This window comes from Erythrolamprus reginae, chromosome Z (assembly GCF_031021105.1).
Source record: "Erythrolamprus reginae isolate rEryReg1 chromosome Z, rEryReg1.hap1, whole genome shotgun sequence".
Classification (NCBI taxonomy): domain Eukaryota; kingdom Metazoa; phylum Chordata; class Lepidosauria; order Squamata; family Dipsadidae; genus Erythrolamprus; species Erythrolamprus reginae.
In genome coordinates, this window is record NC_091963.1 from 140,156,633 (window position 1) to 140,280,835 (window position 124,203).

Sequence of the window (124,203 nt, forward strand, 5' to 3'; positions counted from 1 at the left end):
AACATGCTAACAAATTATCCACATTACTAACGTGGGCAACCAACTGCCCATACCCCATTATCTTCCTCGGAGACCTCAACCTACCACACATTAACTGGTCCTTAAATGAATGCAGCATGGAACCCATCCATTCTACTATATATAATACCGTCATCTATCTGGGACTCAAACAACTAGTAACTAACAATACCAGACTTGATAACTGTCTGGATCTCATCTTCTGCAACAGCAAAAGTGCAATATATGGCTTACAAATAACAGAACCATTTTCCAACAGTGACCACAGTATGATAAACTTCAGTCTCAACCTAAGCCACACTATGATCCACCAAAATAATACAACACCAAAATTCAATTTCAAAAAAGCGAACTATGAACTCATTGAAGCCCACCTCAACATTAAACTGGAAAACTCTATTCTCTGAATGCTACACTACTGATGACCTCTACAACACATTCCTACTTGAAATGAAAATTATCATCAGACTTCATTACCTCTAACATGTACCATAAACAAAAAAAATAACCTCCCCATCTCAATAAGAAAATTACAAACAAGAAAAAAATATCTCTGGAGGAAAAACAAAAAAGGAGAAAGATTTTTGTTGGAGCAACTAAAAGATTATGCTGTACACTGTGTCAACCTGGAGCATAGATGTTTCTATGTCCCAAATCACGTCAAAAATAATGCTTTACTGTATTTCTACTGTCCCATATACACAAGAAGCAACAATATTTTATGAAACCTCCTTGAATTCCCATTAGCAGACCAATCACTTTCAAATCTCCACTGATATTCCATTGATGATGCTTCAGTTCTTCAAAGAAGCCATTCACATTGTTACAGTACACTATTGATCCATCAACTGTGAAAAAATGTGTTATTTCTGTTTCGGTAATAACATCCTTTGACATCAACAGAAGAAGATTCTTCTGTTTCAACCTAGATGCAAGAAGTTCGGCTTTATCATTTGACAATGACAGGTCTCTGATGAGATTATTTCATTCATGTTGAGTAAAGAGTTCTGGTTGCTCGGCGGCTCCATCAGGTATTCATCTTGACTTCAGGTCTCCATGCCTTCACTAGTAGCTTCAGCTCCATATTCTACTTCAATTTCACCCAATCCAGACAACGGTGGTACAGGAACTAGCAAAGCATTATCAAGTGGAACTGGCCTAATCACAGATTCAGGTTCAGGTTCAGGGTAATTAATCTTATGTTTGTTCTTTGAAAAAAAGCCCTTCAGTTTGACAAAACAAAAGGAGCAGTTATCATTATGATTTTTAGGTTCTTTCCAAATCATGGGAACAGCAAATGGCATAGCCAATGTCCTCATATTCAACTAGTCTTGAAGACCATTTGAACAACTTGAACATATCACATGAGGGACCCAGCTTTTGTCCTGATCACCAAGTGGAGTGTTAAAGTACATCTGGTATATCATTTTAATATCATGAGTGATTGAACGTACTTGGCCTTTTGGTGTAAAAGAACCACACACATGGCAGAATCTGTCCAAATCATTGATACACTGTCGGGGCATTTATCTCCTTTAATTAAATCAGATCAAACAGTAGAATAAGTTCAGTTCAAAGTTGGTGACAAACTTAAAAAAAAATGCGCTGAGCTGGTATGTAGATATTTCCCCAGAAATGACAGGGGCAGCTTGCATTTAGAAGTGATTTTACTGAGGTAATCTGGTAGATAACTTCATACATATGTGAGGTAAACGGATCAGCCTATTCCTTATAGAGGAACACTTGCAGACAGGCAGTTTCTCAGTGTGATATTGGCTGCTTTCAGGTTCTCTCTCTGTGGTGACTCTCACTCAATTACACCTCAGTGTAAGAGGCCTTTAGAGGCCTGTCTCCTGTCACAGTCTCACATACCGCTCCTTGCTGCCATCACCATCCTTTTCTGACTGACTCAAATCTTACCACATCATTTCACTTAGCTCCTCCCCATAACATGTGGCTTTCCAAGAAGCAGTCATTGGCTGACTGCACTGTCAATATTCTTTCCCATAAAAGTCACTAAAAACTTTACTGATGTTGGCCCTGTAAGAAAATTTATAATTAAGTATGACAAGCAAAGAAATAGGAATATCATAGAAAAACCACATATATTGAAAATATAGAAATAGCATAATAACAAAAATGCTATTTCAAAAACTATGCGATAGAGCAAAACTAAGCATGTTTTTGGAATCAGTACATTAAACTCCATGAAACAGACATATTGCCTTTCCTGCTGATTTTTTTATGTTGATCAGTGTTAAGTTGAGGACTACCTTTAATTGAAACCACTATGGAAAATCAGAAGTGAGTGGAAGATAATGGATAGGAAGATAAAAGTGAAGTAGGAGTGACCAGTGTGTAGCCTTCAAAAAGATGCAGATCTTCAAAATACATTTTAGGTCCCCCAAAATCATGATACTGGAATATTCAACGTCACTGAATTTGGGTGGATTTTGAGATCAAATTGGTACATGAAGCTCCTTGGTTAGGCTTCACGTGTATATTTCCAATTAAATGTGAATACTTGTAGCATATTTGTGGCCAATAAACGTGATGCATGCTTGTTGTCTGAATGTGAATGAATGATTTTTAATGTTCTTGGGTTTTTAGAGTAGTTATTTAGGCATAAAAGTCCAATTATTAAATAAAATTAATAAAATTAATTGGATTTTGGGTTTTTGATATTGTATACTGTTTTTTTTAAATTATATTGTGAGCCGCCCTGAGTCTTCGGAGAGGGGCAGCATACAAATCAAATCAAATCAAATAAAATAAAATCAATCAATAAAAAGGTTTGAAAGGAGGGTCGTTGGTTCTCTCTGAGCTTGGGTGTTTTCTTGCAGACATTTGATTACCCAACTAAGGTACATTATCAGTGCACTAACAGCACTGATGATGTTCCCTAGTTTGGATAATTAAACATCTGTAAGAAAACAACCACGCTCAGAGTACATATTTCTGAGATGAAATACTACCAGTTTGGGCCAGTTCATTCAAACCAGTAGAAAAAATGCTTTTAATTTTTTAAAAAATATATATTTCATCAATCAGCTGTGCTGTATAATCATCAGAATCCTTTTTTAAAGCATTTTACTACCAATTCCAGTGAATAGGTAGAAAAAATGCTTTAAAAAGTTTTTTAAAAAACAGGTTCCAATAATCAGCTGTGCCAATCATCAGAACCTTTAAAAAAAAAAACTTTTAAAAGAATTTTTACTATCAGTTTCAGTGAATAGGTAGTAAAAATGCTTTTAAAAGTACAAAAGGGTTCCAATGTGATTTTTAAACTACCTATTCACTGGTAGTTAAAAAATGCTTTACATTTTTTTAAAAAAGTTGGCCACACCCATCCAGTCACATGACACCCCCACCAAGCCATGTCCATCAAATCACAACCATAGAACCTGTAGGGAATATTTTTTAATTTCCCCATTGTACATTTCCCTTTAAAATAACCCCTCCTCTGCCCAAACAACCCTGAATATTTCAGCTTCTTCCTTTCTGATGTCCTCAGAAGGCCATTTTTTCCATCCACTTTAGCCCTCTTAAAGTCATCAAACAAGTGATTTGTGTGCATTGAAGGAACCCTTCTGAAGTGTGGTTAAGTCAAGACTCATATAGAAAAGCAAAATGAATTGGTTAAAGGGAAGATCACAACTATATCACCATTTGGAATGGCATCGCTCAAGAGATGGATAGTTTTTTGCAATAAAACACAGACTCTTGTTGCCCAGGTAGCAAAAACAATTTGGTTAAGCAACAGAGCTGATTTGCTGATGTGGATCCAATGGCCTGTTCTAAGGGTATCAAACTCAAGGCCTGCAGGCTGGATCTGGCCTGCAAGGTAGTTAGATCTGGCCTGCGGGGCCACCCGAGAACCAGCAAAGGACCAGCCCGCAGTGCATCAGCCAGCAAAAACAGAACCTGGGAAGGCTGCACATGGACCTTCCGAGCTCCATTTTCCCTGGCAGAAGTTTGGAGGAGGATTTCCCACAGCCCTGCCTGTGCCACCACAGGTGATTCTGACATGAGTGATGTCTAGTTGCCCATGCCCCGTGGCCATCCCCTTCCCCGAGGTCAAACACAACCTGGACATGGCCCTCAATGAAAGTTTGATACCCCAGGTCTATTCCTTTCCACCCTTTTAATCTTCTGCCTCTTACCTGTCAACTATTCTTGGAGGAAGGAAAGAATAGTTGCCCATGGTCATCATGATCAATGTCTTCATCATCAGGATCCACCCATCAACAAATTACAATTTAACCCTGTGTATCATGCTAAACCCCCATTTTACAAGATTACTGTGAGATCTCCAAGGAAACTCTCTTCAACTCTGGCTGAACCCCTAAACATAATTTTCAAAATATCTTCTACAACTAGCTCCCTACCTAAACTATGGTCTCTAGCCACGGTCATCCCTATTTTCAAAAAGGATGATCCTAGCAATGTTGAAAATTATAGACCAATCTCCTTGACCTGCGTCACTTGCAAAGTCATTGAAGCCATCATTGACCAATCCATTACACTCCACTTTGAAACAAATAACCTACTTTCCAACAAACAATTTGGTTTCAGAAAAAAATTATCCTACAACCTGCAACTTTTACACTGCAAAATCATATGGACTACCCAAATTGACCAGGGTAAATCAATTGATGCAATCTACATAGACTTTTGCAAAGCCTTTGATTCAGTAGTTGACAACAAACTTCTTATGAAACTAAAATCCTATGGCATCTCAGGACCACTGCACAATTGGATACCAGCGTTCCTGTCAAACAGACAACAGATGATCAAAATAGGTAATGCCATATCTAATCCTGCTCCAGTTAACAGTGGTGTTCCCCAAGGCAGTGTCCTAGGACCTACTCTCTTTATACTCTACATAAACGATCTCTGTGACAACATTACAAGCAACTGTGTTCTCTTTGCTGATGATGTTAAGCTATTTAATACCTTTGATAATACTTCTACCCTTCAAAAGGACCTTGACCATGTAGCTGAATGGTCTAACAACTGGCAACTGCAAATCTCATCCAACAAATGTTCTGTCCTACACATTGGTAAAAAGAATCCGAATACTAAATACACACTTGGACAAACTGAACTTGCAGAAGACCCTCACTCAGTCAAAGATCTTGGAGTACTCATTTCCAATGACCTAAGTGCCAGAGCCCACTGCAACAGCATTGCCAAAAAAGCACTAACAGTCACAAACTTAATTCTATGCAGCTTCTTCTCTAGAAGCACCGATCTACTACCCAGAGCATACAAAACATTTGTCAGACCAATTCTTAAATACAGCTCACCTGTATGGAATCCACACTGCATAACAGACATTAATACAATTGAAGGAGTCCAGAAATACTTCACAAGAAGATTCCTCCACTCCTCCTCACACAACAAATTACTTTACTCCTCCAGACTTCAATTACTATGTTTAGAAAATTTACGGCTACACCACCTCTGAACTGATTTAACTGTTCATAAAATCATACATCACAATGTACCCCGTGTTAGCGACTACTTCACCTTTGACAACAACAACAAAAGAGCATGCAATAGATACAAACTAAATGTAAATCACTCCAAACTAGACTGCAGAAAATACGATTTCAGCAATAGAGTGGTCAACGCCTGGAATTCACTACCGGACTCTGTTGTTTCTTCCCCCAATCCCAAAATCTTCAACCTTACATTATCTACAATAGACTCTCCCCTTTTCTAAGAGGTCTGTTAAGGGGCGTGCATAAGTACACCTTTGTGCCTATAGTTCCTGTCCTAATGTCTTTTTTTATCTTTTCTATCTCTACTTTATACTTATATTATGTTAAAAATACAATATATTTGTATGACAAAATAAATAAATTAAATAAATAAATAAATAAATAAATAAGAGAAGCAGCAAAACTATGCAGAATAATGTACTACAGAAGAACAAATTTCCCGTGCCATTGGACGTTCTCTGTTACCTTACAAACAAATTCTTCATCATCACATAACTGATCAATGTACTGAAGCAGGCCAGGGTCAGGGAACACCCCTTCCTCCTGGTCCTGGGTGTCTCGGCACATCCCTTGTTCTTTCTTCTCAACTTCTTCTTCCTCCCAGCTGGGGTTCAGGCCTTCCATGATCTCTGCATACTGGTGCACGGCCTCAGCAGGGATCTCCCTGGGTGCTCCTGGGTTGGAAGTGCTGGGTGGGCGCCTCTGGCGTCGTCGAGGTTGCCGGCTCTTGGAAGCTGACTTCTTTGGTATGTACACTTTTTGGGAACAGAGAGATTGGGGAGTCAATGCCGAAGAAATTCCCAGCAACCCCCCCAGCCCGGCTGTGACCTTTTAAAACAGCCGCGCGGCTTCCCAGCCGTCTCCCGAAGCTGAACACCAAACCCAAACTTCCGTGTTTGGCGTTTGGAGGCTGCTGGGAAGCCCCGCCGCCCGGCTGTCACCTTTTAAAACAGCCGCGCGGCTTCCCAGCAGCCTCCGAACGGTTCAGAAAAAATTTGCCTCTTCTTACGAACTTTTTTCGTGTTATGAACGCCAAACCCGAACTTCCGGGTTTGGCGTTCGGAGGCTGCTGGGAAGCCGCACGGCTGTTTTAAAAGGTGACAGCCGGGCTGGGGGGCTTCCCAGCAGCCTCCCGAAGCTGAACGCCAAACCCGAACTTCCGCGTTCGGCGTTTGGAGGCTGCTGGGAAGCCCCCCAGCCCTGCTGTCACCTTTTAAAACAGTTGCGCGGCTTCCCAGCACCCTACGAACGCCAAACCCGGAAGTTCGGGTTTGGCGTTCGTAACACGAAAAAAGTTCGTAAGAAGAGGCAATTTTTTTCTGAACCCGGGTTCGTATCTTGAGTTGTTCGTAAGACGAGGGGTTCATATCTTGAGGTACCACTGTATATCCAGAGAGCAAATGGGTTGGAGAAAGCTAGGCAAAGAGAGATCTGGGTTTGTATTAATGACTGTAGATAAAGAAGTTTAAACTGAACATTCATAAGTGGGTTTGGGAAGCTGAGACACACAGTAGCAAGGGTTCTAACAACTCGAGTCCTTATCTATGTTTTGCCAAAACTCAGGTCAATAGAAACAACTATACAAAATTCCCACATGCACACACAATGTGTTCATGTCACATAATAACTTTTGGTGTAATATCAAATGTCTGCTCCTGTACTTCAGCAACAACATTATTTAAATCTCTGGAATTCTTATGGTTTGTTCAGTGCTGTAGCTCAGCATTATTTCACATGCCTTGTATGGTATTAAAAGAGAAGTGAGTTGGAAAGGAGGCTATTGAGCACACTTAATATCTCAAACAGTCACCACCACCACCACCCCGGATTGCACAGTAGAGCAGTATAAACACATATCCAAGAAAATATGGAGACTAAGGCCTGATTCACATTTAATAAGACCACACCTAAAATACTGCATCCAGATTAGGTCACCATACTATGAAAAAGCTATTGAGATTCTAGAAAAAGTGCAGAGAAGAGCAATCAAGATAATTAGGTATCTGGAGGCTAAAACCCATGAAGAACGGTGTTTTAGCCATGGTTGTTGTGAAGAGAAGAGTCGGGGAGACATGACAGCACTCTTTCAATATTTGAGGGACAGCCACAGAGAGGAGGAGGTTCAAGCTATTCTCCAAGGCACTTGAAGGCCAGACAAGGAATAACGGATGGCAATTGATCAAAGAGAAATTCAACCTGGAAATAAGAAATTTTCTGTGGGTGAGAACAATGAACCAATGGAACAGATTGTCTTCAGCAGTTGTGTGAGCTTCATCACTGAAAGGTTTTAGGAAGAGATTGGGCTGCCATTTTTTGGAAATTGTGTAGGGCCGTGATGGTAAACCGTGGCACATGGAGCCATGTTGGCGAGCACACGAGCTCAGGTCTGGTGCACACATGCTGATTTTTGGGCCTTCAGGGCCTACTAGGAGTCAGTAAACAGCCTGTTTTCAGTCTCCAAAGGGGACTGCCGATTTTTTGCTCACCCCAAGCTCCACAGGCTTTCTAAGAGCCTGGGGAGGGTGAAAATAGCTCCTCCCCCTGTGGCCCTCCAGAGGCCAGAAATGGGCCATTTCCCAACTTGAAGAAGCTGGCAAATGGACATTTCTAGCCTCCGGGTGAGGGAGCCCTTTTTGCCTTCCCCAGGCTCCCAGGAAGGTTCTGAAGCCTGGAAACAGCAAAAAATGGGCACCATGTACTGGGACATGTGTGTGTGTCATGCAAGCATGTAAGGGGTGGCATGGAATTCTGGGTATGGGCACACACACAACCCCACTTTTTGGTACGCAAACCAACAAAGGTTCGCCATCACTGGCGTAGGGTCTCCTGCTTAGCCAGGGGGTTGGACTAGATGACCAACTTCAGATCCCTGCCAACTCTGTTAATTAATATAATAATAATAATAATAATAATAATAATAATAATAATAATAATAATAATAAGTAGTAGTAATAATAATAATAATAATAATAATAATAATAATAATAACATAATTTATTAGATTTGTATGCCGCCCCGCTCTGAGGACTCTAGTCTGATTTAATTTAACCTAATCTAATTTAAACTATAATGATGGTTTTGTCCATATAGACCAGTGGTTCCCAACCTTTTTTTGGCCATGCCCTACCCAAGCATCTCTAAAATCCTGATGCCCTCCCCCATGACATATAATTCTTACTATTCAAAAAGTGAACTCTACACATGCAGAGGAAGCCTAAAAGGCCATTAACTTGGTTTAAACAAGGCTCCAATTGCCTCCATTAAAAACCAAATTGCCCCCCCTGTGGGATATGGGCCCCATGTTGGGAACCAGGAATGTAGAAATAATTTATGTGGCTTCTGTATACACCCTGGAGTCCTACCCTGCTTTTCAACTCAGATACAACCTTTTTTTAATATTCCCTGCCAGAAAAATAATTGATTGGTGGGTCTAATAAACCTACCATTTCTCAGCTGCAAAATCTGGGCAATTACCAGACATCAGGAATACAATAGGGAAAATGCTACCACCTAGTGGCTATTTGGAGACCTGTTGCTTGCATATGATCCTAAGCCAATGATGGCAAATATTTTTTTGCTCAGGTGCCAAAGGGGCATGTGCGTAGACGATATAACGCACATGTATGCTCTCACTCATAATGCAAGGCCCTCCCCCATGCATGCCTACACAATTCCCCAGCACTACCCTCCCACGCAAGCACGCAGGTCTCACTGAAGCCTCTGGACACGTGGATGGGCAAAAATGGGCACAATGTGCCTACCAGAAGTTCAAAAATAAACTTTTTCACCCTCTCGAGGCTTCAGGAAATCCTCCTAAAGCCTGGGGAGGATGAAAACAGCCTCCCCCACAAACCAAAAGGCTGAAAATCTGCTGACTAGAGTGCACATGTATTATGGAGCTGACATAGGGTAATGCTTCGCATGGCCTGATATGGCTCCATGTGCCATCTGTGACATGCATGCCATAGATTCACATCACAGTCCTAAGCCATGGTTTATATTAGCTTTTATTAATAATATTATTTTATCATTATATGCTTTTGTTATAACTGGCAGGTTTATAATCCATCGGTATTCCTCAATTTACGCCCACAATTAAACCAAAATTTCCGTTGCTAAGCAAGATACTTGTTAAGTGAATTTTGCTTCTATTTACAACATTTAGGCTTCTTCTGCCGACTGACAGTTGCCTGAGATTTGCCAGTTTGAATATCACCAGTTTCAAGGTTGACTCAACCTTCCATCCTTCTGAGGTGGGTAAAATGAGGACTCAAATCATTGGGGACAATAGGCTGACTCTGAAAACTGCTTAGAGAGGGCTGTAGAAGGACTTGGAAGCAGTATATAAGTCTTAGTGCTATTGCTTTTGGTTGTTAAGTGAATCCGGTTTCCCCATTGACTCTGCTTGTCAGAAGGTTGCAAAAGGTGATCACATGATGTTAGGAGATTGCAACCATCATAAACACATGCCAGTTGTCAATCATTTGAATTTTGATCACGTGATCATGAAAATGATGCAACTTCAGCAGTCTATGCAACTGCAAAATATACGTCGGCTTTTTTCAGTGCTTTTTGTAACTTTGAATTATCCCTAAACAAATAGTTGTAAGTCAAGGACTATCATGTTTTATCAATGACATTGCTTGGATTCACATATACAACAGATAGTCCTCAATTTACAACCGTTATGGAGCCTGCCTATTAATAAAGAAGGTCACTATATAATAACTGGATCTGATTTTCCTACCTTTTTTTGGTGTGGCAGTTGTTAAGAAAGTAGGATGGTTGTAAAGAGACCCCATTGTTTGTTATGGGATGTTTTTGCCAAAAACTGGAGGTCAACACAGGTTTTCTGATATAAAATGTTGCAAATTTTTCACATGACCACAGGATGTGACAAATGGCCATAAATATGATCAGGCTGCCAAGGGCCCAAAATCAGGGGTGAAATGCTACCAGTTCGGCCTGGCTCAGGTGTACCAGTAGCAGCGGCCTCCAGTAGCGGCAGCAGCCTGAGGCTCCGCCCACCCATCTGGATGTCGCCATTTTCTTTTTTTTAACCTTCTATGCATGCGCAAAGCCTTCTGTGCACGCACAGATGGTATAAAAGCTTGCATGATGGCGACATGCGCCTGAGCGTAAAGCATGCACTTCCAAACTGGTAAAGAACTTAAGTAAATTTCACCGCTGGCCGAAATGCAGTCACAGGACCATAGGCGATGGGGACTCAGCCATTGCAATTTTGGAACTGGGTCATGAATACCTTTGGGGATGGGAGGATCTGTTATAACTTAGAATGGCCACTTTGTGACCAGTCATAAGTCAAAGACTATTCATAATCCCAAATCAATCAAACTATAAACACGGACCCACCTCACAGGGCAATACAGGAATCTAACTACAAATTGGGCCCTAGTTTTCTCATCATGCCTTTTGTTGACTTACTTTGGATAATTCTCCGAGTGGCTTCCCTGGGGTGAACAAACAATTTGTTCGAACATCAGGTGATGGGTAGAGAGCAGTGACGGACTCCTACGGGTACAGTCAGGTACACAGAACTGATAGAAAAATTTTGAGTTTTTTTTCTTTTTCCCCCTTCTGGGCTCTGGGTATATATTTCCAATCACAGTAAATGAGGTTGAATGTGTATAATTTTAGAAGAGCTATATGTGTGTGTGTGTGTGTGTGTGTGTGTGTCACATACACATACAGTTTATATAAAAAATATGGCATATATACATAGAATTAAATGGTATATTTTGGATGTTCAGTAACAGTAAACAGATAGGGAAATTGTATCTCTTTGTGTCGAGGAGAGGCCAGGCACCCTAACCCTAATCAAAACCCCTGACATGAGTGACATCCCTTGACATGAGTGACGTCAAGTTGGCCACCTTTAAGCCAGTCACATGACCTTTAAACCACCCGTCATATGATTGTCAAGCCACTCTCACCTGGTCACATGGCCAGCAAGCCACACCCACGAAATAAGCCACGCCCATAGTGTGGTAGTATAATTTTTTTGCAGCCCTTCACTGGTAGAGGGGGTTGTACATAGACAGTACCTTGCTGTTGTCCAGACTCGGGGACGGGGGACATTGGTGGTTTGGTGGGTTTGGGGACGGGATTTTGGAACTGGGAACAGGTGGCCAAGAGTTTCATCTTTTGGATTTGCTGTTCTTCTTCGGCTTCAAATTCCATGAACCTAGGGAAGGATGGAGATGAAAAAAGATTGAGATTAAGATTGGGCCAACCATTTTAAACCCACACTAGATACACATAACATAAATTGAGGGTCCCCAGGGGATACTAAAAGGGAGACTTGGAACCAATTCTCACTTTTCTGCCATTTCATAGAAGATCATGCGTTCAAAATTGCTGCTGTGCTCCCATTCTTGCACAGCGCGAGGGACCCCATCCTCTAAGGTCATGTTGGGACGAAGGCGGGCCAATGAACGGAGGACGGGGCTGTAGGGCAGGATGGCAATATTGTGTATCAACAAGGCTTCCCAGTTCTGAACAGTCCTCTTCACTGTAATGAGGTACCATCGCCCATTGTAGCATCTCCCACTTAGACAACCATTGTAGCATCTCCCATGACTTTCTGTCCCATCCATCCCTCCTTCCCCAAGCCCTCATTTTCAAGACCCTTTCAAAGTACCTTCTCAGCTTCTTGGCCTCTCCAACAGTGTGTCTCAGTGGTTACAGCGCTGTGATAGAAGTGTAATTAACATAAGTGTACAAAACAAGAAGAGAGTAGCAAGGGGTGAAGGAACCAAAATTTCCAGATGCACTTAAAAAAAACGATAAAACAAAGACAAGTTGGAAGTTAGCAATAGATTGTATGAAGACTGCCCTATGAGGAAAAGCAGAATAAAACATTGCAGCTCATAAGAGCGGGTTTAGAATATTGGTGAGACTAGAAATTCGGGTTTAAATATCCACTCTGCCACAAAACTTATTGATTCTGGCTTAGACAACCACGTATTTGCTTCTCCAGGTTATAGGATTGGTTTATGGTGCAAATATTGGATGAATCCTGAAATTTGTATTCATGGAAAGATCAGCCATGATTATCCAGTTAACTATAAGCAAATATGTCCTGTGATGAACAAAGCAACATCTGAGACCAAGATACCTTACAGAACTGTTGGGGAAATAAATCTGAAGGGAAAATTACTATTGATACCACTTGAATGATGAAGAAAGGGGGAATATAAATTAATCAAAGAAACAAACAGCTTCTGGTTAGCTATCCTTAGATGCATAGATCTGAAATTTTAGATGGATCTCTTGGTTTGGAAGTAAAGATGAAATCTCTCAGTTTACATCCTGGAATGAAGGTTTCACAAAGAAAATTTGAGATGTGGAGCAAACCAGTTTTTAGTTTGCTACCAAAGCCATATTGCTTTGGGCCAAGTCATTGCCCTCCCTCAAAAGTCTATTATTCTAGTGATTCTCACTGGCGGTTTGTCCCAGTGAAGGAAAACTTAATTTTAAATGTCTTAATCCAAACTCATAGTCTAGGTTCATATTTTGCTCGATACTGTGGTTTATCAGAAATCACTAAACCATGAAGTCTAATATGTATCTGGGCTCACCCAACAAGCTAAACCAAAATCTAATATATTCCCTTAGGGTTTTGTTTGTTTATTCATTTATTCATTCATTCATTCATTCATTCATTCATTCATTCATTGGATTTGTATAACACCCCCCCCCTCCTCTCCGAGGACTCAGGGCAGCTCACAACATAATAAAAACAGTATACAATATCAAGTCTAAAATCCAATTAATATAATTAACTGCTCTAAAAACAATGGAGCATTAAAATCATTCATTCACTTTCAACAACAAACATACTTCATAACAAACATACTTCACACTCCTCGGCCAGAAGCTAGGGTTTAATGACCGATGTTCCCTCTAATTTTTTTTTTGGTGTGGGTGGAAAAGTATAATATCTGAGTGGCACATTTTCATGCCTGAGCACCTGATTTTTTTTCCCACAGATGTCACCACTCTTACGCCCTCTACAGCCTTCCCTGATTGGATAATTTTAATTACAAAGATTTTTTCTTATTGTTTTTCTCCCCGCTAAAAAAGAACCTACATAATATAGGTCAACTTAGTAAACATATATTATCTACTAAATATCATTAATACTACTCTCTCTATATGTCACCAATTCAATATTCCCTCAAATTTTTTTTCAGTGTGTGTGGAAAAGTATAATGTCTGAGCGGCACATTTTCATGCCTGAGCATGAACCCTATTGGCTGAACCCTGTCTGTATCTCCTTATCTTCCCAAATCAAGATCAGATTTCCAACCTATGGATCTTGCCCACCAGGATCCTCACATGAAAAAACAAGCAAGAGCTTCTGCATCAGGTGTAGCTGGGAAATGGCGTCTTGCCAAAGCCTTGTAGCGTTGCCAACGCCGGTAATTCTCATAAACTCCCTTGGAGGTACAAGCGAAAGAGGTGTCACTGGAAGGGGACCCTTGAGCAGATGGGATAGCCTCAGGTGCTCTGGTTTTCCGACCACCTGGCTCCTCACCAGCTTTCGTCAACAACACAGTGCGGATGCCGGGACCACCAGGTCCATCCCGGCGCTGGGTAGCCCAACCCAATGGCATCCCTGTCAGGAAGAAAGTCTGAGTTCGGGGAAGTTCCTCACTACCTCCCATAAGAGGTCCTTCACGTTTCAGTTTGATAATCAGCTTGCTTCCTGGGGTCTCAGCTGAGGTCACCAATAAAGCAGCCCCAGGAAAAGCTGGCAGGAGCAGTGAAGGAACATTTGGAGGGCAGGACGAGAGGCCAGGGCCCTGGGTATGATTCTGGGAAGTCATGATCCTACTGGAGAAAGAAATCTGAAGCAAATTGAGCTGGCCAAGAAAACTGGCAGCTCTTTGCTCTTGGTGAGGTTCTGCTGTAACGACATTAGTGGAAGGGGATTGAATGCTGGGTCTTCTGGGAAATTCATGAGGCCAGCATCTGGTTTCCAAGAAGATCGTTCATTGTTGACATGACTCTAAGTGCAAAGGTTGAATAACGGTTCCAGAACTTGGATGTCTTGGTGGTTCTAATAAGGGGGAGGAAGTTTAAAGTTCTATCTGCAGATCTGACCTGAATTTTCATATGGTGCGTCTTTATTTATAATTCTCATTATGTGATCATAATGGAAAATACTTTGAGATGCCATGGTTCCTTCAGCCAGAAGGATCATTCTACTCCATCTCAACAGTACTTCCTGAGGGCCTTCTTCTCTTGGATCTTTTATCTCTTCATCTGTAAACAGGAATAGGTTACAATGGAGTATTGAGTTCCATGATTAAGATACATGACTCTAGAGAACACCGCTCTTATCAAGGTAAAGAAGCAAGTTTTAGAAATTACTTTTGGTTCAGTTGATAATCCTTTCTCTAGCTGAGACCTTAAAAAAATAATAATACAGAAGCCCTATAAAGTTACATACCTTTCCCCAAATGTGACCCAAGTACAGTTTACCAAAATTGAATCAGGAAAAAGAGGTGAGCATAGTTTCTGTTTGTGAGGCGCAGTTTAATATATGATGTCTCTTCTGACATCGGGCAGTGAATTGTAGCCACCTTTAGCCCCTTGAGGGCAGCCTAGACTGACACTTGCATTGTAAACCAGTTTGAAACTGTTTAACTGTCATATGGCTTCTAGTAACAGAATTTTGAAAAATGTAGTTTGGAGAAAGTACCAATAAACCTTCTGAGAGGGTTTGCTCCCAGGTCACATAGTGGAACTGGGGTGCTGGTTTTGGGTGATACCTAAGAGAAAATTGACTTTATATTTTATAGATGTCTTCCGGCTTTATTCTACAACTAGGATGTACTCAAAGCAGAGATTTGAACTGGAGAATGATCTACATTTATTTCATCTGACTGGAAATTTGATACTCTTCTCCTCTATTTGTTCAAATAGCGAACTGTCACCAATTAGATGATGTCATCCAAATTTTATTTTCCAAAACAGTGAAAGGTTTGGACAAAGTTATCTTCTGTAAAAAGTGGTCAATGTTAAAATACAGCTGTTGTTTTTTCTTCTCTCCTTTTTGTCTATTAAATTCATCATTTATGTTTGTCAAATGTGGCAATTTTAAGATGTGTGGACTTCAATTGCTGGCTGGGCAATTCTGGGAGTTAAAGCCACACACAAGTGTTGGAGTGGTGGGTTCACACAACCCTTTAAGTTAGGGTGGTTTTGTCAACAAATCTAATTTTCTGGTTTCCATAATCTGGTGAACCATAAAAGAATATCCATAGGTTGAGCTTACACAAAACGCAGAAAAAACAGTTTAGCTAGCTTATAAGTTACTGCGATAATTTGGTGTGGACTTAGTATGCGTGTGAACTCAAGCCATTAGTTTATTTAATAAGTAATGATACATTAATCTATGTGTTAGCACAGTTGCAAATCAGGACATCACACGGCCCCATTTTTGGTTGTTTTGTGTTGAGATCGTTATCGTTCCTCTGACCTTGTTTATCTATTGCCCTAGGGAACATCCGTGATCTGCAGATCTGAGGAAAATTATCCCCTTCGAGAGTTTTCTATTGCCAAGTGCTGCTTGTTACGTAACTACTCTGCATTTCTTTTAATGCACCAACTGTATTTTCTTCGCAAGACATCCAGTCAAGCGAAAACCTCCGAAAAACACATCCTCAGCGAAGACGATTTCCACAGCTCCTGATGCAGAATAATGAGGCTTGACGCGGGGAGAACGACTACCGTTCCCAGAATCCATTGAAGGAAGAAAGTACAACTTCCAGGAGAGCATTGCGAGCCAAGATACAGTAGTACTGTAACGTGAATCGTGGAGCTTGAAGCTTAATAAAACGACAACTCCCAGAATGCTTCGTTTCTTGGGCGGTCTTTTGGCGGGTTAAAGTGTACGGGTATCCCGGAAGCGGTGGTAGCCACGTGTGCGTGCGTGTGCGGAGTAGAAGTGCGTTTTTTGTTTCATAACAAACTGTGAAGTCAGCGGCGTTGCGGTTTGCAGCTTGGCCACAATGTTTCTGCAGTACTACATCAATGAACAAGGGGAGAGAGTCTACACTATGAAGGTAAGGCTTGTTTACAACAGAAAAGAACAGAATAGGAGAGTTGGAAGGGACCTTGGGGGTCCTCTAGTCTCACCCTCTGCTCAAGCAGGAGGCTTATACCATTCCCGACAAATGGTTGTCCAATCTCTTCTTAAAAGCCTCTAATGATGGAGCACCCACAACGACTGAAGGCAATTCGTTCCACGGATTGCTTTTTTTTAACTCTCCCCTTGGCTCTAGGTTTGCTTCTCTCCCTGATTTGTTTCCATCCATCGTTTCTTGTCCTGCCTTCTGATGTTTTGGGAATTGGTTGTCATCCACCCCACTTGTTTGTGGCAGACCCTCCATTATTGGAACAATGTTATCATGTCATCTCTAGTCCTTATCATTAAACCAGATGAATCAGTTCTTGCAATGGTTCTTATGTTTAATAGATTAATAAAGGAAAGGACCTTGTAGGTCATCTAGCCCAACTCTCCCCACCCCACCCCACCAAGCAAGAGACGACTACACCATTTGTTTTGGATAGGGTTCTAGTGAAATTTCAATAAGTTATGCTCATACAACTATTTCATCTGAGAAGTAGGGGGCTGCATGGCTTTGAGATATGTTGATTTAAAGATAACACAGGATGTTCTCGAAATTGACACACGCTTCTATCCTTATTCTCCAACTTTGTAGAAAATAGATCCATCCGGTCAGCCAACATGTTCAGCCCACCCTGCCCGCTTCTCTCCTGATGACAAATATTCTCGACACAGAATCACCATCAAGAAACGCTTTGGTGTCCTGATGACCCAGCAGCCTCGGCCTGTGGTTTAAATGTACTTTCATCCTGCTTCCAAGATGTAAAGGCAGCGAGATAAGCTTTGAAGAAGCAGATGAAGAATACCTGGCGATCTGTGTTCTGCCGTCCACATGGTTGTCTCATTTTGTTGATGTTTTCAAACTTGACTTAATTCTCTGTTTTCACTGGACGAGGAATGAATGACATCTTGCAAACAAGACCAAATTATTTTATTCACTGTTTTTTTCTGCCTATGTAATTCTGGAAATAAAATGAGATTTTTTCCCCCATTGTTCTGTTTCGTTAGCATGATGGGTCCATATAGTATTTTCCAGAGAAGGATAGCTCCCCACCCTCACCCCCCAGCGTGGTAGAGTTGTATATCAGTAGCGCTGGGAATAGCGGCTTGTATTTTGAGTGGATTATTTTTTTTAAGTTTTTTTTAAAGTTCTTAAGTTTATTTTTAGTTCTTATGTGGCAGAACAAGTAGATTAATGTTGAAAATCATCCTCATTGATACTTTTCTCATCAAATTGTAGGGAAATATTGCATCGGGTACCATAATTCTGTCCTTACTTAGCTCAATTTTTTTCAACATATTTTGTAAATAACTTGGGTGTGAAAAAAGCTTATTGAATATACTGATATTAAAAAATTGAATGGGATAACTAATGCTCTGAAACAAAATCCAAAATGTTCTTGTAAATTTTTTTAAGAATGTGTTGAAAATAAGAGTGAAATTGAACAGAAAAATACAAAGTCATCCCACTGAGAAACAGGCAACAAATGCACGGGTCAGCAGGGTTATTATGCAAAGGAGGCAAATATTTTAAGCTCTTTCAAGGGAAGTATAATTTCCAAATCATAAGTAATTTCTAGTCATTCTGCATTAATTGGATCCCCACCAGATTCAGTACTGGGTACTACTTTTTAAGATTCAAAAGAATTGGAAACAATTTTCACAAAAGCTACAAAGATGATCAGGGGGATAATAAATTAAATTTGATAAACATATTGAGAAAACTAAAGGGTAATAATGCTTTTCAAAGTTGCCAACAAAGATGGCTAAAAACCTGCCCTTAGTCATGCTCAAATATCAAAGTATAAAATCAAAGAGGAAGGCAGATTCCAACTGAATCCAAATAGAATATATTTGGATGAGCAGATGGCTTCCCGGGAATTGGGAAGGCTTGAAGATATTCTTGTAAGCAAGCAGAAAAGTGCTAGTAAAGGTAAAGGTTCTCGCACATTTGTGCTAGTCATTCCTGATTTTAGGGTGGTGCTCATCTTTGTTTCATAGCCAAATAGGCAGTGTTGTCTGAATTCATCTCCATGGTCGTGGCTGGCATGACTAAATGCCAAAGGCGCCTGGAACGCTATTATCTTCCCACCAAAGGTGGTCCCCATTTTTCCACTTGCTTTTTATGCATACTTTCGAACTGCTAAATTGGCAGATGCTGGGACAAGTAATGGGAGCTCACCCCATTACCAGGCACTAGGAATTTGAACTGCTGATCTTTTGATTGACAACATCAGCGTCTTAGCCATTGTGCAAAAGTGCCTAATTTTCTCAATTCTCAATCAGGCCTACCTATGCCAATAGCAACTATATTAACATAGGAGGGTTTTTTTTAAGCAGTTTGAATTTTGCTGGTTCATATTAATTTCAATTACTCTTTATTATGACCCTGCCCGCAGTTAGGAGCGGCTTTTCAATCTCAACATCCTCCGCTTTAGCTAATTACCACCATAAAGGATACCCAAAGCTGTCTCAACAGATTGGAGCATTTCATTTCGGTAGATTACGGATGAGACTTGTCGGATGAAACGCTACTGGTTTGGCCCAGTACGGGTGTACAAGTAGAGGCAGCTGCTGGTGGTTTGTCGAACCGGGAGTGATGGCAATGCGAGGCTCCACCCACCTGCCCAGATGTTGTCATTGTTTTTAAAGGCTCTGTGTATGCACAAAGCATTCTGTGAGGGTGAAAAACATGTGCATGAGCAGGCTGCAGACAAAAAAGCACACTCGCAATGCAGGCACTTCCGACCCTGTAGGGAAGTAGATTTCACCGCTGCTTCTTGGGCCATAGCTGAATGAGAACCTAACAAAGAATCTTTGCCTCACTTAATTCTTATCAAGAAATTGCTACTCTCCTCACCTTTCATTTTTTGTGTGTCTTGGATATATTATCTACCCTTTGCAGCAATCATTTAATGCTCCTGCAGAAAGGGTGATCAACCATAAAAAAACACTCCAGCAGATGGTCGTTTCCTACTGCGGGTTGTCTGGTATCACATGGATGCAGAATACTGAAGGGGGTTGTTTGTTATGAATTCTGTCTTATTCTTGTGTTGCTTGGGTTTTCACTTCCTGCCTCAAACTGGGGATGGGAAGGGCTGATCTGAACCAACGAACCGCTATTTAAAATGTCTCAGGGTGTTCCCATCTTGCTGCTGAAACTGTACAAGGAGTGGGGGGCGGGGAAGCCAGACAATAAACAGAAGGGCTGTTGCCACTAGATTTTGAGCAGAGAAGCTGGCGTGTGAGTTAAGCAAGGCTGAATCAGCGCCCAGCTGACTTTCTTCTATGCTACTCAGTCTGATGCAGCTTTTTTTCCTGACCAGATGTGTATAAAAAATGGGAAACTATTTATAACTCCCAAGCAGGGAGAATCCATGCAAGTATATTCAAGAATTGGATGTTATGTAGAACCAAAGTGTGGTTGGATAACTTTGGAGTGTGAAACCTCAAACAGTAAGTTTTCTTCAGATATGGAAAAAAAAGACACGTCACTTTATCTTTCCCCCAATACCCTTTGATTGCTTAGCACTGCAGGGGGAACAATGTGATGCAACTGGTTAGAATGCAGAACTAATTTTAAGTAGACTGTTTCAAGTTCTGGGCTCAAACTAATATCTCAGTATAATATAGGGGAAAGCCAGAAACTCCCTCAATCTTCGTGGAGAAAACCATTTATTAAACTTGACCTGCCCATTGATCATATAAACTGGACTATGACTCAGGCTGGTCTATGCTGAGATGATTCAGAATCCTTTTCAAATGTATGCATTGCTTTCCTTTTTTTTTGTCTCTCTAGTAGTTTAACCACCAAGAGGATCCAATAGTTTAGTCAAAGAACTAACTAGATAGAAAAAGCTGAGGGGGGATAGACTGGTCATTTTCTCTCCTACAGTGCTGGGAAGTAAATTCAACTCTTGATTTATTCATTTAATTTAATTTAATGAAGTTAAGTAAGGTTTTCCTCCCAGGTTTCTAGGAGAAGAGGAAAGAAGGCAAAATAGAAGTTAATGGTGGGGTTATTTGGGATGGGGGAAAAGGGCTTCCTCGCATAGACTGAAAAATGACACGACATAGGCTTCCACTGTGTTGCCAATGATTCTGATGGCTTTAGAAAGGAATTAAATTAACATTAGTCCCTCCATGGTCACAAATTTTAGGAGGTATATATTTGGGATATCTCATGTGCTCTGAATAGTCACCAATGACTCAGTAGCAAGCATGGAAAAGGGCTGTTGTTCTCCTAGTATTATTTGCAGACTTCTCAGATTCATTGGCTCCTATGGGATACATGCCCTAAGTCACCTTGGGGCCAAATCCAGCAAAACTCTTCAAGAGGCCTATGGACTGTGATATTACAACATACAGTATCTGCTTCAAGGGCACCACTGCCCTGGAGTTTAAATGCATCTTAATATTGCCTTGTTCCAATGGCTGCATTGCATGTGATGAATTGCTTTTTTGCATGTTGTTATAATTCTTTAACCTTTGAAATTTAAAGGGGGAGGTGGGACTTCAACTACCAGAATTTCCTAGGGAGTTGCAGCCTTCCCCCCATCTTAAAATTGCAAGGGTTGAGAAACACTGCCATAGACTAATCTCGAGTTGAGCTGTTTTTAGTGACCTATAGATAATAATACAGCCATTTGCAATGCTGCATTCTGGGGATGCCTCCCCAAATCCATTTCCAATTGAAGTCTCCAGCCTAGATTTTGCAATATACTCTCCCCCCCAGCAGGAATTAGATATGACCAAATTTAGAATCATATAAAGCCAAGATTGGCCAAGACTTTTCTTAGGCTGCATTAAAAGTCACACAGTGAGTTGTGAATCTTGTGTGTAGCTATTTGGGGGAGGGGGCACTAACCTCCCCTCCCCCAAAGAGGTTGCTCTCAGGTTAATTTGCAGTCTCACTCATGAGTTCTTCCAATTTTCCCAAAGTCTCCCTTAGTCCCTACTCTCCCCCTCATTCTAATGAAACTACATCCCCCAGCAATCCTCGAGCGTTTGTAGTCTCCCCATTTACCCCTTCCCTCGCTCTCCAAACTAGGGTCCCCAACCTTCCGATCTCCCTCGTCTTCGCGCGCTTCTCTGAAGATTGGGGGGGGAGCCAGCAACGAAAACCACTGTTTGTTTCTGCGCTTGCGCGGCCAAGGAAAAAAAACAACACCCGGCAAGCGAGGAGGTGTGTGTGGGGGGTTATAGCGATGGAAACAGGAGAGGATGAGGACACTTAAAGAGAGCCCGCTCCTCCTCCCCCTCCTTTTTCAGCATCTGAGATAGCGGCAGTATCAGCGTGCGGGCGGGAGCTGCTCTGCGTGCTGCGCGCGCCGGCCGGCCGGTCGGTCAAGCCAAGCCGGCCAAAACAAGCCAGCGAAGGTCTTAGGACGCGTGCGCGCGGGCGAGACCCTAATTTTGGAACCCCGGGGTGGGAGCTGCTCTGTCGCACGCGCCGCAGGTAAACAAGTAACGACCGCTCTCTCCCGGGGGGTGGGGGCGGCGGGGTGGAGGTGTTTCCGCATCAAAGGACGTGATGAGCTGGAGCGGGAGGAAAGAAAGGGGGTGGTGGTAAAGGAAAAGAGCGCGAGTGTGGCGCACGCGCAATGTTGCCTTCCCACCTGTATCTCCACATTCGTGTGTGTCCCCCCCGCCCACCCACCCCCAAGAGTTTCTTGAGGGCTCTTTCCCACTGTGGCTGAGGAGGACGATAGATGTCTCTGTTCGTGGATGTGACTTTGAGGTGTGAGGAAGCCAGAACTCCCCCAGCTTTGGACAGGGTCTTCAAGGCTGCAGCCTCACCCTCCTCCCTTAATATTGGTTTGTGGTATCCTCAGCCTTCAGGATCCTTTTGGGAGGGGTGTTGCTCTACTTTGCCTCATTATCTCATCTATGGGGGTCGGGGTGTGTGTGTGTGCCTTGTGAGCTTTCTTATAACCATTTGGTTTGCCTCTAAAGCTCCTTGCGTGCCCCAGCATCTCTTGCAGCAAGAATCGGTGTGCTCTTAAGAGCGTTGCCGTTATTCTGTGGGTCTGAGACCTGGAAACGTGTGTTTCCTGCTTTTTGGTGAACTCTCCTGCACTAACATGAAACAGTCCTTTCTTCCTCTTGGCATAACACAGCACTAACTACAGGTAGTCCTCGGCTTAACAACCACAACTAGACCTGAAATTTCTCTTGCGGAGTGAAATGTTTTGTTAAGTGAATGTTGTGACCTTGCTTGCTGCAGTTGTTAAGTGAATCACTGCAGTTATGAAGCAAGTTACATGATTGTTAAGTGACTGGCTTCCCCGTGGATGTTTCTCCCCAGAGGGTTACAAAAGTTGACCACATGACTGCCTGGACATGGTAACCATTGTAAATCCCAGTCAAGTTGCCAGTTCTCTGAATCTTGATCATGTGACCATGGGGATGCTGCAACAGTTATGTGAAAAATGACCATAAGTCACTTTTTTTCAGTGCCAACATAACTTTGGTCACCAAATGAACTGTTGTAAGTCGAGGACTACCTGTAGGCAAACTTTGGGTTAGTTAGATTTTATAGGGGATTCAATGTCTCCGTACAGTTTGTTTAGTGGACTTTTTGATATACTGTATACATATTTACTCTGGTTTCTTTTTTCCAGAATCCTACAGTTTGAGGAGGGTTGATAATTTCCTTGCACTAGGCCCATGTAACAGTTATCTCCTTCTACCAAGATCTTCAAAAACAACTGGAAGTTTGAAGAATTTTTGATGTTGCACCTTAAGAGATAATTTTGCCTTCTCTGCTTTAGGTTCTTGCACTAGAATCTGACATTTTCCCTCTTCGGTTTGACAGAAAAGAGAGACTCCTGTCTTACTTGCTTTCTTGGCTTTTTCTGCACCAGAATCATAAGGGACATTTACAAAGAAAAATATTTTTACCCTGGCATTCACCATGGAAAACAAGTTGATTATGATCTTACATTAATTAAAGCATTTCTAGCATTTTGGCGTACCTTGCAGATCTTTCCCTTTGGATATTTTTTTTTCCTGGTTGCATTTTGCTGAGATAAAAGGCATTTGATTAACAGCAGGTTCTCTGCTGCTTCTTTCCCAGACATGTAGTAAAGGTAGAATTTTTGTGGTGTGGCTCTTTGACAATTAAAAATTGCAAACATTTTTCTTTCCCCCCCTATTTTTCTTTACCTTTAGGCTATCCTTAAGAACAGTGACACAATTGCCTCATGCGTGGGAATCTTCAGCGTAATTATCTGTGAAACATTAACCTACGAAATCATGGAATGTTGCCTTCATTCAATCTTAGACTCTATTTCTAAAAATATACTCAATAAGCATTGATGTCCAAATATCGCACTGAGTTATTGTGAAGCAGTTTGTGAATCCATGGTAGACATGAATCTTCCTCGTGATAAAGTATTGGGTAACATTGTTGGCATCTCTACTTTTCTGAATGATCTTCCTCTTATGACTTGAGGTGACTTGAAGTTGTACTGATCAAGAAAGAGGGTTTTTTATTTTGGTTTATTTTTTCGGTTCTCTGCCATTTTTGTTGCCAATATGGCTTCTGTCCGGTTTATGGTGACACCCACTAAAATTGATGATATCCCAGGCCTGTCTGACACTAGCCCAGACCTCAGCTCCCGCTCGAGCTCCTGCGTCCGCTTCAGTTCCAGAGAAAGTGTGCCTGAAACAAGTCGCAGTGAGGGTGCCAGTGATTTTTCCCGAGCAACCACTTCCTTGGCCACTGAAGCAGCCGAGCCTACTTCTGAGAAGATAACCAACCCTCGCGCAGATGTGGTTGAAGGTAGGTCACCTTTGGTGGGAGGGAGATCTGATATTTAAAGTTTACCAGTAATTTTACTAATGGAGTAAAATTACTTGTTGAAAGTGCCTTGTTTGGTAAAAGAATCAGCTGGTGCTTGTTTTCAACTGTCTTGTTGGTAGAAGAACATTGATAGATAAACTAGTCATAGAAGCTTCTTGTTCAGAAGTTACGGGACACACAGTTAGTTCCATTCCTGGTGGTGTTGCTCATGCAAATAAGTATGTTCTGTGTTTTGGGAGGTATAAGCATTATGTTGACAAAATCAGAGGAGTGTGAATGGACCTTTATATTTTGTATTCATACGGTTTCACAGATGTCATTTCATACATGACTGGGTTTTCCAGATTTGGCACCTTAGAAATACATTTGTCATTTGTACACCAAAGTTTGACTGGCATATTTTAGGTTTACAAGAGAAGAAATAATAGTTTCCTGATCAATCTCATTGGAAGCAGCTCTGAATTTCCTTGATTGCAAAATGAAAGGAAACTAATTTTAACCTAAACAAGTGCAAAGTTATGCATATTGAGACAAAGAACCCCAGTTATACCTACCAACTGATGGGGACCAAGCTTTCTGAGACAACCCAAGAAAGGGATCTTGGGGTCTTGGTGGACAGCTCAATGAAGTTGTCAACCCAGTGGACAGCAGCAGTAAAAAAAGCAAATTCCATGCTTGGCATGATTAGTAAGGGAATCGAAAACAAGTCAGTCAGTGTAGTATTGCCTCTACAAATCGATGGTGAGACCACACTTGGAGTTCTGTGTACAGTTCTGGTCACCGCACCTCAAGAAGGATATAACAGAACTGGAAAAGATGCAAGAAAGGGCAACAAGTGTGATCAAGGAAATGGAGCACCTCCCTTATGAAACCGGGTTGCAGCGCCTTGGTCTCTTCAGCCTTGAAAGATGGCGTTTAAGGGGTGACTTGATCGAAGTGTATAAAATCATGGATGGGATAGAAAAGGTAGATAGAGAAAAACCGTATGGAATATCACACAATACTAGGAAGAGGGGACAATCCCTAAAGCTCATAGGTAAGAAAGTGAGACATAGGGAAATATTTCTTCACCCAGATGGTCGTTGGTTTATGGAATTCACTTCCAGAAGAGGTTATGACAGCTGGCAGCCTGGATAGCTTCAAGACAGGATTAGACTGATTCATGGATGCCAAATGGTTCTTGAAATGGATGTCCAAGTGCCGCCTCTATGTTTGTGAGGCAGGCAGGATTCCCTTGGATACCATTTGTTGGGAGTCAAGTGAAAGGGAGGGTTTTGCCTTCTCTTTCTACTCAAGATCCCCATGTACAATTACTGTGTGACACAGAATGATGGACTCGATGGGCTTTGGCCTAATTCAGCATGGCTCTTCTTATGTTCTTAAGGAGAGAAACAACCTAGAACTAAGGAGACATTTCCTGATAGAACAATTAATCAGTGGAACAGCTTGCTCCAACACACGGGTTTTTTAAGAAGAGTTTTGACAACTATTTGTCTGAAATAGAATAGAGTGTGCTGTTTGAGGAGTGGGTTAGACTAAAGACCTCCCAAAACCCCTTCCAATTCTGTTATTCTGTTTAAACAAGCCAATTTTGCTGTCTTTAAATTGTGCTTTCCTTTTGGAGTACTAAGTTTGCTGATCTGCTCAGTTTTTCATATTCCTTCTCTTTATTTTTTCCCTTGTGCCAGGAAATACTGAGCAAGACTCATGGGAAATGACTTGGGAGAATTTCAGTTCCCTTAATTTTGTTGATTTGTCCTGTCTGGCTTTTGAAAAATGTTTAAGGTTAGACCAGGTTTTGCACAGTCACCACTGAGTCAAAATCACATCTTCGTTGTGGAGTTTCTGAATAGCAACAATGACCTGTCAACAGTCTTTAGATCCAGCCAGTCTGTAGTTCATTGTCTGCTTTCTGAATCTTACTTTGTTATAAAGGGCATGTGTCCTAAATTGCCCTCAAATCCCCAGTTGGAAAAAGTTGAAAATTTTGAAAAAGGGTAGTGAAACAAAAGAGAAGAACAAAGCAGTTTTTCTGAGCATCATCTATGAGAGGGAAAACCACAGGTGAAAACTTATGCAATAAAGCCCCCTTTTTTCTGCAAAGATTGTTAACAAGAATCACTTCTGGGAAATCTGGCAGTTGTGCTTTTCATAACTGAGAATTCCCCTTCACCAATCTGTTTATGTGTCTGAAGTAATTAATTAATTATAGCTACGTTTAGCCTCCTGCATTGCCATGCAGATAACACCTTTTTGAAATGCTGCTGGAAAAACGTAATTGTAGTAAGGGAATAATTCCTTTGATCTTTTTTTGTTCATTGGGTATGTGTATATGTGAACAACTTTAATCCTTAATTTATACTATATATTAACATCAAACCTAGGTGCATTTTAAGAAGGGATAAGCAGATGAAGCATTGTAAGGTACAGCTTTATTTTTTAGCAACTATTCCCATCCTACAATCTGTGGATAACTGGTGATTTATAGCAGTATTGTAGATGGCCCCTAATTAATGGATAAAATTCACTTAGGATTTCATGAGATTTAAGCACCCTGCTCAAATATTGATAATATTTCAGGTGGAATATCAAAACCTTATGACAGTACATGGTATCACAAGTTTTTAATCATGTCATATTTTAAAATTAAAATTTGAGGTCCTTCAAATGCCCTCAGTATATACATGTGATGTCTGCAGTATAATAATGTTCCTGGAAGAATTCTGAAATTGGGCAGAAATCTCAGATTGTCAATTGAGCAAGTAATCTGACTGCTTTTAATGGTGATGACCTGTTCTGTCCCAGCAAAGAGCCCCGCAGGAAATAGGCCCCCACACAATGATTTTACAAGATTTAATATATAATTCTAATATTTTAGGAGCAGGGAGGTTTGGATTTAAAAATCCAGCAACAAAGTAAGAAATATGTCTATTTGGCGCCAACTGTTAATTAGAGTCCAAAACAGAAACCAAAACTCACAGATATTTTCTTTGATCACCCAGCTCTTATTAACTGATTCACTCTGAATTGGCAGGAAGCCCGGAAATAACTCCCCAGTTCGTAATTCATCATTGAAATAATAATATCCCAAGAGAAAAATCCAAGCGGACATCTGGAACTTAATGAAAGTTGACTTCCACACGGAAGCATCACATGGCTCAACCTTACATAACCTAAGCCTATGATCTCTATTCACGCAGAGCCCTCTTGCTTAGCCACTCATGCCTTCTGGCAACTTTGCGTGCCCTAGCATGAAGAAGAGGCCCTTCCTCTTCTCCCGAGTCACTCACATGCATCTGGTGCAATGCAGAAGGCCCTGGTTGGCTTTCAGCCTCTGACACCACATCCTGTCCAACCTCCTCACTATTAGACTCGGGTGCCATGTCCATGACCACTGCGTGGGACACAGACAGGCCACAACAATGACAACCTTGAATTGCCTCTGGAAATATATTTGAAGGCATAGTCGCTTGTGCAGCAGTGATATTACACAGGGGAACTTTAGAGTATCCCAAACAGCACAACTGCATTCTGAAACATTTTAAGTTCTGAGTGTTCTTCTAGGAAAGCTCCATTGAGAGCACAATACAGTTATCCAATTAGAAGGTGACAAAGGTATGACTGACGAATATTGCATAATCCAAAAATGAGCACAACTGATACATGGGACAAATCTGTTCAAAATCTTTGGATCTGGAGCTGTATGTTCAGAATGACTTCCAGATGACATATTAACTGGTGAAATGTTACTCCAATAGCATTTGGTGCAATTGGAGACATAAAAGCAGATCTAGAAGGTTGAGAGGTCTAAAACCTTGTGGATTTGCCAGGGTTGAGATGAATCCTATTCTCCCCCATCCAAACCCCCACAGTTTCCAGTCATTGAATAAGAACCTTGAACAAATTGTACAGTTGAGTAATATTTTGGTATTGATTATGCCAGCAAATAGCTTCATTCAGTGATTTCATGTAGATGTTAAATATAAGTGGAGAGAGAGTTGAGCCTTGATCAATTGCACATAAGAGAGGTTTAGTATTACACCTCTCCCACTCCTTATCAACATCAACTGGATTGAAGGAAAGAAGAAAATTACCACAAAAGAGTGGCCTCCATTCTAACTCATGGACTTAACCCAGAAAAGTACTAAGATCAATGTTATTAAAAGTTGATGAGAGATCTTGAAATACAAAGACAGATGCACCCCCACCATTACATGACCTCTAGAGATCTTCTGCAAAAAGGCACTGTATTTTTTGGAGTATAAGATGCACTGGAATATAAGACACACCTTAAATTTGGGGGAGGAAAAGAAAGAAAAAAAGAATTCTGCCTCTGCAGCATCAGAATTAGCGGCATCCTCACTTCCACTCAGATTTTGATAATGAGCAGCACAGATCTTTTTATCTGTTCTATCAACATAAATGAATTTTGCTTTCTAAAATTACAAAAATGTGAAGAGAGTAAGAAATTACAAGTAGTCATATATGGTTGTATAATCTTCTATGTTTTCGTATTATTAATAAAACATTAGTAGCAAATATTCTTTGGGTTTTTTTCAGAATCCATTTGTGTTGCATAAGGTGAATCTCAGAGTTCTGCTGTGAAAGTGGTCAGTTTACTTGTATAAGGTGACCAACTAAATTTCCAAAAAAAGCCTCCTCCAGTAATACTCAGAAAACTTAAAAGAATAATGAGATTTCTGTAAAGCACATATTCTTCAAATCTTTAATCAGATTTTCTGTTGACATTTTTTCCGCAGAAATTGGGATGGAATTTAACAGGAGTGGGTGGGATGGGGTATGATTTTCATATTAGCAGAATACAGAATTGGCTCCATCCCCAAAATGCCCCAGTCTTCCTTCCTTAGCCATAGGCATTGAAAGCTGGACTTTTTCACAGCAAGGCCCGATAGAGAGGCAGCATATCAGTCCTCCTAGACCTGCCATTTCGCAAGCTCCTGTGCCTTTGTTGCCTTGGTCGGAACTTGTATCCCGAAGCAGCCCAGAGTTTTCAGGTGGCAGATTCCCCTCCGTTTTTGGGGAGGGGGATCTGCCACCTATAAACTGTTTCCTCCATGGTCCTTGCATTTCAGGTACCCTTTTTGCAATTGGGGAGGGGGATCTGGTCCCTGAATCACAAAGATCATGGAGGAAAGAGTTTCCAGGTGGCAGATCTTCATCCCCGATTGCAAAAAGAATGCCTGAAACATGATGATCGTGGAAGAAAGAATTTTCAGATGGCAGATTCCCCTCCGTTTTGGGGAGGAGATCTGCCACCTATAAACTATTTCCTCTATGATCCTTGCATTTCAGGCATCCTTTTTGCAATCAGGGAGGGGGGATCTAGTGCTTGAAAAGTAAGGATCATGGAGGAAAGAGTTTCCAGGTGGCAGATCCCCATCCACGATTGCAAAAAGGATGCCTGAAATGTGAGGATTGTGGAAGAAAGAGTTTTCAGGTGGCAGATTTCCCTCCGTTTTGGGGGAGGGGATCTGCCCCCTGGAAACTCTTTCCTCCATGATCCTCATGTTTCAGGATCCTTTTTGCAATCAGGGATGGGATCTGTCACCTGAAAATGCTTTTATTTAAAAGGCTTTCAACACAGTTCCCTTGGTTGCTTTGGGAATCAGGCTCCGACCGAGGCAACAAAGTCACAGGGGCTTGTTGGGAAGCCTGGCAACATGTTTATGAAATGGTGGGTCCAGGAGGAGTGATGTGCTACCTCTCTATCAGGCCTTGTTGTGAGAAAGCCCGGCTTCCAATGTACTTTCCTGGGATCCCTGCTGCCTGGAACCATTCGAAAATGCAACCCGTGGGTGGACGGGACTACATATGGAATATAAGACATACCCAGATTAAGGTGCATCTTCTACTCTGAAAAATATGGTATTTGGTACTGCTTGGACATAACTACATGTTCCTCCTTGCTGACCTTGACCAACTAGAAGTGACATGGATCTAAAATGTAGAAGAGCTTATAGCTCCAAGGACCCTATCTAGTTGTTCAGGCCTAACCAGGTTAAATTTATTTCAGTAGCAAGACTGTATCTGACTTGCATAAGACCTGCTTAGTGGTAAAAGCTGTTGGTGGTTCACTGGTTAGAGTGCAGTACTGCAGGCTACTTGTGCTGATTACCGTCTGCTGGCAGTTTGGCAGTTCAATTCTCACTAGCTCAGGGTTGACTCAACCTTCCATCCTTCCGAAGTCAGTAAAATGGTGACCCAAATTGTTGTTGGGGGCAATATGCTGACTGTAAAACTGCTTAGAGCTGCAAAACATTGTGAAGTGGTATATAAGTCTTGAGTACAGTAATACCTCATGATACGAACTTAATTGGTGCAAGGAGGAGGTTCGTAAGACGAAAGGTTCGTAAGACGAAACATTGTTTCCCATTGGAAACAATGTAAAGTCAATTAATCCGTGCAACAAAAAACCCCGGCTTTCGGCGACTGCTGGGAAGCAGCGCGGTTGTATTAAAAAGTGACAGCCGGCCTGGGGGGCTTCCCAGCACCCCCCCAAACCCAGGTTCGGGGTTCGGGGGGGTGCTGGCAAGCCCCCCAGGCCGGCTGCGACCTTTTAAAACAGCCGTGCCGCTTCCCAGCTGTCTCCTGAAGCCGAACGCGGAAGTTCGGCTTTGGCGTTCGGCTTCAGGAGACAGCTGGGAAGCGGTGCGGCTGTTTTAAAAGGTCGCAGCCGGCCTGGGGGGCTTGCCAGCACCCCTCCGAACCCAGGTTCGGGGTTCAGGGGGGTGCTGGGAAGCCCCCCAGGCCAGCTGCGACCTTTTAAAACAGCCGCGCCGCTTCCCAGCAGTCTCCGAACGCCGGTTCGTAACTCAAAAAAAGTTCGTAAGAAGAGGCAAAATTTTTCTGAACCTCGGGTTCGTATCACGAGTTGTTCGTAAGACGAGGGGTTCGTATCTTGAGGTACCACTGTATTGCTAATTCGTGTCCAACTCAAGTGGATTTCAGTGACTTTGTCTGAGATCGAGTATAAGGCTCTTGTTGCCTGCTCATTCTAGGCAGCAGCATAAGGCCTTGGTTAGAGCACGCTGCAGAGTTTCAGGAATATTTCCCTGAAATCCTACTGGGTCTATCAGTTGGCCTGGCCTGGAGCAGTCCAATAGGCCTTTCCTCCCTGCAGCAGGCAGCAGTCACAGAGAACTGCAGTCAAATTTGACATTACTGCAGTGCACCATTTTCCTCTTTTCTTTTGCAACAGTTGCACATGCATCATCACTTTGTTATGACCTATAAATAGTCTTGCCTACTTCAAGGAATCAAGGTTGTGTGTATGTGCGTCTAAAAACGATGGTGTTTTACATTGCGTTTGTCCCCTTAGATTTTTATTTGTTTTTGCAATGCCTGTAGGATATATTTTTCTCTAAATACTGTATCACATTTAGGTAAGAGGCAATTCTGAGGCACGTTTCATTGTGAAAGTTGGCAGACTGCCTTTCCCTCGTTGATTTGCTGAATTCTTGCCTAGTTTTGCTGAGCACTGATGTGTACATGATCTCCTGCAGCTAATGTCTATCCTTCAGGAAGTAGGATAATTTTTATATTTAATTATATTTTATACCTTTTTCTCCACAAAAATAATTTTCAGAGTACACAAAAACAGTAACCACAATAATGTTTTCTTTGTAGCTCCTACTCCTCAGTAACATTTTTTCTTTCATTTTTTAGTCCATAGAAATGTTACATGCAGACATTTATGTAAGCCATAGCATCTGTTTTGCTATTGGCCTTTCTTTTTTCTTGTTGCTGCTCTAATACTCTGTAAAGAGTATTTCTTTTTCCATAAATTTTATTAAAGAGATTTTTAAAAAGAGAAAAACAATACGTATTTTAGGGGAAAAAATACTGAAAAGGTAAGGAAGAAAACAGGAAAAAGAAAGAAAATAGAGCAAAAGAAAAAAAATGTAAGAAAGTGGTTTCTGATCCTCTTAATAACAGTTATAAATGCACTCATGCTTTACCTCATTAGAACTGTACTTTTCAAACTTGGCAATGATTTGAAAATTCTGGTCTTTCCTTATAGCAGTTCTACATATGGATAAACATGAGTGAAGATAAATTGTGCATCTGGCCAACTTGTTCTGAGGTCCTTACTGCTTCACTGATTTATCTTATGAGATGCTTGTTTTAAAACTGCTTGTATTTCAATACTCCTACACATATAGTTCCTATTAAACAAAAGACAAATAGGATTTTTTGTGGCTTGAGAGAAAAGAAAAAGTAACTGATTCGTGATAGCAACTTCAGTGTGATGGTACAAGGGACCAGCCTAGAAACCAAGGAACCGACTTCTAGTCTTCTTTTAGGCATGAATGCTTGCTGGATGACTGGTTCCTTCTTTTCTACTCAATCCACTTCACAGAGTTGTTGATGGGAAAATTAGGAGGTAGTAGCATTATATATTCTGGACCAGAATATCTCCGAGACCGCCTGCTGCCGCACGAATCCCAGCGACCGATTAGGTCCCACAGAGTGGGCCTTCTCCGGGTCCTGTCAACTAAACAATGTTGGTTGGCGGGCCCCAGGGGAAGAGCCTTCTCTGTGGCGGCCCCGGCCCTCTGGAACCAACTCCCCCCGGAGATTAGAACTGCCCCTACTCTCCTTGCCTTCCGTAAGCTCCTTAAGACCCACCTTTGTCGTCAGGCATGGGGGAACTGAGACATCTCCCCCGGGCATATACAATTTATGAATGGTATGTCTGGATGTATGTTTGTTTAGAAAATGGGTTTTTTAAAATATTTTTAAACAGTAATTTAGATTTGTTGTAAATTGTTTTCACTTTGTTGTGAGCCGCCCCGAGTCTGCGGAGAGGGGCGGCATACAAATCTAAATAATAAATAAATAAATAAATAAAATATATCTCAACTTGAGTTGCACTGAATAAAGGTGGGATATAAAAAGAGTTTAATCAAGGTGTCTGCAAATATCGTATGTTGCTTCTTTTGGGGCATATACATGGCAGAATGTAATATGTACCATCAATTACCTATGTGTGTATATGTCTGCTTTCAACTTGCTTCTCTGTGTTTTTCTATATGTGCGTTGGGAAATAAGGAGTGGCCAGCAACTTTGAATGGTATAACTGGGCAGAAAGAAGAAAGGGAGCATTTGCCAAGAAACTGAACTGTTGCCAAAATGCCTCTCCCATAAGCCTTTTTATTTTTTATTTGATTTCTATAGACACCCAACTCAACAAACAAATGATACATTGTTTTTGTTGTGTTTTTTAGTATGTCACCCAGCCTCTGACTCAGATTGAGAACGGTGGGCATATGTATTCATTCAATAAATAAATAAAATAAATAGAGGTACATTAGGAACATTGTTTTTTCTGGGGTGTGTTTTTCTATAGAGCGCCCTGCCCCTTCCAAGTCTAATCCAGCTGCCACCGAGAACTACAGTTAAACAACTGGCAGTTCTTTGAACGAAGGTGCCTACTACTACCACTACTAGTACTACTACTATTCCTCCAGCTCAGCTGGAGGTTCCCTTATTCCTGGAGTAGGGGAGGAGATGACTTTATACTGACGTGTTGGCGTCCTGAGGTAGCAGCACCTGGGTGAACAAGCCAGAACACAGAAGGTGGCTGCATTTGGAAGCTGTTACTAGATTAGATGCCGGAGGCGATGAGGGAAAGTGGCCAACTCACAGAGACACAGATGACAGACGATGGTTGGCTGGTGAGAGGAGGCAGTCGGCCGGGCCGTAATCAGATAGAGATGAGGGCGTTGGCTGGTGGGAACAGCCAATGACGAAGAGAATGCTGAGCAGGAGAATCATCAGAGGGACTATCGCGAGTGGTTGCCGTTGAGGGGAGATAATTGAGACATTTGGTATGAGCTGAGTGCCCTGAGTGAAGGTTTTCCTGAACGGAGCCATGGATATTGGCTGGTGAGAGGGGACGACACTAAGGACGACGTGAGACATGAGGAAGTGGCCAGAGCGTCTCAGACTGGACCCTTTGATAGAACTAAGCCGAAGGCACTGGCTGGTGTGATCAGCCAGCTCTGAGAACAACTTCTGGATACCCCTGACCCTCCCATCTTGTACGGAGAGTGCATTAACATCACTATGTTAATGATCCCACGTCTGAGGGAAAGAGTAAGGGGTCTGTATGCTGAGACTGGGAACCTGAGGCTTAAGAGCCTTAGCACCCCATACCACACCTCTTAGAGACATTGTAATGGAAGGAGTCGGGGAGAACAGTTGCAAGCCTCTGGAATTAAGAACTGCTCCCCTCCAAGAGTGCACAATATTAGTCTGGGATCAGGACTTGTAGGAAGAAGGATAATTGGACAATATATATATAATTCCTTGTATTAGAGGAACAGGAGATTATGCCTAGCTGGTTAGGAGAATTTATAACACCTTATACTCTAGTTTAAATTTATTGTGGCTAATATAGTGTTATTAACTGGGGAAGGTATTTTAATTTGGGTGGGGTATGTTTGTGGGGATGAATGGTTGAGAGGATGAATGAGATGACAACAGGCCTGCCGATGATGAGTGAGGCCTGGGAGATGGAGGGGTTATTTCTGGCATGGGAGAGGGCTGGAGCATACCGATCTTGACTGGGAGAGGCAGGTACGGCAGGAGCTGGGGGTATAGGCACTCGGGGAACTAGTACTCACTGCCTGAAAGCGATTCCTTATTCCGGCCTCTCGTAGTCATCAACCTGTGAATCTGAGCTCAGGCTGATGATGCTCAATACCAGGTCAGTTATGAATAAAGCTCCCCTTATCCGAGCTTTACTCTTGGATGAGGAGGGCGACCTGGCATGTGTGACTGAGATCTGGCTGGGCCTTGAGGGAGGTATTCCTCTCTCAAAGATGTGCCCAGGCGGGTTTCAGATGTGGTATCAGGTATGACCTCAGGGAAGTGGGCGAGGAGTGGCAGTTATAACCCGGAAGACCTTCAGTCTATGCAAGCCCCCTGCACCTGAGATAAAATGTTGGTTATTACCTATAAAGCCCTACATGGACTTAGGACCAGTTTACCTACAGGACTGTCTCCTGCCTCATATATCCCAGCGGCCAATCAGGTCCCACATGCTGCTCTATCCGCTAAACCAGATAGAGATAAACAATGAAGACGTTCTTGCATGCCTTACTAAACTAAATGTCAACAAATTGGCAGATCCAGGTGGCATCCACCTTAGAGTTCTCAAGGAACTCAAGTGTGAAATTGCTGAACTTCTAGCTAAAATATATAATCTTTCTCTAAGATCAGGCACTGTACCTGAGGATTGGAGGATGGCAAATGTAACCCCGATCTTCAAGAAAGGATCCAGAGGTGATCTAGGAAATTATAGACCAGTCAGATTAACCTCAGTTCCAGGCAAAGTGATGGAAAACATTATTAAAAATATAATTACTGGGCACATAGAAGAACAGGCATTGCTAAAAGAAAATCTACATGGTTTCTGCAATGGCAAATCATGTCTTACTAATTTGTTAGAATTCTTTGAGGTTGTAAGTAACACATAGATAAAGGGACCCAGTTGACACGGTATATCTTGATTTCAAAAGTATTTTGACAAAATACCTCACCAAAGGCTCCTAAAAAAGCTCTTCAGCCACAGAATTAGAGGACAGGTCATGTCCTGGATTGGTAACTGCTAAATTGTAGGAAGCAAAGGGTGGCAATAAATGGACAATTTTCTGAATGGAAAGAAGTTGGAAGTGTACTCCGAGGTTCAGTTTAGGGACCTTTACTTTTTAATTGATTCATTAATGATCTGGATGTAGAAGTAAATAGTAAAGTAGCAAAGTTTCTTGATGACCCTAAATTGTTCTGGATAGTGAAAAGTGAAACTGATTGTCAGGAGCTCCAGAAAGATCTTGAAATTGAATGAGTGGACAACAAAGTGGCAAATATATTTTAAGCTAAACAAGTGCAAATTTATGCATATCGGGTCAAAGAACCCCAATTATACCTACCAACTGATGGGGACCAAGCTTTCTGAGACAACCCAAGAAAGATGTCAGCCCAGTGTGCAGCAGCAGTAAAAAAAAGATTAGGAAGGGAATTGAAAATAGGTCAGCAAGTGTTATATTGCCTCTATAGAAATCGATGGTGAGACCACATTTGGAGTACTATGTACAGTTCTGGTCACCGCACCTCAAGAAGGACATAATGGAACTGGAAAAGGTGCAAAAAATGGCAACAACAATGATCAAGGAAATAGAGCACCTCCCTTATGAAACCAGGTTGCAACGCCCTGGCCTCTTCAGCTTTGAAAGACGGCGTTTAAGAGGTGACTTGATCGAAGTGTATAAAATCATGCATGGGATAGAAAAGGTGGATAGAGAAAATTTATTTTATCTATCACACAATATTAGGACGAGGGGGCACTCCCTAAAGCTCACAAGTAAGAAAGTGAGGACAAATAAATGGAAATATTCCTTCACCCAGAGGGGCCTTGGTTTATGGAATTCACTTCCAGAAGAGATTATGACAGCTGTCAGCCTGGATAGCTTCAAGACAGGATTAGACAGATTCATGGATGCCAAATGGTTCTTGAAATGGATGTCCAGGTGCCGCCTCTATGTTGGTTGAGGCAGGCAGGATTCCCTTGGGTACCATTTGTTGGGGGTTAAGGGAAAGGGATGGTTTTGCCTTCTCTTTCTGCTCAAGATCCCCATGTACAATTGGTGGGCCACTGTGTGATACAGAAGGCTGAACTCGATGGGCTTTGGCCTGATTCAGCATGGCTCTTCTTATTTCTTATGTTTACAGAGTTGGACTTCTCCAGGTCCTGACAGCCAAGCAGTGCTGGCTGGTGGGACTGAGGGGAAGGGCCTTCTCTATGGCAGCTCCAGTCCTCTGGAATCAACTCCCTTCAGAGATTCACACTGTGCCCATCCTTCTGGCCTTTCGAAAGGTTTTAAAAACACGCCTTCACCGGTAGGTCTGGGGCCATAGAGTGTTAACAATCCGCTCCAGCCGGTAGTATGCTTGTGGTATTGGATGAATCTTGAATGAATGGCTGTCTTCATGTTTCGGGTTTTAAGATTTTGTATTTGTTTTATCCTGTACGCCGTGTTGAGTCCACTTGGGAAGGGTTCTGAGGGGAATTGATTCCAGAGGATTGGAGCTGCCACAGATAAGGCCCTTCTCAGCCCCGACAGTCAGTTGATGGGATCTGGAGAAGGCCAACTTATAAATTTGAGTAAATAAATAAATAAAATAAATAATCCTGTTTATTGTCCAATTCATTTTGCTTTTACTGATTTCTCCCATCCTAGAAATTTGATCATACTCTGGTAACTGATCTTGCTGATGAAGAGTCTGGAACTATTTTACATAGTTTTCTAACATTTGGTCTGAAAAGTATAGCAAATATAAACATAAAATTACAAGGATTTTTTTTCTTCTAGAATCAGATCTTTGCTGGTGTCAGTTTATCTGTACAAAATTTGTAAGGCTAATTGCAGAACGCAATAGGAGAGAAACGTGCCTACCAAGATTCTTGCAGCATAGCCAAGTGTTTTTGTGTTACAGTGCTTTCAGTTTAAACAAATGTGGCAATCAAGAAAAATGTTTACAAATCAGAAAGAGAAATGATAAATTTAACTGTAAGACTTAAAGGTGTAAGTTAGGCCATTTTCTTGTTTTTGAAATGCACTATTATAGTTTTAGGTGGCCTTTTCTGTTATTACAATATGTGGATAAATTTATACTTACACTTCTTGGACTTCTTGGAGTTAAGAAGCATAGAATTTAGTTCTAAATTGTAAATTCTCATTTAGTATACAACATACTGATCTTGATCTCCTTTTCTTCCAGTCCAGGGCGTTAGCTTAGACCTGTACTCATGGAGCTGAGGCAGAAAATATTGGAAGAAAACCTGGAACAGCCAGGACTTAAAAAAGGCAGGTGAAGATGCAGTCAGATTACAGTGGAAGAGTGTGTGCGTGCATGCGTGTGTGCATATGTATGTATGTATGTATATTATAAATATTTCACAGAATTGAAGATTCTGGTAAACAAGAAGGTTTTAGGTTAATTAAAGGCTGTTTTTTTGCTTTTTCATGATGATTTTTCCCCGTTTCATACAGCTGAGATTTTTAATCACATTTTAGTTGTTCAAGAATGGGAGATGTACTCTCTTTCATAATAATGAAGTGTTCTGCTCTGGGCGACATGACTTGGTAGGAGGCATAATAATAAAAGCCTTTATATTTTCAGGTACCCTAAATTAGCCGCTGCTTTGCGTTTAACAGGTCCTAATCTGATGTGATACGATATAATAACAGGACTTTCAGGTTATATAATAAACTCTAGGTATTGAATAGAATTCTGAACCTCTTTGTTCACAATTCTGGACTCAGATTAAACCAGCCAAATAGTTAGATTGTCAACCAAAACAGGAAGGATTGGTTTCCTTTCATGATATATATGTCAATATTATTAATGACTCAATTTCCATTTTTCTTATGTTCTTATAAGAATATGAGAATAATCTGGTTCTATTGTCACAAAACTCATCTTAGGCTAGAATTTTGCTCTAACAGTGACCAGACAGATATCTTGGCTGTGCTCCCAAACGAGATGGACTGTATTTCTTTCCAAATGTTCTTTCTCTGTGACTGGTATTTGGAGGCATGCTTTCCCCAAGTTTTTTTTAAAAGAAACCTTATTCTTTTATTTATTTTAAAATAATGACAGAGAAACAAAAAGAAGATAAAAGTGAAAAATATAGCCAAATAAAAAGTGTGTGTGTGTGTGTGTGTGTATGTTTCGAAAACACACACACACACTCTCATTCATTCATTCATTCCCTGGTACAAGCTGAGAAGAGGAGAACCTGTGGTCTAGAAGTTAAAGCTACTGCCTAATAGGTAGACTCCCCAGGTTCAAATCCTGGTAAGGGTATGGCTAGCTGATGAGAGCAAAATAGCTTGAAATAGATTTAGATTCCCTTCCTTTTCATTATCAGCAAAAATGTGTTACACACATAACATGCACACACACACACACACACACACGTGTGTATGTATGCATGTGTAAATGTTAACTTTTGTGGCACAGTTGTTTTTTATGCCATCTAATACTTTCTCATAAAGCTTGATAATTGTAAGACAATGTAAAAACATGTGCTTTAAAGAAACATTATCTTTATTACCTGTCCAGCAAAATACAATAACAATAACAACAGAGTTGGAAGGGTCCTTGGAGGTCTTCTAGTCCAACCCCCTGGCTAGTCAGGGAACCCTACACTACTTCAGACAGATGGTTATCCAACATCTTCTTTAAAACTTCCAGTATAGGAGCATTCACAACTCCTGAAGGCAAGATGTTCCATTGATTAATTGTTCTGACTATCAGGGATTTCTTCTTAGTTCTAAGTTGCTTCTCTCCTTGTTCAGCTTCCACCCATTGCTTCTTGTTCTATCCTCAGCTGCTTTGGAGAATAGGTTGACTCCTTCTTCTTTGTGGCAACCCTGAGATATTGGAACACTGCTATCATGTCCCTGCTCTTCTCTGCACTTTTTCTAGAGTCTCAACATCCTTTTTGTATTGTGGCAACCAAAAGTGTAGCCTTAACGAGGCCTTATATAGTGGTATTAACACTTCACGTGATCTTGATTCCATCCCTCTTTTAATGCAGCCTAGAACTGTGTTGGCTTTTTTGGCAGCTGCTGCATACTGCTGGTTCGTATTTAAATGGTTGTCTACTAGGACTCCAAGATCCCTCTCACAGTTACTACTGTTCAGCAATGTACCACATGTACCTGTGCAATTTGTTTTTCTTCCCTAAATGTAGAACCTCACTTTTTTCACCATTGAATTTCATTTTGTTAGATAGTGCCCATTGTTCAAGTTTGTCAAGATCCTTCTGTATTTTGAGCCTATCTTCTGGAATGTTGGCTATTCCTGCCAGTTTGGTGTCATCTGCAAATTTGATGAGTTCCCCATCTATCCCCTCCTCCAAGTCATTGTTGAAGATGTTGAAGAGTAAATGAAGAGATATTTGATAAAGGAATTTTACCACTAGCATGTCACTTGGCTTATTTCATCAAAAGCAAATAGAGATCATACTCAGTGTGCTAATTCTGGTTCTATCTCATTGATTAATGTTGATACCATGATTTTAACAGCAGTGTTAGCAAATTGAATGTAGCAAATGATATTTTTAGTTACTAAGAATGATCAAGCAGAGTTTATAAAAACTAGGCAAGTAGCAAACAACGTTATGTTAGTCATGTACCTAATACACGAATAAAAAGACTAATTTGTAATTTGTTGATAAAAAAGCCTTTGACAAGATATATAAACAATACATGACTGCTGTCCTAAATGTATCTGGATTTCCTTTGGAATTCATAAAATGAATTAAGATATGTGTTGCTTGAATCTAAAATAATTAATGGCATATTTTCTCCTATATTTCCACTTTAAAGGAACTATATGTTCTTGCTTTTTAATATCTGCAGGGAACACTTGGCTTGTGCTTTTAGACAACATAGAGAGATTTATGGTGTGGTATATAAGTCATTTAAACACTGCCATATTTTTGGGCTGTAAGGCACACCCAAGTATAAGATGCACCAAGATTTTGAAGAGATAACTGAAAATGTTTTTGCCCTCCCCACTGACTCTAGGAACAGTCTGCAGGCCTGCCAAACCCTCTGTGCATCCTGTTTTTTCAAAAAAATGGGCCCATTTTTTTGAAAAAAGGGGGCACACAGAGGATTTGAGTGACCTGCAGCTGCTCTGGAGGGCAAAAATGTGCTGTGGGGAAGGTTTTGGAGGGCAAAAAAAGGACCAATTTTTTGCAAAAATGGGGCACGCAGAGAGGAGACGAGGCATGTGCAAAGTTGTGCAAAGGTGCATACAAAGTGTTTTCAGAAGGATCGTGGAGGAAAGAGTTTTCAGATGGCAGATTTCCCTCCCCGATTCCAAAAATGGTGCATGAAACGCGGGGATCATGGAGGAAAGAGTTTTCAGGTGACAGTGCCTGCCGTACACACGTTTTTTTGAATCGGGGAGGAAAATATGCCACCTGAAAATTCTTTCCTCAACGATACTTGCATTTCAGACATTGATTTTTGAATTAGGCAGAGGATTGTGCTGCTGCTACCTGAAAACGCTTTCATTTAAAAGGTTTTCAGTGTTCCCCGGGCTGCTTCAGGAATCAAGCTCCGACCAAGGCAGCAAAGATGCAGGGGCTTGCTGGAAAGCCCGGCAGCATGTCTACAAAATGGCAGTCTCTCTATCGAGCTTTGCTGTGATAAAACTCGGCTTTCAGCGCTTTGGGAATTAGGCTCCATGTGGAAGTGAGGAAGGACCCCACTGCTTGGAAATGCATTGTGCGGAGCATGTCGGCAGAGCTACATTCGGAGTATAAGACGCACCCAGATTTTCATCCTCTTTGGGGAGAAATAGGTGCGACTTATACTCCAAAAATATGGTAATTCTGCCAACTACCAGCAGTAGTTGGTTGACTCAGCCTTCCATCCTTCTGAGGTCGGTAAAATGAGGAATTGTTGGAGGCAATATGTTGACTCTAAACTGCTTAGAGAGAGCTGTAAAGTTCTGTGAAGCTATATATATAAATCTAAATACTATTGCTATACTATATATGAAAATTCTGGCTGTCTTTAATGTTCAGATGCAATCAAGTAATATATTAGTACAAGGTTATTGCTTTTAAACTTTTTAACTTTTAAGTGAACAAGAGCTTTTAAATTTTGATAAAGGGAAACCCATTAGTTAGTGAGCCCATTAAAGTGAGCCCATTAAAGATTTTTGATCATTTGATGCTTTGGTTCTCCACACCTAATACGTTTGAAGGACAATAGAACTAACTTGAGAGAATAGTCAGAATTAACCTAACAGTGTGGACGAGTCACCATTTTTCTCATTTCAGATTTCTTTCTCCCATCTTCTATGTACAATTTTTCTCTGTAATGTGTAATATCCGGTATGATATCTTTGGAGTTCCAACTCCTAGTTCTCTTTTCTTTCCCAGCAACTCCCAGTTAGTTTAAGCCTTCTTCTTTTCTGAACATGACAATACACACATGCACTCTCCTGTTAGCTTTCTTTTTGCAGCCCAAAATAGGGTTCAAGTTTATGCATTCAGAAAACAAGAAAAACTTTCCCGGGGAAAACTGAAAACAGGGATTCATTTCTCCAGGAATAGCTGCCACTATGCGGCCATATACACTTTGAATCATATTCTGGTTTTAGGGAAGGGCAGTTTGTCAAGATTGAATTGTCTGCTGATGAGAGTTGTTTTACTTTTGCAGAATACACTACTTGTCTTATAGGCACTGCGAGCAGGACTATATTTTGGTGACTCTCTCTTTGCATTACAATGGTTATTAGTTCTTTGTGATTTCAAGTTTATGATACTGTTTCCCTTTAAAGTGCACAAACTATACAGCTTCTCCCAAATATAACTTCCCAAATACTCTTTATATAAGGCCAAACAATTATTAACTAGTGTTACCTGTTAGCAGGGCTGCATTTAATTTTGGCAGAAAGCCATGAGACTGCATATTGCTGGGATGATGTAAAGAATGTGCAAACTAATGCAGCATAGCAGTATGCACTGAGAGTAATCTTCTTAGTAGCAAGGTTGTAAATAACTCCATGGCATGCATACACTTGAACACACACCTATCCCTGTAGAGGTGTGTCTCCCTCCCACACCCTTTCCCTCCCATTCCCTGGGGCTGCCTGTCACCTGACCCACCGATACTTTCAGTTCTTTGTGTCCTGGCCTGGAAGAAAGTTTTGCTCTGAACATGCCTCAGTTCACTGTAACAAAAGTGGAAGATGATGAAGAGGGGAAACCAGAGGGGGATGGACAGGCAGGAAGCAGACCAGGGCGGATCTGGGATCCTAGTGAAACTGCCGGGGAAGGTAAGCAAGTTAAATTGAATAGTTTCTTCCCATTTATCAAGGTTTCTCTCCTCCCCCAGCTTTTCATTTGAGGTCTGGTAATGTTTAACCCTTTTCGTTATCCTCATTTGCTAGGAAGAACCATGTGCTCATTTGCCTTCTAACAGGGAGAAAGCCACCCTGTCTCCTTTGCTTTCCCCTCACCATCGTTACTTTCCAGTTTCTGATAGGGGTGGTTTTTTTTAGTCTTCATCTCTCTTTTCTAGATTTATTTAATCCATTAATCATCTTCTCACTAACATTCCTGAAACGAGACCTTCAGCCTGGTGGAAACTAGTTGTCTAAGGCAAGTTACTGAAGTCAGAACCAAACTATAATCTGTGATTAGAGCTTAATTCGGACAGAGGCCAAATGTTCTGCTTCTTGTACTTGGGAGGAAATTATAGCCACGCGTGCATCTAGGATTCCTGTTCTGTTTCAGCCCTTAGATAGCAAGTGAGCCTACATCAATGCAAAAAATTGTGGTGTGCAATGCAGGTTCATTTGAATATATTATTTTAGGATCACAGCAATAGAGTAGCTCATTTTTTTCTGGGTATGATTTTTGTGTGTATACCCAGAAATAGAATTTAAAATAAATAACAATAAATATAATATATATTATATTTGCTTGCTGTTCAACTTCATGACTCGGGCTCAGAATCTCTTCTCTTTATGCTTCCATTCTAGCATCATGCAAATCCATTCACAAACATTATAGGCAGTTCTGCTATGACTCCATCCTAATGGTGATTAAAACAGATAATACCTATACCACATCATTTATTTCTTGGATGGATTGATAGGTATCTTATTCTCCTTATTCTCTCTTCTGAGTTGCATTGTTTACCATTATATTCTTAACTGGATTATTTTTTAATTTGCTCATCTTCAGAGCCTTCCCGGGATAATAAAGGTGAAACTCGAAAAATTAGAATATCTTGCAAATGTTCATTTATTTCAGTAATGCAGCTTAGAAGGTGAAATGTAATATATGACAGAGATTCGTTACATGCAAGGCAAGATAGTTCAAGCATGATTTGTCATAATTGTGATTATTATGGGGTGCAGTTCATGAAAACCACAAATCCACCATCTCAGAAAATTAGAATATTACATGGGATCAATAAAACAGGGATTATACATAGAATAAAAACAGACCTCTGAAAAGTATAACTATGCATATGTACTCAGTACTTGGTTTGGACCCCTTTTGCAGCAATTACTGTCTCAATGTGGTGTGGTATGGAAGCTATCAGCCTGTGGCACTTCTAAGGTGTTATGGAATGCTTCAGTAGTGGCCTTCAGCTCTTTTGCATTGTTCGGTCTCATGTCTCTCATCTTTCTCTTGGCAATTCCCCATAGATTCTCTATGGGATTCAGGTCAGGCAAGTTTGCTGGCCAATCAAGTACAGTAAGCCCACAGTTGTTGAACCAGGTTTCGTTGCTTTTTGCAGTGTGGGCAAGTGCCAAGTTCTTCTGGAAAATTAAAGTCATCATCCCCATAAAGCTCAGCTGTGGAAGGAAGCATGAAGTGCTCCAAAATCTCCTGGTAGACAGCTGTGTTTACCCTGGACTTAATGAAGCAGCACAGTGGACCAACACCAGATGACATGGCTCCCCAAATCAACACAGACTGTGGAAATGTCACACTAGGCTTGAAGCATCTTGCTATGTGTGCCTCTCCATTCTTCCTCCATACTCTGAGTCCTTGGTTTCCAAATGAGATGCAAAAGTTGCCACAGTCTTTGTTCATTTGGTGAGCCATGTCATCTGGTGGTGTTGGTACCACTGTGGCTTTTAAAGAAGGGTGGCTTATAAATCTAAGTAATTAAATTAAATTACTGATAATTTGATATTCTAATTTTTTAAGTTTCATCTATACTTCCTTTCCATACATACTCTGCTTCATTTATATTTCCCATCACATTCCAGCCATGCTAAACTAATCTAATAAATTCTTAGTGTCTTTTTTTCTTTTGGATTCCCTCAACATAAGGTTTTCTTGCTAAAATTTTCCCATTAATTCTACAAGCCCAGGACTATCTTACTCTTAATTATGGTATATTTGGATGTTTGGATGAAGATTGTTTGGTGTGTATCTTCAAGAGTCTGTTTCATATGATTTGGCCTGCATTGTTTATAGTCAAATTGCTACACTGTTACCTGGCATAACCTTGAATTTGCCAAAAAAATATATATTCCCATTTCCTGTTTTTTTTACCTGTTCATTGTTTTCAATGCCATCTTAAAACTTCTTTGGTACAGACACTAACCAAAATTATCTTACATTTGACCTGGGAGAGCAGTGTAAAGAAATTGAACATTTAAATGAAAGAAAATGGCTAAAAATGACTATTTATTACACTTGTGGCCATTAGTCCATGAAATTATTAGTATTGTTTTGAACAGTGCTTTGTTTCATTCTTCCCAATAGTCAGCAATAGATTTCATTATTATTCCCATTTTGCAGATAGGAAACAGCAGCTAGAAAATGTAGCCTTGCACAATAATGTTCAAAAAAATTTCCTCTAAGGTCCCATATAATTCTGTACTCTATTAAAAAAGGATTCCTAATTAGAGGTATGAAAGATGTAAATCTGAGAGTATAATATGATAGGGTAAAACCATTCGAGTTTGCTGAGCTTTACTCCCACTTTATTCTAATGTGCTAGAGGAAGCATATACGTATTACTTAGAGAAAGCATCTATATTCTTGGTTTTCCTTTGTATTTGGAAAGAACACAGCTAATAACCCAAAACAAATTAATTTGCAAGTTGATTTGTTTATGAAAGGGTGGCTCAGAAGAAATAACTTGGAGTACATTTTGTACCATTCATCAGAAAAATGGAAGTTGAATTTTCCTCATGGTGTTTATTTTATTTGAATAATTAATTTTATGTAGGAAATGCATGTATCAGAAAGGGAACATAAACCTTAAAACTAGACAGAAAAGTTTGTTCTGTTGCACAATATTCTAAGCTGCAGCTGTTAACCTAAGTAAAGCTTAATACATCCCATCATTTTGTCAGTCAACCCAAATAATATTTCTGTCTTTGGTTTGACTGCCTGTGTACTTCTCTCTTTCCCTCAAAAGATTCCTATATAGCCTGAAAGTTCTTGCTTAGCTATATCTGGCTATAAAAGGCTGGATGCTGACTGATAAAAAGTTGCTCTCTTTGTGTTATGTCTGTTCTTTATGCCTTTGTTCGTTCATCATCATCATCATCATCATCATCATCATCATTATTATTATTATTTATATTTGTATGCCGCCCCTCTTTCACAGGTAACAAAGAAAAAAGCTTTTTAAACAATAAATAAGTGTTATGAAAATAAGTAGTGGGTTTCTATGCCCAGAGATGCCAAAATTATGGTACTACCTTAATATCCTTCACACCACTTCCTATAAAAGACTGTGTTCAAGAGCGAAACCTGTTAAGATGAAATCTCTTAGGCTGAGTTAATCTTTTTATGCCCTAAATATAATAATCCTGAATAAAAACATTTCTATGATTTCCAGAAATGCATCCTTCTTTATAGATTTTATTTTCCTACTGATGATGAGGAAACATACATACCTACACACCATGCCCTAGAAACATATTCTAAATTAAGATTTAATGTGTAATCCAGAACCTTCATTTTTGGCAGTGCCCAGATCTGATATAATCTCCATTTATCCTCTTCAACACTTCGAATTGCTTTGCTAAAGCAACAAGCAGAAATAATTAGGTGCAGACTTAACAGTGATCTAGTGTCTTTAATGCTGAAGACCAAACTACGCTAATTGGTCAAGGAAGATTGCCAGTGCTAGAATGCTTCACAGACATGAAGGTGGCTTTGTGTATGAATATAGAACACAGAATAATAGAGTTGGAAGGAACATTGGAGGTCTTCTAATACAACCCCTGCTTTAACAGGAGACTTTAAAGCAGTCTGTTTAAGATGAATACCATAGTTGTCCAGTCTCTTTTTGAAAGCCTCCTGTGATAGAGCACTCACAATTTCTTAAGGAATTGGTTTATGGCTCTCACCATTAGGAAATTTCTCCTTAGTTCTAGGTTGCTTCTCTCCTTGGTTAGTTTACAGCCATTGTTTCTCACCTTGCCTTCTGGTGCTTTGGAAAATAGTTTGACCCACTCTTTATGGCAGCCCCTACAACTATTGGAAAACTGTTATCATGCCTCCTCTAGTCCTTCTTTTCATACCCAATTTCTGTAACCATTCTCCTGTAACCATCATCTTAATTATTCTTGTTGCTCTTTTCTGCACTCTTTCCAGAGTCTCAACATCTTTTTATACAAAACAGGATGCAGTATTCCAAGTGTGGTCTTACTCCGGCTTTGTAAAGTGGTACTAAAACTTCATGTGATCTTGATTCTATCCCTCTGTTAATGCATTGGCTTTTTTTGACTGCTGCCACACAGTTTTGCCTCATATTTAAGTGATTGCCCAAGACTCCAAGATGGAGATGGATTATTTTGGTTTGATATTTCATCAACTAGTCCCTTCTATTTCACATAATCTGTTGACAATTTCCCTACAAGATCTCTTAGGAGACTTGAGATTTTGTATGCCTTGATTGATGTTGACTTTCTGGAAGTATGGTTTTCAATCTTCACAATCTGAACATTTTTCTTATTGCTGTCTATATAAGCAATTTTTTTATCAAATTTCTTTGCTGCCCAATATAGGTAGTTACTAATGAATATGTCTTCACTTTTTAAAAAAAGCTTTAAAAGCTTCTCTTCCCCTATCATTAAAATTATACCTGGGTGCAGTAAACCTTACTTTAACCTTATTTTTACAAGATTTTGGGAAAAGTATTCATTAAATCTGTAAGTCTGATTTTATAGTTTTCATTAATTTATTGATATAATAACACTGAATTTAAGCAACAAACACTTGATTTACTACGCGTTAATCCTTAAATGATGACAAATTCGGGAATAGCATTTACTCTGTCAAAGGTCTATTAAACTAATATTTTATTGAAATTATTTTGGTTACTGTCATTTTATTTTTATTGCCTGACACCCTTTATATATGCCAGGCTCATGAGACAATTTAATATTTAAAATGAAAATGTGATAAAAAGAGTGCAAGTAGTTTTGACTCTCAAAAGAACAAAACCAGCACATGTGAACTCAAAACCACAGTAATAGTAAGGTAACATCAAAAGAAAATATTTAATTATTTAATTAATTAATTAATTAGTATGCCGCCCCTCTCCGTGGACTCGGAGCGGCTAACAACAGTGATAAAAAACAGCATGTAACAATCCAATACTAAAACAACTAAAAAACCCTTATTATAAAACCAAACATACATACAAACATACCATGCATAAATTGTAGAGGCCTAGGGGGAAAGAATATCTCAGTTCCCCCATGCCTGACGGCAGAGGTGGGTTTTAAGGAGCTTACGAAAGGCAAGGATGGTGGGGGCTATTCTAATCTCTGGGGGGAGTTGGTTCCAGAGGGCCCAGACGACATTGTTTAGTTGACAGGACCCGGAGAAGGCCAACTCTGTGGGACCTAACCGGTCGCTGGGATTTGTGCGACAGAAGGCGGTCCTGGATAATCTGGTCCAGTGCCATGAAGGGCTTTATATGTCATAACCAACACTTTGAATTATGACTGGAAACTGATCGGCAACCAATATTGAAATAGAGCTTCACCCTATTCCTATAAAGTACTGATGAATGGCTTTGGGCAGACTTCCTTTGGAGAGAGTCCAGGTTTTGCTGTTCTTAAAGCATTTCAGATTGTTTAATTAATTGTTTTGGGTTGCTGTTTACAAAACACTTTAAGCATATGAACAGTCTGTTGTATAAACAGTATCTTAAATTTACTTGCCAGTTTATCCCAACTGCCTGATCTTCATATAGTATATAATGTACAAATTTTTCATTTGATAACTATACTATACCATTCCTAATCTCCTTCCTTTTTTATTGTTTTATTGTGATTTTTTAACAGCCTTGTTAAAACATCCAGTTTTGATTTGATTTTAGAAGATTTGCACATTGGCTCTGTTTTAATGATGGACACTTATACCAGCGGTCACCAACCAGTGGTCTGTGGTCTGTAGACCACGAAAAAAATTTGGTGGTCTGCAGGAAAATGATTTTAATTTTTTATATTGCACTAAATCAGGGTTCCTCAAACTACATCCCCTGACCCAGATAGATGCAATGAATGCTGCAGAGAGTCTCCCTATTTGGGGTCTTTTTGTGCAGGTTGGAGTGGAGCAAAAATTCCTAGCTGGGGTCTGCTTCAATCTCCTAGTGCAGGGTTTGGACAAAGGTTAGAGGGAAGTGCTGTTGGTGGCAAAGAACTGGAAGGTCTTGTTCCAGTGGGACTGCATCACGGCCAGGAAGAGGCTGACCATCTCAACCCGCTGAGCCTGCAGGTGCTGGTACTTGGCCTTGCACTCCCACAGGTCTTATCTCTGCTTCGAAAGCTTATGCTCATAGTCCTCAGAGAGGTGCTTCTACTAAGCCTCCTCCTTCTCAGTTGGATACAATTTGAACTAAGTCTTTCTTTCTCTTGTTGACTGCTTAGCTCCAATAACTTCTTCTTGTTGGGGCCCTAAAGAGCCCAGGTGGGCAGGCAAAGAGTGACTGGGAATGGAGGGTTGAGGCAAGGTGCCCCTCGAGGTGAGTGACATCGAGTTGGCCATGCTTACCATCATAGGACCACCTAGCTGCACCCGCCCAGCCGGTTGTTAGGCAGATCATATTAGTCATTTGCAGGATTTAAAATTATGAATTAAAATTATTTAGTGGTTCCTGAGGTCCAAAAGGTTGGTGACCCTGATTTAAGGCATTTAATCAAAGCAAATCTTTTTTTTTTATTATTATTATTATTATATACACATATAATACATACATAAATAAGACAGACAAACATAAATGGGTACAGTTCCCCTACATCTCTCGGTTTGCATCCACCAATATACTTTCCCTATACAAATATATTTTTTATAAATTACTTGTTCGTTCTCTCTTCGTTCTTCTTCTACATTATTCTATACAATGATCCATAAAGACTTGATGTTATTCTTTCAAGAATTGACAGTTCTAGTTCACCTTTTATTCTTTCTTTCAGCTACTGATATAATTTATTCCATACCGAGTAGCATTCAGTGTCTTCTTTTTCTTTTATTTTCCTTGTTAATTGACCCATTTCAGCACAATCCAGTATTTTTCTAATTATGTCCTTGTCTTTTGGCGTATCTTTATTTTTCCAAAATTGTGCATATGTTATTCTAGCCACAGTAGTGATGCGTATAATCAAATAGTTTTTTCCTTTTATATTATTTTGTCAATTATGCCTAATATAAATTTTTTAGGCTTCCTCTTTATATCTTATTTTATTATCTCTATCAGCCAAGATCTGATCTTACTCCAACGTTTTTTAAGGCCAAGCAAATCTAGAGCCTGGCATGCCAGTGGAAAAATAAATGGGCATAGCATGCCATTCTTTCAAAGGAAAATTACAAACAAAAAACCCGGAAGTTGATCTTGAATCATGCTCATATCAGCTGCATTTTATTAACTGAGAGGGCAAGAAGAGAGGTCATCTTCAGTCTCATGAGCAACATGTTTATTAGGCAATATAATTTATACATATTGTTTATGTTTGCATAACCCTAGGTCTATTTCTATTTGAACACATACTGCTAACTAAGCCATTAGAATTTTGCATTACCAGTCACACATTCCTTTCTTATGCATTTGTTAATAGTCTTGCTCCATCAGGAAGTCACAGAGCACAAGACAGATGGCCAATCTTCACTTTTCCAGACATAACTGAAAATGTATTTTTCATTAGGCATATTCAAGATAAATTTTTGTAAAAGGATATTGAAGTTCATTAATATTTGGAAAGCCATTTTTGAAAACAGTTATATTGTTTGAGATCTTATTATTTGCATTCAAGCATTGTAATTTGGAATACGCCAGAGAGAGTTATAGAAAGAAAGGAATCATGCCTCATTCTTCCGTTAGTCCTTCCGCCCCCCCCCCCTTCACTCTGGGGTGCCCCACTGCCCTATCTATTATCACCCTGGCCTCTTGGATGACAAAATGACATCAATTGTGTGGGGGTGATAAAGGAGAACCATAATTCTTTACAGTGGCTTCTAGTATTAAACCTTTGTTCACCGATTTGCAGCTGTCAGTTTAAAATAACAGAGTCGATTCCCTGATGGGTTACTTCATGCTGTTTGTGAAGTTGATTAATGGTTGTTGAAGGAAAGTACATTTTAAAGAAATCCTGGGAAGTTTAGGAACAAAACAGTTCATTTTATTCTCCCATTCTCTTTATTTTGCTATTCATTCCCTCCCCCCTCATGTTCTGCTTCATTTTTCAGATGTGAGTCAAACTTCCATCACAGGGGAACAATGTCAGCTCTTAGGTACAGTATCAAAGAGGTGTTTTGTGTATGTTTGGATGTGTGTGTTTATATGGTAAATGTATGTTATCCTGTTATTAACCGATCAGCTGATGTGGGGTTGAGGGCACAAATCTCTGTTGGCTGCAGCCGTATGAGTGGACAGAGGGAAGTTAAGTATCTATGTGGTGTGGTGTGTGTGTATGTAGGAGTGTGTATCTTTGTATCTAAAAGAGAATGATCTAATAATGTGTAGTGCCGTCATCATCAGTAGAACTCATAAATTTTCCAGTAATAGGATGCTTGCGCTTTAATAGATGTGTTTATAAATATAGTAGCTATTTTCTTGGTTGATTATATTCTGTAAAGGAGCAGTGTAACTTTTCAGTAGCTTGGATTATATTCTCATAAAAGGATAATGGTCATGCTGACCATTATATGCCGCTTTATATGCCGCCCCGAGTTTTCGGAGAGGGGCGGCATATAAATCCAATAAATTGAATTGAATTGAATTGATAAAAGTAGTATATGGGTAGATGATAAATACCTTTTCTAGATTATGTCCTGCTTTAGCATGGGTAAAAATACAGACATACCTCTTCCTGATTTATATTTATTTTTGTAGCATTTGGATTCAGCCTGGTTTTATTTCAACACAAAATAGCTCTAATTCATTCATTTGCTTACTCAATTTATAAAGCCATAACGAACATACAGTTCATTATTAAAAACAACACAAGATCAAATACAGTGATGACAATGTCATTTCTTCTGCAAGAAAGTTAGAACTTACACCAGTGGAAAATTACAGGTAGTCCTCAACTTACAACAAGTTTGTTTGGTGACTATTCAAAGCACTGAAACAAGTGACTTATGACCATTTTTCACACTTACTATTGCAGCATCTTCATGGTCACTTGATCAAAATTCAGATGCTTAGCAGCTGCTTCATACTTAGGTCCAAGGGTCATACAATCCCCTTTGGCAACCTTCTAGCAAGCAAAATCCATGGGGAAGCCAAATTCACTTAACAACGGTGTAACTAATTAAACAACTGTAATCATTCATTTAACTGTGTCGCAAAATGGGGCAAAACTCCCTTATCAAATGTCTCACTTAGCAACATGATATTTGGGGTCAATTGTAGTTGTACATCGAGGACTACCTTGTATTCTACCATTCTATAGATTATCACTAGTAATTACTATGAACTCAGACTTTTTTTTAAAAAAATCAGGATGGGTATCAGAGATTTGGGGTTGTTGAAACAGGATCAACATGCTTTTGAAAGATCAAGGGAGTCTTGCATCTTCAGTCTGGGAAAACTGACAGGGTAAACAGTAGCAGATGCTTATCTCTGTCAAAGGGAGTGTTTGTAGGATTCCATAGAATAGATAAAAGAGTCAGCAAAAGCATATCAGCAAAATAGCCTGGAGCTGTTTGTTCCAGTGTGCTGGGAATGTTATCTTAGGACAGGGGTAGGCAAAGTTGGCTCTTCTATGACATATGGACTTCAACTCCCAGAATTCCTGAGCTAGCATGATTGGCTCAGGAATTCTGGGAGTTGAACTCCACAAGTCATAGAAGAGCCAACTTTGCCTATCCCTACCTTAGGATAACTATTCAATGAAAGCTTGTCCCTACTTCATTTAGTAGATGCTACATAATGCTGGGAAAAATTAAGGGTTAAAGAAGAATGGGACGACAGAGAATAAGATGGCTGTATGAAGTCACTGAAGCAATCAGAGTGAGCTTAAATGGACTCCAAAGGATAGTAGAGGAAAGCAAAGCCTGGAGGAATGTTTTCTATAAGGTCACGATGAGTCGGACACAACTTCACAAATAACAACAACAACATACTCTGAAAGCAGAAATCAGAACATAGAATTCTGTATTCTTCCTTCATTTCTCTAAAATGGGGTGACTCATCCACCTTTCCCTTTCCCATATAAAGCTGGCCAGCTAACAGGCTATTTATTATCCCCTTATGAGCAGAATAGAGGAATGACAGCATTTTAACTTTAATACAGATAGTCTGTGATTTACAGTTTAACAATTCACTTAATCACCATTCAAAGTTACAATGACACAATGACTGTTTTTCAAAATTATGACTGTAATTTTCTCCATGGTCATAGAGTAGAATAGAATAGAATAATAATTTTATTGTCATTTTGAATGTACACTAATTCGCATACATTAAAATGAATTTTTGTTGAATATAGCTCTCAAAGGGTCCTCCAATATCCACTACATAAACATGACAAATGAATGCAAAATTATACATATATGACACAGAAACAACACAGTCATGTGATCAAAACTCATACACTTGGCAACTGAGTCATTTATTGTGGTTGCAGTGTCCTAGAGCCATGTGAGCACTTTTTGCGTTCTTGTTGCTTGTATCCTAAGATTTTTATTAATATTAATAGTTTCTTCATTGCTTATTTGATCCCTGTGACAATCATTAAGTGTTGTACCACATGATTCTTGGCAAATGTATCTTTTTCTTTCATGTACGCTGAGAGCATATGCACCAAGACAAATTCCTTGTGTGTCCAATCACACTTGGCCAATAAAATTCTGTTCTATTCTGTTCTGTTCTATTCTATTAACAAGCAGAATCAATGGAGAAACCTAACTTGTTTATTTAACTGTCACTAACTTAACAACTACAGTGATTCACTTAACAACTTGGGAAAGCACTTACCAACAGAAACGTTGAGCTTGATTATGGTTGTAAGTTGAGGACTGCCTGTATGCCTTTTGTTCCGAAGGCTGAATAAGGTAGGGTATAAATTCAGCTCAGGCAGATGTCCTAATTCTGTATTTAAAATCAGCAATAAATTGAAAACCAGTATATTTTCTATAATTTTCAATTTGCTTCAATTTGGACACAGTCAACATGTTCTTGCTGACCTGCCTGTTCTGAGGTAGGAGATATGAATAACAGATCCAGTGTTACTGGAGCCCAGAAACTGATATATGCTAATGTTTGGGGAATAGCTGATGCAGAATGCAGCAGCTCATGTTTTAACGGGTGTACCAAGGTACGCCCATATTACTCCAAATTAACGTGCACTGCATTGGTTGCCAGTCGGTCTCTGAATGCCATTCAAGGTGTTGGTTATCACCTTTAAAACCCTAAATGGCTCAGAGCCAGACTATTTATGGGACCGCCTCCTCCCTCATACCTCTCTGCGGCCAGTAAAGGCCCACAGAGTTGGTCTTCTCCAGGTCCCGTCCACCAAACAATGTCAGTTGGCGGGACCTTGGGGAAAAGCCTTCTCTGTGGTGGCTCCGACCCTTTGAAACCAGCTGCCTCCAGAGATCCGCATTATTTCCACCCTACCAGTCTTCCAGAAAGCCGTTAAGACCTGGCTTTTTCAGTAGACCTGGAATTAGGCTGATTGCAAATATATATGTTTTTTATATTAATGTTATTATTGATTTTTATTATTAGATTTTTACTGTTTTTATTGTTGTTGTATTTATTCCAATTGTTAGCTGCTCAGAGTTCATTTGGAGTGAGTGGCATATAAAATAAATAGGTAGGTAGGTAGGTAGAAAGTTTCAAAACTTCTTCCTGTTGGATGAATGAATCAGGAGAATGAAAAACAATTATTGGCAATCTTCCTTGATCAATTAGCTTAGTTTGGTCCGCAGCATTAAAAACACTAGACAGCTATTGAGTCTGCACCTAATTATTTCTGCTCATTGCTTTGGCAAAGCAATTTGAAGAAGAGGCTAGGAGTTTTAGAATTTTATTTTGAAAAAGGTATCAATCTGATTCTTTTGAAACATATTACACCGATAAGTTATTTTTACAGTGCCTTGCTTGAAATGCTTTATTTCCAAAGATAGTTTGCTTCTCTTGCCTTCATCATGGATGAAAATCTGTAAAATTATAAAAAAGGAGATAAATAGATTTTAAAGAAACTGCATTTTTTAATGATTCAGTTTTTAAATATCTCTTCCCCTTCAAGATTGATCTTAGACTTTCACCTGAAAGAATCTTTATAGGTAAAGGTAAAGATTCCCCTCGCACATATGTGCTAGTTATTCCCGACTCTAGAAGGTGATGTTCATCTCTGTTTTAAAGCTAAAGAGCCAGCACTGTCTGAAGACATTTCCATGGTCATGTGGCCTGCATGACTAAATGCCAAAGGTGCGTGTAACAGTGTTATCTTCCCACCAAAGTGGTCCCTATTTTTCTATTTGCACTTTTTACATGCTTTTGAACTGCTATGTTGGCAGAAACTGGGACAAGTAATGGAATTCACTCCATTATGCGGCGCTAGGGATTCAAACCGCCAAACCGATGATCTTTTGGTCAACAAGCTCAGTGTCTTACCCACTGAGCCACCGTGTCCCTATAGAATGTTCATAATTAAGACTTTTTACAGTAGAATTTGGCACACTCTGTATATCCTTGAAAACTATATATGAACCCCTTTCAAGAACCTATCACCTTCATAAATGATCCCTTTGCAGATACAATTTTAGAACTTTACTGCCTGTTTTTCAGTCAATTCCTCCAGAAGCTCCAGAGAAAGAGAGCTGTTGTATGTTAGACAGTCCTCCAAGACAAAAAACAAGCACGCACTGGACAGAAAAATTGGCTAGATAGATTCCTGGCATTATATAATGGAGTGCATGTACATTCACAGTCTGAAATGTAATAGGTTAGCTCCTTTTGATATCTCAAGTGTGATCCTTACTGCAAAAATCTCCAACAATTTTGTGGGGTGAAGGGGTTTGTCATTACCACCATCCCTGTTAGCAAAAATATAAAATAAAAAAAAACCCCTCTGTCTTCCTTTATTCCAAAGAAGACAAGCATTCCTGCTCTTTTAGAGCTAATAAAATGTGCCAGAATGTGCTATAAGCTAAATTTCCTGTTAGAATGAGTTTACTGATTTCAGATAAGAATACAAATTATTTATAATGGGGATTAATATTTGAGGAACCTGTTTACCATCAAAAGAGAGTGGTGAAAGAAAGAAAAGCTTTTGCTGTTAATTCCTGTTAACAGTAAAAGCTTTTAACAGCTTACCTGAGAAATGGGGAAAACCTTACTCCTAATTGGTTGCACAGAGTTTGAATTTACAAGAGTTTGGTGGTCTCTTCTCTTTGTCTAGATCAGGGGCGTCAAACTCATGTCCTGCTGTCACATGACGTATCACAACTTTTCCCCCTTCGCTAAACCAGGGGTGGGCGTGGCCAGCATGTGACGCATCTGGCCTATGTGCTTCGAGTTTGACAATCCTGGTTTAGACTGACAAATTGAATTTATGGTTTCTCCCCCTATTTCTTTTTTCTGAATGTTCCCTTTCTGTTCTTTGAGACATATCTGTACTCTAAATATAATAGAAGTTGGTTTTTGGAAGATATTTCTTTTTATGAGCTGATTAGACAAGTGCTTAGATAAGCAAAGATTTATTCTTATTATTCCTGTATAGATAGAACTTCAATGTCCAGAGCTGAAGAAATAGATTCTTTCCCTTAAGCCATGTTTTCTCTTCCACATTTCAGATCCTGGACACAAGAAGGATTCCCATACATTTCTTAACAACATCAACTATGAAGAAGGCGATGAATTCTTTGACAAGAATTTGGCACTCTTTGAGGTGAGATCACTGTTCCTTATTCTTGTTTCACTGTGTTTTCCCACTTCCACCCTGTATAGGTAGTTCTTGACTTATGACCACAATGAAGCCCCAGATTTCTCTGGCTACCAGGTATTTGTTAAGTGAATTTTCCCCATTTTATAACCTTTTTTTGCCATAGCTGTTAAGTGAATCACTGCAGTTGTTGAGTTAATAACAAATTTCTTAAGTAAATTTGGCTTTTCCATTGAGTTTACTTCATCAGAAGATTACAAAAAGCTATCACATGACCATGGGACATTGCAACCATCATAAATATGAACCAGTTTCCAAGTATCCAAATTTTGATCAAGTGACCACGGGGATGCTACAACGGTCATACATGTGAAAACTGATAACCAGTCACTGTTTTCAGTGCCATTGTAACTTTGAATGGTCACTGACTGTTATGAGGAATATCTGTACTTTCAATATCAATCTGTGTCTGTATTCTTTCTCCTTGTTCCCTGTAATATAATTTATGAATAAAACCTTTCATCTTAATTCAAGTTTCTGGGCTGTTATAAGTCTGTAGAAAAAGTGCAGTTACTCTGAATTCTGCATGTTAAAAAAATTTAATCTGTATTTTTTTAAAAGCTACTCATAGTAATTGTAAAAAAAGGGAGGCTAGTCTTGTGTGAGTTTTCTAAAAGTCTGGGAAGATTTAATGAAGATTTAATGAATACGTAAGTGTGTGGAATAACTAGCTTGTTGATAGTCCACACTTATTTCTCTTAGCTTCCATCTTTGATCACTACGTTCACCCCTTCATTGTCCCTCCCGCCATCATCCATCCTAAAGGGACTTTACATTGAAATTTGTTCTCATGTCTACTGTCTTCCATCCCACTTGGTAGGAGGAGATGGATACCCGACCCAAAGTGTCTTCCCTGCTCAATCGAATGGCCAATTATACCAACTTGATGCAGGGAGCCCGGGAACACGAGGAGGCAGAGAATGTCCCTCCAGGCAAGAAAAAAATCACCAAGGTAAGGAATGGCACCAAGAAGGCATCTTGATAGGAGCCCCCCACCCCACCCCCACCCCAAAAATAAAATAAAATAAATTGTGTTTTAAGGTCAGGATTGATAGAATAGATATTTCCTCCACAATTATAGTAGAACTAGAGAAACCAGCTATCCTGAACATTTGATTTCCTCAAAATATGTTCTGGGCTTCATACATAAGCCTTAATTTTTGTGTGCCCTGGAAGAAATATTTTTAAATATTTGATTTCTTCATGTAATTCTTGAGACTTAAATACTGTATTTTTCAGAGTATAAGACACACCTCCTCCTCCGCTTCTATGAGGCTGGACATTTGAGTGCATCTTATACTCAAAATGTAGTTTTTACTAAGCTATTTTTTCAGCCCCAATGATCTTGGTGCTTTGCTAGTGAAGCAATCTTCCTTTTCCCTGCTTTTCTCTTTGTTTCTCTTTCTGAAGAGAGAGAAAAGTGAAGTGTTTTAGAAACTGTTTTTTATCCCCAACTGGGGGATAAAAAGCAAGCACCCTTCTCAAAAGCAGCGAACTAATGTGCTGAAGTTGACCAGACTAAGGACTAGCCAGATGAATGCATGGGAGGCAGATTATTCCCCTCCTCCCCTATTGCCTTCCCCCAAAACTTAGGTGTGCCATATACTTCGAAAAATACAGTAAGTAGGATTAGATTAGTACATTGCAGAGGTACCGGTACATATTTTTCTCATTTTATATATGCCTGACACATATGAGCATTATTGACCTTTTCAGACTTTCTGAGAACTTCAGATTCCAGTGGACTTACTGATATCCACCTTCATTCCTTCTGACCACCACTGACTGAGTCAGCATCTAAGAAAACATTGTCACCTATTCTGAGCTCAGAAAACAGATTAACCTGGATATTAAAGTTAATGAATCTTGAGAAATGAATAGGATTAAAGAAACAAAACTGAGGATTAGAGAAATTTCAAGTTTTCATTGTATAGGTAGTCCTCCACTTAACTATCACAATTGAGCCCAACATATTTTTTTTGCTAAGCAAGACATTTCTTAAGTGAAGTTTGCTTTATTTTATTATCTTTCCTGCCACAGTTTTTAATTGAATTACAGTGAACCCTCGATCATCGCGAGGGTTCCGTTCCAGGACCCCACGCGATGATCGATTTTTAGCGAAGTAGCGGTGCGGAAGTAAAAACACCATCTGCGCGTGCGCAGATGGTGTTTTTGCTTCCACTGCCGCCCGCCCTTTGCCCGCCCACCCCGTTGCTCGCGCCTGGGGTGCGCGCGCGCGTTTGGGGACTCCCTAGATCCGCTCCCCAGCTGGGGAGCGGATCTAGGGAGTCCCCAAACGCGCGCGCTTTCCCCAGCAACGCGCGCGCGGTGGGGACTCCCTAGATCCGCTCCCCAGCTGGGGAGCGGATCTAGGGAGTCCCCACCGTGCGCGCGTTGCTGGGGTGCGCGCGCGCGTTTGGGGACTCCCTAGATCCGCTCCCCAGCTGGGGAGCGGATCTAGGGAGTCCCCACCGCGCGCGCGTTGCTGGGGAAAGCGCGCGCGTTGCTGGGGAAAGCGCGCGCGTTTGGGGACTCCCTAGATCCGCTCCCCAGCTGGGGAGCGGATCTAGGGAGTCCCCACCGCGCGCGCGTTGCTGGGGAAAGCGCGCGCGTTTGGGGACTCCCTAGATCCGCTCCCCAGCTGGGGAGCGGATCTAGGGAGTCCCCAAACGCGCGCGCGTTGCTGGGGAAAGCGCGCGCGTTTGGGGACTCCCTATATCCGCTCCCCAGCTGGGGAGCGGATCTAGGGAGTCCCCAAACGCGCGCGCTTTCCCCAGCTGGGGAGCGGAGCTGGGATGTCCCCAAGCGCGTGCCGCCCGCCCGCCCACGCCGTTGCTCGCGCCGCCGCTGGGGTCTTACGGGGGCAAGAGGGGGAAGACCCAGGGAAGCCTCTGCCCGGCGGGGAAACTCCACCATCTATGCATGCGTGGAAGGGCACGCATGCGCAGATGGTGGAGTTTACTTCCTGGTTGAAAACTCGCGAAATAGCCCTTTCGCGATACTTGAACACGCGAAACTCGAGGGTTCACTGTACTGCAGTTATTAATTTGTAACACTGTTGTTAATTGAATCAGGCTTCCCCATTGATTTTGTTTGTCAGAAGGTGGCGAAAGGTGATCATGCATGACCCCAGGACATTTTGACAGTGTCATAAATATGAGTCACTTTCCAAGCATTCTGAATTTTGATCATGTGACCATAGGAATGCTGTAATGGTTGTGTGAAAAATGATCATAAGTCACTTTTTGTCAGTGCTTGTTGTAACTTTGAATGAACGCTAAATAAACTGTTGTAAGTTGAGTACTTCCTGTATAGAGATGTTGGGAAGCTTTGTCTTAACACTCTGCCTATCCTTCTCTTTTTCTTCTACTAGATTCCACAGATGGGCACGTTCATGGGAGTCTACCTACCTTGCCTGCAGAACATCTTTGGAGTGATTCTTTTCTTGCGTCTTACTTGGGTTGTGGGTGCAGCTGGTGTGCTGCAAGCCTTTACCATTGTCCTTATTTGCTGTTGCTGTGTAAGTTACCTCTCTTGTCAAGTTTGCATCACACTATGTTGCAACAGTCTTTGATATACAGGAAAGCTGGGACAATGGGGAGAAGGAGACTTCTGATCTTGAGGAAGGAGAAATTACACTCACTGATGTTAGCATCCCATAGCTGAGATGGCAGTGCAAAAATAATCCTTTTTGTAGATATAATCGGTTTTTGTGTTTAGATCACTGATGGTTTTTATTTCCATATCTGTTATTCCCTGTCTTTGGTTAACCTATTTCTGGGTTTTTGGAAATGTCCACCTAACTATATTTACTGACCCCTCGCATTCTGGACATAAACTGTTTCAACTCCTACCCTCAAAACGTCGCTACAGAGCACTGCACACCAAGACAACTAGACACAAGAACAGTTTTTTCCCGAACGCCATCACTCTACTAAACAAATAATTCCCTCAACACTGTCAGACTTTTTACTAAATCTGCACTTCTATTCTACTAGTTTTTCTCATCATTCCTATCATCCTTTTCCTCCCACTTAGGACTGTATGACTGTAACTTGTTGCTTGTATCCTAAGATTTTTAATAAATTCATTGCTTATTTGACCCCAATGACAATCATTAAGTTTTGTACCACATGATTCTTGACAAATGTATCTTTTTCTTTTATGTACGCTGAGAGCATATGCACCAAGACAAATTCCTTGTGTGTCCAATCACACTTGGACAATAAAATTCTATTCTATTCCATTCTATTCTATTCTAACAAAAACCATTTTGCTCACTTTCACCTTGGCATTTTACCTACATTACCCATAATAACAAGAACAACTAAAAGGAGAAGGGGCACGATTTGATTTTTATCAAAATGTAAAACTGAGAAAGCTAATTTAAGTTTGTCAAAATAATAACCAAAAGTTATAAGTTCTATGAGTAATTCTTAACACATTACAAATTTAAGAATTTGCTACTACCTATATTTGTCTCCTAAACACTTCTGCTGTCTATTTCTCATCTCCTCTTTAGACATTGCTGACAGCCATCTCCATGAGCGCCATTGCTACTAATGGAGTAGTGCCTGGTAAGTACTAACATTTTTTAAAAACATCTTCTCTCATGTGTGCAGTACCAGCCTATCAATATCAATATCAATTGATATTCAGAAGTTCTCCTGGATAGCTCTCGGAAATCTGGTTAGTTGATATGGAGACTGTTCCCCCCACCCCTTTCATTGGTGGTCCACAAAGCATGGAATTCTTTCTCATAACCATAGTTATAGCAATAGTATTTAAACTTAGAAACAGCCCTACAGTGTTTTATAGCACTCTGAGTAGTTTTCACAATGTCAGCATATTGCCTGCAACAATCTGGTTCCTCATTTTATTGACCTCAGAAGGATGGAAGGCTGAGTCAACCTTGAGCAGATCAAGAATCAAATTCAAGGATTGATGGTGAGCAGAGTTAGCCTGCAATACTGCACTCTAACCACTGCACCACTAGGGTTAGAATTGGTCCTCCACTTACAACAATTCCTTTAGTGACTGAAGTTTCAGTGGCACTGAAAAAAAGTAATTTATGACAGTTTTTCGCACTTACGACCATTGCAGCATAGCCAAATGATCAAAATTCAGATGCTTGGCAACTAACTCAAATTTATGACCACTGCAGTCACAAATTGCAGAGCCATGTGATCACCTTTTATTATCTTCTGACAAGCGAAGTCAATGAGAAGGCTAGATTCACTTAATAACCATGTTACTAACTTTACTGTGATTCATTTAGCAACTGTGGCAAGAATGGTCATAAAATGGAGCAAAAAATCACTTAACAACTGTCTCACTAATTTTGGGCTCAGTTGTGGTTGTAAGTCAGTAACGGGTTGCAGCCGGTACGGCTGGGATCAGGGTTCCAATGTCGGAAATTGAGATACTCATGCATCTCTATGCCCTTAATGTGTGTACACACAAGATTTGGTTTCTGCGCATGCGCAGCAAGCAAAATATTTTGCACGGACAGATTTTGCTGATTTTTGGCGTGTTTTTGCTTCTGCACATGTGCGGAAGCAAAGAAATTGATGAAAATCAGCAAAATCTCACATGCAAGAACGTCTTCATGTGAGATTTCACTTTCTATGCATGCACAGAAGCCAAATCTCATGCCAACGAGCACACGCGTGCCACATATGCGCACTCCCGTGATGATTCCCAGAGGACATACTGGTACCAGCTGGTAAATGGAACCCCCACCTTTTGTAAGTCGAGGACTACCTATATTTCTGTTTGGGGTATGCTGATGTTGTCCTGTTGTTGGTTTTTTACTATAGTTGTGTTCGTTTTTGAGAGCCATGGGATAGGTCCTTCTGAAAAGTTTTGAGTGGGTTGGAATGAGTGAAAAACAGGGATAATAAGATTTCTTTCTTTGTTGCCTCTTCGCAGCTGGAGGATCATACTTCATGATTTCACGAGCCCTGGGACCTGAGTTTGGAGGAGCTGTAGGACTCTGCTTCTATCTTGGCACTACCTTTGCTGCTTCTATGTACATCTTGGGGGCTATTGAAATCTTCCTGGTAGGTATTCAGCACCTCACAGGAGGACCCATAAGAAACAAGGCGGTGTTGTAATTGTGAGGTGTTAAGTCCTGCCAGTCAGCTACAGCTCCTCTGAGAAGCAGGAGACTGCAGATCGGAGTGTGTCTTGCTATCATGGTGCCAACTCCGCATCTTTCTGTATTTCCACTCCTCTGACTAGGCTGAAGGTGACGTGTGACTCATTCTTGCCTCCTCTCAGATGTACATTGCCCCCAAGGCAGCCATCTTCCACAGCGATGATCCCCTGAAGGAGCCTGCAGCCATGCTGAACAACATGCGGGTTTATGGCTCGGCCTTCCTGCTGCTTATGGTGCTGGTGGTATTTGTGGGAGTGCGTTACGTGAACAAGTTTGCTTCTCTTTTCCTGGCCTGCGTCATCGTCTCCATTCTGGCTATTTACGCTGGTGTCATCAAGTCCTCCTTTGCACCTCCTGATTTTCCGTAGGTTATTAGCATGCTTCAAGATGGCTAACCAAACCCCCGTTGAAATCTAAGGCAGGAGGGTGGCTTCCTCACAATGCTGCCCCTAAAGGTGTTGGGAAATATAGAATGGTTGGTAAAAGAACTGTGATCTCCTTAGTGCTCTTTAGGTTTGGTTGTTTTCTTGCAGTTGTTTCATTATCTGAACTAGCTAATATCTAGTCTAGTCCACAAACCAGCTCAGAGAGCACCAAAGGCCTCTCATTTCAACCCTGAGCTATAAATATTCTCTTTCATTGAGATTTTCCTTCCCAATCCTAGAATGTCTAGTTTGTGTACAGAACAACAACTCACCATTCCCACAGATAGTAGCATGTGCCAACTTTCACACTTGTCCCCTTTTGAAGTCCAACCAATTTGCTCATGTTTCTTTCTTTCTCCATTCAGCGTTTGCATGCTGGGGAATCGTTCCCTCTCCCAGCACCATATTCAGACATGTGCCAAGACCAAGGAGTATGGCAACCTCACTATACCCACGTTCCTGTGGACACGCTTTTGCAACCATAGCAGTCTCCTTAATGCCTCTTGTGATGAGTATTTCCAACACAACAACGTCACTGCTATCCAAGGAATTCCAGGACTAGCCAGTGGTGTTATTGCTGGTGAGAAAGGGTTCCTTGTGTTATTTGTGTAGCAAAAGTGTTGTTGTTTTGTTCTGTATTGCTCTTCATTTCTTAGATTTATATTTAGTAACTTTATTGTCACATTGTAGACTGATTGGCATACATGAAAGTGAAATTTCATTGCATATGCTCTCAGAGGTCACCACCTCCAATATACACTGTATAAACATGATGAATGAATGAATGAGTGAATGAGTGAGTGAATGAATACACACACACAGTGCAGAGAAGAGAGACAAAGATGATTAGGGGACTAGAAGTTAAAACCTATGAAGAACGATTGTGAGAACTGGGCATGGCTAGTTTAATGAAAAGAAGGATAATGGGAGACATGATAGCAGTGTTCCAATATCTCTGGGATTGCCACAAAGAAGAAGGAGTCAACCTATTCTCCAAAGCCCTGGTAGAACAAGAAGCAATGGGTGGAAATTAAACAAGGAGAGAAAAAACTTAGAATTAGGAGAAATTTTCTGACAACAATTAATCAATGGAACAGCTTGCCTCCAGAAGTTGTGAATGCTCCAACACTGGAAGTTTTTAAGAAGATGTTGGATAACCATCTGTCTGAAGTAGTGTAAGATTTCCTGCCTAGGCAGGGGGTTGGACTAGAAGACCTCCACGGTCCCTTCCAATTCCGTTGTTGTTGTTGTTGTTGTTGTTACTACTACTACTACTACTACTACTACTACTACATACATACATACATACATATGCATATACCCACATATATTCTATGACCCAGAAAAAAACACAGTCTAGTTTGAATGTATACATGTACATGGTGAGGAAAACGAATCTTGAAAGACTACCAGACTGATGGCATAGGGAAAAAAGCTGTTAGAGAATTGGGTAATCCTACCAGAAATACTTTGAAACCACCTCCCAGAGTGGAACAACAGAAACAGACCATGAAGTGGGTATGTGGAGTCTCTAACAATGATTTGAACTCCAGCATACAGTGCTTGTAAGCACTATCTTGAAAAACAGCAACAATATTCCTATAATCTTCTCGGCTGTCCTTACCATTCTCTGTAGGGGCTTTCTATGTGAGGCACTGCTGCCATCTAACCAAACACTTGATGCTGTTTGTTAAAACTCTTTCAATTGTGTCTCTGTAAAAAGTGGGCAGGATGGAAGGAGAAAGATTGCAGTAGTGACTGTGAAGTTTCCTTGGGATGCTTCTCAGCCTAATAATTAAGAAGATCATAGGAGGGAGGGAGGTGTGTGTGTGGGGGGGGGGGGTAGGGGGGGTGACACTTACACTATCCAGACCTCTTCAAATAAAATGATGGGATGATGATGGTGACGATGATGATGGTGCCATAATTGCAGAGAATCTTTGGAGCAACTACCTGATGAAAGGCGAAATACTTGAGAAGTCATCTTTGCAGTCAGCTGATGTGGGAGGAGCTCTGAATCAGCAGTATGTCCTATCCGATATCACCACTTCTTTTACCCTTCTTGTGGGTATATTTTTCCCTTCTGTCACTGGTGAGTACCTGTATTCCGGTTGAGCTCTCTGTTCAGTATGGCTTTAAAACTAAACCATATTAGAAGGATAGATTTGTTAGCTATGAGGCCTATGCAACAATTCACTTAGTGGCTGTTCAAAGTTACAAAGGAACTGCCTGTGGCCATTTTTCACACAATGACCATTGCAGCATCTTCATGGTCACATGATTTACTTTCATATTTAATTTACTTTAATGAATTTTAATATGTGTGACAAATGACTCACAGTTATGGCTATTGCAGTGTCTTGGGGTGATTTGCTTTTGTAACTTTCGGAAAGGCAAAATCTATGGGGAAACTCACTTAAGAACTATTATTTAACCACTGCAAGTGATTCACTCAACAAATGTGGCGAGAAAAGTATTACTTAGCAACATAAATTTTTGGGCTTAGTTGTGATCGTAAGTTGAAAGTTGGGCTTCTGAAGATTTCAACTGCAATTTTTCAAGTTTAGTAAAAGGAGATTGATCATGGCTAAGACCAATAGAAAGGCGAGATTCAGATTTATTGTTGCTTTTTCCCAAGTTGAACCAACTCCACTTACTCAGTTAATATTTAATTTTATCAAAGCAATGGTTCTTCTGGCAAAAGCTTTTATATAAAATACCAGTCAGCACTGTTCCTCATTATTACTTTATTCAGTCACATAAAATGTACATTTCAGAAATGGATTGATTATTTTATTTTATTTATTTATTATCTGGATAAATGGTGTTGTCTTCATAGGAATCATGGCTGGGTCAAATCGTTCAGGGGACCTAAAGGATGCCCAGAAATCTATTCCCATCGGTACCATCCTGGCTATTCTCACCACCTCTTTTGTGTGTATCCTTTGCAACAACTGGAGGCGCCTCCAGACAACCAGCCTTCTTACATTCCGTTCCTTCTAAAAGCAGTTTAATAGAAAATCCAGATTGATAAGGACTGTTTTGCATGGTTTTATAATCATTTTGACACAAGCATAGACAGGTTTTATCTATTTGTGAATATGGAGCTTGTAGAGAAGTAGCAAACAATTTCAGTTGCTCTTTTAGACATTATCTGGATAAAGCAGAGTTTCTCAATTTTGCAACTTTAAAATATCTAACTCATATAATTGTTTATCTATTTGTGAATATGGAGCTTGTGGAGAACTAGCAAACAATTTCACTTGCTCTTTTAGATCAGTATCTGGATAAAGCAGAGTTTCTCATTTGGCAATATTAAAATATCCAAGTCGTAGAATTCCTGAGCCAGCATGCCGGCTGGGGAATTAGCTGAAGTCCAAACATCTTAAAAGTTGCTAAGGTTTAGAAATACTGGTGTGGAGAGAGCTTCCTCTTCCTTTTCCTCTTCGCCAACCTTCCTCAGTCTTGACCAAAAAGAGTGCCTTGCTTAGGTTCTGGGATTTGGATTCTTAATAATGCCAGTATGTAGTGCTTTAACAAATTCCAGATATTTGGGGATATATTGAATCCAGAATTTTCTCCAGTGAGGATTACTGCTTTATTGTCTTGAAATTATATTTCTTCACCCACAGATCCAAAGCTCTACCAGCAAGGAAATATACTAAAGCTGTTTACAGTTTCAGCCTTATCGTTAATTTTGCACTGATACCAGGACAATGCCTTTGTTTGGCAAATTCCTGGCTAGAAAATATTAGGATTAATAAACAAGGAAAGATAAAAATGATTTTATAGAGTTAGTTTATGAGAAGTCTCGTTGTTAGTTTTTACTACCTTGTTCTTTGCACAAAATTTACCTTTGACTCTTGCCACATTAGATCTTAGCAATGTAGTCCTGTTTGGGGCATGCGTAGAAGGCGTTGTACTCAGGGACAAGTAAGTAATACTACCTTGGCTTTCTCTAATCTTATAATTTTCCAGTGATACAAACTGTACATTTTTTTAATGTAGATTTTAAGGTTGTGTTGGCTATAAAGTCCCTTGGTGATCAACATTGGGATATTTGTGATTAGAGATAGTTTGATGTATTGGTTAAGACAACGATTCTCAACTTCCAGGGCATGGCCCTCTACTAGAGCCTGACCCATTTGGCAGCTTCACTTGTGGACATGGCGGGCAACTTTGCATACACACACACCTCAACCTGTGCTAGCAGCGGACTAGTTCCCCTGTTCCTCCCCACCAAGCCGCCAAGCCATAAAGTTTGGGGACCACTGGGCTAAGGCATCAAGCTAGAAACTAGGAGACCAGGAGTTCTAGATCTGTTTTAGGCACAAAACCAGCTGGGCAACATAGAACTAGTCATATGCTCTCAGCTCTAGGAAGCAGGCAAGGTCAAAACCATTTATGAAAAACTTCCCAAGAAAACTCCAGGCAGTCACCAGTACTCAAAGGCATGTATGTGTGCATGCACACAAATTGTTGTAAGCAATTTCTTTTGCTACTTTCTTTGGCTTGGATCTAGCTAGAATGCACTTACACCTCTATTTTACCAGGAATAAAGTTGGTTTGAAGTTGCTTTAAATACAACTTGCCAAATAGCAACAATGTAAAAGAACACTCCTCTGTCTAGCTGAGGGGTCAGAAGCCCACAAGTCTGGAGCCACATGTAGCTGTTTTATCCCTCTGCTGCTGTCGCTCAAAATATGCATCACAGTCAGTGTTCCCTCTAATTTTTTGGGGGGTGGGCGGAAAAGTATAGTGTCTGAGCGGCAGTCCCTTCGGGACTGGGCAGCACAAAAATAATTAATAAATTAATAAATAAACAAACAAGCAAACAAACAAATAAATAAAAAACCCACCCTGTTTTGCCTCAGAGAATTTCAAAATAAAATACTGTACTGTGTGTCTATAACAGTGAGCTCATAATAGGGCAACTCTATCAATATCAAAATGCCACTTAAATAGTTGAGCTAGTTTCAAACTAGATTTTGATTTTCTTTCTCTCTTCCTTACTCCCATTCTTTTTCTTTCTCTTTTCCTTCCTCTCTTTTTTCTATCTGTTTCTCTCTTTTCCTCTCTTCCTCTCTCTCTCCTTCCCTCTCACTCTTTCCCTCTCGGCTTCTGGGCAGGTTTGGAAAACTCTGAGTTGATGATGATTTTTAACTGAGCGATTGCTCACTGCTCAGCTTAGAGGGAACTATGATCACAGTCACCAATGTGTGATATCTGCCAGCACACAATTCATTGAGCTTTTCGACCCCCAATAGACCAACTTGGATAAATCCAAGAAAATAAAAGTTTCAGAAGAAAACAGAACATTCAACTGCATACATATGGCCACTCAGGAAACAGGCACGAGAAGGGTTTTGTGATTCCTGATGTTTTCTTTTCTGTGGGAAATGGGTCCAAATGGCTCTGAGTATTTAAGGTTGCCAACCCCTGGTCTAGTCTCTTTATGAACTTCCCTGATACATTAGGATGATCACTGTGTGACAGAACCTAATAGACCAGATGGGCTTTTCCCGATTCAGGAAAATCCTCACATATAGGAGTGCACACTATGAATTGTATTATTTCCACTGTAATCAGAAGGATATTTACAATGAATTTGTATGAAATAATAGTAGTAGTAGTAGTAGTAGTAGTAGTAGTAGTAGTAGTAATAATAATAATAATAATAATAATAATAATAATAATAATAATAATATTGCACAGGTAGTCCTCGACTTACAACAGTTCATTAAGTAGCCATTCAAAATTAATGACGGCATTGGAAAAAAAATGACTTAGGATAATTTTTCTCACTTATGACAGTTGCAGCATCCCCATGATCATGTGACCAAAATTCAGATACATGGCAACTGACTCATATTTATGAAGGTTGCAGTGTCCCCAAGGGTACGTGTGATCCCCTTCAGTTAACTTCTAACAAGCAAAGTCAATAGGGAAGCCAGATTCACTTAACATCCACAAACAAGGATTCACTTAACCGCTGGGCAAGAAAGGTTGTGAAATTGGGGTCAAATTCATTTAGCAAAAATTTTCATCTAGCAGTGTAAATTCTGGGCTCAGTTGTGGCCATAAGTCCAGGACTGCCTGTAGAGCATATCATGTCTTTCTCTAGTTTGCTTTAGGTGCACTTTCAGCCATGAAACATTAAGGATTCAACTTAACATTTCATTCTTGTGTCCATCCAATAGGTTTGGCGACACAGTGAAGGGGAACCTGGTGGTGGGCACCCTCTCCTGGCCATCCCCTTGGGTCATTGTCATTGGTTCGTTCTTTTCCACATGTGGAGCTGGGCTGCAGAGCCTCACAGGTGCACCTCGGCTACTGCAGGCCATAGCAAAGGACAACATCATACCCTTCCTGCGGGTGAGTGCCCATATTTTGCTTTCAGATAGCAATAGCACTTAGACTTACATACAGTGTCACCTCGATTTTCGCGGGTCCAAACTTTGTGAATAGCCAATACCATGGTTTTTCAAAAAATATTAATTAAAAAATACTTTATGGGGTTTTTTCTATACCACGGTTTTTCCCGCCCGATAATGTTAGATATGCTAAAAGGGGGGTCGCTCATATGCGGAAGTTGGGCAGCATTATGGAATAAACAAATCGAGTGTGAGATACATTCAAAAGGATGAAAAGAAGATAAGACAAACAGCTGTGATCACATTCAACAAGGAAGCAAAAAGGATGGTGATGCCTAGAAATAAACAGCTTATGAAAATGGAAGCTGCTTTGTCCATGTAGGTACAAGACTGCTGTAAGAAGAGCACTGCATTGGATACCATCGTATTGCATTGCATCGTGTCTGAAGAGCATTCAGAATGCCTTAACGGATATGAAGACACCAGACAATGAATACCTGCTGGAAGAAATTGTGGCCAGAAGTGGTACACGATTACAAGGGATTTGCTCCCGAAGAAATTCAACATGCTGCGGTCCAGAAATCTGTGAAGCTGGCACAGTTACTGGGTGGAGAAGGCTTCAGTGACATTACGCCCGATGAAGTCAATGGTTTGCTTGATGAGCATGGCCTACCACTAACAGACAAAGATCTGGAGGAGCTGACCAGGTCAGCGAGTGAAGAAGAGGAAGCTGAATGAACTGAGGAAGAAGAAGAGGTTGACCTAACTCTTGAACAACTTGCAGAAGTGCACAGAAGCGCTGCACATCTCCAACAGATAGTGGAACTTTGGGATCTCAACATGACTCGCTCTGTACAGTTTAAGGCCTCCCTTGACAGCATTGTTGCACTGTACAGAGCCATGTTAGCCCAGAAAAAGAAACTGCGCCAACAACTACCCATAACTATGTTCATCACGAAAACCAAGAGGTCTGTCTCGCCATCGCCTTCAGCACCCATTGCAGAAGTGCACGATGAAGTAGTGATTGAAGAAGATGCTTAGTTATGTTAATAATTTTTGCAAATAAATAACAAAAAAAAAATTGTTAATAAATAATTATGCTTATAAATATCAGGATCACTAAGTGTCTTATTCAATGGTGAGTACCAGTAATAATGGTGAGTAAATGGTTGTTAAGTGAATGAGAAATTGCAGTTTAGGGGTTTAAAGTGTTAAGGGAAGGCTTGTGATACTGTTCATAGCCAAAAATGGTGTATTTACTTCCGCATCTCTACTTTGCGGAAATTTGACTTTTGCAGGCAGTCTTGGAACGCATCCCCCGCGAAAATCGAGGTAACACAGTAGCATTTCACAGTGCTTTTATAGACCTCTCTAAGCCGTTTCTTAGGGACGCAGTGGCTCAGTCGCTAAGATGCTGAGCTTTTTGATCAGAAAGGTTGGCGGTTCTGTGATTCAAATCCCTAGTGAGCTCCTGTTACTTGTCCCAGCTTCTGCCAACCTAGCAATTCCAAAGCGTGTAAAAATGCAAGTAGAAAAATAGGGACCACCTTTGGTGGGAAGGTAACAGCGTTCCATGCAGCTTCAGCATTTAGTCATGCCGGCCACATGAACAGGGAGACATCTTCGGACATTACTGGCTCTTCAACTTAGAAATGGAGATGAGCACCACCCCCTAGAGTTAGGAATGACTAGCACATATGTGCGGGGGAACCTTTATCTTTACTTTAACCAGTTTACAGAGTTGCCCCCAACAATTTTGGGTCCTTATTTGACCCACCTTGGAAGATTGGAAGGCTGGTTGATTTAGCCTTCAGTCTGCCAAATTGCTGGCAGTCAGCAGAAGTAGCTGGTAGTACTGCATTTTAACCTCTGTACCCTAGCGTCTCTTGGAGGGAATATATAGGGTTAAATCCTATGCGCTCTGCTTCTCTCACACATACATTCATTTTAGGTTTTTGGCCATGGTAAAGCCAATGGGGAGCCCACCTGGGCTTTGCTTCTGACCGCTGGCATTGCAGAACTTGGAATCCTGATTGCATCCTTGGACATGGTTGCCCCTATTCTCTCCATGTAAGTGTCCTCTTTCTTATGGGTTGGGGTCCCAAGGAAACACACAATGTTGACACCACCAAATGCTTTTCTAGGTTCTTCCTGATGTGTTACCTCTTTGTCAACCTAGCCTGCGCCTTACAGACTTTACTACGCACCCCCAATTGGAGACCACGCTTCCGGTACTACCATTGGTAAGAATGCTCTACTACCTAATTGTTGAAAAGGGAGGGAAGGGGAGCAAATTGTTGCAGAAGATGAAATGGGTGAGGGACTCCTAACTCTTACAAGGTTATTGTGACAAAATAAATTTGGCCTGCAGATTATATGTAAGAGGGCAACGGGGGCCAGCAAGATCAATAAGTTGTTCCTAGCTCCCATGGTCATTAGCAATCTATGTGTGTGTATCCTTCTCATTCCAATTTCTCTCCTCACAGGATACTCTCCTTCATGGGCATGAGCATCTGTGTGGCACTCATGTTCATCTCCTCCTGGTATTACGCAATTATTGCAATGGTGATAGCTGGCATGATCTACAAATATATTGAGTATCATGGGTGAGTGCTCCTGAACTATTTTGAATTGGTTCTGTGAGGCCTTTGCTCAATGAGGTTTTCTTGTTGTTAGATTTGCTCCCTCCCTAGGCTTGATCCTAACCCTGCCCTAACTTAGCGTGAAGCACCTGGGTTCTGCAGGATTGCCTAAATACATGTTTTGCTCTGTCTGCAATGATTCTGGACAGGGAAGACTTACTGTGACATGCTTGTTTGGCTGAACTGTGCTTTCTTTGCAGGGCTGAGAAGGAATGGGGAGATGGCATCCGTGGCTTGTCCCTGAGCGCCGCCCGTTTTGCTTTGCTGCGCCTTGAGGAGGGGCCACCCCACACCAAAAATTGGAGGTAGGGAAACCACAGATTGCTTTTGGACTCTTGTTGCCTCAACACAGGGCAGCACTGTAGAGAAAATGCAAACTCAAATTCAGAATAGATCTGGAAAGGACCTTGGAGGTCTTCCTGTCTAACCCCCTTGCTCAAACAGCAGGCCCAATACCAGACCTATCAAACTGCCCACCCCAGTTCCGCAAAGACAAAAGAAATTCAAACCGGCCCAGGACAAGATCGAGTTTGACACCCATACCCTATACCATTTCAGACTATACACAGTTTCTTCTTAAAAGCTGCTAATAATGAAACACCCACAATTTCTGAAGGCCAGCTGTTCCACTGGTTAATTGTCCTCACTGTTAGGAAGTTTCTCCTCAATTTCTGGTTGCTTCTCTCCTTGACTAGTTCCCATCCAATGTTTCTTGTCTTGCTTTCTGTTGCTTTGGAAAAAACAGCAATCCCCTCTTCTTTGTGGCAGCCTCTCAAATACTGTAATACTGCTATGTCACCACCAGTCCTTTTTTTCTTTAGACTAGCCATAAAAAAATCCTGCAACTGTTCATGTTTTTTAGCCTCTGGGCCTTTAATCATCTTAGTTGCTATTCTTTGCCCTTTTCCCAAAGGCTCAGCATCTTTTTTGCAATGTGGTGACCAAAACTGGATGCACTATTCCAAACATTACTAAAGTTTTATAAAATGGAATACACATGTGGATTTAATGTATTCCTAATGTCTGTGTGCTTTGGGGCAAAAGTCTAAATACATCTGCTCCTTCAACTGTTAACATGTGCGTGTTGGGCTTCTATTTCTCCCTAGGCCACAATTGTTGGTACTGCTAAAGTTGGATGAGGATCTCCATGTGAAGCATCCACATCTGCTCACCTTTGCTTCTCAGTTGAAAGCTGGCAAAGGACTCACTATTGTAGGTTCGGTCATGGTGGGCAACTTCCTGGAGAGTTACAGTGAAGCACTGGCTGCTGAACAGGTGAGATTTCATGGAAGTGTATTTCAGCTGAGTGGGTGTTACCGATTAAGGTAGGAGGCTACATGAAGAATAGCTATGTCAGTGTAAAACAAAACTTTTGGATAATTAGATACAAGAAAAATAGGAGGACACCTGATATTTCATCTTTCAGTTGGCTCAGTGATGCATCTTCTCCAGCTAACATTATTTCCAAGAGTTCAGGAATTAAGGTGCCCTTCTTAATCTGGCTACCTAAAATCTTTTAACTACTTTTGTTAAGAGGGTTTTTTTTCAAGCTTGCTGTATCATGAAATGTAAGTTAGAATTTTATGTTCGGTCAAGCTAACTTTTATGTGTTGGATGATGCTATCATTAGGTTAGGTTAAAATAAGAAGAATAGAATAGAATAGGTACAGGAATAGGTACAGGAACAGGAACAGATCTTGGAGCAGGAATAGGTTATTCCCATTTCAGACCAGTTTGCCTGAACCAGTAGTGGTTCAGGCAAACCAGTAGTAGTTATCTCTGGGACCGCCTTCTGCCGCACGAATCCCAACGACCGGTTAGGTCCCACAGAGTTGGCCTTCTCCGGGTCCCATCGAGTAAGCAATGTCGTTTGGCGGGACCCAGGAGAAGAGCCTTCTCTGTGGCGGCCCCGACCCTCTGGAACCAGCTCCCCCCAGATATCAGAGTTGCCCCCACCCTCCTTGCCTTTCGCAAGCTCCTTAAAACCCACCTCTGTCGTCAGGCATGGGGGAATTGAAATTTCACTTCCCCCTAGGCTTATAGAATTTATACATGGTATGCTTGTACGTATGAGTGGTTCTTCAAATTGGGGTTTTTAAGATTATTTTTAATATTAGATTTGTTTACATTGTCTTTTCATTGTTGTTAGCCGCCCCGAGTCTTCGGAGAAGGGCGGCATACAAATCTAATAAATAAATAAATAAAATAAATAAATAGTGACCCGCTCTTGATGTCACAATGACATCACTCACATGGTTCAGTCAGTGCCGGTCCGTGGGTGCCATCTTTTTTGGGGAATTTTTTCCCCTCTGAGAATGCACAGAAACTGAGTTTCTGGCACTGTGCATGCAGTTGCCATCTTGTTTTTGGCTTTTTTTCTTTATTTTAATTTTGGGGCACTGTGCATGTGTGTGCATGTCCACGCAGTGCAGGAGGAAGCGAACTGGCAGTGAGGTATAGTTAGACCCTTGCCCACCCTTGCCTTGAAGGTCCTGGTTCAACCCCCTGCTCAGGCAGGAAACCTATACCTTTTCAGACAAATGGCTGTCCAGTCTCTTTTTAAAAACCTACAGTGTTGCTTTCACGTGAAGCTGATGTTTTATCTTATGATTGTGCCTGGCTCATACCCAAATATGAAAACGGAATGTTGCTTGTGACAATCTCTGAGATACATTGATTCAGTTTATAATGTTAATAGCATCTATAGAGAACATCTAATATTTAAAACTTACGATCACAATCGAGCCCAAAATGTTTGCGGCTAAGCGAGACAATTGTTAAGTAAGCTTTGCCCCATTTTACAAGATTTCCTGCCACAGTGGTTAAGTGAAACTACTGCAGATGCTAAGTTAGTAATACGGTTGTTAAGTGGATGTGGATTCCCCATTGACTTTGCTTATGAGAAGGTACAAAAGGGATTGCACAACTCTGCACACTGCAACCATCATAAATATAACCCAGGTGCCAATCATCCAAATTTTGATCACATGACTGTGAGTATATTGCGACAGTCAGAAATATGGAAAAAAATCATAAGTTGGATTTCAGTGCTGCTTTAGCTGAATGGTCACTAAATAAGCTGTTGTATGTCGAGGGCTACTTGTATATTACAGATTTTTCCTCTTCAAAATGAAATCATCAGATATATGTCTCTTTTTACTTAAAGATCCCACTGTAAACTTACTAATGAATCCACACAATACGTTCAAATTTGAAGGACCATTTTTTGATGTAAATCCTCATAAATCTACATTACCATATAGGTAGTTCTCAACTTGCGACCACAATTGAGCCCATGATTTATATTGCTAAATTGACAATTTTTTTATGTGAGTTCTGCCCCATTTTATGATTTTCCTTGCTACACCGAGAGCATGTGCACCAAGACAAATTCTTTGTGTGTCCAATCACCCTTGGCCAATAAATAATTATATTCTATTTCATTCTATTCATTTATTAAGTGAATCACTGCAGTTGTTAAATTATTAAACCGGTTATTAAGTGAATCTGGTTTCCCTATTGACTTTGCTTGGCAGAAGGGGCTCAGTAAAGGGGATCACGTGACCCCAGGGCACTGCAACTGTGATAAGGATAGGGATAGGTTAGGATAGGAGAATAGAATAGAATTTTATTGGCCAAGTTTGGTTGGACACACAAGGAATTTGACCTTGGCGGCTATACTCTCAGTGTATATAAAAGAATGGATACTTTTGTCAAGAATCATAAGGTACAATACTTTAATCCAGATACAAATAAGCAATCAAATCATATTAGGAACCAGTTAATATAAATGGTAAGGAAACAAGCAATAAAGTTGCCACCATATAGTCATTTGTGGGAGTCCCATGTGAATAATGTTGTGAAGCATCTGAATGTAAATCGCATGGCCATGGGGATGTTGCAAAAGTAATTAGCCTGGAAAAATGAAGCTCAGTTGCTTTTTTTCAATGCCGTTGTAATTTTATTTATTTATTCGCCTTCTATGCCATATAATCCAGTAAGATTCAGGGCAGCTTATAACAATACAAATACAAAATAAAAAGAAGTCAAATATCAGTAATAAACTATAAAAAAACCCAATTTATAAAACCCAGAAATTCAATCTATCAGACAACATACATACCAATTAAACATAACTCGGCCATGCTGGAAGTTAAAATTCATGGTCCCCAGGCCTTCCGGCAAAGCCAGGTCATAACAGTCTTTTGAAAGGCCAGTAGAGTGAGAGCAGTACAGACATTGGGGGAAAGTTGGTTCTGTAGGCTACAGAGAAGGCCCTCCCCCATGCTCCCGCCAACCTACAATCCTTAGTTGACGGGAGCCGGAAAAGGCCGACTGTGCAAACCTATTGGTATCTGGGAGGTATGTTTGAATGTTCATTAATTGAACGGGTGGAAATTGAGGATTACCTGTAAAGTTTCCTCTGAGTAGCTTTTTGCAGCTTTGCCTTTAAGCAAGTGGTGCATGGTTAGAATGCAGTACTGCAGGCTACTTCTGCTGACTACCAGTTACCTCCAGTTTGGCAGGTAATCTCACCAGGCTGACTCAGCCTTTCCATCCTTCCGAGGTCAGTAAAATGAGGACTCAGATTGTTTGGGGCAGTAGACTGACTGTAAACCAATAAGAGAAGGCTGTAAAGCACCACGAAGCGGTATATAAGTCTTAAGTGCTTTTGCTATTGCTATTTCAGACCATCAAACATCTCATGGAGGCAGAACGTGTGAAAGGCTTCTGTCAGATCGTGGTGGCTGCCAAAGTGCGAGAGGGCATCTCCCACCTCATTCAGTCCTGTGGGCTGGGTGGTATGAAGCACAACACCGTGGTGATGGGTTGGCCGAATGCCTGGCGCCAGAGTGAGGATGCCCGCACTTGGAAGACTTTTATTGGTAAGGCTTCCCTATGAGGCAAGGCATTTAGAGGGAAGAGTCAACCAAAGCATATGGTATGAGTTCCTCTTCCTGTTCCCCAGGCACTGTCCGTGTGACTACAGCTGCCCGCCTGGCCTTACTTGTGGCAAAGAACGTGGGTTTTTACCCCAGCAATGCAGAGCCTTTTTCCGAGGGCAACATTGATGTCTGGTGGATTGTGCATGATGGAGGGATGTTGATGCTCCTCCCCTTCCTTCTCAAGCAACACAAGGTGGTTGATGGGTGGGCATTGCTGAAACACAGAGCAGGCATTAATTGGCAGGGTGGAGTTTACTGATTTCTTTCTCTCCTTGCCTCAAAGGTGTGGCGTAAGTGCAAAATCCGCATTTTTACTGTAGCGCAACTGGAGGACAATAGCATACAGATGAAGAAGGATCTGGCCACCTTCCTGTATCACCTTCGTATCGAGGCAGAGGTGGAAGTTGTTGAGATGGTGAGTGACACAATACGTAGGGATTAGAAATGTATCTAGCAAAGCAGTACCACTTGCACTGTCACTTGGCTTCACAGTGCTTTACAGCCTTCTCTAAGTGGTTTACAGAACCTACATATTGCCCCCAACCATCTGGGTCCTCATTTTACCAACCTCGGAAGGATGGAAGGCTGAGTCAATCTTCAGCCATTGAGACTCAAACTGCCAAAATAGTGGCAGTCAAGTCAGTAGAATTAGCCTGCAATAGTGCATTCTAACCACTGCCACTAAAGCTTTGAGGGGGAAAAGAGATTATAGGCATAACTAATAGATAGAAACATATCAAATGAGGGGGGAAAGATTAGAGATATACATATATACATAGTCCTTGACTTACATAGTCCTTGACTTACAACCACTGTTGAGCCAAAAATTTGTTGCCAAGTGAGATATTGGTTAAGAGACTTTTGCCCCATTTTACGACCTATCTTGCCACCTTTAAGTGAATCGCTGCAATTGTTAAGTTAGTAACACAATTATTAAGTGAATGTGGCTTCCCCATTGACCTTGCTTGTCAAAAGGTTGCAAAAGGGGATCACGTGACACACACACAGAGACACACAAACACACACACTACAGACACCACAACCATGCCACTTGCCAAGCATCCAAATTTTGATCACATAACCATTGGGCATGCTGCAACAGTCATTAAGTAAAAATGGTCATAAGTCATTTTTTCAGTGTCTCACTTTGAATGGTTACTAAATGAATTGTTGTAAGTCGAGGACTAACTGTACCTAGTGGAGAGAGACGTATTTAATTGAGAAAAAGGGATTAGAGACACATCTAATGGATAGAGATATATCCAATGAAGAAAAGGGGATTAGAAATATATCTAATGGACAGAGACATATTTAATTGGGGCAAAAGGGATTGAAGATATATCTGGTGGAAGTCATACTCATATTTATTTCTGGTTCCTTTAGCATTGCCCACTATCTGCCCCCAAGTTACAAATTGACTTATTTCACCATGGGAACAAGGATCAAAAAGAGATGCTTAAAAATGTGCTCCCTTTCAAGGAAAGAGTTATAGGCTGGTGACTCTTCTTTTGCACAGATTGCCTGTAAACATACATATGAGTCTAAGAAGAAGGGCAGCATAAAAAAAAAATTGAATAAATAAATAAATATTCCTAGAGTTGTCCCTCTGTGCAGATGTGCACTGGCTAAGGTTTCGAGTGATGGAAGAATGTTGGACCTAACCGTGATTGACTGTTGTGGTTTGTTAGATAAGTCAGAGGAGGCGGAGGAGCTGCCTGGGTTAACATTGGAGCCTGCAGAAGGCTCTGAGGAGCAAGAACAAGATGCAGAGAGCTGAGGCAGAGAGACAGCTGCTTTTGGGGCCCGAGCTGCATCAAAGGGAGGAACTGCTGGGGCCCATCCCAGATGTGCGTATTCGTGGAAAGGACAGCAACAGAGGGCTGGGGGATGGCTATCCCGGAAAAGGAAATGTTAACTGTCTGGAACATAAAAGAGGAGGGGTCTGGGAGGCGCTGTTTGCCATAGACAACCGTTTGTGCTACAGGAGATTCCCTTCGTTGCATTTCTTTGCCAGGATTTCTTTGCTATTACCCAGGTTACTCAGGACTCTTTGTGTTGGGATAGAGGTGCTAATTGAGCTTCCCTCTGGGGAACTTAGGAGACACTGCAATTAGCTCAGCCGATGTGAGTAGAGACTGCTACTGCTTGTTGAAACGTCTTCTAAGGACTTGTTACCTGGAGTTTTGTCTGTGAACACAGTTTATTTCTGCCTTGTTAAATAAAAAGGATTTTCCTCACAAGTAAGTAGTATTCATGAAGACTGGGTCAGAACATGGGGTTGGGAGGATTGTCTAATCTCAGTTGTCCCTTTTCTTCTCTTGCAGCACGACAGTGACATCTCTGCCTACACATATGAGCGAACTTTGATGATGGAGCAGCGCTGCCAGATGTTGCGCCAAATGCGTCTCTCTAAAACAGAACGGGAACGTGAGGTGATCTGGGCTGAACCAAAGGTGGGAGAAAATAGGCTGAAAAAGAGCAACTAATTTCGGTTTCTTTTTTCACTAAAGCATCAGTGATGTCATCCTTGTATGTAGGCGCAGCTGGTGAAAGACAGGAACTCAATGTTGCGGCTGACCAGCATTGGCTCAGATGATGATGAAGAGACAGAGACCTACCAGGAGAAGGTGCACATGACCTGGACCAAGGACAAATACATGGCTTCTCATGGACACAAACTCAAGACCCTGGAGGGTTTCCAAGATCTGCTCAATATGCGTCCGTAAGTTATCAATTACTGTGTTATTTTTGATATATACTTCTACTGTTCTTAAACCTTTTCTATTTGCTCACCATTTGTTGTGTCATAGTGATTAAAAGACAGTATTACAGGCTAATTCTGCTAACTAACAACCGCCAGCAGTTTGAAAGTTCAATTCACACAGGCCACGCAGCTCCTTGAGACTCTGGGCTGCGTAGAGCATATAAAAAACAATCTAAAACCCATAAAAAGTTATTCATATCATTTTTGGGCCAGATCAAAATGATGCCATATTAGTTAATGGTGCCAGGCCTGCTGGCAAAGCTAGGTCTTCACGGCCTTCTGGAAGGTCCTCCAGGAGCAGCTGGTTCCAGAGTTGGAGCCACCACAGAGAAGGCCTTCCCCGTGGCCCCGCCAGCTGACCTTGTCCAGCCAACAAGACCCGGAGAAGGCCAACCCTGTGGGTCCTTATTGGTCGCTAGGAGCTGTGTGGCAGAAGACGATCCTGAAGATAGTCTGGCCGTAAGCCAAATTGTTGGGAACAATATGCTGACTCTGTAAACAAGAGAGGGCTGTAAAGCAGTGGTAGGATTCTTTTTTCTTTTTTTTACTACCAGAGCCAATCAGAGGCGATATTTACCTGTTCTCTGAACTACACAAAATTTCTGCTATTGGTTCTCTAGAATTGGTGAGAACCTGCTGAATCCCATTTCTGCTGAAAAACCCTGTGAAATGGTGTATGTGCTGTCTCTTGCTTTTCTGCTTCCAAATTCTTCTTGGATACAAAACTTAGCTGAATCTTACCACTATCCTGTCTGGGTTTTATTCTAAAAGCGTGCCAGGGTTCTTTTGGTTTTGATTTATTTTGTATGGCATTAGTTCATAACAGCATGAGTGCATAAAATCCACAAAAATGGCATATAAAATGTGTATAAAAATACAAAACACCCAATACAGTGAATTATTTTAAAAATCCATAATATGAATAACTTAAATTATGTGTGAGCAGTTCCTACAGTGACTAAGTTTATGGCCGGATATCTAGATAGTTTAACCACTGGACAGCTGTGCCTTTGAGAGAATGTAGTTCTTGTAGGGATCCTGGGCACCTTTTGAGGGGACATTCTGTTGCAATATGTAATGTTTGCAGGATAGCCCGAGTTACAGTATATCAACCAATCCCCATTTGAATTTCCAATATTTGCACCTGCTATGATTAGTTCGGATTTGGTTGAATGTTATCCAGGTTTTCCTTGGAAGATCAAACCCAGAATGGCATTGTGTTAGGTCAGACACTAGATCTGAATTAGAAGTTGTCCATTAGAAGTTTTTGCTTTTCTGCAATTATGTCATTCCCTCTACTTTTGCGAAATAATCTTTTGGGAGAGAATCTCTGGCTGTTTTCCCCCCCAGTCTAATCCATAATGAATACCTTATTTTCTCACAAGCCAGTCTTAGGCTACAGATTAGATATATCGATAAAGTATGGATATAATTGTATGATTCCTGGTTTTGCTAATTTTTTCCCCAACTCCCTAATCCCTGCTCCCAATTTAGGGATCAATCTAATGTGCGACGTATGCACACAGCCGTCAAGCTCAATGAAGTTATCGTTAACAAGTCCCACGAGGCTAAGCTTGTGCTGCTAAACATGCCTGGGCCACCACGAAACCCTGAAGGTGATGAAAACTGTATCCTTTTTTGCCGGGCACAGGAAGGAGTGAGTGGAGGCAGCACTGAAGAATTGTGTTGTGTTGTTCCTTTGACTCTTTTCCACCCGCAGATATGGAATTCCTGGAGGTGCTCACAGACGGGCTGGAGCGTGTGCTGCTTGTACGGGGTGGAGGCAGCGAGGTCATCACCATCTATTCATAGGGGATGGGGTGGTTGTGGGAGTCTTCCTCCTGATGAATTGTATTCGAATTGATACTCGCTTCCTACCTGTTCCCATATGCCACTTGGATCTCCTGAGAAGACCAGCTATTACCGCCACACCTATTTGCTTTCATTTCTTGCGGCAATTCAGGGTGTTCAAACTGGGTGTTTTCCCTCCACCCCACCCCCAATGTTTGGAGGATGGATAGTTGGCAGCTTCTTCAGCTTCCATCTAGTTAGGAGCCAAGCTCTAGAATATTCACAAACACAAAAGAGGGAATTTTAGAGATAGGTAGGAGATTGCTCTGTCAATTCTCTCAAGAAATGTAGGAGACGTGTCGCGAGTAGTAACTCTGCAGGGCATTTAAAAGAGCAAAAGATCAGGAAAGGAGTGACAAGATCCATCAGCTGGAACAGCAGGTTTGGTCCAGCTGGAGATGTTACTTGTCGTTATCATGTTAAGAGGAACACGAAGGGAATTGTGATACTGGTGGGTGATTTAGAAAAAGGAAAATCCATCCGTCAATGTGCTGTTTTTCCTGGTCAACACCAAAGTCTCTTTGCTTCCCTTTCCACAGAAATCAAGGCCGCAATAAGCTCTTAGAAAGTTGGAAGTCACTTTTCAGTGTGCTTAACTGATCCCGTGAGGTATTCTGAGAATCAGATCTGCTGTTTTGCCAACAAGGGGAGTGAAGACTGATCCCCAGGTTAGGGTGGAAGCCGCATATTAATAGGGAAATCTCTTTTCCATCTGGCCTTTGCACTTCTACCAAGTCGAGGAATCTAGTAGCTGCATTTTCCTTTTTTTTAATAGATAATTCTGTAGAACTGCAGCAGGCAGCTGTCATCCTTTGTTCTTACACATCGAGGGGGAAAAGATTTCTATTCTGAAGAACAGGTTTTCTGATTTTCTAAATTGCCCTCTTGGCTTTTGAAGAGGTCTGTCTCTTCTTCCAAGCTTGGATAAGAAGAAAATTTAATGCCATGTCTTCTGTGCCAAGCAAGTTTGCCCTCTTTCATGTCAGTGACAAGGATATACAGCTTACTTTTATCAAGTGTTGGGATGGAGTTTTTTTTCCTTACCTCTACAGAAACAAACGTAGGGGAAAGGTGCTGTGTCTATTTTGTCCTATCTAATTTCAATGATGGATGTCTCCTTCTCCTGGTACCTCTTGCTCAAGAATAGAATACAGGGACCACTCCCTCGGGGTAGCCTTAAAAGACACATCTCAAGCCTCTCATTTTATTTTTTAAAAGAGAATTTCACAGACATCTCTTTATTTTGGCTGAGACTTTTTTTAATTTATTCAGGGTGCAACCTTGTTTACATTGCGTCAAATTTAGGAGTGTGATTTTTTTTGTTTTGGCTTCTTGAATTATGTAAAGAATAAACATTTTATATACAATTTATTTTAGTTGTGCCTAAGTGACTCCACTTGCAAAGCTCACGTATTATGTAACATGTTCATCCAAGTTACAGCCTTAGTATCATTTATAATGATACCACTAGGTCAGTGATGGTGAACCTATGGCGAATCTATATCTGCTGGCATGCGAACTGTTGCCCTAGCTCAGCTCCAACGTGCATGTGTGTGCCGGCCAGTTGATTTTTGGCTCGCATGGAGGGTGTTTTTAGCTTCCAGAGAGTCTCTGGGGGGGATGGGGGAGATCATTTTTACCCTTCCCTGGCTACAGGGAAGCCTTTGGAGCCTAGGGCAGGCAAAACATGAGCCTACTGGGCCCACCAGAACTTGGGAAACAGGCTGTTTCCGGCCTCTAGAGAGCCTTGGGGGGTGGGGAAGCTGTTTCCACACTCCTCAGGCATTGAATTACAGGTGTTGGCACTTGTGCATGAACTATAGCACGCACATACACTCTTTCGGCACCTGAGGAAAAAACGGTTCGCCCGTGGTGCTTATCTCCATTTCAAGGTCATTGACCCAGTGAAATGGTACCTATTTATTTACTCCATTTATGTGCTTTCAATCAGCTAGGTTGGCAGAACCTAGGATGGAGACAGGAGCTTATGTTGTCTCTTGGGTCTCGAACCTGGGCTGCCATTTTTCAACCAAGGAGCCCAATGTCTTTACTGTTGACTCACCACGCTGTCCCATTGTTCTCCATGAAGCTTTTACAATTTTCCTTTGATGCTCATACATAATTGATAAACAATTAGAATCCTATAAAATATTCCAACTTTATCTTTCCCACAAGAGGTCGTAGAGCACATGCCTATACACATCTCAGGTGGTTTTAGAATGATAAAATCCAAATTTTATCAAGATTTAGAATCACCTATGAATTAATCTTACATACAAGTCAAGACTATGCATGCATTTAGCTTAGAATTCTTAGCTTTGACAATAGATTGCTACAGATGCCTTCCTGGGTTCACCTCTTTCTACATACTTTTTAAATTAGGCGAAGTGCTCATTATGTAACCTGGGTCGTCATTTTGTAATGCTGTGTACTTCTAGTATTATGGACATATGATAGAAAATTGGATTCTCTGTGAACTTCAGTGAAGCGATATACACATTTAAAAGTTAATTTTTGTATTTTTATTTTAACCGAGGGAAAATTTACCAAGGCAAATCTTTTGCTAAAAATCTTCCAAAGCACACCGGTCCTTTCTGTTCTGAATAACATTCTGTAAATGCTTCCTACAGATCTAAAAAGCAGCAACATACAATTAAAATCCAACATGTTTTGGAGTCAACAGAAGGAAGAATAATTCACAATAGCACTTAGAGCAGCAGTTGATTTCTGGAAATGGGTCAGGTCATAAGATTAGACCCCCACCTGTGTACTCCATACGCTAGGCAGAAGACAGAAAATAAACCACAAGTCAGCATTTTGAAAATTAAGTTTCTCTTAAACAGGACAAACAGAGATTAAAAATGTAAACAGAGACTAAGCAAGAGAATATTAAAAACTCTTGGACTAGATCAGGGTTCCTAAAACTCATCTAATAGGAGATGATCCAAGGGAGGGGTAGGAGGATAATTCTTCATGCTCTTCACACTTACCTCTGGTGGTTCAATAAAAGCCAGCCAATCAGAAGCATGAGTTGGCAGTAGCCCCATTGACTGACACTTGTAAACTGCCAAGGCCAATCCTAACAGGTTGCCAATTAAATATACCAGTCCCTGAAGAAGCTTCTGACTTGAGCTTTCAAGTAACTTGAAGGCTGTGAGGACAATAGAAAAGAAATTAAGCTACCACTGTGGACGTGAAATGCTAGAGAGCACACAGTCTGGCTGACAGTGCTGGAGAGAAAAACCTGATTGGGGCTGTGGCTGCCAATTGAATCATCTTTCCAGAAATTAGGTTAAGCAAGAGATTTGGGAATCTGTTATTAAAATTGGAGATTAAGCTGCTTTGCAAACTTCGTGCTTTGTCCTAAGGGCAACCCTGAAGCCAAGCACAAATCTGGATATGGATCTTAATCAGAGGGATCTCTCTGCCCCTAGCAATCCTCTTTTTCTTATAAGCCTCTAGAATAAATGTTCCAAATCCAGCTAGCAAATATTCCTCCTTCACATGTTCCTGACTGCCTTGGTTTATAATATAACATAATGCATTATTTACGTATTTGTACCATATGTAAACTGCCCACTCAACAGAGATCCTGTATTCCCATTTTAAAGAAGAGAAAGCACTTGCATGTATCCTGTTTGGAAAATTGTTCAAATTGTATTTTGAATCACATCAAGACAATTACATCCCCCCTCCCCACCCCCAAAAAATTGGAATAACAGTCCCACAAAGTAGAAAATGGACATGGGATAAAAGAAGGCTTTGGATGGTAATACAAAGAGACTTACTAGCAGAGACGGACATTAGTGCTTGGATGGGCCTCCAGGCCATCATACAGACCATCATAGTGGGGAAGATAGAGATTGTATTCCCTGCCATGTACATGATGAATAGGTTCATAGGGATTTGCTTCAAGGGACCAAGAGCAATATCCCAGCAGCGCTATAACATTTAAGGAGGAAAAAAATAGAATTCAATAAGCGAAGTCTATATAGTCTCAACATTAAGAAAACTAAAATCATGGCATCTGGCTCTCCCAATTCCTGGCAAATAGATGGGGAATAAATGGAGGTAGTGACAGATTTTATTTTCCTGGGCTCCAAGATCACCGCAGATGGGGACTGCGGTCAAGATATTAAGAGATGCTTACTTCTAGAGAGGAAAGCTATGGCAAATCTAGACAGCATAATAAAAAGCAGACATCACCTTGCCAACAAAAATGCATATAGTCAAGGCTATGTTTTCCCAGTTGCAATGTATGACTATGAAAGGTGGACCATAAGGAAGCCTGAGCGGCAAAGTATTGAGGCCTTTGGATAATGGTGCTGGAGAAGACTGCTGCAAGCCCCTTGGACTGCAGGTGATCAAACCAGTCCTAGAGGAGATCAACCATGATCGTTCTTTAGAAAGCCAGATCCTGAAGATGGAACTTAAATGCTTTGGCTATCTAATGAGAAGGAAGGACTCACTGAAGAAGAGTCTAATGCTGGAACATTGAGAGCAAAAGAAGGGGACAACAGAACGAGGTGGCTGAATGGAGTCACTGAAGCAATAGGCATGAGCTTAAATGGACTCCAGAGGATGATAGAGGACAGGAAGGCCTGGAGAAACGTTCTCCATGGAGTTGCGATGGGTCGGACATGACTTTGCAACTAGCAACAACATATAGTCTAGTTCCATATTTTGAACAGCTACAGCATTTTTTAAAATCAGTTCTTCCTCTCCAGGACATTACCTTTTCAACCAGTATGCGATCTGTCTCCTGAACACTTGTGTCCGGCACCTGCTTATCTGAATAGCCTATGGGGTAGAGAGTGTCCCCTTGGCTGCTGCCACGGTCACTTCGGCCTCTGGCAAAGAAAAGAAACCCCTCATCCAAATGCACATGCCCAACATTTAAGATTGCTTATGTAGAGAGACACAAGTCTCTTCCTAGGTACTTACCTACTACCACTGCCTGGACCACTCAATTCAATGGCCCATTTGAAACGTCTTCCACGATTGGTCACCAGTCCCCCTCCGGTGCTCATTGTTGCCTGTAAAAAGAGGTAATGCACACTCCAAATAAGATCCTCAATTAAATTTTAAGGAAGTGAGCAGCCTGACCCTTTTGACCATATGTCCCAGAATCCTGAAGAAATCACAAGCTCTTGCATCATTGCCTCCATTCAATTCAACAGGTATAACAACATCTCTAGCCAGAAGGCTAACATTGCAATGAAACCTTGGAACCAGGCCTAGGAAGCTCGATTTTATGATTACCAAATCATCCAAGCAGCTGTCAGTTCAAACAAACTCTTGTGTATAGCAGTATCACCAATATTTTCTCTAAACCAACAGGTAATCACCTTCCCCAGAATATCAAATTTGGAAGGGACCTTTGTGGTGTTTTAGTCCAACCCCATGCTCAGACAAGGAATCCTAGACCAGTGATGGCGAACCTTTTTTCCCTCAGGTGCCAAAAGTGCATGCAAACACTCGCACCTACACAAGTGTGAACACCCATTAAGGTCTGGAGAGGGTGAAAATTGCCTCCCCTGCCTCCCTGAGGCCCTCTGGAAGCCAGAAACAGCCCATTTCCCAACTTCTGATGGGCCTGGTAGGCCTATTTTTCACCCTCCCCAGAGACTTCCCTGGAGCCTGGGGTGGGTAAAAACGCCCTCCCCCATCTGCCCGGAGGCTCTCCGGAAGCTGAAAATGCCCTTCTAGAGCCTCAGTGGAAGCCGAAAATCAGCTGGCTAATGCGCACATGCATGCTGGAGCTGAGCTAGGACAACGGCTTGTGTGCTGGCAGATATGGCTCCGGCTGCCACCTATGGCACCCGTACCATAGGTTCGCCATCACTGCCCTAGACCATTTCAGACAAATGGTTGTCTGATATCTTCTTAAAAACCTCCAGAGTTGTAGCACCCACAATTTCTGGACAGAAGCCATTCTACTACATCCCCAATGTGGAGTGGGGGAGGCACCCCCTGAAGAGCAAATTATCACCCCATAACTAATTTTAAGAACATATAAGAGCCATGCTGAATCAGACCAAAGCCCATCAAGTCCAGCATTCTGTGTCACCAATTGTACATGGGGATCATGAGCAGAAAGAGAAGGCAAAACCCTCTCTTTCCCTTGACCCCCAACAAATGGTACTCAAGGAAATCCTGCCTGCCTCAACCAACATAGAGGCAGCACTTGGACATCCATTTCAATAACTACCGATACACTTGGCATCCATGAATCTGCCTAATCCTGCCCTGAAGCTATCCAGGCTGACAGCTGTCACGACCTCTTCTGGAAGTGAATTCCATAAACCAACGACCCTCTGGGTGAAGAAATATTTCCCTTGATTTGTCCTCACTTTCTTACCTATGAGCTTTAGGGAGTGCCCACTCGTACTAGTATTGTGTGTTAAAGAATTTTTCTCTATCCACCTTTTCTATCCCATGCATGATTTTATACACTTCGATCAAGTCACCCCTTAAATGCTGTCTTTCAATGCTGAAGAGACCAAGGCATTGCAACCTGGTTTCATAAGGGAGATAGTCCATTTCTTTGATCATTCTTGTTGCCTTTTTTTTGTACCTTTTCCAGTTCCATTACATCCTTCTTGAGGTGCAGTGACCAGAACTGTACACGGTATTCCAAGTGTAGTCTCACCATCGATTTGTAAAGAGGCAATACAATACTTATTGACTTATTTTCGATTCCCTTCTTAATCATGCCAAGCATGGAATTTTTTTTTTTACTGCTGCTGCACACTGGGTTGACATCTTCATTGAGCTGTCCACCAAAACCCCAAGATACCTTTCTTGGGTTGTCTCAAAAAGCTTGACCCCCATCAGTTGGTAGGTATAATTAGGGTTCTTTGCCCCGATATGCATAACTTTGCATTTGCTTAGGTTAAAATGCATTTGCCACTTTGTTGCCCACTCACTCAATTTCGAGAGATCCTTCTGGAGCTCCCGACAATCAGTTTCACTTTTCACTACCCAGAACAATTTAGTGTCATCAGCAAACTTTGCTACCTCACTATTTACTTCTACATCTAGATCAAAACTGAACCTTGGGGTACACCATTTCTCACTTCTTTCCATCCAAAGAATTATCCATTTATTGCCACCCTTTGCTTCCTACAACTTAGCCAGTTACCAATCCAGGGCAAAACCTGTCCTCTAATTCCATGGCTGAAGAGCTTTTTTAGGAGCCTTAGGTAAAGGGCTTTGTCAAAAGCCTTTTGAAAGTCAAGATATACAATATCAACTGGGTCCCTTTATCTATGTGTTTATTTACACCCTCAAAGAATTCTAACAAGTTAGTAAGACATGATTTGCCTTCGCAATTAAAAAAAACTTTATTATGATCCTGTAGTCCTGGAAATGCATGCCCATAAATCCCCCCCTCCAAACTGTGTATGGAATCTACAGCACCTAGGATCCCTACCCATTGTCACTGGTTGTCCTGGCTGGAAAGTCTGGAAGCTATAGTCCCTGAAGGCGCATGGAGATTCACTGTCATCCAGGTCACTGTTGTCCCAAAGGTGCTTTTTTTCAAAAAGCAACTGCACTTCACTTCTCATCCAATTCTTCAGCTCTGACTGGAAGGTAGGGAATGGAAGGATATATATACTCCTTGCAGACAGCTGGTCATTTGCATTCTTTTTAAAATGATTTTTAAAATTACTAGCTTGTCTGCAAGGAATATAAGTCCTTCCAATCCCCACTATCCAGTCAGAGCTGAAGAAGCTTCTTAGATGAGCAACAAAAGGTCTTCAAAGAAAAACCAGAAAGTCCAGTTGCCTCTTGGGGGGAAAAAATCATGTTTGGACCTTTGGTTAGTTGTAGTCCTTGAAAAGTGCCAAGCGGAGGAAGGCTGTGCGAGAGAGGCGGCAACTTCAGCCTTTTTGGGAGGCCTGATTTAAATCAGGAAGGACATTTCTCCCCTCGCTTCTAAATCACACCAAAGCCCTAACCCTAAAGCAAGGCCGGGAACCCTGGGAATTGTAGTCCACCCCCAAAGCCCCCGAAAAAAGCGCCAGATCTACACTCACTTTTCGCTTCAGCAGCTGTCTTCCTGCGTTTCGTCACTTCCTGTTTGGCTCCGGGCCACAAGGGCGACCTCTGATGACGTGACGAGCACGCTCCGTTTCCCCTCTCGCTTTCTTCCTATGGAGAAAAAATAATGAAGTCCGTTTCTGAATTGTTACGGTCACCTCTTCAGGGCTAAACTCTCCTGTGCTCCAACTTCTCCCGCTGAAAGAGCTTCGTCAGAGAGAATTAAAACGCGAGAGGGATACGGCTGTCTTCTCAGTTCATTTCCGGCTATGCTCTGCGGATTCTCCCGGAAGGCCGCTCTGTGCCTCACTTTCGTCTCCTCCCTCCTTCCCTCTCTCTCCCTCTCGCTCTCTCTCTCACTCGCACTCTCTCTCTTTGATTCGGAGGCTTCCTACGCATGCGTCCGGATTCGCTTTAAACCATGAGAGTCTTAATCGGTGAGTGGTGGTCGCTTTCGCTTTAAGAACCGACGGGCGCCCCTTTGCAAAGGGAGCAACGGCTGTTTTCTTTGCTACGGGGTGGCACTACCCCCCCCCCTATTTTTCACCCCTTAGCATTTGCAATTTGCAGTTCTTGGCTGGATTAGCGCCCCCTTGAACTGCGATTGACAGGAGGGATGGGTGCAAAGAGTGAACGTGAGATGCCTCTTTTGAGGAACCGGGCGAGGTGGTGGGTGGAAGGTCCATTCCGAGGAGTTGAAGGATTTGGTCTCCTTCATTTTCCTCTAGTGATTGCATGAGGACTTGGGGAAGTTCATGGTGACCTTCATTCAGTTTGGGACAGGTGCCCTCTCTCTTTCTCTCCCCAACCTGCTTCCTTGCTAGGGATGCTGCCTTCAGTAAGGTTGGGGTATGTATCTAGTAAAGGCGAGTGTGGGTTTCTTTCTTAATCGTTTTCTTTGCAGAAAAAAGACAGGAGCGCTCCACCAATAATGCTCCTTTTTTTATAATGTTGTGTCCTCTAGTCAGAGTTGGCTGCTAGCAACCACTTGGGTGAATCTCTGCATCTTTCTTGGCAGTGGTTTTTTTTTTCCATTTTTCACTCAAAATGTAAAACTCTTATCTTTTCTTTTATGTACGCTGAGAGCATATGCACCAAAACAAATTCCTTATGTGTCCAATCACACTTGGCCAATAAAATTCTATTCTATTCTCATAGTCACTCAAAATCACCCTTTTTACCTCCTTCCTAGAGCTGCCAGAAAGGGGTTAGTCCAAGACATGGACTTTGTGCTAAGGCAGATCTAGGATTTCTGATGTCTTTTTTTTGTAGCCTGATGTTTTAATACCAATACCACAAATTAGCTCTCTAATAACGCATTGCCTGACTTTGCCCTTCCTTCCTCTGAGAATCCAAATCTGTTAAAAATATCATTTTCTGCTTTTCTTTTCCTCTCAGGGAGGAATCAATCTCTCTCTGTCTCCTGTTGGTTAGTCCAATAAACCATAATACTGATTGGGATATGTGGAGGTGTGACAAAGAAAACCATGACTAGCTCTGTGACTTCAGATGTTACTGATACAGTTGTTTTAATTTTAGGAATGTCTATGGAGGTTCTCAGTCATTTACATTGTGATTGACCCAAAGATGCTTTGGCCAAATATGTCAGATGCTATGTTTATTTATATACATATGTATATTTATTTGGACGTTTCTATTGTTTTTATAGCTTTCCTTTAAAATTATTTTTTTAAATTAAAATATATTACAGTTAAATTTTAATTGTTGCAGATTTATTTGAATTATAAGCTGCCCACAGCCTTTGACTGAGATGGTTGACTATAGAAATTGAATTTCTTTCCCCAATAGAAGATTTCCTTTCCTTTTTTATTTTTTGGTGGAGGATGCAAACAATTTCTTCCAACTTTTTATTTGCTTTGTGTGTTCTTAAGGAAGCTGTTTGTGTTTATTGAATGGAATATTCAGATGTTAGGAAAGAGCCAATTTCCTTAATAATTCTAATGTTATCAGAGGCTTTAATGAACTACAATTAAACAAAATTTAAGGCTGTTTGGTGTAGTGGTGACACCAGAAATTTTCAGTTTCAATCTCACTTTTAGGTGTGAAAGCCAGCTGGGTGACTTTGGGCCAGTCCCTCTCTCTCAACCAATCCACCTCAAAAAGGGTTGTAACTGAGGAGAAAATTGGGAAAGGAAGGAGCATGAGATATGAGTCATCTATAAAAATAAAAATAAAATGGAATAAATTTAGTATAGTCACATTGATTTGAGGGAGGGGAATTTGAAAGGTTAGATTGGAATTTTCAGTATTAGCCAAGGAAACTTAAATGGTGCACCTTTTTCCAGCAGAACTTATAGCATAGAATCTTAGAGCATGGTGTCATGTCCTCCTCGAGAGGGAAGACCAACAGATGATAGAGAATGGGGCAGATTGGCTCCTGTTGGCTATGGAGGAAACTGTGGAAGGGCAAAGTCAGGGTGGGCAGAGCAGGAGAGAAGCAGAACAAGGGAGAGGGCATTAAGATAAAGATCAAGGCCCACCCCCTCCTCATCTTATGGCACAGCAGGAAGAACAGAGAAGAGAGCAATGCAGGTTGCGTGGCTTACAAGGGAGGAAAGGGCCCATCCTCTACTTCTGAATTCCATCCTCTATTTCTGAATATAATTTAGGTGGCGGGACTGGATTTATTGGCCGGAACGTAAGCCGGATGCTAAGGAGCCAAGGCCATGAAGTCACCCTTATTTCTCGTCAACCTGGAAAGAACCGGTTAACCTGGGTAAGGAGCAGGAGCTTAAAGCAGGCTAAAATTTAGAAGGATAATGCTTAAATGCATTCCGATTGGACAGTTGCAGTTTAATTTCTTCTGAAGTGACAAGGGAAGAAAGGTTTCTATAGAAGAAGAGGAAGTGACAAAAAAACCCTGAAGAATCTGTAGGAGCTTATGGGAGAAATTAGATGAATTAAGGCCAAAATGAAAATTTTAGAAAGTAAAACAGAAATGATGAACAAGGCCATGAAGAAAGACTTGGACATTTTGGTATTATTGGAATAGAGAGAAAATAATTTTTGAGTTTTAGAGCAATTCTCGAGAAGACCCCAGAGAAAAGACTCTTCAAGTTTTAATAAACTTGTTTGAATGAGATGAAGATGATATGGATGCAGAAATCGATAACGTTTATAGAATCCACATAATATTGGATTCTATAAATTTTCAATTTTAAAAAAATATACCAAAGGATATTCTTGGGCATGCTTTCAGGAGGACTAGAGCCCTGACAGCAAATAAACCAGCAGAATGGCTTATTTGGGAACTCATTTGTGGTCGATGGAGACAGCAAAGATAATTATACAGAATGCATGAGCCATTTGTGATTGAAAGGTATATAGGTAGTCCTCAACCTACCACAGTTCGTTTAGTAAATGTTCGAGTTACAACGGCATTGTAAATAGTGACTTATGGCCATTTTTAGGATCTTTTATGCCACTTGGAGCAGTGGCATGCGATCAAAATTCAGATGCTTGGCAACTGACTCATATTTATGATTGTTGCAGCGTCCCAGGATTATATGATCCCTTTTGCGACCTTCTGACAAGCAAAGCCAATGGGGAAGCCAAATTCAAAAAAACAGATGTGTTACTAACAACTGCAGTAATTCACTTAGCAACTATGGCAAGAAAGGTCATAAATGGAGCCAAAGTCACTTAACAGCTGTCTTGCTTAGCAACAGAAACTTTACGCTCAGTTTACGGTAATAAGTTGAGGACTACCCATAGATAATAATTAAGTCTCTAAAATAGTGTAGCGTGAGAATTGATTTATTATTATTTATTTATTATTATTTGTTAAATTTATATGCCGCCCCTCTTGGAAGACTCAAGATATAATAATCAAAATTAAAATTAAGAATTACATTTAAAAAAACTAAAAGACCTATTAACATGCGCACGTACCCATTCAAATAAATCCACTATACATTCATTGGCCAGGGTGTAGAATCTAATGACCCTAGGCTTGGCAGCATAGATGAGTCTGTAGAGTTGATTCCAGAGGGACGGCCCCCCCACAGAGAAGGCTCTTCCCCAGGTTCCGCCAAGTGACATTGTCTAGTTGACGGGACCAGTAGAAGGCTGACTCTGGAACCTAAGCAGTCGCTGGGATTCATGTGGCAGTCTCTGGATGGTAGAAATCACAAGGATTCTAAAGCAGCGATCCCCATTCTGTGAGCCGCAGCCCACTATTGGGCCATCAGCTAATCACTACAGGTCCACCGGAGTGGCTGGCCGTTGCACATGCCCATGTGCACAAGTCTCATTCAAGCTCCCGTGACCCCATTCACAAGCCTCATTGCAAGTGCCCATGGCCCCACTTGCATGAGCTTTGTTGCAGGAGCCCGCAGCCCCACTCACACCAGCCTCATCGCAGGAACTCATGTTCCCATTCGTACAAGCGCTGCCATGAACATCACAAGTGTGTGAGCACACATGCATACACACATTCTTGCCCCTCCTACGAAATCATCTCCTTTCCCCCCTTCCCCCTGCTACAGGCTGCCAACCCAGAAAGGTTGGGGACTTCTGCTCTAAAGAACATGTAAAATGACATGTAAAATAGATTATTGATTGCCTTTATCAATTAACATTTGTCAACCACTGGGGAGTTCTTTTAAATGTGAGGCTATTGATTTCTAACCTGAAAATCAGCTTAATACAACAACAAAAAATTGCATGCATGTTTTGGACAACTGAGATAATGTTTTCTGTCTAGTTTCTTTCGAGTTCTGCCCTGAGTATTAGAGGATAAAGTTGAAAGGAATACTTTTCAACCATACATAGAGTGTTAGCAAAAGTAATCATTCTATGACCCTAGAAGGATAAATTACCATATATTTTGGAGTATAAAATGCACTCCCCCCCCCCTCAAAAGAGGCTGAAAATTTGGGTACACGGTCTTAAGTTTTTTCAAAGCTTTTTTTTTTAGCCCAAACAAGGTGATAACAAACTTTCTGGCTCTTCCTGGCTTGCAAGCTTCTTTTCATTGTTACTCCTTCTGAAAAAGTTTTTTCCAGCTCTAAGTCTTCGCAGGCTTGTTTTCATTGGTACCCCCTGTGAAGAAGATTTCTTTTCAGCCCTAATCTGGGGATAAAAATGCTGAAACTGACCAGACTAAGGTCGCTAGGCAGATGAATACCTGATAGGTAGATTCCCCCCACCCCCCCTATTTTCCTTCCACAAAACTAACATGCATCTTATACTCTAGTGTGTCTTATACTCCTAAAAATACAGTACATATCATTTGTAGCAAAGGTTTGTTGATATGTGTAATGGTATGTGAGGACAACCTTGAGGGATGGAAAGAGATATTGCCTAGAAAACAACCAGGTAAGAAAGGCACTTAGGAAAGAACCATCTTAATGGATCAAACAGTTTTAAAAGTGTTGGCTAGAGATTTGTACCTTCAGACTTGCAAGATTCTATTAATAAATTCCCCTTTTATGATCTTGTAATCCCATAATTCAGGGGTAGAGTTGGGTGACCGTTTATAGCAGATATTTTTATCTAGGTTATCTGCTGCTATCAGGGCTTGAACTCTCAATCTTCTGAGTGGGAGGCAGGTGGGTTCACCACTAGGCCACAATGTTACTCACGTAGATGTACAGTAAAGTATAATTAGCTCATATAATTGTTTTTCCTGTCTGGTTTATCTGGGAAGTCTGTCACAGTACATTTGCTTATCAGATTTAGATTAGGTTTAGGATTTTTATTTTGTGCAAATGAGCAAAAGGGAAGCCTTTTTTCATATTTGAAAAGTTGTTCTGTCTATAATATTTTCTTCTTGTTCCTTCATCAATAATTGATTTGATGTTGCTGTATATTGCTAATACTGTTGTATATCCTGCAGCTTTTTCATCTGTCAATTGTAGGGAATATAGTAAAATGTGAAGAGAGAAAAAAAAACCCTGACAAATCCTGAGTTTGTGTTTTCATTTCTAGGAGGAACTCTCCCGTGTAGGCCTCCCTTCCTGTGAAGGAGTGGTCAACCTGGCTGGAGTAAATGTCCTCAATCCTCTTCAGAGGTAAGTCTCAATAATTTTGGACAAGGTCACTTGCAGGACATGAATATGGTTTCCTCACATTCACTGACTTTTTCCTCAGTTGTGCTTAGAAGTACACAAGTTAAGCAGAATTGACAAGTGCCTTTGCAAGAAGAAGTCTTGCCTCCAGAATTATTTTGTTGTATTTTGTTTTATAATTTCCATTCCTATTCCAATTCCAAGAAGTCTTGCTTTAAGAATAATTCTGTCCTGTCCCATCCCATCCTATCCTACTCCATTCCATCTCTTCTCTTCCCTTTCACTCCACTCCACTTGTTCTGTTCCGTTCTATTCTCTCTATATTCTATTCTATTTTCTATTTTCTTTTTTTCTGTTCAATTCTATTTTCTATTCTAGTTTCTATTCCACTCCATTTAGCCTATCCTATCCCATCCTATCCTATTCCCCTCCCCTCCATATATTCTATCCTATCCTATTCTCTCCTATCTCTAGTATGTATGATTGGTTTCTAAATTGGGGTTTTATAAATTAATTAAATATTAGATTTGTTACATTGTATCAATGTAACAAATCTACATTGCTGTGAGCCGCCCCGAGTCTGCGGAGAGGGGCGGCATACAAATCTGATAGATAGATAGATAGATAGATAGATAGATAGATAGATAGATAGATAGATAGATAGATAGATAGATAGATAGATAGATATCTCAACCCTACCCCATCCCACTCCATTCTATTTGATTCCACTCCACTCCTTCCCATCCCTATTCCTATCCCAACCAATCCCAATCCCTACACTAGGGAGGTGGGAATTCCTGAGCTCAGAGAAGAACTAGATTTTATTTGATTCAAAAGTTGAGAACGTTTATCCTAACTTTCTCTCATATTTCTTAACAACACCCCACTCTTTCAACTTAATTGTTAAAATTCAGTGACCATACGAGGAAGAGCTTTGCATGATTACAGTCAAAATTTGAGGTGCTGTGTGAAGCCCTGAGGCTTCAGGTGTGTGCATCCTCTTGATAGGGCATAGGCAGGTTTGTGTATTGAAAGTTTCTTGAAGACATTAATTCGGTATGGACAATTGGATCATGGAGAAGAACTTAAAAACCTAGGAAAACACGTGGAGCCTGGCTTCTGGAATTCCTTCCATTATCACCTGTGGTTTTAGCAAACATTATATAGGGACCATCGTTGGTGGAATGGTAACAGCATTCCGTGTGCCTTCAGCATTTAGTCATGCCGGCCACTTGACCACAGAATCGTCATCAGACAGCGCTGGGTTTTCGGATTAGAAACGGAGATGAGCACCGCCCCCTAGAGTCAGAAACGACTAGCACGTATGTGTCTGCTCATTTCTGCTTTCCTCTCTTGTTATATTTGCATTTGGATGCACAAGGTGGACTGCCTGTTGATTGTTCGGGCCACAGGCAAAGAAAAAAGGGAAGTTGGTAAAATGCAGCAGTCAAAAGTATTCTAAGCTGTTGTCCAGCTATGGTCTTACTGAGGGATGCACTAGAAAAGGGCTGTTCAAATTTGGCAAATCTAAGACTCATGGACATCAGCTCCCAGCATTTCTTAACCCAGTGTTTCCCAACCTTGGCAACTTGAAGATATCTGGACTTCAACTCCCAAAATTCCCCAGCCAGCATTCGCTGGCTGGGGAATTCTGGGAATTGAAGTCCAAATATCTTCAAGTTGCCAAGGTTGGGAAACACTGTCTTAACCGACCATGCTGACTGGAGAATTCTGGCAGTTGAAGTCCACAGATCTCAAAGTTTAGTTTGAAGACCTCTGTTCTTATTATGTATTTGTGGGAAGATTTTTTTTAAAAAATCTGTGGATCCTGACCTAGTGTGGCCGTTTTCAGATTTATTTTTTGATTGCCAATTTCTCCACCCCCACCCCCACCCCCCTCAGATTTAGCCTAGTTCTGCTTCCCTGCCTACAAAAATAATACCTAGGACCCAAAGTCCCATTTTCATAATTTCTTTTCAATATTTCGTTGAAAGGGGAAATATAAAATGAAACGGATCCTGTGTATTGCAAGGAGGATTCGCCCCACAAGCTGCACGTCATCACCTACTTAACCCTTCTGAACTGTTAGAGGATTCGTAATAGGATTAAAAGTTATTTGTCCTTAGTTAAGGTGCCTCTGTCCATCTTGATGGATTGTTATTTACTTGCAGGAAAGCAAAGGCGTTTCTTTCTTCCTGACATTCTACGCAGAGAGAACAAGCGAGTTCACGCAAGGCATTCAGACGGGTTTTGCTAGAAACATAGAGGTTGTTTTTTTATATGGATGGAACACTCAGCAGACTTTAAAGTTGTGAAAACAGGCAATGTTAGTGAAAGGATTAAAGTTAACTTTGAAAGACTGATGTCTTTGGGGGGGGCCTTCTGCAGGTGGAATGATGCCTTCCGTCAGGAGGTCATTTCCAGCCGAGTAGACACCACAAAGTCCTTGGCGAAAGCCATCAGAGATGCTGAACACCCACCTCAGGCCTGGGTCCTTGTCACCGGCATAGGTATTAATCACAGTCTTATAATGTAATTTTACTATCCCTCCTTTAGGTGTACGTAAATATTGAGTGTAAGCACAGGTAGTCCTCAACATACGACCATACCCAAGGGAGTCCAAAATTCCTGTCACTAAGGGAGACAATCCTTGAGTGAGCTTTGCCTTGCTTTGGTCACCTTTCTCACCACAGTTGTTAAGTGAATCGCTGCCATTGTTAAGTTAGTAGTGCAGTTGCTAGGTGAATCTCGCTTCCTCGTTGACTATGCTTGTCAGAAGGTCGTGACCCAGGGACACAGCAACCGTCATAAATATGAGTCAGTTGCCGAGCATCTCGAATCTGGATCATGTGACCATGGGGATGCCGCAACGGTCGTAAGTGTGAAAAACGTTCATAAGTCACTTTTTCCAGTGCCGTCGTAACTTCAAACGGTGGTGAAATGAACTGTAATAAGTCGAAGATTACCTGTAATAGGAAAAAGAGTTTTGGGAACTGAATTAATCCCTCAGCCTTGATGGAAACTACAGTACTTTTAAACTAATTTGTGTGAAGTACAGGTAGTCCTCAGCTTACTGCCACAGTTGAGCCCAAAATGTATGTGAGACGTTTTTCCCCACATTACAACCTTTCTTGCCACATTTGTTAAGCGAATTGCTGCAGTTGTTAAATTAATTAACATGCTTTCAAAGTAAATCTGGCTTTCCCCCTTGACTTTCCTTGTCAAGAAGGTCGCAAATAACGTAGGTTGCAACTGTCATAAATGTGAGTTAGTTGTCAAGCATCCATTGTAAATCACGTGACCCTGTGAAAGCTGGAATGGTCATATGTGTGAAAAACCAGTGCCGTTGTAACTTTGAACCAAGGGCGAAATGCTACCGTTTCAGGCCCATTCACCCGAACCAGTAATAAAAATGCTACTGGTTTGCCTGAACCAGTAGTTTGAAAATGGTTCAAAAAGGGAAAAGAGGATTCCAACAATCATCTGTGACAATTAATTTTACCATGTGATCGTCATAACCTTTAAAAAAAACTTTTTAAAAGCATTTTACTACAGGTTCTGGGGAATAGGTAGTAAAAATGCTTTAATTTTTTTTTAAAGAAAAGGTTTTGAGGATTGTGGGGCCCAGCTGATTGTCACAGCTGATTGTTGGAATTTTTTGAAATCTTTTCTTTAGCGTTTTTAACTAGCTAAAACACTTGCAGAATCAGTAAGGAAAAATGTTTTGAATTTCACCAGTTTTGAATAGTCACTAAGTGGATTGCTGTAAGTTGAGGACTACCTGTACTGACTACTGTTGGCAGCAATTTCGTTTATAGCAATAGCACTTAGATTTATATACCGCTTCATAGTACTTTACAGCCCTCGCTAAGCGGTTTACAGAGTCATACGTGATATATAGCAACTGACAAAATGTATGTATCTATACCAAGAATCATAAAACCAGTCAGAATGGATGTTATTGTGAAAGAGTACTGACAAGTTTTGTCAAGCTTGTCAACATTTACGATGTATGGACTTCAATTCCCAGAATTCCTCAGACAGCATGGCTGGATGAGGAATTCTGGATATTGAAGTCTATACCTTGAAATTGATATGGTTGACAAACACTGTACTAGGGTCTGCTTGAAATTGATGCATTTCTTTTCCCTTGGGGTTTAGGGCTAATTGGGGATTGGCGTAGCTTACAAAAGATGGCATCTGAGAGTGAAGAGTGCCATTGAGGTAGAAAAGCCAAAACTTTGCTAAAGTGATTTGAAGTAGATGGTGGCTCAGTGAATTCAGCCATTACAGTCATGATTTGGGCTGTGGGAGGTTCAGAACCTATCAACAGTGGTTTGTTGAATAAAAATGTGATTAAGCAAACAAGCTTTTAGTGTGTCAGGTGCATCAAAGGTATAGTGGCCTAGAGGTAGAGCTCTTGCTTCATAATCAGGAAGTTATGAGTTTGATTCTAGATAATGTCAGATATCTCTTTCTTTGGCCACAATGCATAATCATCTGCTGTGAACTCCGCACAGGTGTCAGGAAGGGCATCCGGTCAATAAACTCTCAGCTCCAAATCAGTCGACCTGATCCCAACCCAAAGCAAGGGATTGCAGGGTTGTTCAAAAAAAGTAGAATAATGTTGTTCTACAGATGTTCATGAACTCTGAGTCCCATATTCTGCATTTAAGGACCTCTCATTTTGGAGCTGTTACAAATTATAGACCTCCAATATCTGGAAGGTTAAAAGTTTCCAATCCGGGATTTAAAAAAGGAATAAGTATGAAACTTAACTGAATAATGATTAAGCCAAGATAATATTTTGCAAACCTGAACAAGAGCTAGTTTCTGTATTGAATTAACTAAGTAATAATTTTAGAAGCTTTTCTTGGGGAAAAAAATTCTTTTAAAAATTGATAGATATACAGTACTCCAAAGTTCAGTTCTAAAAGATGAGTTGTTGTCCCAAGAGCTATTATATATTTAATGAAGTGCAGTTCCATAATAAATCACTGTCTAAATTTCCTCCAGGATATTACCGGCCCAGCCACACCACCAAATACATTGAAGAAAGTCCCGGCGGTGACTTTGATTTCTTCTCTCGCTTGGTGACCTCTTGGGAGGAAGCAGCTAAAATTCCTAGTGAAGCCACTCGCCAAGTGATAGTGAGATCTGGTAAGACAAGACATGCAACGTGGAAACATTTAATTGTAGACTACAAATTCTAAACTTCTGTTTTGAAGACACTTTTTGTAGATCAAAGGCCCCCAACAGTGGTGGGTTCTACTTACATCCCTACCGGAAATGCACCATGTCAGAAGCTGCCTACTGTTTTGTACACATGTTCACCTATATCACATCAGGGAAATGACCCTCTGCTCATACACAGAAGCCTCTGCATATGTACAGATGGTTCTTTGCCAGCCACTTTCAAGAATGGCAACCAAAGGTTTGGGGGTATAGCCAGCCAGCCATTGCTGCTGGTTTGGCAAGCAGAGACAAATTTCCGCCACCAGTTCAGGCAAACTAGTCCGAAACAATAGCAACCCACCACTGGTTCCCAACCCTCGGTCCACTAACCAGCACTGGTCCGTGGCATGCCAACAACTGGGCCACAGAAACAAGTAAAACCTCATCCATGGTATGCAGGTAATCAGCAAAACCATGCCACCTCCAGTTCCTGGAAAAACATTTCTCCATGAAACCGGTCCCAGGTTCCCAAAAAGTTGGAGGAATGTTGTTGTAGACTACATCGAAATTAGGGCGTTTTTGATTCATTCATTGTGGCTTTTCATCATAAATGTTCTTGACTGTGTTACCCCTGATGAAGCAAGTGCACCCCTTTCCATTCATCACAGACACAACTGGAATAATGTGTGGTGTTGGAATCATGTACAGTTAGTCCTCGACTTAAAACAGTTTTCCTTTTTTTTTTAAAGTGACTATTCAAAATGAAAAACTGATGGAATTAGAGACAAATCATGGCAAGATGCAAAGGTCTCTGACTGGCTTTGCAGTCTTAGAAAAGTGCAATAGCATTCTGATTGGTGAATTTCCCCATCACTTCCAATCCTTAAGAGCATCCTTTTGTTACAACCTAGATGGGATCACATACAAGCCGGGGATATTGTCTTAGATCATCCTGGCCATGTGAACTGGATGAACTCATTGAAGGAGAATAATAATGAGTTACTCTTTTATAAAGAATAGTTAATACACAAACAAGTTTTATATTGAGAAGCTATACTATTTTTGTAAACTAACCCAGAATGTATTCAGTAACACAAAGTAGAATGACGTAGGATAATTCCCCCTGGAACACACTCAAGGCCAAGCCACTGGAATCACCCAGGGCGAAAATATTGGAGGACAAGATGAGATAGTTATGACTATGGAGAGAATGGTCATGCTGACCCTTTAGAATAGAATAATGTAGAAAATGACTTAACAGAATAAAGGGGGTGTGAAGCGGGGTTATTAGGTGTGGAGTGTGTTGAGTAGAAAGTATAAAATGTATGGATTGTAAAATGTGCTTTTGCTCTCCTTGTGTTCGATCCACTTTGGGAAGATGCTTATGGGTACTGCCTTTGCAAACAGGATTTCTTTTCAATAAACCTTTGCTTGTGGACCAGATCTATCCCTGTATTGTGAGTATTAGACAAATGGAAAACATATCATACATCGTGTAGCCATGGGGCCCGCTTAAGCTAAAACAACACTGAAAAAATTTACTTAGGGCCATGGGCAGGCCACCATTCCCAGTGTTACTGAAATGGGCCAGGAGCGTGTGCATGCCCCTGGCGCGGGATTCAGCTTCTGCACATGCACACAAACTGAATCTTGCGCAAGGATGCATGTGTGTGTGATTTCCAGGGTTTTTTGTGCATGCGAAGAAGCAAAAAGGCCCAGAAATAGGCCAAAATAAGGTAAGTGACTGCCACCACTTGCCCCGTCGCTAATGGCGGTTCCATCCCACCATGAGCGGCAGCTCAGCCGCAAGCGGCCTGCCCACCACCCACTCTGCCTCCCCACTATGCCAGGAGCGGGCCACCTGGCCCTTGCCTTGCTCCAGCGCGTGACCTACTGCCATGGCACGGGGAGCAGGCCGGGTGGCCCTAAGCTCTTTCCGCATGGCCTGCTCCTTGCTCTCCCGCACCGCAGCTATCTCTCCGGCAGAGCGGGAGAGCAGAGAGCAGGCCACACGGCCAGAGCTCAGTCTCGGCGCTTTTGCTGCTGGCACATTTATACCTCTAGGGTTATTTTACAGTACTGTACATATATTGGCTAATATTTATGCTTATTTACAATGTTTACCTCTTTCTACTGTCATAATCAATACATCTCTAAGAATCTTGATTATAACACCACTATAGGCTTCCTGGGAAGCCTAATGTAAAATCTAACTCTGTAATTATATCGCTGTTTCCTTTAAGGTGCTGTCCTGGGCAAGGATGGTGGCGCTATTAGCCAAATGATATGGCCTTTCCGCCTTGGACTGGGAGGCCCCATCGCTTCGGGACACCAGCATTTCCCGTGGATTCATGTCGCCGACTTGGCAGGAATTGTGACCCACGCCCTGCAGAAAGAGGGCCTTAGGGGCATTTTAAATGGTGTGGCTCCGTCCGCCGTGGACACCACCAGTGAGGACTTTGCCCGAGCAATGGGTTCGGTGCTGAAACGTCCCGCGTTCTTGCCCCTGCCTGGTTTTGTAGTGAAAGCCGTTTTTGGCTCTGAGCGAAGCACCATGCTGCTCGATGGGCAGCGGGTTATCCCCAAGAGAACTATCGAGAGCGGCTACATCTTTGCATTTCCTGATCTTTCCTCTGCTCTCCAGGATATTTTAGATTGACCTGAGAAGGCGTGAGGCTGCATGTCAACATGTCTCTGTTTTGTCTAATACTTGCTGGGTAGGCGCAACGCTCAGTCTTGTAAGTAGGTTGGCTTGTAATTCTGTAGGTTGTTTTGAGTACTGGAGTTTCCAAGTGGGGAAGTTGCTCTTTCAAAAAAGATTGGCTTGTTCCCGAAGAATAAAATCAACCTCATGGTGGAAAGGGAGAAGAAGAGTAGTTTATGGTGGTTCCTTTCGTGGATGGTAGATTTATTATCTTTTTTTCTAGAAATTCTCTTACCGCAACTTACCGAGGATCGGGATGGGCAGCAAAATGTTATAGTATCTGTGAAACAACACATTGGTCTTTGAATGGAGAATATACCAGAGGTGGATTCCCATGTTGGGTGAATTTTTGAATGTATTTATTTGGGGGGGAGGGGCTAGAGGTCAAGATGCTGGGCTTGTCATCCAGAAGGAGACATGGAAAGAGAAAACAAGGATGTGATGGTACCAAAGGTGCTTTTTTTTTTAAAAAAAAAAAATCAACTAGAATTCGTTTTTCTTGAAGACGTTTCACTTTTCACCTAAGAAGCTTCTTTGGTTCTTTTTTTAATTGAATTTTTGGAAACAAAAAACATAAACAAACACATACAAAAAGTAGACACATCATACAATACATACAAGCAGTGTACGGAAACTTGTGCATTTTGAGATAAAGTTGTTTTTACATTGCCTTTTCTACATTGCTTCTTCAGTTCTGAATGAATGGTTGAAGATGAGGAGCTTATATTCCTTGCAATCATCTGGTCATTTGTGCTCTTTCTGATGATTCTTTGAGACAGCATGGTGGTTTATCTGTAACCTCAGGGTCACTTGAATAGTAGAAATGGGTGTAGAACAAGACTGTCCCGTGAACCAGATGCGTCATGTGCTGGCCATGCCCATGCCCGGTTTAGCGAAGGGGGAAAAATCGTGATACACCACATGACACCACAAGTTTGACACCTCTGGTGTAGAACCTTCTTGGGACTGCTGAAAGGACTATGTTATAAACAGGAGATAGATGGTGTGATATCTTTTGAAGATGGCAAAGTCTGCACAGAGACGACGGCTGGTTTGAAAGAGGGGTCACAGACCATCTACCTTAAGATTGAACATCCCTCTCTCAACCGAGGGAGAGGATACAACATCATCTGTCCCCTGTTTACAACACAGTCCTTTCAGAAGTTCCGAGAAGGTTCCACATCCATTTGCACGATTCAGGTGACCCTGAGGGCACAGATAAACTTCCAGGTTGGCCTCAATGACTCTCAGAAAGAGCCCTAAGAACCAGATGAGTGCAAGGAACAAAAACCCTCTACCATTTAGTCAGAACAGAAGAAACTTCTTGGAGGAGATGCAAAACTTCTTCAAGGAAAAAGAAAGTACAGTTGCCATCTGGAAAAAAATAGCACCTTTGGGACAGGCATGGGCTGGATGACTGAGAATCTCCATAGACAAGGATGCCGAAGGGGGTTTGCCAGAGGGGGAACTGGCAGGACATCCTTCATCCCATGAGCTTCCTTGGGCTCAGTAATTTCTCAGCCTTTCTTTCCCCAAGGCCACAGGCCTACTCTTGACTTAGGCTCTCTTCTACCCCAGTGTTTGAATTAGCCCAATGTGTGAGGCCGTTGTGCAGATTGCTTGCTTTTTTCGCTTTGTGGAATTTTTCAGTAAACCATGGTTAAGCAAAATCAAATCTCCTGTCTTGTCTCTTGATGTCCTTGTGTGCTCAAGATGTCCTGAATGCATTTATCTGGTTTATTATGTTAAGGCTCCTTGTGGACATATCCATGTAGTTTTCTTAGCAGTGCTAAAGAGACAGAATATATTTATTCATTGAAATGCTTTCTGGGGTGATTTTGGATGGTCCGGCCTGCAACTAAAAGGAAGCTTCTGAGCTCTCAGATCCAGATCAAGGTAACAATACCATGTTTCCCCAAAAATAAGAATTTGTATTATATTTTTTGTGAACCTTGAAATAAGCACTTGGCCTTATTGCCATGCACTCAAAAGCCCGATTGGGCTTATTATCAGGGGATGTCTTTTGGGGAAACAGAGTAGCAATAACATTTAGACTTATATACCGCTTTACAGTGCTTTTACAGCACTCTCAAGTGGTTTGCAGAATCAGCATCTTGCTCCTAACAATTTTGGGTATTCGTTTTACCCACCTTGGAAGGCTGAGGCAACCTTGAGCCCAGGTGAGATTCAAACTGACAAATTGCAGGCAGACGGCAGAGAGCAGAAGTAGCCTGCAGTACTGCATTCTAGCCACTGCGCCACCAGAGCTCATCCAATTTCTGCCACCTTTAGTTAAAAACAATGTAATTATCCATAACGGTGCTGCAAAATAAGAAAGTTTTGGAAACTGTTGCATTCACTTGGAGAGAGTGGGATGTGAAGTCACAGCTTCTGAACAACTTGACTTGAAGAAGTTGTGAAGTCGATCGGCAGATTTAAACAGCCCGCCGAACTCGATCGGCAGGGTTTTTTTAAAAAAAATAATCTAAAATTGTAAATACTGTATTGAAATACTGTATCTAAAATAAATACTGTGTGGGAAGGGTTTATAAACACTTAAAACAATGAAAACTTACCAAACAATTACAATATAAATACTTAAATAAGTTCTATCAGTCGATAAATTCCCCATCGCGGATTTCACCTATCACGGCCAGGTCTGGAACGTAACACCAGCAATAGGTGAGGGACTACTGTATATTTATTTTCTAACATCTCGAAGGAAAGGTAGTACTCAGCTTACGACCACAATTAGGCCCCAAATTTATGTTGCTAAGTAAAACATTGGTTTGGCTTCGCTCCATTTTACGACCTTCCTTGCCACCCTTGTTAAGGTTCTATAGTGCAGGTAGTCTGCAATTTTGTTAAGTGAGTTTGTCCCATTTTACGAACTTCCCTGCCACAATTGTTAAGTGAATCACTGCCATTGATAAGGTAGTTAACCCGATTGTTAAATGAAACTGGCTTCCCCATTGACTTTGCTCATCAGAGGGTTGCAAGAAGGGATCACATGATCCCAGGACAGTGTAAATGTCATAAATCAGAGTCAGTTGTAAGCATCCAGATATAAATCATGTGACTATGGAGATGCTGCAATGGTCTTAAGTGCAAGAATGGTCATAGGTCACATTTTTCAGAGCTGTTGTAACTTTGAATGGCCACTAAATGAACTGATGTAAGTCGAGGACTGCCTGTGTAAACAAAAAGATCAAAACTAATTATTATGTGCTATGTAATCAGTGTTGATGCTCAGCAGTTGTATACTGGTAGTCCTCAAAATATGACAGTTCATTTAGTGATCAACACTGGGAGGGGAAAGACTTACTGTTGATTTTTCTTACTAACAACCATTGCAGCCTCCCTGCAAAATTCAGATGCTTGGTCAACCGACTTATATCTTATTTTTTGGAGTATAAGATGCACCAGAGTAGAAGATAGACCTTAGTTTTGGGGGAGGAAAATAGGGGGGGAAATCTGCCTACCAGGAATTTATCTGGTATTTATCCTTAGTCTCTTCAGTTTCAGCACATTATTTTATCCCCTGGTTAGGGCTTTAAAAAAAACCTTTTTTGGAGCAACTAGCAATGAAAGCCTGCAAAGACTTAGGGCTGGAAAAAATCTTCTTTGGAGAGGGAAGCTTTAAAAAAGGAGCCAGGAAGATTGTTAGCACTTTGTTAGCGCTGGGAAAAACATTCTTTGGAGGGAGTAACCATGAAAAATCCTGCAAGCTTCTTTAGGGCTTATTGCCTTCTACAATCCTCTGCCAATGAAAATAGAGCTTGGGAGGGCAGCACGTAGCCCTCCTGAGCTCTGTTTTCACTGGCAGGAGCACTGCGGACCAGTCCTTCATTGTTTCTAGGTTGGTCCTGCGGGCCAGATCTAAGCACCACACAGGATGGATCTGACCTCTGGGCCTTGAGATTGACATTCCTGATCTAGAAGAAAGGAAGTCTTGAGTGGGAGTGATTGCTTTGGCTATGGGTTCCATCAAGCAACTTTTCTTTCACCTTGGGTTGGGACAAGGGTAGGCAAACTTGGCTCTTGTATGACTTGTGGACTTCAACTCGCAGAATTCCTGAGCCAATCATGCTGGTTCAGGAATTCTGGGAGTTGAAGTCCACATGTCACGGGCAAGCCAACTTTGCCTGCCGCTGGGTTGGGAGGACCCAAAACAATTACAGGTGGACATGACAGCAATTTCAAGTCAACGGTTGTTTCGCTTTACTCTTAATTCCACTTGGTGGGAGGGAGGCTTAGAAATGGTGGCAGATCCATGGGGAAGAAGAACTAAAAAACCTGGGATATAGCCGATATTAGGGAAAAGGACTAGCAAAACTGCAGTTGCAGAAGGGAGCACTCCAAAGCCTAAGGCAGGTTGTAGAGACCCATGGAGGGTCAGTAGGAAAGTTGGATGGGGTAGCAAGAAAACTCTAAGCATTTCCTTCCTCCCTTCCTTCCTTCCTTCCTTCCTTCCTTCCATCCTTCCTTCCTCCCAACTTCCTTCTTATATAATGCTCCTGTTCCCCCTTCTACTTTCCTTTTCCCTCTTCCTCTTCCCTCCCTTTCCGATCTTCCGATCTTCCTTCCTTCCTTCTCTCCTTCCCCCCTTTCTCTCTCTCCCCTCTTGTCTTCCTTCCTTCCTTCCTCACCCTCCTGTCCTCCTTCCTTCCTTCCTTTCTTCTTTCATTCCTTCCCTCCCTCCCTCCACCTATGCACCCACCCACTTATTTCAAAGCAGTACCTGGACAGCATCTGATACTAGTACTGTATTTTGTGTGCAAAGGGTAGCCGAGCACTTAAATCAAGGTGCACAAAACTGGATTGCCCAAGGCCACCTCTGGGCTGCAAAGTCTTTTGGGGTGACCCCTGAAAATTTCCCGATTTCTCAACACAGCAGGAGGAAGTGCTGAAATAAAGAAGAATCCCCTTTGAGCAACATTTAATTCGCTGAACGGAAACAAAACATCAGAATTCGGAAAATACTGTTCTCCTTTAAAAACTGGTATAGCAGGGGAGAGCATTTTTCTCCTCTTACAGTCCTTTAGCTTTTGTGTAAAGGAATAAGAAAGAACTGAAAGGTATGTTAGCTATCTTGTTCTACGTTTTTTCCTTACACTCATTAACCTTTGTCTCTTCCCTTTCTTAACCAATAGGGAAAATATTTGCCTTAGAGAACATGGATAATGGTTGGTTCAATAAAGTCTTATACGATTGCAACGTGGAAAGAATCACCACTGACTACACTTTAGATTTCTAAACAAACACACCTTGAATTGTCCCAAGGGTGCTTTTTCAAGAGGCAATTTCTTCAGTTTCTTGGATGAGAAGCGAAACATCTTCAAAGAAAAAATATAAAGTCCAGTTGCCTCTTGAAAAAATCAGACAACCTTTGGGACAACCAGGGCCTGGATAGCTGAGCATCTCCATAGAGATTCAACAAACACATTTTTTTCAATTTCAAAGCACTTAATTTTTATTTTTCTTTATGATTCTGTGCCACAAGTGGGAGACAAAAACTAAACTTTCAATCTACAGAAAAAGTTGTACAGCTAATCCTTATCTTATGACCATAATAAGTGAGATGTCTATTGATTTTTGGCTCTTTTTATGACCTTTCACACCACAGTTGTTAAGTGAATCACCGCAGTTTTTAAGTTAGCAACCTGGTTGGTAAGTGAATCTGGCTCCCCCTGGGCGGAGGTTGCAAAAGAGGATCCGCATGACTCTTGGGACACTGCAACAGTCATAAATATGAGTCAGTTGCCAATGTGACTGTAGGGATACTTCAAAAAGGTGTTAAGTGTGAAAAATGGTCATAAGTCACTTTTTTCAAGGCGGTTATAAATGGTCACTAAATGAACAGTTGTAAGTCAAGGACGATCTATTAGAAGGATCAAAAGAATATTACTAAAAATAATAATTGCAAAAAGTGATAACATGATCCCAGTATTTATTACAACTGTCATAAAACCATGCCAGTTGCAAAGTGTGATTGTGTGAGTGTGGGGATACTAAAATGGTCATAAGTGTGGAAAAACAGGTTTTTTTCCAGTGCCCTTATGATTTCAGACTGTCACTAAATGAATGGTTATAAAGTAAAGATCTACCTGTACAGTGCTGAATGGGAAAATGTTAAGAGGTCCTGGGTAAGGTTATTGATTTCTTGCGTCTCAATTTTTTAAAGTGAAATTTCCTCAGATTGCTCTAGGACTGTACAGTAAAAATCATTTATTTCTGGAAAAGAAAGATGAACACGTCAAAATGGGGTGGGGTGCAGGTGCGGGTTTGGAAATCACAGTTGCTGATTTTTGGAATGAAATTCCCACTTTTGATCATTTAGTACTTGAGTACCATTTCATCATTCCAGGGTTTGAGGGGCTGCCACAAAGAAGAGAGGGACAACTTACTTTCCAAAGCATGAGAAGAAATCATGGATGAAAACTAATCAAGAGAAGCAATCTGGAATTAAGTAGAACAGTGATGACAATTACTGTATTTTTCAGACTATAAGACAAACCGAAATTTTGAAGAGGAAAACAACAAAAAATGGCATTTGGCTTCCATGTGCCCCATTTCTAGGCCTTTTCAAGGTTTTTTGCAGTCTGTTTTCAAGGCTTTTACTGGTCCGTTTTTGAGGCATTTTCAGCTTGTTTTCAGGCTGGTTTTGCCCCAAAAAGCCTAAAAAGAGCCCCAAAATAGCCTAAAATATGGCCTGAAAAAAGCCTCAAAATTGGGCCCAAAAGCTCCCAAAATTGGCCATAAAAGCCTCCTAAAAGGGCCCGAAAAAAAAGCCTCGTAAATGGCCCAGAAAGGCATGAAAAGAGAGCATACAGATGCCAAAAAAACTACCAGCGGGTGGGCAGGGGTTCAGCTTTGGTAATATTCGGTCTACAAGATGTACAGACATTTTCACCCACTTTTGGGAGACAATAACTGTCTTCTGGAGGGTGTGGGGGAGTCATTTTCGCTTTCTCCAGCCTTCAGGAAAGCCTCCTGAAGCCTGGGGAAGGTGAAAAACCGCACAAGGGGCCTATCAAAAGTTCAGAAATGAACTTCTAATAGGCCCATTGAATAGAATAAGAATAAAATTAGAATAGAATAGAATAGAATTCTTTATTGGCCAAGGAATTTGTCTTTGGTGCATATGCTCTCAGCGTACATAAAAGAAAATAAATAAAAGAAAATATACCATACATTTGTCAAGAATCATGAGGTACAACATTTAATGATTGTCACAGAGGTCAAATAAGCAACGAAGAAACAATATTAATAAAAATCTTAAGCATACAAGCAACAAGTTACAGTCATAAGTGGGAGGAACATCGGGCCCATTTTTCACCATCCATAGGCTCTGCAGCAGTGGTTCTCAACCTTTCTAATGCCACGACCCCTTAATACAGTTCCTCATCTTGTGGTGACCCCCAACTATAAGCTTAGCGCCAATTCTTCCAACAGATCTTTAAGCTGATTGGCAAGAGGTCAGAGGGACACCCCCCTGTAAACGTCTGATTGGTTGGATGCCAGAATAGAAGCTAACACCATTGGAAATTTGTCTATTCCCATGGTCTTGGCGATCCCTGTGAAATAGTTGTTCAACCCCCAAAGGGGTCCCGACCCCCAGGTTGGGAATCTCTGCTCTGGAGGCTTCAGTGAGGTCTGCATATATGCGCAGGGTGGAGCAAGGGGAAGGTTGTGCATGCATGCGTGGAGGGAGGGCATTGCATTATGGGTGTCGGCACGCACGTGCATGCTATCGTCGGCATGTGCGCCCTTTTGGCCCCCGAGCAAAAGTTCGCCATCACTGGTATATGGTCTCCTGCTTGAGCATGGGGTTGGACTAGAAGACCTCCAAGGTACCTTCCAGCTCTATTCTGATTGGATTATATGTATGATTACCAAAAAATAGGTGGTAAGGGGAAATATCTACTAGTAGGATGATTTCATAAACTGGAGGAGGTTTGCAGAAGTACAAGAGGGTTTGAAGGAGGAGCAGAAATCTGGTGTGTGTTGGGGGAACCCACAAATTTTACAGAGCAAACTCGAGCCCAGTGGCAACAAAGAATGGAAAGAAGGAAGGGAAATTTAAATGCAACATCTGGATTACAGCATAGTTGATTGAAACCAGAAGTGGGGCATTTTGCACCTAATCTTTTCCTGGGGGAGTCGACATCCTTTCTGATTCTTGGGGGTTTTTTGCTTTTTTTTTTTTAGGGGGTTTCTCAGGATGTCATGTCAATGCAATGACATCAAAAAGGCAGGAGGAGGCTGTGGGACATTCGACAAATTTCATGCTTCTGTTTAGCCTTATGGATGATTATTGCTTTAGTTATTTGCAGATTAAGAAACTTCTCGTGGTGACGTGAGCTAGTTTCACCCCAGAGCACTGCAGAAAACATTTGCAGACAGGAAACTGAGGCTAGACTAAGCCGGTTCTCGGCTTGGGGTAATGGCAACAGAAGGTGGTTTGTGGAGACTGGATCATGGGCACTGCAACAAGGCCACTCTGCACACTTTGGCAGCTCCGAGGTCCTATATATGAACCTTTAAAAAGAATGTAGTCATTTTGCAGAGACAACAAAACAAGAATTACCACAGGGGCAATCTAGCAGGCACATAATATTGTATAATCACACATTCAAGTTTAGGCACATATTTAGGTGGCTGTATTTGTGTTCATTCTCCTTACAGACTTTGTTTACCCAGTTTTTAGCTAGTTACTCGATTCACCTTTTGCCCGGAGTAGTAAATTCATTGAAACAAAATGGTCTGAAAGGATTGGAACCAACTCCCCCCAGAGATTAGAATTGCCCCCACCCTCCTTGCCTTTCGTAAACTTCTTAAAACCCACCTCTGCCGTTAGGCATGGGGGAACTGAGATATTCTTTCCCCCTAGGCCTTTACAATTTACGCATGGTATGTCTGTAGGTATGTTTGGTTTTTATAATAAGGGTTTTTTTTAGTTATTTTAGTATTGGATTGGATTGTTACATGCTGTTTTTATCATTGTTGTTAGCCGCCCCGAGTCTACGGAGAGGGGGTGGCATACGAATCCAATAAATAAATAAAATAAAATAAATTGGTGAATCACACATACACACACTTCCCAAAAGCTTTAAAATCAACTTTTGCACATTGGGGAGACTGCACCAGCTAATCACGGGTCAGGACATTGTATTATTGTGTAAATCCAGCTAGATGCCTGAGCATGGAGAAAAACCATATACCTTTGTGAAGGAGAGAGGAGAGAGAAAGGGGGGGGGGGAACTTAGGGATAGATGATGGATGGACAAATATTGATAATGAGGGATAGGTGGATAGATGGATATATGTAGAGGTGGGTGAATGGGTAGGTAGATAAGATGATAGATAACATTATTTATTTTTATTATTTTTATATTATTATATTTTTATTACTACTACTACTACTACTACTACTACTACTACTACTACTACTACTGACTGACCCAGCCATGCCTTATATCAGATTAACAGGTTTGGAAGGGACCTTGTAGGTCATCTAGTCCAGAGGTCCCCAACCGCCGGTCCGCGGACCGGGACCGGGCCGTTGGGGCTTTTCAGCCGGTCCGCGGCGCCAGGGCCCCCTCGGCCTTTCCGCACCACCAGCGGCGCTCCCCCGCCAGCCAGCCAAGCCCCGCGCCCGCTGGAACCGGCTCCTCGCTCTCCCCCCGCCGCCCGCCGCGTTTGCAGGAGGTGGGGAGGGTTGGGCGGCCCGCCAAGGCCAGGAGGGACGCCGCTGCCCCCCCCTTCCCTCTCTCCGCCCGCCGCTGCGCCTCCTTGATGCCGAGAGGAAATGCCGGCAAAGGCTTTCCTCAGCGGAGGCCGGCGAAGGTGATATTGAATGTCGGGGGAGAACGGGCGGTTGCACGCGCTCCCTATCTCCCTGCTAGCCCACTCGGAATATTCAAAATAAGAAAAAACCTTTGCCGGCGAAGGCTTTTCTTATTTTGAATATTCCGAGTGGGCTAGCAGGGGGATAGGGAGCGCGTGCAACCGCCCGTTCTCCCCCGACATTCAATATCACCTTCGCCGGCCCCGCCTCTCCTGCAAACCCCCCTTGCTGAGAGCCCGGGGCGAAAGTGCTCTCGCAAAGGTGAGGCGTGGGCAGGGCGTGCGCGCGTCATCGCTGAGAAGAACGGAGAGAGAACGAGAGTGAGTGAGAGCAACAGACAGCAAGATAGAGAGAAAGTGAGAAAGAGAGAGTGAGAAAGGGGGGGGAGAGAAAGAGATAGCAAGAGAGAGAACAAGAGAGAGAAAGAGCGTGAGAAAGAAAACAAGAAAGAGTGAGAGAGAGAGAAAGCAAAAGAGACAGAAAGAAAACAAGAGAGAGAAAGTGAGAAGAAGAGAGGAGAAAGAGGGGGAGAGAGAGAGAAAGAGAGAGGGGGGAGAGAGAGAAAGAGAGGGAGAGGGAGAAAGAGAGAGGGAGAGGGGGAGAGATAGCAAGAGAGGGAGAGAGGGAAAGGGGGGAGAGAGGGGGGAGAGAAAGAGAGAGGGAGAGAGAGAGGAGAGAAAGGAAGAGGAGAGAGAGAAAGGAAGAGAAAGAAAGAAAGAGGGATAGAAAGAGAGAGAGTGAGAGATGCTCAGTGAGCCTTTCTTTGAAGTTGCCTTTCTTTCTTTCTCTTTCTTGCTTTCTTTCTTGCTCTTTTTCTTCCTCTCTCTTTACCTTCCCTTCCTCTATTTCTTCTTTTCTTTCTCCTTCCTACCTTCTTCCCTTACTCTCCCCTTTCATAAGTTTCCTTGCTTCCTTCCTCTGTTCCTGTCCCTTCCCCCTTTCTTTCTTTCTTTCTTTCTTTCTTTCCTTCCTTTCCTCCCTCCATTTCTTGCTTTCCTTTTCCTTCCTTCTTTCCTCCCTCATTCCCTTCTTTCACTCCTTCCTCTCTTACTCTCTCCTTTCACACCTTTCCTTGCTTCCTTTGCACCCTTCTTTTGTTCCTGTCCCTTCCCTCTTTCCTTCCTTCCTTCCCACCCTCCGTCCATTCATTCACCCATTCCTCTCTTGATCGCCCCTTTTACGGCGCCGCTGACAGCTAGCTCCCCCCCCCCCACCGGGCCATGGAAAACTGGTCTAGCTTAAAGCCGGTCCCCTGGTGCAAAAAAGGTTTGGGGACCTCTGATCTAGTCCATCCCCCTGCCCAAGCAGGAGACCCTTATATCTGCCTCTACCTAGGATTGAACTCACAACCTCTTGATTGGGAGGCAAGAGCTCCACCTCTAGGCCACAGCAGCTTCATATTGCTATGGCTCAATCTGGTTAAGTGGAAAAGAAAAGACATAAGAAAGTGCACATTTACATTTTTGAACCCCTTGCTGAGGGTTCTTGTTCAATCCAAGCTGACATTTGTACATCTCTCTCTCCCTCTCTCTCTCTCTCTCTCTCCCTCCTTGCCCCCCCCCCCACCCGTTTAAGAGTACTGGGCCTGATCCATCTGCCAAAATTCAGTAAGTTCAGCATACCTCGCAGGGTTCTTGATTCAATCCAAGGTGACATTTGTACACCCTCCCCCCCTCTCTTCCTTTGCCCCCCCCCCCCAGTTTAAGAGACTGGCCTGACCCATTTTTCAAAATATGATAAGACTGGCCTGCCTCGCAGGGTTTTTGGTTCACACAAACATGGGTGGTAAGCCCCACGGTTTGCAGCCAAACCTGATTCCATTATTTTCTGATGAGGCTTTTGTGTGCCGCTTGGTCAGCATGGCAAATTGATCAAAGTGCAGGTTTAAATTTTTGTGATGTATTTTTGAACTTCCTGCTCATTTTATTCAGAATAACAGTTGGAAGGGACCTTGGAGGTGTTCTAGTCTAACCCCCTGCTCAATTATCTTTCGGCTGTGGTGAGGGGGGGTGTTTGCCCAGGTTTCACCAGTTGAGGCCCTATTGCTGTGTCAAAATTTCAAAGCAATCGGTGAAGTGCTTTTCGAGTTACACCTCACTAACAAAAATATATTTACATTTTTATTAATATAGATTATTATTATTAATAATAATAATTGTTATCATCATCATCGTCATCAAAAAAAGCAGTAATTCACAGCAAACGAGATAGATATGCTGGATTTTGTATCACACTATCACAAGTCAAATACTTCCCAAGCGTCTAGGACTTTGTGATGTATTTTCGTATGATGCGGCAGATCGAAGTACAGTGACCTTTTGCAACCGACAGTCCAATGTTTATTGTTTTCAAATGCTGGGTGAGGTCTTTTGGCACAGCACCCAGTGTGCCGATTACTATTAGGACTATCTGTACTGGTTTATGCCAGAGTCGTTGCAGTTCGATTTTAAGATCATGATATAAGCTACGTTTTTCTTGTTGTTTTTCATCAATTCAACTGCCACCTAGTATGGCGACATCAATGATCCATACTTTTTTCTCTTCCACAATTGTGAGGTCGGATGTACTGTATTGTGTTTTCAAAACCGTGTCAGTTTGAATTCGAAAAGTCCCAAAGCATTTTGGCATGTTTCTTTTCAATTACTTTCTCTTATGATCCCACCATTTCTTTACCACTGGCAGGATGGTAGGTGTGGCACAGGTTTCAGTGAAGCATCTGATTCTGGGCTACATAGTTGTGCCTCTGCTTGTAGTCCATCTGTGCGATTTTCCTGCAGCAGCTGAGGATGTGATCAATTGTTTCATCAGCTTCCTTGCAAAAGTCTGCATTTTCGGTCATCAGCTGATTTTTCGATCCTGGCCTTGATTGCATTTGTTCTGATTGCTTGCTCCTGGGCTGCAAGCTGTCTCCTTCTTCAGTGGTCCATTAGTGAGCCATCTTCTCCTTATCAACTTTCCCTTCAATCTTGTCGAGGAACTGCCCATGCAAAGCTTTATTGTACCAGCTGTCCTCTCTGGTTTGCGTTTATAGTTTTCCTGTACTGGTTCTTTGTTTGCTATGCTTTCAGAAGCTTCTGGTTGTTTACTTCAATTAATGCAAGGTTGTTCACTTTCTTTGATGTATTCTGCCAACTTATTATTATTATTATTGTTGTTGTTATTATCGTCATCATTATCATTTCTTTTATTCACTAAACATGAACTCAGTCAACTGAACATTTTAAAAATGTTATTCATCATTAAGTGTCGTACCACACGATTCTTGACAAATGTATACTTTATTTTATGTACGCTGAGAGCATATGCACCAAGACAAATTCCTTGTGTGTCCAATCACACTTGGCCAATAAAATATCTATCTATCTATCTATCTATCTATCTATCTATCTATCTATCTATCTATCTATCTATCTATCTAATCTATCTTATCTATCTATCTATCTATCTAATCTATCTATCTATCTAATCTATCTATCTATCTATCTATCTATCTATCTATCCATCCATCCATCCATCCATCCATCCATCCATCCATCCATCCATCCCATCCATCCATCCATCCATCTATTCATGCTGGTAGATGGGATTTCTGTTGGCCCTTTCAAACATTCCAACTGCCACTTTCTCTCGGGGGTGGGGCTGTGTGTTAAAGTGATGTCATCAGGCATTGCTTTGAAGGCATCTACTAGCATGAATAAGACAGAAACAACAAAATTAATTACAGGAGGGAAGAAAAGGTATGAGCCCTTTACGAATGCAATGACCTTAATTTGGTCATTATATAAAAGCAAGCGTCTTTTCGATGGTGATTTTAATACTCTGATGAAGTCAATAGGGATTGATGAAAGCTCAGTACTTTTTTAGTACATAAATTTTAAACGTTCCAGTGATCATGATGGCTATTGCCTCTTCATTTATAACTATACCTGGAACTCGCATTTTTAGGACAATTTTTAATTCTATTATATATAAAATATAATATTTAATAATAATAATAATAACAACAACAATAATAATTTTAATTTTCACAAAAATAGTAATATACAGCAAATGAGATTTATATGCTGGATTTTGTATCACAATATCACAAGTCAAACAGTTCCAGGACTGTGTGGCGTATTTGCGTATGATGCGTAGCGTTTTGCAACTGACAGATTGTGATTTTATTGTTTTATTTATTTATTTGGTTGGATTTCTATGCCGCTCTTCTCCGCAGACTCAGGGCAGCTTACAAAAGTGAGAATAGAATACAGTACAAATTATAGCAAGAGAAACCGAAACCTAAAACTAATATAAAAACCCCAAAGATATAAAAATCAGGCATTCACATTCATTCTAACTACAATCATATCCTCAACCAGAGCAACATGTTAATCTCAACATCCTCTGCCCCCCCCCCCCACCAGCAAAGGTAAGTTTTTAAAACCTTGCAAAAGGCCAGGAGGCAGTGGGGAACTCTGGAGGGAATTGGGTCCAGAGGGCTGGAGCAGCCACAGAGAAGGCTCTTCCCCTAGGCTCCACCAGCTGGCATTGCTTAGCTGATGGGGCCTCAGAGGGACCCTAACTGGCTGCTGGGATATGTGAGGCAGAAGACAGTCTCATAAGTAATCTGGCCCTAAACCACGTAGAGCTTTATAGGTCATGACCAACACTTTAAATTGCGTACAGAAACCAATTGGTAGCCAATGCAGCTCACGGAGTGATGGCGAGATGTGTGTATGCCTAGGAAGGACTGTAATTGCTCGTGTGGCTGAATTTTGCACCAACTGTAGTCTCCAAAAGTTCTTTAAAGGTAGCCCCATGTAGAGGGCATTGCAGTAATCGATCCTCGAGGTGATGAGGGCGTGAGTGAGTGTGAGAAAAGACTCCCTATCTAAATAGGGCTGCAACTGGTACACCAGGTGAACCTGTGCAAACATCCCTCTTGCCACAGCTAAAAGGTGATTTATTTATTTTATTTTTATTTATTGGATTTGTATGCTGCCCCTCTCCAAAGACTCCAAAGTCAGCTGCTCCAAAGTCAGCTGTGGATCAAGGAGGACTCCCAAATTGCTGATCCTCTATGAGAGGGTCAAAAATCCCCCCCTCCTCCCAGATTATGGACAGACAGATGGAAACGTCTTTGGGAGGCAAAACGTACAGCCACTTTTTCTTGTCTTGCCCAGACCCTCTACTGCTTCACTGAATTGACATGGGGTGAATGAAGATGCACAGCTGGATGTCATCTGCATACTGGTGGTAACTCACCCCGTTTCGTCGGATGATCTTATCCAGCGGTTTCATGTAGATATTAAACAACAGGGGAGAGAGGACCAACCCCTGAGGAACCCCATAAAGAAGGGACCTAGGAGTCAACCTCTGACCCCCTGCCAACACTGACTGCGTCCAACCAAAGATGTAGGAGGAGAACCACTGTAGAATGGTGCCTCCCACTCCCAAATCTTCCAGTTGGCGCAAAAGGATACCATGGTCGATGGTATTGAAAGCCGCTGAGAGGTCAAGGACCATCAGGATAGATGAATGACTCCTATCCCGGGTCTGGTAGAGATTATCCAACAGTGCGACCAAAGCAGTTTTGGTGCAGTAGCCAGGCCTGAAACTCCTTAAAACCCACCTCTGCCGTCAGGCATGGGGGAATTGAAACATCTCCCCCTTGCCCATGTAGTTTTTGTGTATGATTCTATTGTGTGCTTGTTTTTTATATATTGGGGTTCTTTTGGATTTTTTAACTTAAAACTGTAATTTAGATTGCTAAATACAGTGGTACCTCAAGATACGAACTTAATTGGTGACGGGAGGAGGTTCGTAAGGTGAAAAGTTCGTAAGACGAAACATTGTTTCCCATAGGAATCAATGGAAAAGCAATTAATGCGTGCAAGCCCAAAACTCAGAAACCCAGAAGCCGGCCGCCACCACCGAAGGAGGCTTGAGCCTCCCTTTGCCCCACGCTGCTTCGCCCTGCCTGTTGTCCTGGGTGAAGTGCTGGGGGGAGGGAGTCAGAAAGGTCCTCCTGCTCCCCCCCCCCAGCCAAAAACACCCGCTTGAGCCAGGATGACAGGCAGGGCGGAGCAGCGTGGAGCAAAGGGAGGCTGAAACCGCCGGCGGCTTCAGCTTCCCATTGCTCTGCGGGAGCGGCAGACCGCCTTTGTATTTTTGGCTGGGGGGGGAGCAGGAAGCGCAGGATCGGGACGGCGGCGGGCGCGCCGCGAGGTAGCAGGTCAGCATCCTGGGCGGCTGGGCAGCGGGCGAGGAGGCGCGGCCAAGCGGACCTGGCTCCGGCTCCGGCTAGACCTCCAGCGAGGATAGGGCGGGCAGTGGGCGCGGCGGCAGTGGTAGGGGCGAGGGTGCATCTGATTCGGGGCTGGCGGCCCCCGACGCAGTGGGGAACATCGGCGCGGGAGGCAGGAGAGGACCGGGCGACTGGAGCAGCAGCGCGGCTTCTTTTTGCCTGGGAGGGAAGGTGAAATGCCGGCGGCTCTAGCAGCTGCTGCGAGCGGCATTTCACTTTCCCTCCCTTGCAAAAAGGCCGGCATTCTGGGATGATGGGGGCCGGACTTCCCAGGCGGAAGGCGTGCCCTTCTCTGTGGCTTCTTTTTGCCTGGGAGGGAAGGTGAAATGCCAGCGGCTCTAGCAGCTGCTACGAGCGGCATTTCACTTTCCCTCCCAGGCAAAAAGGCCGGGCGAGGAGGTGGAGCCCGTTTCTTTCCTGCTGCTACTACTCTCCTTGAAGGTTTTCCCGACAAAGCGCTGCGCTGGGCTCCAAACTGGCGCAAAGTTCTCCCTGCCTCCTCTGCGGCCACCTTCCCCAAGGAGCCTCCCAACCGCAGAGGAGGCAGGGAGAACTTTGCGCCACTTCGGAGCCCAGCGCAGCGCTTTGTCGGGAAAACCTTCAAGGAGATAAACGAGCTCCGAAGTGGCACAAAGTTCTCCCTGCCTCCTCTGCAGACGGGAAGATCTTTGGGGAAGGCGGCCGCAGGAGGAGGAATAGGAGGATAAGCTGCAGCAGCCCCCGCCCCGCCAGCACAAAGGTAACCCCGCCCCCTGGGCAGCAAGAAGGCTCCTTTGGGAAGGCGGCAGCAGGGGGAGGAGCTGGAGAGGCAGGATAACTTTGCGCCGCTTCGGAGCCCATTTCTTTCCTGCTGTCACTATCTCCTTGAAAGTTTTCCCGACGAAGCGCTGCGCTGGGCTCCAAACTGGCGCAATGTTCTCCCTGCCTCTTCTGCGGCCACCTTCCCGAAGGAGCCTCCCAACCACAGAGGAGGCAGGGAGAACTTTGCGCCACTTCGGAGCCCAGCGCAGCGCTTTGTCGGGAAAACCTTCAAGGAGATAAACGAGCTCCGAAGTGGCACAAAGTTCTCCCTGCCTCCTCTGCAGACGGGAAGATCTTTGGGGAAGGCGGCCGCAGGAGGAATAGGAGGATAAGCTGCAGCAGCCCCCGCCCCGCCAGCAGAAAGGTAACCCCGCCCCCTGGGCAGCAAGAAGGCTCCTTTGGGAAGGCGGCAGCAGGGGGAGGAGCTGGAGAGGCAGGATAACTTTGCGCCGCTTCGGAGCCCATTTCTTTCCTGCTGTCACTATCTCCTTGAAAGTTTTCCCGACGAAGCGCTGCGCTGGGCTCCAAACTGGCGCAATGTTCTCCCTGCCTCTTCTGCGGCCACCTTCCCCAAGGAGCCTCCCAACCACAGAGGAGGCAGGGAGAACTTTGCGCCACTTCGGAGCCCAGCGCAGCGCTCCGTCGGGAAAACCTTCAAGGAGATAAACGGGCTCCGAAGTGGCACAAAGTTCTCCCTGCCTCCTCTGCAGATGGGAAGGTCTTTGGGGAAGGCGGCCACAGGAGGAGGAAGAGGAGGATAAGCTGCAGCAGGGAGGTTGCTGGGAAGTCCCCCAGCCCGGCTGTCACCTTTTAAAACAGCCGGGCGGCTTTCCAGGAGCCTCCCGCAGCCGAACGCCAAACCTGAACTTCGGCGTTCGGACGCGCGGCTATTTAAAAAGGTGACAGCCGGGCTGGGGGGCTTCCCAGCAACCTCTTGAACCCCAAACTTTTGCCAAACTTCCGGGTTCGGGGGTGCTGGGAAGCCCCCCAGCCTGGCTGTCACCTTTTAAAATAGCCGCGCGGCTTCCCAGGAGCCTCCAAACGCCGAACGCGGAAGTTCGGGTTTGGGGTTCGGCTTCGGGAGGCTCCTAGAAAGCCGTGCGGCTATTTTAAAAGGTGACCGCTGGGCTGGGGGGCTTCCCAGCACCCCCCCGAACCCCGAACTTTTGCCGAACTTCCGGGTTCGGGGGGGTGCTGGGAAGCCCCCCAGCCCGGCGGTCACCTTTTAAAACAGCCGGGCGGCTTCCCAGGAGCCTACGAACGCCGAACCCCGGAAGTTCGGGTTTGGCGTTCGTACCTCGAAAAACGTTCGTAAGAAGAGGCAATTTTTTTCTGAACCCCGGGTTCGTATCACAAGTTGTTCGTAAGACGAGGGGTTCGTATCTTGAGGTACCACTGTATTAGATTTGTATTGTATTGTTTACCATTGTTGTGAGCCACCCTGAGTCTGCGGAGAGGGGCAGCATATAAATCCAATAAATCTAATCTAATCTAATCAATCAGAGTTGTTACTGAAACATCAGCTATTATCTGTACAGTAGCCTGATGTTCATTTGTTTTGAAACTTTTTTGAATTTCTTCAAACTCAACTTCACTGTATACTTGGTTTCTCATTATGAATCTACTTTGATCAGCCAGTCGAAATTCAGTTACCTTTGAGTCAGGTTATATTTGTGTCCACAATTGGTACATCACATCCTTTTTTGGTATTCACAATTTTGAGGTTCTGATTGTTCATTTGAGTTTTGATTCTATGGCTCACTTTCTGGCGAATGCCCAGAATATGCAACATCCACCACGGGCCTTTTTATCCTGGGCGACGATCGAGCCAGTATAGACTTCATATTTTTTGGTTTCTCCATAATGCTAATGGGTTAGGTGTTCTTTTTCTCCTGTAACCTGGAAGGGGGCCCTTACAAGGTGCTACCAGCTGGGCTGTACCAAGGTTTTTTAATGAGATATTACTCCTCCAGCATGAGGAGGTAGGTAGGTGGGTGGGTGGGTGGGTACGTAGAGAGAGAGAGAGAGAGAGAGAGATAAGATAGATAGATAAGATAGAGATAGGTAGGTAGATGTTCTGCCGGTGTGTCCCAACCACCTGTAATTACAGGGTAATTAGTCCAAAAAGACACACACCACACGATAGAAGGAAAATCAAAAGTCTTTATCAACAGAAAAGCAGAAAAAACTCCCTTTTTAAATGTCAAAGGGATTTTCTGGTACACACAAGGCAATCCAATTTCTCACCCAGTAACTGGGAAATTGAGTCCAATTCCAAAGTCCAGAAAGTCCACATACAGTCTTGAACAGGGAAACAGTAAAACCACGATCTTGCCGAAGCAAAACTATGAATCAGATAAACTTCCACAAGGCTAAACCAGCACACTGCTCTTTTTATCTGTAGCACTAATTACAGCAGCCCCACCCAACCACAGGTGGCCTCACATCTCCTGTAATAATCCTTCAGTTGTTCTCTCCTATGGGGTCCATCATAAGTTCTTGTTCAGAATCCAGGGATGATAAGGATGATTGATATCCTCCTGGGTTGTCTGCCAAACACCCCTCTTCTCTGCTATTCACGCTTCCTTCGTCAGAGGAGCCTTCGTCGGGAGATTCTATCGGGAGCAAAACAGGCCTGTGACATATGG

The 124,203-nt window shown here is 41.8% G+C and overlaps 4 protein-coding genes across 14 annotated transcripts; 3 read left to right on the forward strand and 1 right to left on the reverse strand.

Annotated features, from left to right (window-relative positions):
• Positions 1-16,428: 16,428 nt before the first annotated feature.
• Positions 16,429-17,677, forward strand: NOP10 (NOP10 ribonucleoprotein). The gene is made up of 2 exons (XM_070730185.1): positions 16,429-16,621; positions 17,282-17,677. The coding sequence occupies exons 1-2, from the start codon at positions 16,568-16,570 to the stop codon at positions 17,420-17,422; spliced, it is 195 nt and encodes a 64-aa protein (XP_070586286.1). The 5' UTR covers positions 16,429-16,567; the 3' UTR covers positions 17,423-17,677.
• Positions 17,678-21,870: 4,193 nt separating this feature from the next.
• SLC12A6 (solute carrier family 12 member 6) lies at positions 21,871-84,025 on the forward strand. 7 transcript variants are annotated; one of them, XM_070727124.1, is made up of 25 exons: positions 21,871-22,144; positions 23,860-24,472; positions 57,348-57,442; positions 58,317-58,448; positions 60,870-61,016; positions 62,019-62,073; positions 63,428-63,558; positions 63,779-64,020; positions 64,447-64,661; positions 66,015-66,173; positions 66,921-67,019; positions 67,957-68,014; positions 70,282-70,456; positions 72,407-72,525; positions 72,600-72,698; positions 72,942-73,061; positions 73,298-73,402; positions 74,204-74,372; positions 77,788-77,983; positions 78,067-78,236; positions 78,327-78,458; positions 80,368-80,475; positions 80,581-80,765; positions 82,302-82,435; positions 82,528-84,025. In XM_070727124.1, the coding sequence occupies exons 2-25, from the start codon at positions 24,226-24,228 to the stop codon at positions 82,617-82,619; spliced, it is 3,384 nt and encodes a 1,127-aa protein (XP_070583225.1). In that variant the 5' UTR covers positions 21,871-22,144; positions 23,860-24,225; the 3' UTR covers positions 82,620-84,025. The 7 variants fall into 7 exon arrangements, with proteins under 7 accessions (XP_070583225.1, XP_070583224.1, XP_070583227.1 ...); XM_070727123.1 differs by having other exon boundaries at positions 21,965-22,144; positions 23,310-24,472; positions 80,368-80,496; XM_070727126.1 differs by having other exon boundaries at positions 21,965-22,144; positions 23,310-24,472.
• Positions 84,026-85,157: 1,132 nt separating this feature from the next.
• On the reverse strand, positions 85,158-91,078 carry EMC4 (ER membrane protein complex subunit 4). 3 transcript variants are annotated; one of them, XM_070727134.1, is made up of 6 exons: positions 90,701-91,078; positions 87,603-87,694; positions 87,394-87,508; positions 86,447-86,600; positions 85,649-85,809; positions 85,158-85,437 (listed from the first exon to the last, which is right to left on the reverse strand). In XM_070727134.1, the coding sequence occupies exons 2-6, from the start codon at positions 87,686-87,688 to the stop codon at positions 85,402-85,404; spliced, it is 552 nt and encodes a 183-aa protein (XP_070583235.1). In that variant the 5' UTR covers positions 87,689-87,694; positions 90,701-91,078; the 3' UTR covers positions 85,158-85,401. The 3 variants fall into 3 exon arrangements, with proteins under 3 accessions (XP_070583235.1, XP_070583237.1, XP_070583238.1); XM_070727136.1 differs by lacking the exon at positions 90,701-91,078 and adding an exon at positions 90,094-90,674; XM_070727137.1 differs by lacking the exon at positions 87,394-87,508 and having other exon boundaries at positions 90,701-90,969.
• Positions 90,773-106,290, forward strand: SDR39U1 (short chain dehydrogenase/reductase family 39U member 1). Of its 3 annotated transcripts, XM_070727131.1 has the most exons (6): positions 91,038-91,141; positions 93,335-93,441; positions 96,657-96,739; positions 99,125-99,246; positions 101,753-101,896; positions 104,155-106,290. In XM_070727131.1, the coding sequence occupies exons 1-6, from the start codon at positions 91,126-91,128 to the stop codon at positions 104,568-104,570; spliced, it is 888 nt and encodes a 295-aa protein (XP_070583232.1). In that variant the 5' UTR covers positions 91,038-91,125; the 3' UTR covers positions 104,571-106,290. The 3 variants fall into 3 exon arrangements, with proteins under 3 accessions (XP_070583234.1, XP_070583232.1, XP_070583233.1); XM_070727133.1 differs by lacking the exons at positions 93,335-93,441; positions 99,125-99,246 and having other exon boundaries at positions 90,773-91,141; XM_070727132.1 differs by lacking the exons at positions 91,038-91,141; positions 99,125-99,246.
• Positions 106,291-124,203: the final 17,913 nt, after the last annotated feature.

Bases quoted from the DNA above. Each gene is read 5' to 3' on its own strand.
- NOP10 (XM_070730185.1), top strand. From the start codon at position 16,568: ATGTTTCTGCAGTACTACATCAATGAACAAGGGGAGAGAGTCTACACT. The intron at 16,622-17,281 runs GTAAGGCTTGTT...CCAACTTTGTAG, and splicing joins AGAGAGTCTACACTATGAAG to AAAATAGATCCATCCGGTCA.
- SLC12A6 (XM_070727121.1), top strand. From the start codon at position 24,226: ATGGCTTCTGTCCGGTTTATGGTGACACCCACTAAAATTGATGATATC. The intron at 24,473-51,788 runs GTAGGTCACCTT...TTCATTTTTCAG, and splicing joins TCGCGCAGATGTGGTTGAAG to ATGTGAGTCAAACTTCCATC. The intron at 74,373-77,787 runs GTGAGATTTCAT...TTGCTATTTCAG, and splicing joins AAGCACTGGCTGCTGAACAG to ACCATCAAACATCTCATGGA.
- EMC4 (XM_070727134.1), bottom strand. From the start codon at position 87,688: ATGAGCACCGGAGGGGGACTGGTGACCAATCGTGGAAGACGTTTCAAA. The intron at 87,509-87,602 runs GTAAGTACCTAG...TTTCTTTGCCAG, and splicing joins GGTCCAGGCAGTGGTAGTAG to AGGCCGAAGTGACCGTGGCA. The intron at 86,601-87,393 runs GTAATGTCCTGG...TAAATGTTATAG, and splicing joins ATCGCATACTGGTTGAAAAG to CGCTGCTGGGATATTGCTCT.
- SDR39U1 (XM_070727131.1), top strand. The intron at 96,740-99,124 runs GTAAGTCTCAAT...GGCCTTCTGCAG, and splicing joins GTCCTCAATCCTCTTCAGAG to GTGGAATGATGCCTTCCGTC. The intron at 101,897-104,154 runs GTAAGACAAGAC...GTTTCCTTTAAG, and splicing joins CCAAGTGATAGTGAGATCTG to GTGCTGTCCTGGGCAAGGAT.